Source organism: Capra hircus, chromosome 4 (genome assembly GCF_001704415.2).
Source record: "Capra hircus breed San Clemente chromosome 4, ASM170441v1, whole genome shotgun sequence".
NCBI classification, from domain to species: Eukaryota; Metazoa; Chordata; class Mammalia; order Artiodactyla; family Bovidae; genus Capra; species Capra hircus.
In genome coordinates, this window is record NC_030811.1 from 79805384 (window position 1) to 79940583 (window position 135200).

A 135200-nucleotide genomic window follows, 5' to 3' on the forward strand; every position below is an offset into this window, starting at 1 on the left:
CTACAAATCCTTGTAACATTCCACTCTCCCGCAACCCTTCTGTCTTGTCTCAAATTACTCTTCCTTAACCTCTCTCAGCCAGTCACAGTGGTCTTCCACTGTGCTCCTTCCTGTCTGTGCCGCTTCCTTATAGTGGTGGATCCTTCCCTTTGAATGCTTTCTTAATTTTTTGCCATTTAAAAGCAATTCATTTTTAGATATTTGTGTGTGTGCTCTATATTATATGTATATATATATACATACATATATGTACATATATATCATATATTTAGGTGTAGTAGAACTAAATGGTAAATAAAGCAATCTCAAGAATCTTATTGTTTAGTGAAGGCAGACAGGTACTATTTAAGACATCTCGATAATATACATATTATATAGGGAAGAGTACATACAAAAATTTTAGGGAAAACTCTCCGACCTCGCACCTTCAGTTCAGTTCAGTTGCTCAGTTGTGTCTGACTCTTTGCAGCCCCATGAACTGCAGCATGCCAGGCCTCCCTGTCTATCACCAGCTCCTGGAGTTCACCCAAACCCATGTCCATCGAGCCGTTGATGCCATCCAGCCATCTCATCCTCTGGCGTCCCCTTCTCCTCCTGCCCCCAATCCCTCCCAGCATCAGAGTCTTTTCCAATGAGTCAGTTCTTCGCATGAGGTGGCCAAAGTACTGGAGTTTCAGCCTCAGCATCAGTCCTTCCAAAGAACACCCAGGACTGATCTCCTTCAGAATGGACTGGTTGGATCACCTTGCAGTCCAAGGGACTCTCAGGAGTCTTCTCCAACACCACAGTTCTTTGGCACTCAGCTCTCTTCCCAGTCCAACTCTCACATCCATACATGACTACTGGAAAAACCATAGCCTTGACTAGACAGACCTTAGTTGGCAAAGTAATGTCTCTGCTTTTGAATATACTATCTAGGTTGGTCATAACTTTCCTTCCAAGGAGTAAGCGTCTTTTAATTTCATGGCTGCAGTCACCATCTGCAATGATTTTGGAGCCCAAAAAGATAAAAGTCTGACACTGTTTCCACTGTTTCCCCATCTATTTCCCATGAAGTGATGGGACCTCTTACCTTATCACAGTGTAAATTCCTTCAAAATTTATCCTCATTGATCGCAGTTTATGACAGTACATAAATGGGGCTTTCGTGTTGCCTCAGATGGTAAAGAATCTGCCTGCAGTGTAGGAGACCCAGTTTCAATCCCTGGGTTGGGAAGATCCCTAGGAAAAGGCAGTGGCTACCCACTCCAGTATTCTTGCCTGGAGAATTTCAAGGACAGACAGGCCTTGCATGGACTGAATTCCATGGACAGAGGGCTCAGTCTTTGGGGTTGCTAAGAGTCAGATATGACTGAGCGACCAACACTTATGTACATAAACAACATCTGCATATATCCATTTATACCTACATACACATATAAAGAAATGCATACAATATATAGATGTATATCCATATGCATTTATATATACATAAATATGTTAATATAAACAAATACATACAGTGTGGGTGTGTGTGTATATATGCACACTGTCTATACATTTAAATGTATATGTATATTAGGGAAACGTCTCTGACCTTTCAGCCTAGCTTATCACAATAAAACTTTCCTTCATTATTTATCCTACTTCATTATAATATGATTTATTAAATAGCGCTTATCTCCCTTCTCAAAATAAGACATTAAGAGCACAGCTTTGGCCTTTTATTCACCATTTTTCCCACAGGAGTAACAGAATACCATACACAATACCAAAACACATTTCAGTGTGTTTTGCTATTGGATGGGTAAGTGATTAAACAAAAACCCATCAACCTTAAAAGGAAAGAATATTGCTTTGGAGCTATAATATTTGGTTGCAAATTATCGATAAGGCTCTTACAACTAATGAGGATGACTCTGGAAGGCAGAAAGCAAAATAAACACATAGTCGAGCAATAATTTTAGGCTTCCAAGACTTAAGAGCACTGCTCCATTAGATCATTTTTAGTAGTAGAGATTTCCATCAATCCTCATTACTTTTGAGTGACAAACACATAGCCAGCACTCATCTCTGACGTCAACTTTGTGAGGAAATGGTGGTAAAATCTTTACTTCAAGCTGATGTTTGGAATAAAGACATTTCACACATGTATAGATTTGAGGAGAGCAAGTTAAGCAGAGAAGATTAATATTGACTTGTCCCCAGCTTTCCTGTAGGAAAATGCTCCTTATGAAGAATGTCTGAGTGAAATTATTTATTCCACGCTAACATGAGAAAACAGACAAAAAAGCCTGGAAAGAAGGGTGTGTTACTGGAATCGATGACAAATTAGTCCCCAAGATGTCTTTCAAATACTAAATATACACGTTAAGCAAGCTGATAATAATTCAAGGATGTTTTTCAAATGTGCTTTCCCTAAAAATTTAGTAAGGTTCACATGTTTAAGTATCTTAGTGAATATTCTCATTGTTTTTAAGTGTGTACAGGGGTTTAAGCCAACATTTCCTGATAAGGCCACAAACTATTCCTTCCCTGTTATGTTACAGAGTCAAGGATGCAAGAACAGATTACTGTTAACACTTATACAGTGAATAGGAATATAAACAAAGGGGCGAATCTTTGATTTAAAATTTGAATTTTTCTGAAGGGGATTTTTGAAAATGCATCATATTATTAATTGAAAAGGCCTAAACCTATTCAGCAGGACATAGTACTTAAGGGTGAAGTACTAAGAAGGGTGACTACTTAGTCAGTGCTGCTAATAATACTTGATGAAGCACCTTGGATGGCGCTGGTCAGATAGAGAAGAGGGATCGGAAAAGATGACCCTCTGAGGGCAGCAGGAAACCAGAATTTGAGGGGTGGGATAGAAATTGGGAAGGACAGAAATATGAGTGTGACTATTGCTGCCACTGTATCCATGACGCTAATGCATATGGACAGATTCATTTGACTGCTGTTCTGAGAAAAACATTTTCACGTAGAAATTGGACATTTCACAATAATGTCTTATGAAGAACATGCTACTAACAGCTGGCAACAGCTGCTGTTAGTGGCTGGGTTGTTGGTTCAACTTTAATTCCTTACAGTTTATGGCACTTGTGTGACAAAATCCAGGAGAGGTTTTGATTTTGCCTAGTTTAATACTTAAAAGGAGAGTTTGGGGTGCAAAAGACCTAGGTTTAAGTAATATCCTGTGATGAAATATTCAATTCTGAAGATAACTGCTTAAGAATGAAAATTCTCTGGTTGAAGAGGGTCAGAGGGCTTGTCTGAGTTACCCCAGAGCCTAATCATTTTGTACCTCAGTCCATCACTATTTTCCCTCTCCCTCAACACTCACCCTTCAGAAGTCAGTGTCACCAGGGAGTGAAAAGTTCAATGATAATGCATATATAATTCGTAGCAAGGATATTCCACATTCCCTATTCTTATTTATAAGGCCTAATCCATATTCAGAGATAATGGGTGCTTAGGGTGTGGGCATTCTCTGATACTCATTGTGATTCATAGAAGACATATGTGAGACTGAGTTCACTGAATTTGTAGTTTGTCTTCTGACTTCTTTGATAAAACATTTTGTTTAACAGATTCCTAGTTCAAGTAAAAGAAAAACGTTTTATACACATAGAACCTTTTTTTCTATAAAGAAATGTGTCACCTTCTATGACAGATGAGAATCTGACCTTCTCATGCCAGAATCTCTCTGGTATTGACCACCTGACCTTGCCAGGTGACTCTGTGTCACCTGAATGTCACGTCTTTGTGGTAGGTATCCATCTCAGACAGCCAAACATGGTATTAATGGCTGAGAAGTGGCCATCGGACTGGCCCTCCAGGCTCTGGTAGGTCAAATTTTGCTTACGCAAACTGACAAGGACAATTCAAAGAAAAGTTAATGCAAGAGAGATATCTCTGGCTAGGGTTGTGCTGTACTTACAGATCGTCTATCTTTTCCTTGTATTAAGGACAATGCTTCTGGGGACACTTTCTAGTGTCAGAGCAATACTCCACAGGGACCACTTCTGTACTTTCCCTATCTTTGTTTGCAATAAATTAAAACAGTTTTGGAATTACTTATAGATTGATTACTTTGACACAGAGAATGTGTGGATGAAACATTTTTAACCTGTAACTATGTTTCAGGGTGGGAAAGAAACATGCTTTCAGTCAAAATTGGGTGTTAGACTCTCATATGAACCACTTATTAGCCACGTGTCCATTGTCAGTATTTATCCTTTTGAGTCTGGTTTCTTTCCTGTAAATATTTGGACCTAAAAATATTAACTTGATTTGAAAGGATGTTTCAGGGTTAACAGAAGAGAATGATATTATACGATATGTTCTTAGCAAAGTGCCAAGCGTGTAGACAGTGCTCAGTGCACAGCATCTATTAAATAAAATACTAGATATTAAAATACTAGTTTTGGCCATTTGAAAAAAGTCATTCTCCTGCCTGGAATGACAGGTAATACAGGTTATAGTTCAGCTTCATTTAGAAAGTGGTAACTCCAAAAGCCATTGTTTTTCTCTAGTGCCATTCTGTAAAGACTGTATTAACTGAAAATAATTAATACCACAAAATCTCAGGAAAGCAGCATGACTTTTCTAGTTTCTTTATCCACTTTGTTTTGATATAGTATTATAGATTCTTAATAAATAATATAAATCCCAGGAAGAGACTTATTGTTAGAAATCTTGCAATTATAGCTTCAGAGTCATATCTTTAATCAGATTGAGGGTAGATCCTTATTCTTATGCTTAACAACAGTACTAAGCACAATTCGATTTAAATCTATCACGTGATACAACTATACCAAAAGATTAACTTAAGCCAAAGTACCTTGGCACTATGACACTTTCCACATCATTAAATGAGGCAAACCAAAAAGGACCAAATTACTACTTAATTTGGAGAAAAACATACTAGAAAGTTTACCAAATACATATTTACATTTCAATGACTCACTTGGAAAACTTCCTGACAAAAGTTTGTAAATAAATATTTAATATTCATTACTGTTTTCTTTCAACTTAAGAGAAATTCAAACCTGTATCTATACTATGACAACAAATGCTAAACATAGACAGAAGCAAATTGATTGTATATGATTGATCTGAATTCCTGTGCTTCATAAGCAAAGGAATTATCTGTTAAGGTGTAACAGGTTTTAACAGGAAAAGGATTAAGGGTTTTATTTTCCTCAATGGAGGGGCGAAATGAGCAAGATTTTTCAAGTTAACGTTCACTTCATCTGGCTCAGGTGTCAGGGATCTATATTTATCTCGGTTTAGGCATCTGAAGTGCTGGAAGTCTCAGGATGTCAATGGCTTCACATGTCAGGATAACCTTAACGACAGACGAATGGTCAAGACCCTGAGCCTCATTTCTGAGTTCTCAGCTGTGGAAATCATGTGTTTATTTTCTGCATCTCCTCCTACAACAGTCACTCTGAAGCCAGTTTTAAGATCCTACATCTGGGCAAGCAAGCTTCTCTGAAAGTTGGTGAGCACAGTTATTTTTGTTTAGGGGTGTGGCTATAAATGTCTTTGTAATTGATGGACTATCATCAAGTAAACATTAATATACTAACTGGTGTAATAATTTAGTTTATGATATTGTTTAAACAGAGTTATAAGCTTTTAACTAAATGGACAGACTTTTAAGACAGTTTTCATTTCCACTAGTCTCTCAACTGATCCTATGAAATTTCCGTTTATACATTCTCATATCTTTTATTTTCAAAGTATCAGAAAACTTAAACCAAGTATTTTTAAAAGTACAATTTTGGTGGAACTTTTTCTTCCTTAAGATTCTGAAGTTGATCTGTCATGTCCTGTTCTTAAACTGATTTCTTATTTTATTAACTTTCGTATGCCTTGTTTTAAAAATGTTACTCTTTTGAAAAGGATGCTCTCAAATTCCGAGCAGTTCAATTTTCTGCTTACAAGTTGAAAAAACATGTTTTTAATGAGATTAGAAGTTGAATGACCTTTGTTCATGGGACCTAAAAATGTTTTTTGGTGTTTTGTCAAGACTGACAAGTATATTTAAGAAATAATCTAAAAGACTCAATCCTCTTAACAAACTCTTAGAAGAAAAAAATATTTCCATAAATAAAATTACTGATCACTAGTGATCATAGAAATTATACTGACTGTTGGCACCAGATATTTGATGGAAGGGAATTTTGTTTCATGGCAAAGTTTTTGTTCTATGGTGTGTTTCATACTATGGCTATATAAGACCAGGAAACAACAAAGAATGATAGAGGATGACTTATTCAGACAGGAAACTAAGGGTATGCTTAGAGACAAATAAGTATATAATGATATACTTCTTTAGAGACAACTGCTGATACCAAAAAAGCAGTTCCATCTGACTATGCTATGTTACAAAGTCTGAGAATGAAATGAACAGACTTCTTTACCTTTAAAATAAGTCACCTTCCATAATTCTTTGGAGAATGGTCTCTTGGAGCCGTGCTGAATTCAGGGGAAAGCACTCTGGACTAATATGTTTAAAAGTATTAACTTCTATTCACTTCCTATGCAAGAACTCAGGTAAGATCTGGATCAGATGAAGAGAAACAAGCAATCTGTCCTGTTCTCAGGTATACCTGACTAAGTAAAAGAAGGAGGGTTTGTGGGACAATATATGAGACTCCTGCAATCCTGGCAAGGGGAAAGGAGAAATACTTTCAGAGGATGTACAATACGAACTGTAATTATTTGGAATTTGATCCTTTTGTAAAGGACAATGACGACTTTGCAGTGAATTATTCTGCGAGTTACAGAAAGAAAGCAAACACCTGAGAATAATAAAAAGATTTTCACCTGGGGAAAAATGGTAAGCTCCCAAACTCAGAAGAATCATTGTTAGGCAAAAGAGGAAAAACAAAGAAGGAAAAAAGGCTTTAAAATGCTAACAAACGGGTGGCAAAGACCGTATAAGACGGCAGAGTGGACCAATCAAATGAAAGAATATGTTTTTCTTGGAATGAAGAAATACATAATAATGTACTGCCCTTGAAGTGATTAGGACTAATTTTGCTTTTAGCATATTGTTGGTTGAGATCACTAGCTAAGGAATTTAATATTCTTAGTATTTACAAACTAAACTTCACAGTCGAATTTTTTAAGGAAAAATTCACAAAATTTTAAAATGAAAAAGAAATGCTTTTGGATGAGAAGTGTTTTTAATTGGTCAGTTGTTTATACATTGTCGATCGCTCTTTGGATGAAAACTGAAAAGCGTGCCGTCACTCTAGTACCACCTAAAAGCAGAGATCTGGAGTGGTGAGCAGGGAGGTGCTGGTGGAGGAGGGATGCTGTTTCCACACCAGGTTCCCGGAATCTGAAATCATGCCTAATCCAAAATGATTCTTTCAATCACAAACAATGAATTGTTTGTCAGGAAAAGGAAATAGTCTAAACTAGGGTAAGTGTGCTGGGAATATAAAAAGAAATACAGTTTAGTAAATAGTTTTACTGTTTCGTGCGCTGCATGTTGAAGTCTACATATTGACTAAGCCTCTCGAAACTTTCTCTCCATTACTGTGTTCTCATGCGTACTAATATCCCTCCCTTTTGATTTAGGTGAAATGAAATGGGAGAAATTTGGGAAAATTAATTAAAATTAACCCATTACATTTCTCTCTGGCAGGTAATAAGTATGCCATTGGTTCCACGATGCACTTTCTAGTCATTTCTTTGTGGATCAGGGCAAGGTGAATTGAGTTTTGTGTCTTCTGACAAATTTTGTCTTCTGGAGAATAAATAACACTATTAAATTGGGGCTTGGTATTACATTGTTAAATAGTTTCAGATGTTTTGAAATATTTCCAGAGACCTTTGTCACACACGGCCATCTCAAGGAGGAAATGAGAGAAAATTGGCAAACGTTCTGGAGGTGACATAGCAGACAGCTTGGCTGCCTTCATCGACGACTCCACAGTGAGCACAAATAGAGGAGCATTGTGCATCCGTCAGTGCTTGTGAACTTTAACGGTGGAGTGAGGACAGTTTTAAAAGTGATGAGTTTGATCTCAGTGTTGTTTTCTCTTATTAAATCTTCCAAACTTCAATCTTACATTCCTCCCATCTTAATTTTCCCAAATTTCTCCCATTTCATTTCACCTAAATCAAAAGGGAGGGATATTAGTACGCATGAGAACACAGTCTAATTGAAATTCATTTGGAGGTTCACTTCATTCTATGTAGAACTTCATTATTACTCTGAAATGTAACAGATGCTGTTATAAGGGGTCTTTCTTGTATCTCACTCTAGGAAGCTTTGGAAATAAAGAAATAAAAGGTTATTCAGTACAGTGGTCCCATCTCATGGACCCTAAATACAGTGTCTTCTCAGAGTAGGCATACACTTTAGTAAGTGGCATCTTTCCTACAAGTATTCTTACTTTGCTGCTAAGTCATTTCATGTGACCTCATAGACGGCAGCCCACCAGGCTCCCCTGTCCCTGGGATTCTCCAGGCAACAACACTGGAGTGGGTTGCTATTTCCTTCTCCAATGCATGAAAGTGAAAAGTGAAAGTGAAGTCACTCAGTCGTGTCCGACTCTTCGTGACACCATGGACTGCAGCCTACTAGGCTCCTCCATCCATGTGATTTTCCAGGCAAGAGTACTGGAGTGGGGTGCCATTGCCTTCTCTGATTCTTACTTTGATGGGACCCTAAAACAACAGAAACCTACTTTGGTTGAATACATAATAGAGTCATCCTCTTTCAGATAAACTTATTTCTTGATGCATTTGTTAAAAAATATTTGAGTACTTACTCTATGTCAGACATTGTTGTAAGCTACAGAAAACATTATTAGATACCTTATTGTGCTGAACACTGACAAGGATCCAGGATCTTTTTATTTTCAGGTGGTGGTTCTAAATTTTGTTTATATGGAATGAAACCTTTTGATGAAAGTGAAAAAAGAAAACCTTAAGTTAGTAAATGATGAAGACACAAGTTGAATTCTGTGGATACTTTGCCACCACTGCACACAAACAGACCTCGTAAGGGCCTATCAATCTCCTGAAGAAAACAGGCCAAACAAGTGCCTTAAAAATAATACGATATTTACAGGAGGAATAGAAGGAAGATACCAGAGTGAGCATCTTGCTGTTGCCATTATAAATGCATAATTGACTCTTAAAATTCTAGTAACATATATAACACATGGAAATACCTCCAAAACATAATAACTGTACTGTGTGCTCTAAGGCTTGTTGTTGTTATTGCTCAGTTGCTCAGTTGTGTCTGACTCTTTGTGACCCCACGAACTGTAGCATGCCAGGCTTCCCTGTCCTTCACTATCTCCTGAATTTGCTCAAACTCATATCTATGAGTTTGAGACGATGATACCATTCAACCATGTCATCCTTTGTCGCCTCCTTATCCTCCTGTCCTCAATCTTTCCAAACATCAGGGTTTTTTTGCAATGAGTCATCTCTTTGTATCAGGTGGCCCAAGTATTGGAGCTTCAGCATCAGCATCAGTCCTTCCAGTGAGTATTCAGGGTTGATAACCTTTAGGATTGACTGGTTTGACCTCCTTGCTATTCAAGAAACTCTCAAGAATCTTCTCCAGCACTGCAGTTGAAAAGCATCAATTCTTTGGTGCTCAGCCTTCTTTATGGTCCAAATCTCACATCCATACATGACTACTGGAAAAACCATAGTTTTGACTAGATGGACTTTGGCAGAAAAGTGACGTCTCTGCTTTTTAGTACCCTGGCTAGATTTGTCATAGCTTTTCTTCCAAGAAGCAAGCACCTTTTAATTTCATGGTTGCAGTCCACAGTGTTTTTGGAGCCCAAGAAAATAAAGTCTGTCATTGTTTCCATTTTTCCCCATCTATTTGCCATGAAGTGATGGGACTGGATGCTATGATCTTAGCTTTTTGAATGTTGAGTTTTAAGCCAGGTTTTTCTCTCTCCTACTTTGCCTTCATCAAGAGGCACTTTAATTTCTCCTCAGTTCCTGCCATTAGGGTGGTGTCCTCTGCATATCTGAGGTTATTGATATTTCTCCTGACAATCTTGATTCCAGCTTGTGCTTCATCCAGCCCAACATTTCTCATGTTGTACTCTTAATATAAGCTAAATAAGTAGGGTGACAATATACAGTCTTGATGTACTCATTTTAATTTGGGACCAGTCCATTGTTCCATGTCTGGTTCTAACTGTTGCTTCTTGACTGACCTACAGGTTTCTCAGGAGGCAAGTAAGATGGTCTAGTATTCCCATCTCTTTCAGAATTTTCCAGTTTGTTGTGACCCACATAGTCAGGGATTTAGTGTAATCAATGAAGCAAATGTAAATGATTTTCTGGAATTCCTTTGCTTTTTCTATGATTCAACAGATGTTGGCAATTTAATCTCTGGTTCCTCTGCATTGTCTAAATACAACTTGTACATTTGGAAGTTCTCGGTTCACATACTGTTGAAGTCTAGCTTGAAGGATTTTGAGCATTACCTCGCTAGCATGTGAAATGAGTACAACTGTGTGGTAGTTTGAACATTCTTTGGCATTGCCTTTCTTTGGGGTTGGAATGAAAACTGACCTTTTCCAGTCCTGTGACCACTGCTGAGTCTTCCAAATTTGCTGTCATATTGAGTGCAGCACTTTAACAGCATCATCTTTTAGGATTTTAAATAGCTCAAGTAGAATTGCATCACCTCCACTAGTTTTGTTCATAGTGATGCTTTCTAAGGCCCACTTGACTTCACACTGCAGGATGTCTGGCTCTAGGTGAGTGACCATACCGTCATGGTTTTCTGGGTCATTAAGACCGTTTTTGTATAGTTCTTCTGTGTATTCTTACCACTTCTTCTTAATCTCTTTTACTTCTTATGCCCTTCCTGTTTCTTTCCTTTATTATGCCCATCTTTGCATGAAATATTCCCTTGACATCTCCAATTTTCTGGAAGAGATCTCTAGTCTTTCCTAGTCTATTGTTTTTCTCTATTTATTTTCATTGTTCACTTAAGAAGGCTTTCTTATATCCCCTTTGGAGAGAGAATCTTTGAAACATTTGGAGTTCCAAAGCTATTCTTTGGAATTCTCCATCAACTGGGTATATTTTTCCCTTTCTCCTTTACCTCTCACTCCTCTTCTCGTCTCAGCTATTTATCTCAGCTATCTTATTTCAGACAACCTTTTGCCTTCTTGCATTTCTTTTTCTGGGGGGATAGTTTTGGTCACTGCCTCTGTATAGTGTTATGAATCTCTGTCCATAGTTCTTTAGGCACTCCATCTATCAGATCTAATTCCTTGAATCTATTCATCATCTCCACTGTAAAATCATAAGGGATTTGATTTAGGTCATACCCAAATGGCCTAGTGTTTTTTGTTACTTTATTCAATTTAAGCCTGAATTTTGTGATGAGAAACTGATATTCTGAGTCACAGTCAGCTCCAGGTCTTGTTTTCACTAACTATATAGAACTTTTCCATCTTCAGCTACAAGTGATATAATCAATCTGATTTTGGTATTGACCATCTGGTGATGTCCACATGTAGATTCATCTCTTGTGTTGCTGGAAGAGGTGTTTGCTATGATCAGTGCATTGTCTTGGCAAAACTCTGTTAGCCTTTGTCCTGCTTCTTTTTTGTACTCCAAGACCAGACTTGCCTGTTACTCCAGGTATCTCTTGACTTTCTACTTTTGCATTCCAGTCCTCCATGATGAAAAGGACATCTTTTGTTCGTGTTAGTTCTAGAAGGCCTTGTAGGTCTTTATAGCTTCTTTGGCATAAGTGGTTGGGGCGTAGACTTGGATTACTGTGATATTGAATGGTTTGCCTTGGAAGCAAATGAAGATCATTCTGTCACTTTTGAGTCTGCACCTAATTACTGCATTTCAGACTCTGTTGTTGACTCTGATGTCTACTCCATTTCTTCTAAGGAATTCTTGCCCACAGTAGATATAATGGTCACCTGAATTAATTTTGCCCATTCCCATTCATTTTAGCTTAGCTTCCTAAATTTACTTCTGATGGAAGTGTTTTTGTCTGCAGTGGGGGACAAATGTAATCTAAATTGTAGTTGGGTCTCTTGGTGGAAAGACTCTGGTTTGCATGGAAACATCTAGTTTTCATGAGCCCAGTCTTTAAGAGCTGCTTGGTCAAAAGTTACGTCCAAGCAGACACGTAGACAGGGAATTCCAATGCATTACCTTGAGCTGTGATAAGGCCAGTGCTCAGAGATACCAGCTCTGTTCTTTGATAAAAGGCGTCGGTTTACAGACCTTTGCTATTATGCGGAGTCTGCACTTCTTGCTGGGTTGTGAACTCCATGAAGGCTGGGTTTCATTTGCAACTTAGTATCAGCAATATCCAGTGCTGGATACATAGTAAGCCCTTAATAAACAGATAGTACCTATTTATTCAAAAATAGGTGTAAATCTTTTATAACCCAAAAGGTTCACCTTCCAATGAGGTCTACATTAGGATCTTAAGAATTTTTAGTCATGTAAAACAATTTAAAATCTTTTATCTCCATTTCTTATGCTTAGCACTTTAAAAAAAAATATCCAACTTGACATAAATCTCCACCATAAAGTAATACATAGATGTGTGCAGTTTTGTGAGTGAGAAATCCTCAGGAAAGCAGTTTCATGGAATATTACCATCACCAGTACCACCCTCACCTTTCTCAGCACGTCTGTTTTATTTTATTTTTTTAACTCTCTCTCTCTCTGTGTAGGGTGGATCATCTATTAAAATTATAAAATTTAACAGAAATATTGTTTCATGCTACGCTAAGTATACAAATTCATAGACACTGATAATTTCTCAATGAACCAAATCCGTGACGCTCATTCATCTCACCTAATGCCATGAAAACCTTATCGTTTTTCCCATTCTACGTGCAGAGCTTAGATATGTTTGCTTCTGCGTTCCGTCTCCTAGGTGTCTACAGTATATCTACCAAGTGTTTAGATAAAGCCAGAGAAAAATTCAGTCATTCCACTCTGGGTCCAATGGGCATTTTTAAGATTTGCTAACAGGGAAAGTACAGGTTTTGATTTCTCCACTTCTTACTTCACGGGAAACCATAGCATAGTAGATGTTCTTTGTTAGCCTAATCACACATACCTCCAAAACCCTCCCTTGAGGTAGATGTAATGGCCACAGCAAGTGGAGAGATACAATCATTCTCTGTTTTCTTTCTCAATTCATTGGTCAGAGTTGCGTCCTGACCTCATTGAGAGTTTGTCTCCTGTTATCCAAACTTCTTTGTTTCACATACTATAGTTCAGTTATAGCAGTTCAGCGAAATTCTATGTTTTACTGGATGAAGTCAGGAAAACCAGGATTAGGCAAGGAAAAAAAGCAAATTCTAATATCAGGGGGCAAACAGAAAGGAAGCTTACCATAATGATCCCTTCCCTCTCCTCTGCCTCATTAATATTCCTCCTGTGTATGAAAGGTGCCATTTTGTTTTCTTCCTCACGTCTCCCACGCAGAACTCTGTACATAGTAACAGCAGGAGCATTTGTGAAGCCGAAATCCTGTAGAATAAATAAAAGCAATTGAAACCATTTGAATGGGCTTTTGTGAGAAGAAAACTTGTTTAATAATAATTTACCATGGCAGAGCAGCAGCTATGAAGTTTAGCTTTCTCCCTCTGGTTTAAGGCTAAAAGTCACCTTTCAGCAGGTCTTCCAATGTTCACATTTGTGCACAACAGAAGCTGCAGACATTGGAAGTGAGAATAGTTCTTGGCACAGTCTTAAACCATGATTCACTAATTTTTTTTTTTTTTTTAACAAGTGAGGACTCTGAGGCCCAAAGAAGTGAAGTGAGCTTTCACGTCTGGGCCTAGCCTTTGGATTGCCCTTTCTGCAGTTTTTCTAGGTTCCCCCTTCCATTCAACACCAACATCTATTTTCTTATGGTTTCAAACTATAACCTAGCTGTTGAAGAGACCCAAATCTTTTCACCACCCCAATCTCTTCCCTGATTATTAGACTCATCCATTTATGTGCCTACTGCTCAAGTTCTAGACATGGATGCATTACTCGTGAGTTGAAAGTGTCTAACCTCTTTCAACACATTATCTTGTTACTGTGCTTTGATTCATGAGGTGCATTTTATGCTCAAAATTGTAAACAAATACAATTGAGTTTTGTTTCCTACTCTGCTTGAGTATCTTCTAAAGTTCAGTAAAACATGCATATATATGTACTCTGCAAACACTTTTAAACTAACAGGCTGGATTAAATTATAATAGCTAATTATAACCTACTGGTATGTTCAGGGCACTCATAATAATTATGAAAAATGCCTAGTATTTAATGAGAGGTACTGGGAATCACTGGTTGAGATACTCTCTGTAGCTGGATTGAAAAGATTTGAAACCTGGAATCTGCCACTTTCCAGCTCTGTGAGCTTGGGGAACATATTAAACCTCTTTGTATTTCTGCTTTGTCTGTTAAATAAGATTAATATAAGTACTGCCTTTATGGACAAGTTGCTCAAAATAAGCAAGTGACTATGTAAAATATGCAAGTGCCTTGCACATAAGTTCTGAAGAATGGTTAACTACCATTATTTAATTCTCACAATAGTTTTAAATAGGCAGTGTTACCGTCATATAGGTACGAGTAAACATGCTCATAGAGATAAAGATATTTCCCCGGGTCCTGCAGTTAGTGAGAATGCTAGATAGAGCTATCCTGTCCCACCCCAGTCAGTTCAGTCACTCAGTCATGTCCGACTGTTTGCGAGCCCATGAATTGCAGCACGCCAAGCCTCCCTGTCTATCACCAACTCCTGGAGTTCACTCAAACTCACGTCCATCAAGTTAGTGATGCCATCCAGCCATCCCATCCTCTGTCGTCCTCTTCTCCTCCTGCCCCCAACCCCTCCCTGCATCAGAGTCTTTTCCAATGAGTCAACTCTTTGCATGAGGTGGCCAAAGTATTGGAGTTTCAACTTTAGCATCAGTCCTTCCAAAGAACACCCAGGACTGATCTCCTTCAGAATGGACTGGTTGGATCTCCTTGCAGTCCAAGGGACTCTCAAGAGTCTTCTCCAACACCACACTTCAAAAGCATCAATTCTTTGGTGCTCAGCGTTCTTTACAGTCCAACTCTCACATCCATACACGACTACTGGAAAAACCATAGCCTTGACTAGGTGGACCTTTGTTGGCAAAGTAATGTCCCTGCTTTTCAATATGCTATCTAGGTTGGTCATAACTTTCCTTACAAGGAGTAAGCGTCTTTTAATTTCATGGCTGCAGTCACCATCTGCAGTGAGCTTGGAGCCCCCCAAAATAAAGTCTGACACTGTTTCTCCATCTATTTCCCATGAAGTGATGGGACCGGATGCCATGATCTTTGTTTTCTGAATGTTGAGCTTTAAGCCAACTTTTTCACTCTCCTCTTTCACTTTCATCAAGAGACTCTTTAGTTCCTCTTCACTTTCTGCCATAAGGGTGGTATCATCTGCATATCTGAGGTGATTGATGTTTCTCCTGGCAATCTTAATTCCAGCTTGTGCTTCTTCCAGCCCAGCACTTCTCATGATGTACTCTGCATAGAAGTTAAATAAGCAGGGTGACAATATACAGCTTTGACGTACTCCTTTTCCTATTTGAAACCAATCTGTTGTTCCATGTCCAGTTCTAACTATTGCTTCCTGACCTGCATATAGGTTTCTCAAGAAGCAGGTCAAGTGATCTGGTATTCCCATCTCTTTCAGAATTTCCACAGTTTATTGTGATCCACACAGTCAAAGGCTTTGGCATAGTCAATAAAGCAGAAATAGATGTTTCTCTGGAACTCTCTTGCTTTTTCCATGATCCAGCGGATGTTGGCAATTTGATCTCTGGTTCCTCTGCCTTTTCTAAAACCAGCTTGGACATCTGGAAGTTCACGGTTCACGTACTGCTGTAGTCTGGCTTGGAGAATTTTAAGCATTACTTTACTAGCATGTGAGATGAGTGCAATTGTGCAGTAGTTTGAGCATTCTTTGGCACTGCCTTTCTTTGGCATTGGAATGAAAACTGACCTTTTCCAGTCCTGTGGCCACTGCTGAGTTTTCCAAATTTGCTGGCATATTGAGTGCAGCAGTTTCATAGCATCATCTTTCAGGATTTGAAATAGCTCAACTGGAATTCCATCACCTCCACTAGCTTTTTTTGTAGTGAGGCTTTCTAAGGCCCACTTGACTTCATATTCCAGGATGTCTGGCTCTAGCTGAGTGATCACACCATCGTGATTATCTGGGTTATGAAGATCTTTTTTGTACAGTTCTTCTGTGTATTCTTGCCACCTCTTCTTAATACCTTCTGCTTCTGTTAGGTCCAGACCATTTCTGTCCTTTACTGAGCCCATCTTTGCATGAAATGTTCCCTTGGTGTCTCTAATTTTCTTGAAGAGATCTCTAGTCTTTCCCATTCTGTTCCTTTACTCTATTTCTTTGCATTGATCACTGAGGAAGGCTTTCTTATCTCCTCTTGTTATTCTTTGGAACTCTGCATTCAGATGCTTGTATCTTTCCTTTTCTCCTTTGCTTTTTGCTTCTCCATTCTTTCTTTTTATATTGTTGCTCTGAGTCTAAAACCTAGAATTCATTTTGTTTTTTAACCCCTCTACTTAGCTCATTACTAACCAAGTCTTGGCTGTTTACACTACCTTCTAAAATCCCCGAGTGACTCTCTATTGCATTCAAGAGAAGTTTCTGAGAGAATGAATTCCTAGGTATTCAGGCAAAACCCTCAGCCTGGTATATTATGCATTACATTAGGGCTTCATGATGTCATTTGTGCCCACCTCTCCAGTGTCCTTTCTTTTCCAAAAGTCGTACACTGTACCAAAGCCTTACCAAAGTGTATTCCCCTGTTGTAAATTTCTTAGGCATCTGTAGTTTAGGGGCATGCCTCTAATCCCTTTGCTGTTTCCCCCTTCCTTTCCTGGACCCTGTGTACTATATGCAGTAAGCTATCACTTCTTCCACCAGCAGTCCTTTCACTTTCTTACATGACCCACCATTTTTCTTCCCATCTAGGTGTAGGAGTCACAGTAAATCAATATGATAATTATCTGTTTACAAAGCTGTCTTCCTAGGGATGCTGTGGGCTACCTGCATGAAAATACCAGGGTTTTGTTCTGTTGATTCCCTCATTTCATCCCAATTATTAGTCCAAGCTAAGAATGCTTAAGGAATTTATTTCATTTTACAGTTTCAGTGGCTACAGGTTAATGAAACATTTACCAGTGTAAATGGAAGAATAAAAGCATAAACAAATGAGAAGCAAAGTTCATAATTCAAACTATTATAGAAAAGTAGCTTCAAAAGTAATCTAATATTTTTAAAAAATGCAAAAAGCTTGATAGGGGAAATGATCCAATATGAAAACCAGTAAAAATCATTGCAAAAAGAATGGAGCTAGGATTTGTGTATCTTCTGGGTTGTGATCCAGTGGTGAAGGAGCCAGACTAGAAGAAGTTGGTTCAGGTTGCAGGCATGACTGCTTGGCAAGTGCTTGCCATGTAGGCAAGAGGTTGAGGACAAGATAAGATTAGGCGAGGACATATACTATCATGGGTAAGCCAAGTTCAAAGTCTTATGTAGTTTTAAATTCCTCCTTCTTTTGGAAAATAAGGACTACTAAGTGAGTGCTGGAAACTACAGAGTATGAAGTATCTCATAGCACTAGGCTCAATTTTAATAGTTGTTTAAATCAAACAAGATTTAACATACTAGATCTCAAAATATTGGCATGCATGAGAGTAACTAAGAATGCTTGATGCTTAGGCTATTCTCTTGCTCTCTGAACATCCCTTGCTCAACCACTCCCTGCCCACCTACACCCTACTCACATCCTACCTACCTTCCTTGTTAATCACTGAACTAATCAATAAATGCCTACAAACTTGTCCCTGGCCCCAACTAGGGATTCTTCCCATCTTTCTCTTCCTTTCCTTTGCTTCTTTATTTTTATTTTTTTTTGGCTTTACCACATTGTGTTAGTTTCTGCTGTACAAGGAACTGAATCAGTTATATGTATACATATATCCCCTCCCTTTTGGACTGTCCTCTGCCCCACCCCCATCCCACCCATCCAGGTCATCACAGTCCAGGAGCTGAATAAAATAGATAGCTAGTGGGCACTGCTGTCCTAATCTTCTGATCAGAACATCTCCACCAAGATAGCTTATCAAAGGGGAATGAGGGATGCACTCCTCTATTGGTTTCTCTGGTAACTGATGACTCAACCTGATGTCAACTGCTAACTTCCCTCTCCACATCCTCTGGCCCCCTGCCAGCAGACTGCTGCCATGTCTTGCCCATTGTCTGCCCCACATGGTGGAGTGTCAGTTCAGGAACTTGCTTCTGACATGTAAGATCCCCCATTCATTACACCACTGATGTGTCTGCCACTGACTTTGAGCTCTTTATTCAGTCTTATGGCTGGGCAAGCACAGAGCGTGCAGTCCAAGTGTAGCCATAATGCCTGCTTCTAAGCAATTCATTGTTATATGTCATATTGTTGTTATAATTTTATAACTGTCTTCATCATCATTGTCAGTTACTCTTATTTTTTACATTTGTACCCTGATCTTCCCATCTTGCTGATTATCTGACATTTTAATCCCTTCTAAATATACACTTTGTCTTCTTAATCTCTTCTAAATTATGAAAATTCACCTACAACTATCTTGATAACCCTTTACTGGGAGGGTTATTAGTTTCCTAGTGATATTTAGCTTTTCTTTTGTGCTCCTCTTTCCATGGGATTTCCCAGGCAAGAATACTGGAGTAGGGTTGCCATTTCCTTCTCCAGGGGGTCTTCCCAGCCCAGGGATCAAACTCACATCTCCTGCTTGGCAGGCAGGTTCTTTACAGCTGAGCTACCAGGGAAGCCATGGTTTTTACAGATATAATACATGTATAAGAAGAGTATATTTTCAACATAGTGGCTAAGACTTGGTATTCAGACTTAAAATTTTCTTCTTATAACCCTTTCTTCTTTCTAGCTGTGAAACAGGGTTATAAGACTCTTTGGTGTTTCAGGGTTCTTCAGCTCATGATCTGCCTCTCCTTATGCCCTGAATCATGTTCTTCATCTCAGTGGGATATTTCACTCCATACTTGAAACAATAGCTTTAGCCTCAGAATCTTTGTCTAGTGTCATTTTGCACACCCCATAATAATCTCTCCTGTTCCTCATCACTGTGTCATCTACTAATGTTCCTTCTGTGAAGTTCTATTTGTTGTTGTTGTTTTAGTTGCTAAGTTGTGTCCAGCTCTTTGCGATCCCATGGACTGTATGCCTGCCAGGCTCCTCTGTCCATTGTATTTCCCAGGCAAGCGTATTGGAGTGGGTTGCCGTTTCCTTTTCCACAGGATCTTCCCTGCTCAGGGACTGAAACCACATCTTCTGCATTGGCAGGTGGATTCTTTACTGTTGAGCCACCAGGGAAGCCTGATGTTCTATTTACTCTTCTCCTAAATTCTGGGAAATTATATAACCAAATGCATCAGAACCACCTGATAACACAGGCATGAGGAGTCAGACTTTTTAGCTGCCTTATTACTGTCCTTGCCCTTAAGCCAGAGACTACCAAGAAGACACCTGTAGTTGAAAAAGTTGAGTTCATTACCTATTGCAAAGAGGAAAAAGTGTACCATGGGGTCAGAAGGCCTTAAAAAGAACCTCTTATAAAATCTGAACTTCGGTTGAATGATCTGGGGAGAGAGTTTAAGGAAGTAGAGCATTACTCTGAATTGAATGTTGTCAGGAAGCAGGGTAATTTCACAATCTGGTGCTTTAAAAAGTCTTATTTAGGAAGAGGGAAGATAAGCCTGCCTTGGTAATGCAGCAGCAGTGACCCAGATTAGCTGGGAAACGGGGACATGTGATGCCTGTGGCTTAGACAGGGTTTATAAGAGGTCTGTATTCAGACATAATTACAGAGCGTTTTGTTTTGTCTTGATTCTTCATGATCATAGAGTGTCCTTGCCTAAAGCTGATGTTCTGTGAAATTGCTTCTGTTCAACATGAGGATACCACAGCCAGGTGTGAGAGCCAGGGCAGTGTCCAGAAACAACAAGACCTAAGTGATAGCACCGGCCCAGGTCCTGGATGTCAGGGGCTGTTTTCTCTCTCATGAAAAAATTCTTTGCTACTTCAGTAATTAAACTTATTTCCATGAAATCCACTTTCCTCTACTTTGGTGATAAGATTCTAACAGTTCTTTGTAATTTCCTCCCTAAGCCCTATGGTATGCTCAACCCATGGTGTATTTTAATACAAAATTTCATTCCTCTTAAGCTAGCAATATGATGATCATCAATAAGGACCACAAAAGTAGCTAGATCTATGTATAATAACTACAAAGGGCACAGATTGTTTAGGGAACTGATTATTTTTTGTACTTATACCATAAACACTAATTTTTTGTGTAAATATAAACCATTGGCATATAGGAATAAATGGAGTAAAATTTTAATTTTATTTAGTGGAAGTTACTTGTGAGGACTTTAAAGGGTCTTTCCACTTACTATATAGAAAAGAGTTTAATAATCAGAGACTGGAATTTTGGAGTTAGGAATTACGATGAATCAAAATATCTCTGGAGATATATATTTGGCTAAACATATAAATGTGGTTAAAACCTTACTACTTAGACATTCTAGATGCCTACTAAAAAAAGTGAGATAATCTTTTTCTTTTACATAATGGACTGTCATTATCATAAGTTTTACTTAAAGAACACCTAATTAAGTGATTTAAGTTCATGATTGGATAATCTTTAAGTAATGTATGGCTTTAAATGAGTAGAAACTGGCAAATGTCCCATGCTAATAATTTGCTTTGTAACTTGTTATAGATATGTAGAGAAAGTGTGGGTGGAAGGCTCTGAAGAGAGAAGGAGATAAGGTCATATAAATCAGGCCTATTCTATAAGTCACACATGAAAAAATATCTTCCACAATGTAATATTTAATGTATTTGTAATATTGCTAAATATAAGAATTTTTTTGACTTATATGATCTTTAAACATGAGTTATTTAATAGGCTCAAGATTACCAACTTCATATGTAAGATTAAGTTTCTTCATCTTTGATTTTTTTGATTGGTTTTAGAATAGAATAAAAGCAATAAAGAAGAAATAGTTACTTATTTTCCAACTCTGCTTTATTTATCATACGGTCTTATTAGTAAGGATAAGATGTTTTGATTGAACTTCATAAAATTTGGCCTTTATTTACCCTTGAAAATATGATCTAAACCAAGAAAGATGCTCATTTTTCATTGTCTCTTTACAGTTTAATCTTTTGTATGATTCTATTTCATCTTTCCTGTTTTCAAGTAAAATGTGTAGCTATGTTTTATGTGAACCAGAAATAATAATTTACAACAGGAAATGGAAATTAGAAAGTTAAAATTCAAGTTAAATATTTAACTTTTAATTAGACAATAAGGCTTAAATCATTTTAAAGACTATAGATACTTGTCACGGGCATAGAGGTGGGTCTGTTCACTCTTAGTACAATCGAAGGCAGCACTTTGGATCCTTAAACCTGAATGGTTCAATAATTAAATTACAGCAGATTCCTGATAACTGATTTAATTCTTTGTTAACAGTAATAAGTGAGAATACAATAAATATCCTTGGCTACTTGGGAACTTAGTCTATTCTTGGAGTCTATTTTATGCGGGGCCAAATTAGTATAACGTGCTTTTGGATATGTGTGTTCTTTAATATTACTGTCTAGAAGTTTACTACAGATGAACTTATATAACTGCTTTTTGTCAAAAGAAGTATTTTGAGTACCCATTTAAACAGTAGGTACCTATCTGAAATGAAAAGGATTCAAGCCAATCAATTTTCCTTCCTGAAATATTCCTGTACAAGGTGTGCTTCTGCAAACTCTTTAACACATCACAGATGGTCTCAAAACTGTTGTTGTGACTGATGCCAGAATAAAAAGGTAGCTTTCTTATTCTTGTTTACATATATTCCTTTCTTCTTGGAGCATATCAGGCTTGGAGGCAAACAGTGGCAATGGTTTTCAACTGCAAAACCTATCGAGATGATTTCTTCAAGAGTCTCCTTTCTCCCCACTGTCATTAGGCTTAGATTCTCCTCTTTTCCGTCCTATCTTTTTGAACTACATTTTATACATCTACTGGCCAAACAAGAAAGATTACATGCTCAACAAAAAGCAGGCTCATATAGTCATTTTTTTCCATTGTTTCTTTCCAACAAGGTCCAGTTATTGACTCTAGACTAAGTAAACCAAAGGATCGACGTTTCCTGCTTACTCTTCCATGGCAGTTTGCAGTGGACCTCTCCATCTCTTGATCTTTGTTCCTCACCCTCATCCCCACATCTCTTCCCCAACTCTCATGAGACTGAGCATGGCCCTAAGTCCAGCAACCTCAGCCTGGAATGTGAAGTGGGGAAAGTGAGAAATTAGGAGATTAAATACTTCCTAATAAAGCTCAACATTCAGAAAACAAAGATCATGGCATCCAGTCCAATCACTTCATGGGAAATAGATGGGGAAACGGTGTCAGACTTTATTTTTTGGGCTCCAAAATCACTGCAGATGGTGACTGCAGCCATGAAATTAAAAGACGCTTACTCCTTGGAAGGAACGTTATGACCAACCTAGATAGCATATTCAAAAGCAGAGACGTTACTTTGCCAACTAAGGTCCGTCTAGTCAAGGCTATGGTTTTTCCAGTAGTCGTGTATGGATGTGAGAGTTGGACTGTGAAGAAAGCTGAGTGCCGAAGAATTGATGGTTTTGAAGTGTGGTGTTGGAGAAGACTCTTGAGAGTCCCTTGGACTGCAAGGAGATCCAACCAGTCCATTCTGAAGGTGATCAGCCCTGGGATTTCTTTGGAAGGAATGATGCTAAACCTGAAACTCCAGTACTTTGGCCACCTCATGCGAAGTGTTGACTCATTGGAAAAGACTCTGATGCTGGTAGGGATTAGGGGCAGGAGGAGAAGGGGACGACAGAGGATGAGATGGCTGGATGGCATCACTGACTCGATGGACGTGAGTCTGAGTGAACTCTGGGAGTTGGTGATGGACAGGGAGGCCTGGCGTGCTGCGATTCATGGGGCCGCAAAGAGTCGGACACGACTGAGCAACTGAACTGAACTGAGCATTAATATCAACTGGAGTCTGTGCAGGCTCTAGTTATCTGCTCTGCTATTTGTAGAGCAAATCCTATGTCACTTCAGCCTGAGCCAATATAAAAGTGTCAAGTCCCTCAGTTCCTTTGACCTTCAGTGTATTGTCTCTGCTTTTACCAGGACTGTTACTTCAGTTCTTACCCAGTTTTCATTACTTCTCTTTCTACCCACGCTGTTATGCTCCAGAGCACCATCAAAAAGATAAAAAGCTTAACCAGAATCTCTCACCCACTCATGACGATGGCTGTGAGGGCATGCTTTCGTTTTACGACCCTCTTTGCCATGAACTGCACCATTTTCCCACTAATCCAAACTCTGTCGGGAAAAAAGTCCACCTTCTCTTCATTAGACTGAACACAAGTCTTAGTGCAGAGCTATCTATCTTCCCAGTATTTGCTTAGTTTTCTATGTGGATTCTCATCCCAACTTACTGCTTTTAACTTGTTTTAACTTTGAAAGTGAAAACACTTATCCCATCCCTTTCCCTATTTACAACTTCTTAACAGTTCTATTCTGCTTCCAGAAGAACGTTCAATCTCCTTGAAATATTGTACAAGGAGCTTCAACATCTGGCCTTCACCCCTTCTTCTCACTTTTTCTCTTCCCTTAAAAATCAATTTTTGTTATTTTACAAATATATCACTCCTATCTTGAATTTGTGCTATACAGCAGCTTCCCACCAGTCATCCGCTTTACACATGGTCGTATTACATGTCAATACTACTCTCTCAGTTCTTCCCACTCTCCTCTTCCTCTCTGGTGTCCACGTGCCCATTCTCTATGTCTACTCTTGCCCTGAATATAGGTTTATCTGTTCCATTTTTATAGATTCCACATCAATTCGGTTCAGTTGCTCAGGCGCGTCCGACTCTGCAACCCCATGAGTTGCAGCACGCCAGGCCTCCCTGTCCATCACCATATCCCAGAGTTCACTCATATACATGTCTATCGAGTTGGTGATGCCATCCAGCCATCTCATCCTCTGTCGTCCCCTTCTCCTCCTGCCCCTAATCCCTCCCTGCCTCAGAGTCTTTTCCAATGAGTCAACTCTTCGCATAAGGTGGCCAAGGTATTGGAGTTTCAGCTTCAGCATCATTCCTTCCAATGAACACCCAGGACTGAACTCCTTTAGAATGGACTGGTTGGATCTCCTTGCAGTCCAAGGGACCCTCAACAGTCTTCTCCAACACCACACTTCAAAACCATCAATTCTTCGGCACTCAGCTTTCTTCACAGTCCAACTCTCACATCCGTACATGACTACTGGAAAAACCATAGCCTTGACTAGACGGACCTTTGTTGGCAAAGTAATGTCTCTGCTTTTGAATATGCTATCTAGGTTGGTCATAACTTTCCTTCTAAGGAGTAAGCGTCTTTTAATTTCATGGCTGCAGTCACCATCTGCAGTGATTTTGGAGCCCCAAAAAATAAAGTCTGACACTGTTTCCACTGTTTCCCCATTTATTTCCCATGAAGTGATGGGACCAGATGCCAGGATCTTCGTTTTCTGAATGTTGAGCTTTAAGCCAACTTTTTCACTCTTCTCTTTCACTTTCATTAAGAGGCTTTAGTTCCTCTTCACTTTCTGCCATAAAGGTGGTGTCATCTGCATATCTGAGGTGATTGATATTTCTCCCAGCAATCTTGATTTCAGCTTGTGATTCCTCCAGCCCAGCATTTCTCATGATGTACTCTGCATATAAGTTAAATAGCTGGGTGACAATATACAGGCTTTATGCACTCCTTTTCCTATTTGGAACCAGTCTGTTGTTCCATGTCCAGTTCTAACTGTTGCTTCCTGACCTGCATGTCGGTTTCTCAAGAGGCAGGTCAGGTGGTCTGATATTCCCATCTCTCTCAGAATTTTCCACAGTTTATTGTGATCCACACAGTCGAAGGCTTTGGCATAGTCAATAAAGAAGAAATAGATGTTTTTCTGGAACTCTCTTGCTTTTTCCATGATCCAGTGGATGTTGGCAATTTGATCTCTGGTTCCTCTGCCTTTTCTAAAACCAGCTTGAACATCTGGAAGTTCACGGTTCATGTATTGCTGAAGCCTGGCTTGGAGAATTTTGAGCATTTCTTTACTAGCATGTGAGATGAGTGCAATGTGTGGTAGTTTGTACATTCTTTGGCATTGCCTTTCTTTGGGATTGGAATGAAAACTGACCATATATATGCACTAATTCCACATATATGCATTAATATACGATATTTGTTTTTCCCTTTCTGACTTCACTCTGAAGTACAGTCTCTAGGTCCATCCACATCTCTATAAATGACCCAATTCCATTCTTTTTTACGGCTGAGTAATATTCCATTGTATATCTGTACCACATCTTCTTTATCCATTTCTCTGTTGATGGGCATTTAGGTTGCTTCCATGCCCTGGCTGTTGTAAATAGTGTTGCAATGAATATTGTGGTACATGTGTCTTTTGGAATTATGGTTTTGTTTGGGTATATGTCCAGAAGTGGGATTGCTGGGTCATATGGTAGATTTATTCCTAGTATTTTGAGAAATTTCTCTACTGTTCTCCATAGTGGCTCTATCAATCTACAATCTCATCAACAATGCAAGAGGGGTCCCCTTTCTCCACACCCTCTGTGACATTTATCATTTACAAATTTTGCAATGACGGCCAATCTGATTGGTATGAGGTCATACCTCATTGTAGTTTTGATTTGTATTTCTCTAATATTTAGTGATGTTGAGCACCTTTTCATGTGCCTCTTGAGCATATGTATATCTTCTTTGGATAAATATCTGTCTGCTTAGGACTTCTGCCCCCAGCTGTTTTTTTTTTTAGGTTGTTTGTATTTTTTATATTGAGTTGTATGAGTTGCTTTAATGGGAACATGTGTACACCCATGGCGGATTCATGTTGATGTATGGCAAAACCACTACAGTATTGTAAAGTAAAATTTAAAAAAAAATTAGGTCCCATCTGCTTATTTTTGTTTTTATTTTCATTTCTCTAGGAGGTGGATCAAAAAGGATCTTGCTGCAATTTGTGGCAAAGAGTAGTCTGCCTATGATTTTCTCTAAGAGTTGTATAGTCTGGCCTTACCTTCAGGTCTTTAATCCATCTTGAGTTTATTTTTATGTATTTTTTATTTTTATTACTTTATTTATTTATTTATTGTATCATTATTTATGTAGTTTATTTTTAGGAAGTGTTCTAATTTCATTATTTTTTCATGTAGCTATCCTGTTTTCTCAGCATGACATATTGAAGAGGCTGTCTATTCTCCATTCTACCTTCTTGCCTCCTTTGTCAAAGGCAACCACAGGTGTGTGGGTTTATATCTTGGCTTTATATCCAGTTCTGTTGACCTAAAAAGTAATTTCTAACATCACATTTCTGCTTCTTAGCTAAAATGAGGAAGTCATTCCAGATGATCTATAAAGGGATGTTCGAATGCTAAGTTTATTTGATCATCTATTGTGTGAATCTATGCTTCTGTTACCTTCTTCTTTAGTATACTATTGCACTGAAGTTTCCCAAATATTTTTTTAAGCATTAACAAATGACCATAATTGCAACAGGAGAAATTATTCTAGATTTACAGAGTAGGTGACTGCAAGCTAGTAAGCAACCGGCTATAATATCTTGGTCAAATTCTAAACAAAGAATTACAATTTTTGTGTTGATTTTATGATTGTAGAATTATATAGCAAATGTTTGTAAAGATTTCAATAAAATTTTCAGGCTAGACAGAAATGATACAAGTAGAATGGTTGCTGAAATTTCTACACAAATCTCCTACTAGAAAAATGAACTTAACAACTATTCATGCCCAAAAATACCTTCACAGAAGCTCAGGATTCCATGTGATAGTACCTGGGTCAAGGAAGTACTATATTTTGAAGAGATTTTAAAAGATACACAATGGATAGCCTCAAACTTTTTAAAGCAGGAAATAAAACTTTATCCTGAGAAGATAGGTTTCCAGGGAAATACTTAGGAAAATGAAGATGCCACAGCAAAAAAAACAAGAGAGCAAAGGCAAGAGTCACAAGATAGGAAAAAAGTAATGGACTGCTTAACACAGCTCAATTCAATTACAATCTTGTTTTTAAAATGTATGTAGATATCAAATGAATGTTTGTTAGTTTTTTAAAAGACCAAATGGTATTTTAAAACTTAAAGAAAATAGACAATTGCCTTATTTTCTCCACCCTGTCCCATTCCCCATGTTAAATTTTAGAATAATGAACTATTTTTAGATGACATACTTAAAGTGTTCTTGATGTTTTTTTTTTAAAAGAAAAACACAAAAATCTGTTTTTTAAATACGATTTCTTCCTGTAGAAGAGAAGGATCTAACTTTTATGTATTAAATACAATACCGCTTGATCCATCACATCTATATACATACTTCTCATCTTCCACCTAATAATGTAGTTATTTTTCTAATATTATTGACTGTGTAAATCATTATTATAAATTTTCTGAGCAGCAGAGCCAAGAAATAAACAATGAGTGCTTTCTTTCCAGTGGAATTTATGTTTTCCTGGTGATAATTGCATCCTTAAATCCTCTGTCCTCCTGGTCCAATATTAACTGGTTTTTGTTTTTTTCCCCTTGACTTGTGACATAATTCTTACTGTGAAACTTCCCTTCTGCTGTTCCTGGAAATTCCCTATGCCTCTCATTTGTTGTATTAGCTATTTCCTTAATTCCCTGTCTTCTTTTACTTCCTTGTTTCAGTAAAATTTATATTCTGAGATTTCTTGGGCTCCTTAAAAAACAGTAAAAGAGAAGTAAAATTTAGTACTGTGTGTATATTAAAATGTCTATATCCTCTTTCTAATTTTTGGACATTTTTGAAGAGATTATTTGACTTGTAAATCCCCAGTGCTGCTGTCTGTTGTCTCTTTGATTTGTATGTGACATTACTCTCAAGCCCGCCAGAGGTTTTTAAGAATTTCTCTTTATTCTTGGTACCTGTGATGGGAAAACAGGCAGCTAGGTCATAGCCTGTGGCCCTTTATATCCACTCCGCTGTAGATGGGTGACTTTCTGCACTCTGGGGGTTTAATGTCCTTTGATTCTGGAAAATATTCATCATTCTACCCTATCTCCGCTTTATCTGGCTGTGTTTTCCCTGGAAACCCCACTGTGTGGTTGTTGGCTCTATCCTATAGCTAGCTGCTCTAATGCTGCTCCCGTGGCTCCTCTGTACTCAGGTATTCCAAACGCTTGCTCCACTGTGTTACTTCTATTATCACGGTTTTCTTTTTTCAGATTGCTGCCTTTTATTTATGTGGATTTTAGGATTTCATGGTTTTCTTTTTAAAGTGATTCTTTCCTATTTATTTTTTAAAATTATGATTAGAATTTTTACATGTAATTTTTAGATTAATTTTTAACTTTTTGGCTGTGCTGGGTCTTCATTTCTGCGCAGGCTTTTCTCCAGTTGTGGTGAGTGCGGACTACTCTCTCTTTGTGGCCGGTTCTTTTGTTGCGCGCATAGGCTCCAGGTGCGTGCGGTTCAGTAGTTAGGGCTCCCAGGCTCTAGAGCACAGGCTTGGGAGTTGTGATGCACAGGCATAGTTGCTCCACGGCACGTGGTTATCTTCCTGGACCAGGGATTGAATCATGTCTTCTGCGTTGGCTGGAGGATTCTTTACCACTGAGCCACCAGGAAAGCCCCATGGTGTTTTGTTTTACTAGTTTCATGACACAAAATTGTCTCTTAGCTGTAATCACAAAAATATTTTGTGTTTTTTATTCCCTTGTCTTGTATTCAACCTTATTGTTTACTGTATTTTTTCATGCAAGTCAGAAGTATTCCTCAAATGTCTAGTGATTATCCATTTATATTTAAGATTGAGGCAAAATGAATACAGATTTCATTCTAGAGTTGCACTGTCCAATATGGTAGCCACTAGCCCCAAGTGACTATTGAGAACTTGAAACATAGTTAATCCAGATTGAAATGTGTTCTAAGAGTAAAGTAAAAACCAGACTTTTAACACTTTGTGCCCCTGCAAAAAAAATCTCATTCATAATTTATGTTGATTTAAATGATAGTATTTATGATGTTGTCAGTTCAGTTCAGTTCAGTCCCTCAGTCGTGTCCCACTCTTTGCGACCCCATGAATCGCAGCACGCCAGGCCTCCCTGTCCATCACCAACTCCCGGAGATCACTCAGACTCGCGTCCATCAAGTCCGTGATGCCATCCAGCCATCTCATCCTCTGTTGTCCCCTGTTCTTCTGCCCCCAGTCCCTCCCAAAATCAAAGTCTTTTCCAATGAGTCAACTCTTCGCATGAGGTGGCCAAAGTACTGGAGCTTCAGCTTTAGCATCATTCCTTCCAAAGAAATCCCAGGGTTGATCTCCTTCAGAACGGACTGGTTGGATCTCCTTGCAGTCCAAGGAACTCTCAAGAGTCTTCTCCAACACCACAGTTCAAAAGCATCAATTCTTCAGCGCTCAGCCTTCTTCACAGTCCAACTCTCACATCCATACATGACTACTGGAAAAACCATAGCCTTGACTAGACGGACCTTAGTTGGCAAAGTAATGTCTCTGCTTTTGAATATGCTATCTAGGTTGCTCATAACTTTTCTTCCAAGGAATATGATGTTGTAGTAAGTAATATATAATATTAAAAGTAATATTGCCTATTTACTTACATTTTCAGTGTGGCTACTGGATATTTTAAAGGGATATTTAGCATGAGGCTTCTGTCATACTTGCACCAGACAGTACTACTCTGGATTGAGCAGAAGGTCCTGACCATTTCACTGTGCTCCCTGACCTCCTCCCCACTTCAGCTAATAAGTAGTGTCAAGTGTTTTCTCTTGTGCCAGTTTCCTTAGAAAGGAATCCTATAATATTTTGCTTGATAGAGTTCTGGAATTGGTAGGGGAAGAGAAATCAGTGTGTGGGCTTAAACTTATTTAGACATGGATCTCCCTCATACCCCTAGCTGGGCTTCCTTGTCTTAGGTCCAGAAATCTCTTACTCCATGTCTCAAAAGAGGAAACACCCGATCTTCTGACAGATGAGGAGGAAGGAGAGCGAGCAGGCTGTGTAAAGTATATGGAGAGAAGATTTAGGTTTAGGACTTCCTGAGATATTCAATCAAGTTAAGACTCTGCTTTCCATGTACCCCATGGTCCTATGTGGACTTATACAGTAGATTCTTTTTGCTTCTGCTCTAGGTGTACATGTTTAGAATCTGACATGCAGGATGTTTGAACAATTACCATTAGTCCATTATGCTTTCTATATGTTGACTGGTTTCTTGTCTTCACTCATCTAAATCTTTGAGCTGAACATGTGTGTTCCTATTTTTATAAATTCTACCTACAACTTTCATTTTAATGAGATTCCAGATGTAAGTGAAAATGTATTCCACCTGCCATGTTTAACCAGAGGTCATAATTTTAAATCTTAATATCTTGTTATTCCCTTCTATATTTCTTGTCAGGTTATATTCAGGTACTTAAGTCTCCTATAACCTGCTCTAATATGTCCATCTCTCTGTAGATAGGAACCTTTATGGCAAGCCAGGTTTAGCTTGTGCACATGCCTTTTTCCAACCATACCAATTACATTTCTAAATGATTTACGTGATTTATCTAATTTTATTTTCCACGAATCCCACTTCCTTCTACTTTTTTACATTTAACTCATCTTCTAGGGAAGATTAAGGATGTCAGAGTTCTATGAACATATTCTTAGAAATTCAGTCCCCACTGATCTCTTTCTTAGCTAAACTTCTATCATGTGTGTGTTTCCCACAATTTTTAGTTTTTTATACTATGATAAATTATACTGTGAGGTATTAATCCACATGGTTTTATTCTGCCCACTTCATTCTCTTTTCTAACTGCAAGATATGAAGCTGCAAATTGAGGGAGAATTTTTAGTGGATACAAGGAACTGACATTTGGTTACTATTCAGTCTTACTAAAGACTAGGAAAATAGTTGTGCCCTAAGCATGGATAACGGAGAAGGCAATGGCACCCCACTCCAGTACTCTTGCCTGGAAAATCCCATGGACGGAGGAGCCTGATAGGCTGCAGTCCATGGGGTCACTGAGGTTCGGACATGACTGAGAGACTTCACTTTCACTTTTCACTTTCATGCATTGGAGAAGGAAATGGCAACCCACTCCAGTGTTCTTGCCTGGAGAATCCCAGGGACGGCAGAGCCTGGTGGGCTACTATCTCTGGGGTCGCACAGAGTCGGACACGACTGAAGTGACTTAGCAGCAGCAAGCATGGATAAAAGGGAAACACAGACTTTAGACATGACCAAATCCCAGAGAGCTGCTGTGAGCCGTTCTGCAGCAGACGCACTCCTAAAGGCAAGTTTTCTTCTCCCTTTCAACTCTCAAGATGGAGGACCTCAGAACACAGGTGTTACCAGAGAGAACAAGCCTCGGAAAACACTGCCTCAGAGACTACGGCAGTGCAGTGTCCGGGGCTGTGCGTGGTACATAGGCTGCTGTTTAGAAGCAGATTCATGGAGCCCCTTGGACCCTGACACTGAGCTCAAGGCCCCTGAAGGTTATGCAAGTTAGTTGAGAAAAAGAAAGGTACCACCTGCAAAGTGCTCAAGGCCAGAACAAGGGAAAGTGATAGCCACAAATTTAGAGGGTGTGCTCTGTGTTCTCATCTCCTTCTCTGAAAATAGCCTGTACTGAGGAAAATGTAACAGGAGTTTTAAAGTTGAAATGACTGAGGGACAGCAAAAATGAAATTTCTTAAAAAGTGACTAAATATGCTGTATCAGACAGAATGGAGGTTTGAGATAAAACGAAATTTAGTGCAACAAAATTTTGTTTTTGCACACCTGAGTGTGATTGTAAAACTCATTTCCATTTCAGTAATATACAGTATACAGCCATTCCCAAAGTTTCTTTCTCACAAAAAACAAACGACAAAGAAAACCTTTTCCAGGTAACCATGATTATTTTTCTTTGTTTTAGATTAATTTTATATTTCACATTCCCTTTGTCAGGTTAAACAGTTTTGTTTCCCAGAGTGATAGAAACTTGGACTTAATTTTTATTTTGAACTTTGATTTTGAAAGCTTAACATGTAATATTTTCTCCCTTTAAAGAATTATACCCATCTAGGGGACAGGAGATGGTCTTGATTTTGAGTTGATTGTATATACATACACATGTATATGCAATTTAAGCAAATAATTGTATTATCAAGATGGTATGATAGCCCAATACTTAAAAATGGCTGTTTTAGAGAAGAGCTAGAATTTGGGAAGCTGATGGTTATTTCCTAATATTTATTATTTGACAAGTAAAGTTCCCCCCATATTCTGATCTACTTTTCTTGGAGCATTCTCTTACTTGCAGACAAAAGTGTCCTAAGTTATACAACCATAGCTTGGCATTCTTTGACCCTGAGCAGTTTACTTGACCTCTCAGTCCTTTTGCCTCTCAGTCCTTTGGTACTTTTCAGTTCAGTTCAGTCACTCAGTCATGTCTGACTCTTTGAGACCCCATGGACTGCACGGTACTTGTAATGTCAGGAAACCAACAATTCTTACTTCAAATTATGGTTATGAAGATTAATTTAGATAATACATATAGAGTCCTTAGAAAGGTGTTTGCCTGTAGTAAGTGCCCTCGATGTTAGCCATTTGTATTACATGACATACTTTGGGCTTCTCAAAAAAATGTGCTTCTGATAAGTTTTATTGCCGGGGTCCAGCCCCGGTGGATCCAGGGTAATTCGAAGGTGGGGATGGAATCGGCGTCCTGGAAAAAACTTATTTAATTACAGATATATAGAGAGATTAGAAACAGATAGTGTAGTAGGAGAATTAGTGGAGAAAAGAGGCTGAATAACTGGTTTACATGGAATACCAATCACCACCTACGTAGGCCACAGGCGTCTTTCCATTCTCCTGAAGGACAGGAGGCACTGAGGCCTCCCCGGTCCGATCTCAGAAGTTCAGGCAGAATTAGCAGGCTTGGTGAATACCCACATTTCAGATGGGAATTCAGCCAGGAAAGCAGGGAGCAAGAAAGAAACAACATGGGGGAATCAGTCTTTCCAGAATTTGATCCGATTTCTTTATTTTTCAGGTTTGTTTATATACCTTTTTGTTATACATAGGGATGAATACAGAGTCACACGGGGGTCAGCAGACCTGACCCTTGTCACAATCAGGTGCTTCATATAAAATTATACAAAGGTCTTATGAGTTTCATCATCTGGCCATGAGGTCTGCTGACATTTTATGGCCCTTTCTGATACCAGTCAGTTAACCAGAAAACTTATTTTTCCAGGGGTGATTTTTTCTTAAATCAGGTGCCACCCTCCAAATAAAGTTGCATTCCTATAGGGTGAGGGTGTAGTGAGTTATAATCAAGAAAGGAATTTACTTAACCTAAGGTTTAACATGATTCATCTTAAAGGTTAATACTTATTTCTCCTATATGCTAGTTATATTCATTATAAGGGCAGGAATATGGAGATATAGCAGCAAATATTGGCTCAACAAATGTAAACCCTTCACTAATGTTCCCCTTAAGATCTATTTTGTCTTAAGATAAAGTTACATTTTTGCATAGCAAGGACACAGTGATTTATAACAAAGTACAGTGGTCTATTACAAAAGAGAAAATTCATCAACTCAAAAAGTCTAGTATTGCTAACATCAAAAAACTACTATATTTCCTTTTCTATATTCCAAATACATTGATTAATATATTCCCAGGTGCCTAAGGATATGGAAGCCTGCTGGCAATCATTGACTCATCAATGAAAAAAGCCCTATGCTAATACTCCAAACTCTTTGTGCTGTTTATGGTTGAGAGGTTGTCACACAAGCTAGTCTGTCAGCAGAGAGGTTTGACCTGAGACATCCTTGTCACACCCAGGGCAGGGAATTAGCAGTAATTATTGGCACGACAAATGAAGAAAAATCCCTTCACCAATATAATTCCTAATCAACCCAATAATACTATACTAATGATCTTCTAACTTCTCAAAAGAGTCTGTATTTAGAAAGTTTTAAAACATCCCGTGCCTCTCACAGTTGGGAGGCTGTAAACAATCACATGCGGCCGGACGAGCCTGATCAGGCAGGCCAGAGAACCTCCAGAGTTCGTAAGTTGAAACACTCTTGTCACGCCCAGGAATTTTTATTAACTTGGAGCTGCAAGTTAACTCCTTCTCCGAGAGAAATGTTTATGGGGGAGAGCTCCCTGTAAAGTACTCTGGTTTTGGGGGTAGATGCTGGGGAACAGGGTGTATCCTGAGGCTTGATCACACCTTTGCGTATGCCAAGCTTCCTTCCTCATGACCTTTGCCACGGGCGGAGTTCCTCACGCTGGCTCCCAACATTTTATCATTTCACATATTAAACACCAAGTGGTTTTCCAAGGAATAAAACATGGTGATGTGATTATTTTAAAAGTTAGTCAACACACAACAAGAATTTGTCCACTGCCCTCCATAAGATTCTAGAGATCAGTTCAGTTCAGTTCAGTCGCTCAGTCGTGTCCGACTCTTTGCGACCCCATGAATCGCAGCACGCCAAGTTCAATGACTTTTAAAAGCACTCACCGTATGTATACATATATCCCCTCTTTTTTTTGATATCCTTCCCATTTAGGTCACCACAGAAAACTGAGTATAGAGTTCCCTGTGCTGTACAGTAGGGCCTCATTACTTATCTATTTTATACATGATATTTGGAGCTCCTTTCTATCTGCTAGATTGGATGCTGCCAGATTTAAAATGATTTTTGCTCAAATAAGCTCAATATTTAAAAAATATAAAAGTACTCATCAAAAATAGCTTTGGTTACAGATAGTCTAAAGGAGGACAGGACATTAGACACCATTTAGGTGGTATTTTCAATTAGACCTAAATAATTATTTGGCCTGTAATCCCATTTTACAAGGTTTCCCATATACCTGAATGTTTATTCGTGGTTTTAAACATGGAAGCTCTGTGAATTTCAGGGCAAGAAGAGTCCAATCCCTGTCTCCAAGGACTTTGGGAGTTACCTATTGGATAGAGGAGAGCAAGACTCTGCTTTTTAATTTTATTTTTTCAACACCAAAAACATTTTGTAATGGGGTATAGCCAATTAACAATGTTGTGAAATTTCAGGTGAGCAGTGAAGGGACTCGGCCATATATATACATGTATCCATTCTCCCTGGAGAAGGAAATGGCAACCCACTCCAGTGTTTTTACCTGGAGAATCCCATGGATAGAGGAGCCTGACAGGCTACAGTCCATGGGGTCACAAAGAGTCAAACACGACTGAATGACTGAGCACATCCATTCTTCGCCAAACCCCACTCCCATCCAGGCTAGCATATAACATTGAACACAAGCTTCATGCGCTATGCAATAGGTTTTTGTTGGTTATCCATTTTAAACACAGCAGTGTGTACATGACCTTCCCAAAGTCCTTAGCTATCCCTTCCCCCCAGCAACTGCAAATTCGTTTTCTAAGTCTGTGAAGAATCTGCTTCTTATTACCTAAATTCAGTTGAGCAACAGAGAAGAGGGAAGGAGTCCAGGACACACTGCCAGACAGAGGCCAGAGGGAGCGTTACACAGAGAAAGAACGTGCTGCCCTTGTACTGCCTCTGGGTCTGGTAAGGTTAGTACAGCTTAGAATTGAATATGATCAGAAAGCATTATAACTGGCTGGCACCAGTAGAGTAGATTTTAAAATGAAAGACCTGAGATTGTGAAGAAGAAAAACTTTTTTCACAGAGATAGAATCTTTATTACCATTATCAATGATACCAGTAATTACAACTAGTTGTTTTAATGAGTGCATATATTTAATCTTATTTGATCACCATGGCATTACAAGATAAATATTGTTATCATCCTCATCTTTTAGAGGAGGAAACTGAAAAACAGAGAAGTCAAGCAACAGGTCCAAGACTATTCGGGATACTCACTATCAACCCAACCACTTGTCTCCACAATCTGCAATCTTACCCACTCACTCTCTGTCCCAAAGTTCCTCTGCAGAACCCAGACTATCAATGTGTGTCCCAGAGCACATGAAAAAAGAAAAGACCCAACCAACCCTCAAGGATCCTGTCCTGTCTGGCCAGAGCCAATTGATCAACAGACATCAAGCCAAGCAAGCTTTTACAAGAGAAACCGCCTTTGTGGACAATTGCTATATTTGGGCTTCACAAGAAGTCAATAGTTATCAACTTATTTGCTTGCCAGACCCAGAGCAGTCTGAATTCCCTTTCTTCCTGCAGCCCAAAGGACTACCCCTTTCCCCATCTCCAGTCTCTCTCTCTTTCTTTCCTGTACTCTATCCATTCATTTTTCCTGTTTACAAAGATAAAAAATACAGGTCACAAAAGGTTATGTGTGTGTGCTAAGTCACTTCACTAGTGTCTGACTCTGTGCAGCCCCATGAACTGTAGCCTGCCAGGCTCCTCTGTCCGTGGGATTCTCCGGGCAAGAGTACTGGAGTGGGTTGCCATTTTCTACTCCAGGGAATCTTTCCAACCCAGGAATTGAACCCCTGTCTCTTATGTCTCCTGCATTGACAGGCAGGTTCTTTACCACCAGTGCCACTTGGGAAGCCCTACCAAAGACTGTAAGATAATTTAAGTTGTAGGCTTAGCCTTTCAAGTCAGATATACCACCTATATACTCCCTTTTGCCTTTTCTTAGAAATTTTTACTTGTCCTTCTAATTTAATTCAGCACTTCCCCAACTGTCTTTATGAAACACTGTTTCAGTAGATGTTAATAAAGATATCCTAGGGTGACACATGGTCAAATAAGTTTGGGAAATAAGGCATACCAGGACCTTTTGTTGGAGCTGTGTTATGAGAATTGTAAGACTGAGAAATCATGAAGTAAGGTAACTGTTGAATATGACTTTTAATTTAAATATTCTGGGTCCTCTTATGTACTAGGCTCAGTTTTGTTTTTTTTTTGTATTGGAGTATGAAAAATCTTTTAAAGTGAGAGGAACAAAAGAGATGAGAGGAAAATCCATATTTCTAAAAAGTCAACTTCTATGACATAGTGCTATAATATAGACTATTCATATTTTAAGAATGCTTTATGGTAAAAATAATTGAACCAAGAAAGTTTTATTTCAAAATATTTTTCCTCTGTGCTTTCAAATGGAAATAAATTCTCCCCATGTTTATTACTTTTTAAAAATACAACTGCATTATTGTTTCTGTCTTATTATGAGTTAGCATTTATACAACCTCAGGTTTCTTATTTCCTTAGCCTTGAATATAAGTGTTTGCTTTCTCTAACCCCTAACATTCCTGGTAAGATGATATGCTTTACCTGTAGTAAGAGACTTTTTTTGTTGTTCAGTTGCAAAGTCGTGTCTGACTCTGCAACCCCATGAACTGCAGCATGCCAGGCCTTTCTGTCCTTCACTATCTACCTGAGTTTGCCCAAACTCATCTATTGAATCAGTGATGCCATCCAACCATCTTATCCTTTGTCATCCCCTTCTCCTCCTGCCCTCAATCTTTCCCAGAATCAGGGGTTTTTCCAGTGAATTGGCTCTTTGTATCAGGTGGCCAAAGTACTGGAGCTTCAGCTTTAGCATCAGTCCTTCCAACTAATATTCAGGGTTGATACCCTTTACGATTGACTAGGTTGATCTCTTTGCTGTCCAAGGGACTCTCAAGAGTCTTCTCTAACACCACAGTTTGAAAGCATCAGTTCATTGGCACTCAGCCTTCTTTATGGTCCAACTCTCACATCCATACCTGACTACTGAAAAAACCATAACTTTGACTACACGGACCTATGTTGGTAAAGCAATATTCCTGCATTTTAATACACTGTCTAGGTTTGTCACAGGTTTTTAATCCAAGGAGCAAGCATCTTTTAATTTCATGGCTGCAGTCACCATCTGGAATGATTTTGGAGTCCAATAAAATAAAATCACTGTTTCCACTTTTTCCTCATCAATTTGATGTGATGTGACCAAATGCCATGATCTTAGTTTTTAAAAAGTTGAGTTTTAAGCCAGCTTTTTCACTCACCTTTTCCACATTCATCAAGAGGCTCTTTAGTTCCTCTTCACTTTCTGCCATTAGAGTGGTATCATCTGCATATCTGAGGTTGTTGATATTCTCCTGGCAGTCTTAATTCGAGCTTGTGATTTATCCAGCCCAGCATTTCTCATGATGTACTGTGCATATATGTTAAATAAGCAGGGTGACAATATACAGCCTTGACGTACTCATTTCCCAATTTTGAACCAGTTCATTGTTCCATGTCCAGTACTAACTGTTGTTTCTTGTCCTGCATACAGGTTTCTCAGGAGGCAGGTAAGGTGGTCAGGTATTCCCATCCTTTTAAGAATTTTCCACACTTTGTTGTCATCCACACAGTCAAAGATTTTAGTCATAATGAAGCTGATTTTTTTTTTTTGAATTCCCTTACTTTTTATGTGATTCATCAGATGTTTGCAATTTGATCTCTGGTTCCTCTGCCTCTTCTAAACCCAGCTTGTACATCTGGAAGTTCTTTTTTCATACTGCTGAAGCCGAGCTTGAAGGATTTTGAGCATAATCTTGCTAGCATGTGAAAAGATGCAATTATACAGTAATTTGAACATTCTTTGGCATTGCCTTTCTTTGGAACTGGAATAAAAACTGAACTTTTCCAGTCCTGTGGTCACTGCTGAGTTCTGCAGATTTGCTGGCATATTGAGTGCAGCACTTTAATAGCATCATCCTTTAGGATTTGAAATAGTTCAGCTGGAATGCTATCACCTTCTCCAGCTTTGTTTGTAGTGATTCTTCTTAAGGCCCGCTCAGCTTCACACTCTAGGATGTATGGCTCTAGGTGAGTGACCACACCATTGTAATTATCTGGGTCATTAGAAACGTTTTTGTACAGTTCTTCTGTATATTCTTACCACCTCTTCTTAATCTCTTCTGCTTCTGTTAGGTCCTTGCTGTTTCTATCCTTTGTGCCCATCTGTTCATGAAATGTTCCCTTGGATCTGGTAAGAGACACAGAAATATACTAATACATTTTTAAAATTTATATTCCTTATGCAGCAGGAAATCTGTATCTTAAACACTTGCCCCTTGATACTTAGTCTAATATTCATTTTAAAAATCATTGAAATCCTTCCAAAGATATATATATATACACATATATATCTTATAAACTTAAATAAATTTAAATGAGCTTTCTAAAATCTATACAGGCACCAAATAGTAACATAACAAAACACTTGTAAAAGGCATCCAGTATGGTTTTCTTTTCTCAATATTAAGTAAAAATTTTTGTGCTTTGAAGCAGAATTTTTAGTTCTTGTGCAATAGAAGTTGTAACTTTTGGCAGTTTAAATAAAAATTTATTTTAAATTCTAAGGTGAAACTACATATTGTTCCCTCACAGTGCCTAGGAAAAGTAGACACTCAATTAATTTGAAATTAATTTCTTTAATCTCATATGTTTTTTGCCACGGCAGCTTTTCGTATTTTCTTCATTGGAGCCACTATCTTCTGGCAGAAACTGCCGTATCTTATGAAAGATGGAGAAATATTCTCTGCCTTTACGTTAGACAACGTGTTCTTTGTGTTAGTCGGTACTTGGTAACTGGTCTCTGACTCAAGCTTGAGGAAGAAGGTACAAGGTTAGGTTCTCTGTGAAGCTTCCCCTTCTAAAAGCTACCCTGTCTGTAGGTTTCCCATGGTACCATAAACCTTCCATTAGACCATCTATTGTATGATTTCATAATAATTTTTCTGTGTGTCTGCCATTCCATGAAGCTAGAGTTTTATTTTCATAATTTCTGGACCCAGGAATATCTGGTGGCAAGGAGGAATAGTTTCTTAAGTTAAGTAATTCTGTGAACCAATGAGTTTTTAACTATAATTTGTATATGAAAATAAATAATTCTGAAACATCAGAGTAGCATAGCACAATGCATCTGCTGAGAGATTTATACTGACACAAGGTAAGGATTTAGATAAGGGCAAAAACTGCCTTTCATGATCATGCATCCTTATGTCTTCTGACTAATCTTTGATATTACTTGTCACCTGGATGCATAAACCTAAGATGATACATTTCATACAAATGCTGGAAATCTTAGCATTTATCTAATTTTTCTAATTTTCTCTGTCAGTTGTCTCCTCTGTAGGAATGTCGGCTAACCATACCTAATTACAGAATTTTCCATAGATTTAAATAATAACATGGAAGTATTTAGCCTGACAACTGATCCATAATAATATGTCAACAAATACTTGTCCTCCCCCTTATCCTTTCCTAGAACTTTTCAAGTTGTCTTTATAAGGAGGAATAAATAGTATTGTTTTTATATTTAATAATTTTATTTAGATAATTTTAAAAGCATATTTAAAATAAAATTTAAAAAGGCAAGAACACTGGAACCAGAATAATTTAGAAAAAACTAACCTCATTCTAGTAACAGGGTACAGTATATGGGAATCAAAGAGGTATAAACTTTTCCAATTACCCAGGAAATTAATATTAAATTGACTAGCACTTCTGAAAGTATAATGACATACAAACAATATTAAAGTAATACACTAGCAAATATCAGGCCAGATCCTGGGAGAAGATATGTGAAAAGAGGTGAAATATACAAAATAAAAATAAACAAAAAGAAACATCAGGAGAAAAAGAGAGTGATATTTTAGCTGAGAGGCTTTGTTTTTTTAACTACTCTTAGGGCAATGTAAGACGAGCATTTCCTCAGATCCCTGAAACTTTATCTGTTAAATGATCAAGATTAGATGATTCTTAAAATTTTTTCACATTTTGTAATATAAAGTCATGAGCAGGAGAGAAAAAATGTGTCATACATGGAAGTGGGTAAAAGGTCTTTGAACTAAGAGTCACAGCTATTTATAACTGAGTAAATGTGGATGTCTCATGAGCCCAGAGCCTTGTGGTTGTCTACTCTAGAATCTTCATGTGTAACTGTCCCCTGTGTCTAAGCTACATCTCTAGAAGATGAGCTCCTTAAGGTAAGTGCTGCTAAACTATCCAAGCCAATTTGGGCACACACTGTTACTGGGTTATCTTGGTAAATGTTGGTAGTTTTCAATAAATAACAGTGGGGAGAGCTACAGATCTTTCTCAAAACAGGTACAAAGAAAGCCCTTGCAGTACTGGCTTCTAACAGAAGCAGGGAAGTAGCAGTTAAGTAGCAAGGTTCCCCAACCTGTTCCATGGGATTTGTGAAGTACCCACTCTCTGTCCTTTTAAGTGTCCCAGTAGTTCTTGCCTGGAAGTTTCATCAGGGGCACACACAACATGCTAACTATAGAATTCAGGTAACTATCCAATCCCAGTCAGGCCACCAGGAATGCCCTGAAATCAAGAGCTAGACAATGAACTTGGTGGGTTTTTATAGCCTGTGATATAAGGATAGTTAGCCAGTAATTTTTCTGGTCAGTTCATAAATCTCTGAAGCCATTAATTTCACCAGTGAAAACCTCTCTGTTATATTTATTGTGAAAATTTCCAGAGTTTAGGAGAAAAGACAACTAAAATACATATTTTGATTATATGCTAAGTAAACAGTTATAGAATGAATATTTTCAACTAGGTTAGCTGTCCACTTAGATTAAAAGTATTCAATACTTCATCATTGCATTTTATTTGAAAAGTTTTAAAGTACATTACACAAAATCTCACTGGAAGGATCAGGCTTTCTTCTTCTTGATGACAGGATTCTAAGAACACAGTGGACACATAACAGATTTTCATTAAGTATGTGTGTGGGTGTGTGTATGAGGATACATGTCATCAACTTTAATCCTTAGAGAATTAATGCCTTAAGTACTATCAAGAAAATCATATATTTTTATCTAATTTAGCATATACTGTAATGGCTTGATTTGCTTTTAGAATATATTTATCTTAGTTTCTTCATTCTTATGAGTTGCATATATAATAGCATAGTCACCAAACATTGCTAATCTTACATGGCAAAAGAATGTCATAACTAGCATAAACTTGAGCTTGTCCATTTTGCAAAGCCCTGCCCAAGGCTGCTATCACCTCCAGCTTTCCACAAACTAGAATATTCACTGATGCCTTGTTTCTTATCCTGAAGGCCAGTGTGCAATGTTGTTATGTGGTTCCTGTGAAGGCTATAAAGTCCTAAACAGAGACAAAGGATGAAAACAGTCAAGGGAATTGCTATAAGAAAATAAGTAGGGATATCTCTGGAGAGGGAGTTGCTTCTGTGTTCCTTTAAGCATCACAGAGTAATTGTTTCTTTTTCAAGGAAAGAACCAGGAGAAGAGAAGCTCATTTTCAAGCTAGAGAGCTTGGCAAACACAAGCTGCAGGGTTTACTTTGGTTTAGGAATCCCACTGCCTCACTGGAGTGTCAATCAAAATTCCACAGCCATTCTTGGATACTTGGAGGTGGGGCTGAGTGATGTACAGCAGTGATTTGACCCAGCACTTGAGGCAGACACAACAAGAGTCATCAGTGTTAATTTCGTTGTCCTCCAACCAGCATTCTGAAAGTGCGTTGACACTGGTGGCCTTGCACTTTTTCATCGGACTTCCAACTGGTAATTACACCTCTATTATCACTGTGAAGTTATCTAACCTAACAAAGTAGGGCTCAAAACCAGTGCCTGTAATACTAAAGTCTCTTACTTTGATCTGATTTTTGCATTGTTCTTGTCCAGTTTAAGTTGTATGTGCATTTTTCCTCTTGTCCTAATGAATAGAGTATTTGAGATAGTATAGATATTAAGGAAGCCTGTCCCAAGCTTTTAGATAAGAAATCGTGTCTAAAAGAAAACAGAAGGAGTTGGTCAGGTTTTGTAATTTTGCTATGATGTTATCAGTAATAACTAAATATTAGATAAGAGGACATTCAAAAATATTTGAAATTGTCTAAACCTTCCAACACATCTATGCTTGTATACATGCTGCAATATTGCTAGTAGAGCAATATATTAAAAGATCAAAAGCTATCTTTTATTCTAAAGAAAATACATGCCCAGGAAGACTTAAATTATAGACGGCCACTTTTACCTGAAGAGGCATTTATAATGAATATTATTGTATAGGTTTGGGACTCTCATATTAAGATTGTAAGGCAGAGCAGTTGTTCTTTTCAGTCTTGGAGAAAGAATCTATCCTCCCCCGTGGACAGGGAAGCCTGGTGTGCTGCAGCCCATAGGGGTAGCAAAGAGTCGGACATGACTTGGACACTGAACACCACCAACCAGCAGAGGTCACAGGCACTTTGTACTGGGACATTCCTGGAATGGATCTAGTCCACTAAGGGTTACTGTGACTTACTAGACAGGTGACTTTGGAATTTTATTTTATACTCAAGTTAGGGAAACTCAGTCATCATACTGTACACCTGACTTGGGCTACTGAATCTTTAATGCAATAGCTAACAGGATATAAGCAGTAACATTATAAAATTTGCCATTAAATTAAAGCCAATTTTCTCTTTGCAAATCATTGTCACAAGGTTTTTCATGGCAAGAACAAACTACATAAAATGACAACGGGAGGCAGAGAAAACCAGGTATAAGAATTAGGTAAAATTTTCTAGATTCCAAGCTTAATCATTTTATTGGTCACATGTAATCATTTCTATTAATGACATTTTATTTCAGCCTATATTATGATACAGTGTTTTGTAAGGACAGACAGCATTGGCCTAACTTAATTTTATTTCATTGTGATTATCTTAAATAGCTGGAAACTGTAAATTAAAATTGGATGCAACGGTTTGCCTCAGTGAGTACTGCGTCAAGACAGCAGACTCAAGGAAGTGTTTAACATAGAAAAGGACAGGAAATGTTAAAAGATTATTCAAGGGACAATTCACAACTTGGCTTGCATCTTAGATGGATACAATTCTAATTGACATTTTGGTAGTTAATATTGTTACATAAGTATTCCAGACAATCCATAATTAAATATTTTGAATTAAACTCACAAATAACTGCAGACTTACTTACAATTAGTATGTTACCTAAATGTAAATGATAACAAAATAAAAAAAAAAACTGAGATGCATGCTTTATAGTAATGCTACTAAACAGATATATTTAATATATATATAAAGTTAAGGACTTTATGAATGCCAGCATTATGTATATAACTTTGGAGGGTTGGATTATGTGTTGAATCTTGTTTATTCACTCAACACACATTTGTTTGCCCACAACAAACTAGGTATTGATCATTTCCCGTTCCTAATTTCATCTACTTAACACTTTGGGTAATCAATTAATTCTCTAGTATGAACATCATTATTTAATAAATTAAATCTATTAATACAGGGGACGTTGTATAAAGGTCACTGCTCTACTGGATAATTGGGGACACTTCCACTGAGATTGGTACCACAGTTTCTCAGATTTTTCCCTTAAGGATGATGAAAGATCAGTGGACTCCTAAGTATCTCAAGTCTGTGGAGTCTTAGGTTGCTTAGAAACCCGGTGACTATGGGCTTGCTATAGCAACCCAACTTATCAGTGAACGCAAAACTAACTTACCTGGCATTTTGCCAAATCTCCATATTTTTCTAGTATGAATATTCCGATCACATGACTGTTTATTATTCACACAATCAAGCTAAATAATACTACAGTTTACCAAATTTTGAAAAGAATAACTTACAATAGCTAGCAAATATAAGAAAATTAAGCTTAAGCTCACTACGTAATTTTAGTTACTTGAAATTTGTTATGTCACCTAGTTATTATCCCATTGCCTACATTTGATTATATATATGGAAGATTTGCACTAAATTAGAAGCATGGGAAAGTTAGGCTAGTACAGTGTATAATCTATGTGATAATAAAAAGGCTCTATAAATGACTTCTTTAATATTCATAAATCCATAAATTTATCCATACATTTATATGAAGTGCATTTTAATGATATTCTTATTTTACATTATAAACCCCCTTTTCACATATAAATATATTTCTTTAAAATTATTTACCACATTCTCTTTAAAATCTTAAGCCTTAAGTAATATGCTGTGTAATTTGTATACAGAAATGTATTAGAAAATTAATTTATTTGAAAAGCACATTTTTCCAATAATGGAAAAGATGGGAATGTAATCTCATTGTCAGTCTAAGTATTTGCTCTTTGTAGTATATTTTTAACTATTTGCCCCCTTTGATTTAAGGCATGTGTTGCGATTTTAATAGTGTCTTCAGTTTATCAGTTTTTTACATTGTTGTTCAGCAACAGAGATCTCTGTACCTCTTCATATGTAGGAACTGTATTTTTCTTATCTCCTGTTGATTTCAACTCTCATGTTTATCGCAGCCAATAGCACAGGTAGACCCAGCAGCCTCTCCTGAGACTAGAGTCCTATAAGGTTTTAGTTACTGTCCTTTTCTCCTGGGTTTTGGCATTTATGCATTTTGTTGATATTTAATAAGAGTTTGTCATATTAAAAATTCTCTTGAGAATAAAAGAGTCAGTGTGACTTAGGTTTTTATGGGATAAGGATGCATTTGCTGCTATTTTCAATTTTTCTTTACACTTTATTTCTACAGAATTGTGCAATTGATAAAATTTTTGACCCCTCTAGTATATCAGTTTAACTGGGTAGTGCCGATGTTAATGATGATATATCTCATCTCCCAGATGGAAACAAGTAGGATGACAAAAATTGGGCTATTTTAGTTAAATTAATTGTCATCAGAATAGAAAAGCCAGTTCTCAGGGGTCCTTGTTTAAGGGTCCAGTGATTGGGCTACCCTGGCACCCTTAACAGAGCTGCATTTGTGCAATCGGATATTTTTTAACAAAATAAGTGAACAGTCCAGTACAAATGGACTAAATAACCCAAAGGGATCAAACTATTAGCAAGGGATCACACGTTAGCTTATAAATAGATAGTAGATTGGCATGTAAAATTAGATGGTAGAGTATAATACTCAGGAGACTTAGAATTTTTGATTGGCAAAAAACCCAATACAAGGAATGATCTATATTTAATCATTATTTTTGGCCTATGATTGAATTATTTTCATAAATTTTTGAAATCTTCACTTTAATCAATATGTCTGTTCCTGCCAGTGAAGATATAAACATAATTGGCACATTTGACCATTTAAAATATTTGAGAAAAGCTTATCGTGTAGTGGTATGTTGTTTGTCCTTGTACTGCAGTTACTCAGTACATATCTGTGGAACAATAGAAGTAAGCCCTCCTTGAGAATAAATATTTTTCAGTGCGGAAGAACCTGACTGTTTAATAATTCAGATAACCAGTCCTTTTAAATTCTATGTTGTATATCTTGGAAAAGTAAATATATTCTTCTGCCAAAGTATTTAACATACCCATGTCTCTTTAATGTATGTTGTGATACTTGTAGTATAGGTTTTTCAGTATTTATTTGATGAGTATCTGAATACCTATTATGTGTAAGGAACTATTTTAAAATCTGGCATATAAAAGTAAATGTTCCCAACACAGTTCTCAGTGAATATATTATAGAGAGTTCCACTGTGACCTCTCCCTTGGAAGTCGTAAATGAGTATATAATGAACTGAGCTTTTTTGTTATACTTTGTATAAGTAGGACACTAAAGCATTCTGGAGATATAAAGATGAATAAATATAGTCACGTGGCTTTCTGTATGTGCTTAATACTAAGATCTCTGCTTGTGGCACATGGTATACAAAACCATGTTGGAGGGACCGTTTATTTCCTTTTTTTTAGGGACCTATTGATTAAATCACATTTCTTGATGATAGTTAACGAGGAGAAATTTGGTTAGATGTTTAGTTATTTAAAATGTTTGTCATCTACAGTTCACAATTTACATAGAATCTCAGGATATGAGTTTGAGTGTTTTCAACTCAAACCATTGTATTAATTCAGGGATTTAGGGTACAGCTCAACTAAAAAACTTCAGAGTTAGCACTCTGTAGGCATACTTAGATCAAACTGTTGGTTCTTTTGAACTTATTTGCTCTTGCCTGTTATTTGGGTGTTGGCTTTCACACTAGTTTCCTTGAAGTTCTAAGATGGTTCCTGGCAGCATTCGTACATGTTTCCTTATTACAAATAAATAGGAAGATGGGGAGAGATAATAGTGAAAAGATCATTCCCACCCATACTGAACAAAAGAGCAAAGCTTTTGTGAGTCCTGAGATGTATGTTTTTATAACACTGAAGTGCTTATAACGCTTTCAGTTCGGTTCAGTTCAGTCGCTCAGTCGTGTCCGACTCTGCGACCCCATGAATCACAGCACGCCAGGCCTCCCTGTCCATCACCATCTCCCGGAGTTCACTCAGACTAACGTCCGTTGAGTCAGTGATGCCATCCAGCCATCTCATCCTCTGTTGTCCCCTTCTCCTGTCCCCAATCCCTCCCAGCATCAGAGTATAATGCTTTAACTTATAACAATTAAATAGGGATTTAATAAAAAAACATTAAATAGAACATTGACATTTTTAGAGGCAATATCATGTTCAGTTCAGTCACTCAGTCATGTCCAACTCTTTGTGACCCCATGGAAATATCATGTTAGTACCATGACAATACATGTTTTATAAAACATGTATGTATGTTTCAAAAAACTTTTGAATCTTTTCTTCTGTATTCAGTGTTGTGAGTCATCTCCGAAAACAAAGTCAGTTGCTCATGGTTTCTAGAACATCAGTTACATCTAACTACATAGGATATACTAATGATATGCAGAGTACATCATGAGAACGCTGGACTGAAAGAAACACAAGCTGGAATCAAGATTGCCGGGAGAAATATCAATCACCTCAGATATGCAGATGACACCACCCTTATGGCAGAAAGTGAAGAGGAACTAAAAAGCCTCTTGATGAAAGTAAAAGAAGAGAGTAAAAAAGTTGGCTTAAAGCTCAACATTCAGAAAACGAAGACCATGTCATCCGGTCCCATCACTCCATGGGAAATAGATGGAGAAACAGTGGAAACAGTGTCAGACTTTATTTTTGGGGGCTCCAAAATCACTGCAGATGGTGATTGCAGCCATGAAATTAAAAGACACTTACTCCTTAGAAGAAAAGTTATGACCAACCTAGATAGCATATTCAAAAGCAGAGACGTTACTTTGCTGACTAAGGTCCATCTAGTCAAGGCTATGGTTTTTCCAGTAGTCATGTATGGATGTGAGAGTTGGACTGTGAAGAAGGCTGAGTGCTGAAGAATTGATGCTTTTGAACTGCGGTGTTGGAGAAGACTCTTGAGAGTCCCTTGGACTGCAAGGAGATCCAACCAGTCCATTCTGAAGGAGATCAACCCTGGGATTTCTTTGGAAGGAATGATGCTAAAGCTGAAACTCCAGTACTTTGGCCACCTCATGCGAAGAGTTGACTCACTGGAAAGGACTTTGATTTTGGGAGGGATTGGGGCAAGAGGAGAAAGGGACGACCGAGGATGAGATGGCTGGATGGCATCACGGACTCGAAGGACGCGAGTCTGAGTGAACTCCGGGAGATGGTGATGGACAGGGAGGCCTGGCGTGCTGCGATTCATGGGGTCGCAAAGAGTAGGACACAACTGAGCGACTGAACTGAATGATCTGTTAGCTAGGATAAGTTCCTGAAGAAACATTATGATCTTCCTTTCCTCTGGGAAATTCTTAAACATGTGGAAATATCCCTTAAAGGTTAGATTTAATCAAAAGGCTGAACTTAGTAATATTTAATCATTATGTTTCATCTTTAAAACTGAAGCCAGTTCCCTAAAACATATCTCAACACATATGCATTGGAATTTTTAAAAAACTATGTTGTCTATTTTCAATTTTAATCACTTGATATTGGATGAAGATTGTCTGAAAGGATGATATTTTCAATGGTGGAATAGTTTATCACGGAAAGAAAAGGTTTCCCTGTAACTAGTTTGCACCAAAACACTTACAAAGAAAATCACTACAGTATTTTTTTCCCTAACCTACGTGACATGGCAAATGAGCCAGAGAAATTTCAGTAAATAGCACAAATTTAGTTTAATCTTTTATTTTGTTTTAATCTTTATTTTGTTTCAGAGCTTAAAGAATTTAAATGTTTTCTACTATACAGGATGGTAAGGTGTGTGTGCACAATCGTGTCTGACTCTTTGCGACCCCATGGACTGTAGCCTGCCAGGCTCCTCTGTCCATGGAATTTCCCAGGCAGGAAAACTGGAGTGGGTTGCCATTTCCTACTCCAACAGGATGGTAATATGAGATTAAAAGAATAAATGGCAGAATATGGTTCAGTCATAACCAAAATATTTTTGGTAATATATGGAAATCTGTGATTGTGTACTGAACTACCACTGGAGGGTGGATGTTTTTCACAGCAAAACTACCAGTTAAGTGGGTAATGTGAACATATCAATAAAAGGTGTGAAGGGCCAAATGAATTTATGGTTTCTGGTAATTTAGGAATAGCTGTGATTTTATAATTGTAGTAAGTTAATTTGCATGCAGTTCCAAATTTACATACCTAAAACCACACTGAATTTTGAAAAACTATTAGATAAAAAATGAGATGTCAAATAAAAATCAACTAGGATAGATAAACGCAAGGTAACCAAGGAAGAAAAAAAGGAAAACAATGAAAACTGGGAAGCTTGTGGAGGAGAGAAATCTATCCTGAAACATAAAAATAGTATTGGGGGACAGGCTTCTTTATAACATGGGAAATATTTAGTGGCTTTTAATTTTGAGTTGCATGAAATGGTATGGTTTCCATGGGCTTATTTCACCTCCAAATATTACTTTAATGTAGTCCTCTTTTCTACAACCTACTGTGATTATCCAGTTTTCCCTGAGGGGTTGCAGAAAATGAGAGGAAAAACAGGCCTGCAGCAGTCTTGGAACCTGTCCAGAAAGTGTTTTTAGTCCTTGGACTACCTGAAGGACTATGCTCCAAACCTTGTACACAGACTGGAAAACAATGATAATCCCGGTGTATTCACTCTGGATAGGAATTTTCTGTGTGTCATTAACAAAAGGAATATTACAGAATACACTGAAACACACTGGGATGCCACAGGATCTTGATTAACATTTTTACCTTTATCCATGAACAGGAGGTATTGTGGAGTAGCAGAGTTTGCTTACTAAACACCACGACTGAATGTCCTGAAAGCCAGGAAAACAGTTAGAACAATCTCTGAGGCTACATGTACCAAGCAGTGCAGAACTAGCAGGGCCAGGAGAGTCATGTGAGGGTGACATTCCACAGCAATTCAGATTCCGTAACTTGCTGTTTACTTAAATTACAACCTCCTAACAAAGTGAAGTTCGGGGATCTGTTAAGAGGATGCACGATTTGAGTCCTTGGTTGCCTTTTGGAGAACACTGAGGATGACAGACACTTTCATAAAGACAAGGCTGATGTTATCTAAACCTACTTAAGAACTGGAAGATTTCTTTCTACTTAACCTAAGGTAAATTCCTTTATCCAAGCCATTGTCAACGCCCCCTAATGTGAAGCAAACTTTAATGTGGTTACTAACACGTGAGTGCTAAAATGAAGTTTAATAGGTAAGTTGAACTTCTCTTTTCCTTAAAATTTACTAAATTTTGTGCAGATACTAAAGAGAAAGTGTTACTATACTCCTGAGTAGTTGTCATTTGCTTCATTTAAGCAGCTAACCAAATGTGTCACGGAGAAACATGCAGGACAATTGCAGGGTTCTGCTAATTTAGAATTCTGAATTTTTATGAAATCTACCTTATGCATTAAATAGTACTAGTCTTCCATTTTTATTCTGTTTAGGTTTTCATGTTTATGATTTACAGAATACAGTCATGAAAATAAGATATATAGAAAGAATTTTAAAGATTTATAACATTTCCAGGAAAATATTTGCTTCCAGAAGTTTTATTACATAGATAGATATACACTCTATATTTGGGTGTGCATATATGTTACAAGAATTTGGTTTGTTTTTACAAGCTATTATATGAAGCTTTGTTCAAAATGAAAAATACAATTAGAGTAAGATGTTCCAACTTTGAGTACTTATGGATTCTTCGAAATCTTAATACATTTCAAGTTCTCCGAAGTAGTTTATTTGAGAAGTAGCACTCTAATCCAAGCTCTTTGGCCTCTTGAAAGACAGAAAACTCAGGCTTGACCACAAGCAGATCTGCTCGTTAAGTCTCTGAGAACAAATCTGGGGAAATGATGATTTGATTTGACTATGACGGCCTTCCCTAGTGGCTCAGATGGTAAAGAATCTGCCTGCATTCTGGAGACCTGGGTTGGGGAGATCCTCTGGAGAAGGGAATGGCCACCCACTTCAGTATTCTTGCCTGGAGAATCCCATGGTGGAGGAGTCTGGCAGGCTACAGTCTAGGGGTCACAAAGAGTTAGACATGACTGAGCGACTAACATTTTCACTTTAGGGTTTGATAGACTGTTTCATACTGCTGTGCCATTCGAATGCAAGGTTTGTACCAAATGTTTTTTAGAAGTGTCAGGGGAGAAGGATCAAACTTCTCCATTTCAAGCAAACGGAAAAAGAAAGGCATTAGGAATGTACTATTTTCTATGTGGTGATTTCTAAAATTATTATTATATGACATGCTTCTTAGAAAGTATTTTCTCAGCTTTAAAAAGGAATTTGATTATGCTTCCCTGTCCCTGGAAAATGTGTGTGTGCGTGTGCACGCATGTGTGTATGCATGTATATGAGTTTAACTCTTTCAGGAATCTGACACCCAAGTGTTGTATATCTCCAAATTTAACAGATCATCAGTTGGCACAGACAACAAAATTGTTAAAAAGACAGACTAGAGTATGGTTGTCTCGTTTTTAGTAAATGGAACAGAATTACTGTTCTCATTATCCATCTGATTTCTTTCCTGGTTTTAAACATTCATCATGCTCTTCAAGTTTTTTTTTTCTGCTGGTAGTTAAAAAGAGTGAAAAACATCCTTTAGCATTTTAAAGCATATCATTTTGATCAAGCCATCAACCAATGTGAATGTGTAAATTGATTCTCTAACTCTTCTTAAAATTATTTTATTTCCTTTTTAAGACCCTACAGGGACTATTTATAACATAGATGACATGTCTCAAAAGAAAACTTTGTTGTACCCTCAATTCAAAGAATTTAGTATTTCTGCCCCTTGAAATTACAAATTAATTGCTCACATAATTTTTTTCAATCTTTTTTGACATTGTTTGTTTAACTAACTAAATCCTATATTTTGTTATTGATTATTGATTTTCCCCCTACTGTTTCATAACACCAAGCTTTGAGGCCAAGCTATCCTCTTACTTGAAGACTTCTGTTGTTCCCTCCTAATTATTTCCCTTCCACTGTATGAACACAAATTGTACTGACAGCTATGCAAATCTTAACACTTTCTTAAGTTTCTTAGTATTGTTTAAATGTTGACATTTCTCCACCTCCTCAGAGAGTTAAGTCAGCTTTGCAAACAGTTCAAATAAAGCTTAGATCTGCCAACATTTTTAGGCCTGTGGAATTTACATATTTATATGGCCCTGCCCATATAAGATCTATCCAGATATAGAGAGGTGTTCTCTCTTTATACACGGCTCCTACCATGGCTTCTAGGAAACACAGGGGAAAGTTTGCATCATGAATGCAGTAGGTTTCTCAATACTTTGATCATGTGCTTTGATTCATTAGATGATGTAGCTTAAGGCTAAACTTTAATGACCCAGATATTCTGCATTATCCTTAATGTTGTCCTTTGAAATTTTCCTTTAAAAGCGGTATTAAAAACTTCCATTTTAATCTCTTAAGCTTTCACTGGCATTATCATGTCTATGTCTTATGCATGTAATAGTCTCTTTAAATTATGTATGTACGTATTTCATTCCGGTATGTGAAGCCTCACCTCATCATATAAAACAGATAGAACCTGTCATTGGTTTAATACTTCCATAATGACCAGGGCAGCATTTGGAAAAATAGATATCTATTTATGTAGCACATATAATCATGTGTGCTATACATGTACATAAATATGTGTGTGTGTAAATCTCCATGGTTAGTTATCCCAAGGATTAAAGTGATAAATCAAATTTTGCCTTATGGTTTTACACTGGTAACTAAAGTTTTAAGATACTTTACAGTGTATCTGTGCAGTATTACGTGTTATAGGTCTTCAGAATGAATTTTATTTTTTGAGTTAATTTCAAAATAATTCTGTTAACTATTAATTACAGAATACTTTCATTGTTCATTCCTTGTTTATTGTACTTAATATCATTTTCTTATATTAGGCTATTTAAAATTGTTATTCAGCTTGAACAAATGTGCTAAAAAGAATATGCAAATTAGGTATTGATCAAGAACTCATATATATATATATATATATATATATATATATATATACACATACACATTTTTCTTTCAGAAAGACTATAGACTCTTAGTCAGTCTATATGGGTTTTTATTATTATGGCACATAGTAGCTGTGTGACCTCAACTAGTTGTCTAAAAACATAGCAAGGTTGTATGATAGGTCAATAAGATAACTTATATGAGACACTTATTTCAACAACTGGCAGATAAGCCCTCAATACATGTTAACTCTGTTATTGCATCATCATCATAATTTATAGGTCTTTGCTTAACCATACAATCTAGAATTTTAATGCACATGATACTAAAATTTTTTTCATTTGCTGAAGTGTTAAAAAAAAAAGAGGGTCAATTAAAAGTTTTTATCTACTACATAGAATCTCTATAAAGCTTTACAAATCTGTCGTGTGACTTGTCAGCTTGAGGCTGTAGGTAGGTTCTGTAGTTATTCTCTTTGACAAGACAGGAAATGAGAAATATGACTGTGGGCTGCTCATTCACAAAACCTATGAATGTTATTATTATTAATAGGGCTGTGGTCAGAACTTGGGCCATGCCATGCAATTCCTCTTCTACTATGCTTCCACTGTATGCTTCTCAGATATGTTGCAATATTTATAATTACTCAATGTACTTCACTCTTCCTCTTTTACTTCACAAGCGTTATATGCCATGAATTAGCTAATCTAGAAATATATTCTAAAGGATTTTTGAAACCATAGAAATGCTAGAATAAAGTTTATTATTTTTCCTATTTTTGGAGAAAGCATTTCAAAGCATGACATAATACTTAAAAGGGAATTACTGTGAAAGTTAATGGCATAAAAATGGAAATTTTCAGTAATTTAAAAATTCAATAAAGTTTAGTCAAAAAACTTTTTTAAAAAATTGCCAAATGTCAGAAGACTGGTTATTTCCTTATTAGCTAATAAGGAAAAGATATCACAAATGTTTAAAAATATAAATGCTAATATGCTTTAGACAATTGGTGAAACTTGAAATATTTAACAATAAAATAAGTACTTATTATAAACAGAGTTTAGTATGAGCCAGTGTGACCAATGTATGAAGATGGTCCTTTTCACACATTGTTGTATACATGCATGAACAGAAATTGGGTAAAACTCCCCTTGCCAAAACAAGTACATACCTTTCACCCAGATATTTCACTTTCTGCCATTTACTAGTGTCCTAGCACAGTAAACAAAATTATATATGCACATAAATTTTTAGCATTGCTTTTGTAAGCTCAAAGAACAATTTGGTTAGCCAAAAAGTTTGTTCAGGTTTTTCCATTATGTGTGTATGTTCAGTCATGTCCAACTCTTTGCAACCCCATGGACTGTAGCCTGCCAGGCGCCTCTGTCTATGGGATTCTCCACGCAAGAACACTGGATTGGGTTGCTATTTCCTCCTCCAGGGGACCTTCCTGACACAGGGATTGAATCCGTGTCTCCGATGTCTCCTACAGTGGCAGGCAGATTCTTTACTCTGAGCCACCAGGGAAGAAAGGTGTAACAGAATGGAAAAAGAAAAATCAAAAGTTCTATTACATATGATATTGGTCATTTAAAACAAAATGGTACATTTTTAGGACTATTTTTTCCAATAATTGAGAAAGAAAAAAGAGAGTTAACACTATCAATGATATGAAAATATCTCCAAGTTCCTTGATATTAAAGAGACAAGTTGTAGAAAGTGTGATTCAGCATATGGTTTAGTCCACATGTGTATGTGTGTGTGTGTGTGTATATATGTTATAAACTTTTAAGTTTATACTTAGGAAATCAGTAAAATGATGACTGTATGCTGTGTGTTTATACTTATAAGTTTATAACATACAGAAGTACATACATATAAGTTTATATATATATATATATATGTAAGTTTAAAATTAATAAAATTCCTAGGTGGTAGTGACATACCTAACATTGGTCACTTCTGAGGAATAAAATTGATGCTTGAATGAGACTTCTCATTTTACACCTTTTTATAATATTCAATATTTTTCACTTGTCCATATTACCTTAATGAATTCCCTAAAATAAAAATTTGCTTAATAGAAAATGATCACCATTCCAATTATTTATTAAACAAATACTATATATGTCAAGAACTGCACTGAGTTCATCACATTACTACTCTCACCTTTGCAACAATTCTGAGAGGGAGCTATTTCCACTATGACTTAGAGAGGTAAGGTAGTAGCAACAAGTCACACACTCTAGGAAGGGATGAACTCCAAATTCTGAGTTAGGTCCATTTACTTCCATAGCATATGCCCTTCATCTCAAACCATTGTATATCTGTGGTATGAACAAACAGTATAATAACCTCTTATTTCTGGCCATTCTCATTTCTTTCAAAAATATTATTGTGGTTATGACAATCATGTGCATCCAGTCATTCAACTGATTACCAGCTATGAGCCTGCTCTGTGCTCCTGGGGCTTCAGCAGTGCAATAAACAGACAAGGGCCTCTCATTCCATGGAGTCAACATTCTAGCAAATGCAGAGAAAGGACCAAAATAAAAGAAAAAAAGAAGCCAAATGCTTGTCTGATGGTGCTGTGTGATCTCCAGTAATCAGAGCAGAAGGGAGAAAGGGACACTGACTTGAGGGGAAGGGAAGCGCTTCGTTGCCTCACAGTCAGGCCCCTGTCAAGTGCTGCACACAATCCACCTCAGTTAGTCCTTATTATGATCTCTCAGTTTTCTCCATTTTTTGATTAAGAAAGTAAGAATAAATTGTTAGTTAACTCCTAATCCCCAGTCAATATAGCTAGTGGTAGTACATTGCAAGTCACTGTAGTCTGTCTGATTCCAAATTCTAAGTGATCTTCCAGGTAAAAAGTTTGCAAAGCACTGTGCCTAAGCTTACTTAGCATACTGACAGTTTGAGCTTTCATTCTGCTACATCTGTTCTAGTGGACTTACAGAAGGTACGGTATATGCTCATATAAAAATATCCCTTAAAAATACTGCATATACATAATCTTTTAAAAATGAAAACCCCAACATGCATTACTGAGAAATGGGTGCAGCAGTTTTCTGCCTTGTTGTTCAAGGTGAACATTTTGCTCAAAATACAGACATATGATTGCAGCTTTTACTTGGCTCTGGGTTTCCTGTGTTTTCCTGTATCAGGAACTGTTGTGCACAGTATTAAAACAGTTAACAGCTGCCTCTGGGAATGCAAATTTGATTCTTTGGGCTGCTCATGGGAAAGTGTGACATTTTCCTCTCCAAAGACAAAGAATTTAGATGTCATTAGACTACTGATTAAATAGTAATCCAAGTAAATTCAGTGTCAGCTTAAGTATCAATTTTACAGGTATTTTTTCTGAAATATCTTACTCTAACAATGTTCATTTTTTATACAATTTAATTATCCTTTCAGTGCATTTAAGATAGGCTGTTTAAAATAGCATCTGAACTTCTGTGTGGGTGGGCTATTTCTGAACTGTCACACTGGAGGGTATTTGTGTACATGTGTACTTGTGTATATTTGTGAGAATTAAGGCTGAGAAGGAAATGTTATCAAAGCAGCTTAAATACAATAAAATAGATATTCAATATCAAAATAATTATTAAACTAGCCTTTATATTACCTTTTTATTAGTATAACAAAGATTAAAAAATGTCACAGTGATAGTGATAAGGGAATCATCTTTTTAAATTATCTAAAATCTTTAAATTATTCTTTCTAAAAAGCATAAATCATAATGAGATTACACAAGGCCATTTCTACTTTATCCTAATTAAGTGATATTTGGAAAAACAATCCCAATATAACTAAAGACTTCTATAACATTAATTTTTAAATAAATTTGTCTATAAAAATATCCTGGAAAAAGAAAGCAATGCTCAAGGTAAAATATTGCTTTGGGTTCCTTTCCAGTTGTATTGCACAGCTAGCAAATGAGAGAATACAACACATGCCTAGAAGCAATAGCACAAACAGCCCAGTGAGGACTGGTTTAAATATGATCTAATGAAGTAAATGTATTTCTGCCTGTTATTGTTATGCTGTTGTCTTTCAAGGCTGAGTTAGAGGCATTTATTCATCTGGTCTGACAGATAACAGTTTAACCTGAAGATTTTTATTTTCCCTGTAGGATTCTGAGAATTTCTTTCTAAGAATGGGATTTTAACATGCGGGTCTTTTCTCCCCAAAAGCGTAAGGTCTTCTTTTTTGATGAAATTTTAAAATAATGCCTTTCTTTTAAAAGTAACTTCATTATATACTTTTACTATTTAGGATGGCTTTTGATATGAAATTTTATTTAAATATTATTTAAAATTATCTTTTTATCTAAAGAGATCTAAGAGAAATATAACTTCTTGGTTTTCATAGAGGATTTTGCTCTGCTCATGAAATTTCTGTCAGACTATCAGAAAATAATAAATAGTGAAGAGCTTCCAGTTAGAACAGTAGGCTATTTCCTTTTGTAAAGTCTTTTTGTCATCCCTGTTGATTGACGAAGTCCAACTGTTTTTAAAATCATTAGACTTGACACACTTTGAATAAATGAAGCATAGAAAGTACATTTTATTTAAACTTCGTGAAGTAGGTTTTTCAAGCAGGAAAGTGAAAGAAGCAGGTAATTCTTCCCAATTTACATTTTCCACCCCCAGGCCCGGTTTATCATCTGGAATAATGACTGTATATGAAAGGCCGCTCAGCAAGCTAGCTCCTTTTGTCTCTCTGGCCTCTGACTTACTTGGATGGGAAAATGGCCAACAGAAGGAAAAAAAAAAAGACAGCAGAGGATCTCAGATATAGGTAATAGGTCTGCACTACAATATAAAAACAGTCCCTCAAGACCTATCACACCCCTCCCACACACTCTAAGTGGGAAGTGTGGGGTTTCCTTTTTTTTTTTCAAACTCCTTTTGGAACAAACACTCATTGGGATCTGACTGACGTTGCCTTTCTCTCTTTTTTTTTTAAAGTATATTTAAACTCACACACTTTTTATAATGAGGATTTCAGTGTAGGGTTTTCTGCAGGATACCATTTGGTCCTACTAAGAACTGACTGTTCAAATGTTGGAACATTTGATCAGAAAATACTTCTTAGTCTTTTTAAAGGTAAGTCATACTGATTTTTTTAAAAATTTCTATCTCATAAATGACAGGAGATGACACTATTATATACACACCCTTAAAATTATAGAACAGCAGCAGTAAGCAGGAACTGTTTTCTGAAATCATTAGGCTTTTCCTAAAAGCTAGGTTTGTGTTGTTTCCAAAGTTATCAACCTTACCTATTATGTTTAAGAAATATTAAAACTTTGTCTAATAATCAGTGTCATGCTTCTTGGTGTTTAAAACCTTATGTTTATGCATAAACAGTTTTTTTAAAATGATGTACTATCCAATTTTGTTACTTTAGAACTTCTATTGTCTTCTCAGGGTATTTGTGCATGGTTTTAAATTATGAATGAAAATCAACATGAATAAAAATCAGTTTAGTAGGATTAGTTCTTAAAAGTCACTTGACACTCTTATGCCAACATGCTTTCTAATATACAGTTCTTCAGTGCTTATTATTTTAGAGAGTCTTTGGTTTATTTAATCTTCTATTTTTTAATGTCACAATTTTTTGGTGAACCTGACTTTGTCTACATGAACAGCAGTGTATATTTTGGATATATTCCTCTTCAGCATTTAAAAAAAATTCATTCTCACTGAATTTTACTTGCTGCTGGGAATGGTAAATTATATTAATTCCAAATCATTTTGATTTATATAACTGTATAAATTATATAAAACTTGGTAATAGAATTTTTTAAAAATTGAAGTTTTTGTGATTTTAGGAAACTTATTACAAATAGCAGCAAATTATTTTCTTGAATGACAATACTAATAAATGACAAATCCTTCTGGAGAAATTAAAAGCTATAAATTAATTATAGTAAGTGAACTCATACATAACTGTAAATGGCATAAATTCACTACAGTAAATTTCAAACAGTTTCTAGAATTGTCAAGTAACATATTGAAAAATGTTTTTAAAATCTTTGCATGTACTTCAGTTCTTTAGTGTGTAGTTTTAAATTAGTTAAAAACAAAGTGCTCTTAATATTCAGTCAAAAAATAACCAAAATAATATTTTTCAAAAATTTTGTTATATAGAAGAGTCCAGTGGTCCACTGGATTTCATGAGAGAAAAAAAAATACACAGAAATTTGTTTCATTTACCAGAATCATTACAAGAACAGAACAATAAATTTAATACACAAACATCAGATAGAAGTTAAACTGAGAGGAATAAAACTATACTTAGAGAGGTACTGGACAGAATGCACTGAAAATTTTGGAATTTATCTTGGGAGTAATAGTTGCTACACTATAGGCAAAAAATCTTGTGGATTCTTTCTTCCTGAAGGAACTGATTCTATAACTATTTTCTGATTTAATTACAAGGCATTTTTTAATTCAGTGGCCCAAGTCATGGTTGAAAGTTTTGAGAAATTATTCTAACCTAGGAGTTGATTTTTCATTTGCATAATATTCTAAACCCCTGTATACCTAAGAATAAGCCATCTCATCAGATTTTATTGTAATCTAAGAGTTTTGGAAATGATCATTTATTATTTATGAAAAAGACACATTTACTAGAATTTTAAAAAATACTTGGCCAATTCACAATAATATTTTACTGTTGTTACAGTTCAATATATTTCATAATATTGCAAATAAAATAACAGGTGCTATGATAGGAAATTTTATTCCTTCTCACTGAATTTTACTTGACGTTTATAACCATATATAAGATTCTGATGCTGGGAGGGATTGGGGGCAGGAGGAGAAGGGGACAACAGAGGATGAGACGGCTGGATGGCATCACGGACTCGATGCACGTGAGTCTGAGTGAACTCTGGGAGATGGTGATGGACAGGGAGGCCTGGCATGCTGTGATTCATGGGGTCGCAAAGAGTCAGACATGACTGAGCAACTGAACTGAACTGAATGATGTATATATACCCATTTGAGAGAAAACTGAGCCACAGAGAAACTATGTTAGCCTGCAAAGCAAACCTAAATTACTTGAATTCAAAGCCCAGAATAATAACTATTGAAAATCTTATAGTATCTTCCCATTCATAGGAAGAGTTGGGTTGGGGAAAAAGAAACAATAGTGTTTCTATCAGGATTCAAAAATCAAGAATGGTTCTAGATAATTCCATTTAAACTGATAAGACTCTGAGAGAATCATTTCAAATCTATAGTAATCTCTATAATCAAGTACTCTAAAACCTACTCCAAAAGATTGGTGTGTTTCTAGAAGAACATTTAATGTGATAATGAAGTCAATGTAATTATTGTTTTAATTATTTTAAGATTACCACAAAAATAAAAGTTGTTATATTTGAAAGGCATAATTTAGTGAAGTGTGTTATATTATGATATCTATACATTTTTTCTATTGTATATATTTACCTCCATATATTCTGATAGGATGGAAATGCCCATATACATTAAAAAAGATTATGGTAACTTCAATAAGAGAAGATGATGAGGATTTCTGAATCTAATTTAAACATTTACCACAGAGCCCTAGGGTTCTGCGGGGATGACTCAGAGCCCAAATGAGATGTGACTAGAAGGGGAAAGGGCCACAGTTGCTGCCCACTTTGATCAGAATAGATATTCTTTTAACTACCTTCAAATGTTGGGGTTGCATGTAAAATAAGTACTAATCTAGTGACCTTATGTATTCACTTGATGAAACACAACCAGATTTAAATAACTGATTTAACCAGCTTGATATGAATCTGCATCTTACTCATGTCTAGGGAATCATGGCTTTGAAAACACACCTAGGTATCATGTAAGGTAAGAGTGTGAAAAGGAAGTTAATTTGGAAAGCTAATTTTCATATTCAACCTGTTGTTGAATTAATCGCCCCCAAACTCCAAACCTGGGTTTTGTGGGCAAATACTGTATTTAGTGAGGAAAAGGCCGTGTGTTAAAAGAATTACTTGTGTGTCCAGTAGAAAACAGAGATGTGATCTGGTTTCCTGTTCTGAAGACAAGCAGAAGGAAGGCTTGTGGATAGAATAGGAAATTTGGGATATTCACTCGTGAGTCAGAAAATGCCATCCAGGTCCTTCATTCATACGTAGCCCAAGTATGTAACATGAAACTGTTTTAAGGTTTCATAGTTCATATCCCAGGAAACCGTACCTCTTGGCCATGCCTTTTTCTGGGTGGAGTTTCCAAGGAAACACAGCTCTATACACACATGAAGATAATCACAAATTCTCTGGGAAGTTTCTCTATTATTCTGACCTACTTATGGGGACACTTCTTAAAGCTCAGTCTCAGTTCCGACCACCAGGTTTCCAACATAATGGAAAGGCATAACACTCATAAGTTCATCTAGAAACACACTGTTGACTTGACAGCAAGAAAATAAACAGCCCACACATGTAGTTACGTTCATAAACTCCACAAAAAGAGTAGGATTTACAATCTGTGAACTGACAGGACACAGTCAAGAAAGGTATGGGATTAGTGGGATCTTACAATGTCTTTATTTTCTTGTCTTTCTTCTTTTAAGTTTCAAAAATAAGTTTTCTTTCCTGATTATATGTGAATTTTTTGTTTTCTAAATTGAAGTACATTAAGCAAGCAGCTTACTCCTTGGAAGGAAAGCTATGACCAACCTAGATAGCATATTCAAAACCAGAGACATTACTTTGCCAGTAAAGGTCCATCTAGTCAAGGCTATGGTTTTTCCAGTGGTCATGTATGGATGTGAGAGTTGGACTGTGAAGAAAGCTGAGTGCCGAAGAATTGATGCTTTTGGACTGTGGTGTTGGAGAAGACTCTTGAGAGTCCCTTGGACTGCAAGGGGATCCAACCAGTCCATTCTAAAGGAGATCAGTCCTGGTTGTTCATTGGAAAGACTGATGCTAAAGCTGAAACTCTAATACTTTGGCCATCTCATGCAAAGAGTTGACTCATTGGAAAAGACTCTGATGCTGGGAGGGATTGGGGGCAAGAGGAGAAGGGAACGACAGAGGATGAGATGGCTGGGTGGCATCACTGACTTGATGGACATGGGTTTGGGTGAACTCCGGGATATGGTGATGGACAGGGAGGCCTGGCATGCTGCGGTTCATGGGGTCGCAAAGAGTCGGACATGACTGAGCAACTGAACTGAATTGGACTGAAGCAAGCAGTAAATTATTTCTAATGAAGAAATCAGGGTAAAGAATAAAATTTAACCTAAAATTAGCAAAAAAAAAATAAATTTCATTATGAAAGAATCTGTATGACTAAGCAAACCAAGTGTGCAAAACGCAAATCTTATCTGCTCTAAATAGCTACATTTGAGAGAATAGTGGAGACAAACTACACTTTATACAGCTGTTGTTGAGTACAGCATGCTGAGTAACCTGAACTTTTCTCATGTATTCAGTGCGTGTCCTATTTAATTTGTTGGTTCCTCCTTTGCTTCAGGTGAATAAAACTACAGTGGCATGTATGCTCGGTCGCTAAGTCCTGTCTGACTCTTTGCAACAACCCCATGTACTTACTGAAGGCCACTAGGCTCCTCTGTCCAATGGGACTTTTCCAGGCAAGAATATTGGAGTAGGTTGCCATTTCCTTCTCCATGGAATCTTGATGACCCTGGGATTAAATCCACACCTCCTGCATTGGCAGGCAGATTCTTTACCACTGCGCCTCCTGGGGAAGAAAAAATTACAGCTGACCCTTGGACACAAAAGGTTTGAACTTTGTCAGTGCACTTTTATGGAGTATCTTTTCAATAAATACTACAGTACAACCTGATCCCATATATGCAGTTGGTTGGATACCACAGGTAAGCTGATGGTGTAGTTATATGTGGATTTTCCACTGCCTGCATTGTCCATAACCCCTCTGTGTTCAAGGGTCAGCCTGTATTTGTAATTTTGTAGTATGAAGCATAAGTTTGAAGTATGATTATAATAACAACACTTATGGTAACAAGGCACAGAAGCATGATAAACCCAAGACCCTCAGTGGGTGCCTGAACCTAGAGAGAGCACCAAACCCCAAGTAGTTCCCCTTCATCCAAGATTTTACTTTCTACAGATTCAGTTAGTTTCAGTTGACCACTTTTGACTGTGGATAAGTGAAACCATGGAAAGCAAAGCCATTGATAAAGAAGGATTACATTTATATAAAATATCTTGCCTATTTTTAGAGGAAAAAAAACTTGCATCAAGATAACAAAATAAGCTGGGCAAAAAGTTCATAAAGTCAATCTCTTTCTGTCAAAAATATCAGTTCATGTATGCAAGAATGTGAGTCACACTACTATTTTGCTTAGACATCATCCAGACCAGTGTTATACTAGTAACTGTCTAAGCATGCAATTTAGCAGAATAAATCATTGACACTTCTGTTTTCTGATGAACCTGACTCAACAGCACTGGGCTGTGTGCACTATCTCACTTCAGTTTTAAGTTCAAAACAGACAGAGTCTAGGCAGTACCCAGGTCTGCCAATAACTTGACATCTCTGGGCGCAGGGTCCTTGGATGGTATAATAATGCACTTTCATGTTTAGAGAGGAAGGTGCTAAAGAACACAGTGGTTCATCCAGCAGATTTTTGGGGACTTTTTGCCCCTTGGGACTCTTCACTATAGTCCATGGGACTGCTTAAATAAAGGATAATGATTCTGGGAAAGGTCAGACAGATTCGCAACTAGGTGAAGGCACAGAATCTGGGAACAGACAAATAATACACACCTATATCCATTTCAGAAATAAAAGATTTGTAATTTTAAAATCATTTTATATTCCATCTGACAGAACTGCAAAGGACATTAATATTGAATAATTTTGTGGCATTTATGTAGACTATATCTTTCCAAAAGAGATGATTTGAGTTGTATTCCCGATGTTATATAAACAAAACTAGAATTTGACCCTTGGGGTTTCCTATCCAATTTTTTAATAAATTGCAATCCACAGGTTCTACAGAGATGCTCCTCAAGCATCCTAAACATGGGACAAGATAGTGCTAGGTGGGACACAGGAGACCTAGTTAGGAATCAGGGTCTCGGTGGTCCCACAAATGCTGTAATCTAAGTCACTTGGCTTGGTCTTCCATGTAAGGATTTGAGTGAAGAATCAGTCTAGCTGCTTAAATGAAAAAAATGGGGGTCTCATCTTATAATCTTACTTTACACATGAAGAAATTGAGGAACAGAGCAATTAAATAGCTTGCCCATGGTCACCTGGCAAGAAAGTGGCCAATCGCACTTTGGTTTCATCTCAAGTCTTCCACCCTTAATTACAGCAGTTTGGAACCCTGCATTTTGATGTCTACCTCAAATATAACTTACAGATGAAAACTGGGGAATGGTCTATAAGATGGGCATTCAGTAAAATAGTACTTGATAAGCTCCCCTGAATATGGCCACTTACATACAGCACAGCACACTCGAATGCTATTCACAAGTAGAAGAGAGATTCTACTTGAGAATATCTAGTCGTTATTATCAAGTTTAAATAATTTATTCCACTGTATTATGACAATCCTAGCCAAAGCCACAGGAGGGAGCATGTTATTCCTCATCCTCTGTGTTAAATCATTTCAGTCATGACCAATGTGACCCTATGGACTGTAGCCCGCCAGGCTCCTCTGTCCATGGAATTCTCCAGTCTAGAATGGAGTGGGTGGCCATTCCCTTTTCTAGGGGATCTTCCTGACCCAGGAAACTAACCTGTGTCTCTTACATCTCCTGCACTGGCAGGCGAGTTCTACCCCCAGGCAATTAATAAAGGAAGGAAAGCTATGCCAAACTTAGTGTACTGAAAAGCAAAGACATCACTTTTCTACAAAGGTCTGTATAGCCAAAGCTATGGTTTTTATATAGCAGTCATGTACAGATGTGACAGTTGAACCATAAAGAAGGCCGAATGCCAACAAATTGATGCTTTCAAACTAGGGGGCTGGAGAAGACTCTTGAGAGTCTCTTGGACTACAAGGAGATCAAACCAGCCAATCCCAAAGGAAATCAACCCTGAATATTCATTGGAAGGACTGGTTGATGCTCCAATACTTTGGCCACCTGATGTGAAGAGCTGACTAATTAGAAAAGACCCTGACGCTGGGAAAGACTGAAGGCAACAGGAGAAAGGGGTAGCAGAGGATGAGATAGTTCGATAGCATCATGGACTCAATGGATATGAATTTGAGCAGACTCCAGGAGATAGTGGAGGACAGTGGAGCCTGGCGTGCTGCAGCCCATGGGTTGCCAAGAGTTGCTAATGACTTAGCAACTAAACAACAACAACTCAACTTGCTCAGAGACATAAAATTCCACGGGAAAAGTAAACCACTTGTTTAGGCTTGTGTGTTTTGTTTACATTGGGAAAAAACATGTGACATTAATGACTAGTCAAACTTCTTAGCCACCAGGACCTCAGTGTGAATCAGTTTGTTCATCCTGATTTACAGCGGATCATCCTAGGTATTTGGTATAAGAGAATGGAAATCCTGAAGAATGAAAAAAGTTTGTAAGATTTGCCTTTTTCCATTTTGAGGGAAAGTCTTATTCCTTTATTTTAATAACATTATTCTTAACATTTTCTTAGCTATGCAATTAATAATTTTAAAAAATTAAATGCTTACTCAAGTGGAAAGAAATACTAATAAAACCATCAGAATGGTACTGTAACCACAACCAAGCTATGGAGGGAAAAATCTGAAACCATAACGAAGTATGATTTTTACTATTATCCTTACAAGACTGACAAAAATATTGTGTGTCCCTCCAATCTGTTGCAATTTTTGTCTTCCTTGGGCAAGGGCATTCTGAATTAGGGAGTATTTGTTCACAAGCTACAAAGCACATTCTGTTAATCAATGTCAGGTCGACTCTAGTGCAGATTTCCTACTGCAATCAAAACTGCTTAAATAGTATGTTTTAGGTATTTGAATAATAAAGTCTTGTTACCATAGGATCTGCTTATTATGCTAGGAATTTTTTTCCAAAGATAAGACTAAGTGAAATACATACTGACACAATCGAGTTGATTTTAACAGAATTTTTAAGAATCAGTTTATTGTTGTTGTTTAGTCTCTAAGTGTGTCTGATTCTTTTGCAACCTCATGAACTGTAGCCCACCAGGCTCCTCTGTCCATGGGATTTCCCAGGCAAAAATACCGGAGTGGATTGCCACTTGCTTCTCCAGGGGATCGTCCCAACCCAGGGATTCAACCCACATCTCCTGTATTGGCAGCCAGATTCTTTACCACTGAGTCACCAGGGAAGCCCTATGAATCAGCTCCCTACAATGAAAGGAACACTATTGCTCTTGAATATGTTAAAATATATGTATTTGAGGCTAGTAAGGAAGCTATACCTATTACAGAATCTAGATATACTCTACCTTACATATTTTCTTCAAGTTCTGTTTACCTTTAGACGATATTAAAAGCAGTTATTAAAAAGAAGTGAAAATATTATGTAAAATATTTCAATGTTTTCAACACAGTTGATAAGAAAGAATTCAAGCATGAACTCAATATCCATGAGAATGGAAATTTCTTTTAACAGTGATTATAATTTTGGTGATATTAGAGAGTAGTGTAGTGTTAATTTTCTGACAATGTATTTCCCTAATTTACTCATGTTTTTTGTTTTAACAGATAGGCTACCAGTGATTAGAAGAACTGACTCCTTCTAAGACTCATCAGATCATTTCCTGTAAAAACTGTATCTTTCTAATTGTGAAAAAGGTAAAGAAGACATTTGTTATCGTTCTTGTTTAGAATTTAGATGGAATAGACTCCAGTCAACCCACATTCAGTTTGCATAACACCAGGTTCAGTTCAGTTCAGTCGCATCCGACTCTTTGTGACTCTGTGAACCACAGTACGCCAGGCCTCCCTGTCCATCATCAACTCCCAGAGTCTACCCAAACTCACATCCATTGAATCAGTGATGCCATCCAACCATCTCATCCTCTGTCGTCCCCTTCTCCTGCCCTCAATCTTTCCCAGCATTAGGGTCTTTTCAAATGAGCCAGCTCTTCCACATCAGGTGGCCAAAGTATTGGAGTTTCAGCTTCAGAATTAGTCCTTCCAATGAACACCCAGGACTGATCTCCTTTAGGATAGACTGGTTGGATCTCCCGGCAGTCCAAGGGACTCTAAAGAGTCTTCTCCAACACCACAGTTCAAAAGCATCAATTCTTCAGTGCTCAGCTTTCTCTATAGTCCAACTCTCACATCCATACATAACCACTGGAAAAACCATAGCCTTGACTAGATGGACCTTTGTTAACAAAGTAATGTCTCTGCTTTTGAATACGCTGTCTAGGTTGGTCATAACTTTCCTTCCAAGGAGTAAGTGTCTTTTAATTTCATGACTGCAATCACCATCTGCAGTGGTTTTGAAGTCCAAAAAATAAAGTCAGTCACTGTTTCCACTGTTTCTCAATCTATTTGCCATGAAGTGATGGGACCAAATGCCATGATTTAAGTTTTCTGAATATTGAGCTTTAAGCCAACTTTTTCACTCTCCTCTTTCACTTTCATCAAGAGGCTTTTTAGTTCTTCACTTTCTGCATAAGGGTCGTGTTATCTGCATATCTGAGGTTACTGATATTTCTCCCGGCAATCTTGATTCTAGCTTGTACTTCTTCCAGTCCAGTGTTTCTCATGATGTACTCTGCATATAAGTTAAATAAGCAGGGTGACAATATATAGCCTTGATGTACTCCTTTTCCTATTTGGAACCAGTCTGTTGTTCCCCAGGTAGTACTGTATAAATGGCTGTGTTTAGGTGGAAAAGCCAGATAGAGGGCAAAAATGTCCATAAGTGTCCCAGGCTGACAGGTAGGCAGAGGGCAAGAGTACATATGCATATTCTCCATAGATAAGATTTCAGTATGTTAATTATCCACAGAAAAAAAAAAGAGGAGGATTTTGAGGAATTGCTCTATGTGATGATATTTATTGTTTCTACCACTGGTAGGTAGTCAAATTAAAAAAAAAAAATACAAGACCTAGAAAGTTTTCAAAAAAAAAAAAAAAGTCTGTTTATACCTGGCAAAATGATTTGTTTCAGTTGCGTGTTTTCCTTGTACTTTGATCTTTTTGTACTGATATTTATGCTTCTGTTTTATGATCTCCTTCTAACGAAAGAACCAGACCTCTTGGCAACCACCTTCATCAGACCTGGGAGTTTGAAAGAAGCAGCTGCTGAACCTCAGTTTTTCCTTGAACAAGAAAAATGGGTTGCAATAGAAACTGTGGGCTCATTGCTGGTGCTGTCATTGGTGCAGTCCTGGCTGTGTTTGGAGGGATTCTAATGCCAGTTGGAGACATGCTCATTGAGAAGACAATTAAAAAGGTACAAGTGGTATCGAGAATATTTCTTTTCATCCTGATTCAGTCTACCTTGATTTGTGTTTGGTTTAGGGTTTCTGTTTTATATTTCATTATAACCAGCAATTTAACACAAAGGTGATTTTGAACAACTGAAACTCTACATGATAGAGAAACAATCAAAGTATGATGTATACTCTATATGAATGTACTGTCATCTTAAGTCTAAATATTTTAATTTCTGATAAAAACTATTATAGGTATGCACATAAGTAGAAATAATTCCATTTAATTATGTCCAAAGAGTATGCTGATATGCTTTTCATATGCTTTTGAATGAGAAATGAGTGTTATTTTGTGAGGGTACATTTATAACAGTAGTTGCACTTTGGTTACATTTGATTAAAGTAAAATTATATATAACTTAATACTGTGTTTAATATTGATTTAGGAATATTTGGTTAAACCGGTAAAATTTATTTTTGTTTGGTAAACTGTTCTGTATGTGTGTAATGTTAATAATATGATTCTTATAAACATTTCCTACCGATGAAGGTTGATAAGGGATTTTTAGAAAATACTTTCAGAAATGTTATGCAGAACATATCCCAGTATATATATATGTATATATATGTGTGTGTGCATATATATATATATATATATGTATACAAACAAGTTCACTGTAGATTAACTAAAAATAAAGTGACTTAATACATAGGCTTTGTACAACAAACTAGAATCTGTCTCTCATCCTAGTTCCTTCTAATTCAGCTTTATACGCATCAACTTTAATTGATAAAGAAAAGGAAGACTAGGGTAAGGAGATGTAGGTCTGCTGGAGCCCTAAACCAGGGGTAGCAAATTCAAATAACTTCAGGGTTTGGAGACAAGCCTTAAAAAAAGCTACCAAGAACAATATATAAACAAGACAATGACTACTGTGAAGTTAAAAGTGTGTGGCCTACTGAGAGGCATGCATGTTTATTTTTAAAATATAATGCTGGCCAAATAAACTTATCTGAGTGCTGGCCTCAGCTGTCATCCTGGTTCAGATGCCAGTGGTCTAGATGTCAGTAAGCACAATGTACAGAGGAGATCAACAAGAACTGAATCATAAAATGGGCTAGACTACCAACTCATACTGGGGTTTCTGTTCCTGTCAAGACCTTTATCTGTCTCATCCATTCACCCATGTTTGACATCCTGCTCTTACTAGGAGTTTAAATAATTACAATTATTTTTCACTAAAGCACTGCCTGACTTAATATGAAGATTTAATTTCAAATCTAGTTACCCAGGACAAGAAGTTACTATTTTCCAAAGCTTTTTTGGTTTGTTTTTGTTCAGCTAAATGCTTAGTCTGTAAATTTAAGAATTTTTCTGACTGTACTATTATAGCTATTGTCTTAGCACAACAGATTAAGAAATAGGACATTTTTGGTACAGTTTCTACACTTGTATGCTATATTTGCTTAATAACCACACAGGCACTTCTATCTTTTCTCTTGCTAACTGACAGCAAAAATGTTAACTTCATGAATTTAACTGGAAATATTATACATTAAATACCATCTCCTTCCTTGGAATTCCCAGTTTTCTTGACATTATTTTAATATAGCTCAATAGAGACAGACAGGAGATGGTGAGGTATGGAGTGTCTAACGTGTTAGAGAGAACTGCTATTGTCCTGTATTCATTCTGCTCTATAAACTCACTTCCCTTCTGTATCTGTGGAGTGAGAACAGGATAAATTTTGACACACAGACTATAACTTTTTTTTTTTAATCTTAAGAAGAGAAAAGCCACAATAATCTTCCAGTGTACAGCATCTTAGACTAAGATTCTTAGACTAAGATTTTTTTTATTCATACTTGATAATCAGTAGCGAACAGTGATCATCTATTGTTTCTTATTATTCAACAATATTATACATACAGAGTCTCTGTGTCATGAGAGGCACTAACATCTATTTTAATTTTTAATATTTATCTCTAAGTTCATATGGCTAATTTTGAGGAAATAAGAGTTTTGAGACATCAAAAATTTGTATAGAGGCTAAGAGAGAATCAATATTTATCTCAAGAAATATAAATTTTAACTGGGAAAAAGCATATTGTAAAAAAAACTAGAGACTTGTGAAACTCTGTAATTGAATTCTAAAGCATACACTATTTAGAAAGAGAACTTTCGTAGAGTATTCAATAACTTCAGGAAGAAGGTGAGACTTGAGTTGGATTTTGAAGTATAAAATTTTGATAGCCCAAAGAGAGTTCCAATAAAAGTGTCAAGGGACTGCTTAATGCCATGGAAAAAAGTTGTGGAAATGCAACTAAATATTGTGACAATAGAAGGAAAAATATTTTTTTTAATGTGTCAAAACAAAGAAATAACAGCAAAGATGATTGGAAAGATAATAACATGGGGTAAAATTTAGGAAACTTTTGAGCATCAGGCAGAAGACTATTTAAGTAGTGACATGACAGGCAATAGTAGTGTATATTTACCTGTAGTTGTTAGATATAACAGAATCTGCATTTAGAGACTGGTATCAAATATACTAAAGAAAGAAATGGCAATACTATATACTAGTAAGTTATATGCCACACATACTAATATATTATACTATATACTAAATAAATAAGGCATTTTTTAGTCCTACTAAGAGCTTCATATATACTAATTCATTTAATCTTCACAAATATCAATGAGAAGGTACTACCATCACAAGACCTTAAATCAACCTGACAACTTACCCAGCCAAAAGGAATATGAGTTAGTTTCTAAACCTAGGCAATCTTAAGGCAGAGATGAGATGATTTATACATTTTGCACTCTCTAATTCTACAATAGAAAGTGTTGGATAGTGAGGAGACCAAAAACAGGAAACGTTATGTAGGACATGACCACTATCAAGGAGAATTTAACACTCACTTTTAAACAGATCTTTGCACAGTTTGCACATAACAAAAGGCTCTCTGGTCTAGTGTGATGGAGTATGTAGGACCGATGGGTGATGCAATGCAATGGACAGAGGAACTAAATAAATAGGGGGAGAGAGGAGTAAAAGTTTCAAACTACAAGATGTCCAGTTGTGTTCTTGATAGAAATATGTATGCCTTAGAAGAATAAAGCACAGAAGTTTTATAAGTGATTTGAAAAGAACATCCATGTATATTTCAAAGGGAAGGTTCAGAGATTTGTTCATTATTATAGAGAATACAGATAAAACTAAACAATAGATATGTTTAAGGAGAGTTTGAATATAGAGACAAAAGAGCAGAGAAATTACTACGGGATTTGTGCATTCAGAGGTAAGTAGGAAGACAACAGAAAACAGAAAAATTATTTTATATGAAGCAATGAAAACAATAGACTGTAATTTTTTTTAGAAGTTATTATGAAGTCAGTTTTTAAGGAAAAAGTAAAATTATCTCAGGCAGATGAAAATTAAGGAAATAGTAGTTAGAACATAGTCACTAATAACTTTAAAATTCTATTTTCAGTAGTGCCAAGTAATAAAGTGGGATAAAATAAAGAAATAGAGTGTTTTCCCTTCTTATTTTTGAAATGAGGGTTACCTGCAATCTTTGGGTCATACTGTAACCCAGCTCAATATTCACAGACTAAGACATCATCTCTAAGACATCACTTCTCAGCCTTTTGGCTAAGATTAAGTGGCTTAGATGGTAAAGCATCTGCCTGCAATGCAGGAGACCTGGGTTCAATCCCTGGGTCAGGAAGATCCCCTGGAGAAGGAAATGGCAACCCACTCCAGTACTCTTGCCTGGAAAATCCCATGGTCAGAGGAACTTGATAAGTTACAGTCCATGGGTCACAAAGAGTTGGACACAACTAAACAACTTCACTTTCACTTTTCAAGACATCATCAGAAGCCCTTCAATGGTCAGGAGCTGTGTCGTATAGTTAAGACAGCCTGCTTTTGCGCTCAGATTTTCATATAGCGGTGTTGACCTTGCTTGTTTTAATTATGTAAAGCTGTTGTGACTTTTTCTTCATTTAAATAAAACTGTTTCTTTTAAATTTAGTTTACAAAATTATTTTAAATATAAGATTAGCATATGTATCTGTTTGGCATACGTGTAGATGTCAAATCTTTGAACTATGTGTAAGCACAGAGAGCTAAGTGTCTCGCCCCTGCCTCAAGAGCACTTAGGTTAATACTGCTATTTTACAAACATATATATATATATATATATATATATATATATATATATATATATATATGTTGTACTACCAGACAGTTTTTCTCTACAATTAAAACTCATTGCATGTAACTTGCATTATTTAATGGACTAACAGCAAATTGGCAAAGTTATTACCTATATATAAGCACCATTAAAAAAATAAAGTGCTTAATTTAAAAAGATAAGAAAACCATCTCATCATGTTCTCTAGAGTTGGGACTCTGATACTTTCTGGTTCTCAAAGATGACACCTGATACCAATATCTGAAATGGCGTAAAATAGGCAATACATTTTACCATTATATTTCTTTATTCACTATTTCCAAAGGAAATTTTGTAGGGTTTTTATGCATTATAGATAATTATGCATTATGTAGGGTTTTATGCATTATAGCTGAATGCTTTTATACCAGTGTTTCAGATCATGATTCCTAGTAGAATTGAGTGGGACCTGCAGATTTATGCAATCTTGCTAGATAGACTAAAAGTCAATGGCATGAGCTGCCATGAATGTGGAAAGCAGAAATTATCAAAGGACTTCAGAAAAAGGTCAAAGTTCTGGCACCACTCACAAAGGATAATTTATCGCCTGACACTATAAAATATCACTTGATTAGTATTGCTGAATATTATATAATAAGCAATTTTAAATAATTTGAATTCACCTATGATATTAACCATGGAACATCAAGACAGAAAATCAAGATATCTTTTTCAATTAAAAGACTAATGTTCAATCATACCATCATTCAATTACACCATTTCCTTTCCCTATCCTTGAAAAGAATGATCTTCTCATAGCCAAAAAATGCTTCCAGATAAAATAAACATAAATGATGATTATTTTGACTTATTAAAATGACTATAATTTCAATATTTGATAGTAAATTTTATATACATATATATTAATTTCATGGTATATGCTTAGACTATTTTTAGATATGATAAAATAATTTTTACCTTATTATAATATCTAAAAGCTCAAAAAAGTGCCAGAGGTATATAGGTTATTAAAGATAGTAGAACTTGCTTTAATTTAATAATAATTATGAGAACATGAAATAATCTAAAATAAACTCTAAATTTAAATAGTAGTAAAACATGGATTAAACATGTATTTGCATATTAACTCCAATAATAAAATCACTTTAAAATGTTTTAAGAAACAGCAGGTCAGCGTAATTTTCTTCCTCCAGCCCAATTTAATATCAACATAGTATACTTTTCATGCCAAAGAAAAACTCTCCCATTTTAGGTTCTTATGTAAACACTTGGAGGCTGATTTCCTGAGTTTCAGAAACATATTACATCTAATCAATTTCACCACTTGTTATTCTGAGGTTTAAGTGATGACTTGATAATAACCTGAGACCAAAATCACTTTTTGACTGTTAGCACAACTGGCACTGATATTCTAATCCTCTCTTTCTCTTTCTCTCAGCATGCATACACTTGAGAAGAAAATGTTTTGATCATAGGAAGACTGCTTGTAACTGGTTCTAAACAGAACAAATTGTGGTAGTGAGTGAAGAAGAAAAAGACTCTTTCAGTATGTTTCTGCTGTTTAGGAAAGTTTTGATTTCACTGGATGGAGAATAAATATAGAAATGATTAAATAGCAGAAGTGTCACAGGATTTTACGTGAGCTATTGCCATATGACTGGTCCAGACAGGAATGCTATGAATGAAATAATTAATATAATTATACCATATTCCACCTATATTGACTTTCAGAAATATTAATTTCATATCATTCAACCTCATATTATTTCCAATATTATTATTATCCCTATTTTACAAATAAGGAAGCTGAGGTACAGGAAATCAAATAGCCTGCCCAAGTTTAAATGGTTAGCATATGGTCAAACTGGGAATCAGACTCATAGCATCTATTTCATTGTTAACCACTTCACTCTAGGCTTCCCAGGAGGCTCAAACAGTAAAGAATCTGCCTGCAATGCATGAGACCCAGGATCAGGAAGACCCCCTGATCAGACCCTGATCAGGATCCTGACCCCTAGATCAGGAAGATCCCCTGGAGAAGGGAATGGCAACCCACTCTTATATTCTTCCCTGGAGAATTCCATAGACAAAAGATCCTGATGGGCTACAATCCATCCAGTCACAAAGAGTCAGACATGACTGAGCGATTAACACTTTCACTTTTCACTCTAGGCTTTGAGTAAAGAAGCCAATATACTTAGGTTGGTAGTAGGGTAAGGAAATCTACTTATAGATTAAAATCTGCTTTATATGATTCCATCTTTCAGTACTCTGTAAGAACCTTGAGAAATGGGACAATATTATTTTCTGCGAATGTATTCTTTATAGTTCATTCACAGGAACATATTTAGACTAAAGTTGCCCATCATGTGGATGAATATTGCTTTCCCATAACAGCAATAATCAAGTGACCACAGGACTAGATAGAGGGTATTACAGTCCCAGATATCTGCCTTCAAATTAATGTAGCAAAACAGAACTTTCAAAGTAAATGGCTTTCAACTCAGCTGAAGACCATGCCACACTAGAGTCATCAAGCTGAAATCCAGGGCTAAATAGTCTGAATGCTTAAAGTCAGGGATAGATATTGATGTATGTATCAGCCAAGGGAGAGATCTTCAATTATATTACTTTTTTTTTTGTACATATAATTTCATCTTTGTATTTCAAATTTACTGAAAGGTCTACAAAATAGGCCAGACAGTCCAAAGTCAATTTAAAATCATGGCCTTTTAAAGTCACAAAGAACTTAAGCTCCTTTTTAAGAGGACCTTATGATATATTTAGTCTTGATAGTCAAAGAGGTCTATACAAATTTCTAGTACCTAGGTAGTCTTAGGATCAGAAGAAATTCATTCCTATTCTGACTGATTCAATATTTTCCTCTGTCTCTGTACAAATTGTGGTTTTATAAAAACCAAACAAGATTGGCGTGAAATGCCGGATTCACCATTATCTACTACTAAATTATTGTGCCACACTGAATCAGACATTTGTTTTTCTACGACCCACTTCCACTACTAAAAAAAAAAATGGATGGTGCCAGATGACCCTAACTCTAAAGCTAGAAGTTCAATGCACTCATTTCAATTCTTTGTGTTTCAACTTCCCGATTTTAAAAAAGTTATCTCCAGATTGACAAGTAAGACAAAGTAACTCATGGCCCTTAGAAGAAAGACACGATATAGTTACAATGTTTTTTATATAAAATGCACAAGTGTTAGACTCAGGGAGATTTCTGTCCCACCAAGTACATTATTGAAATATGTGTCTGGAGAGGTAATGATAAACAATTGATATTATACTAGTCCTTAAGGTTCTACAGTGTAAAAGTAATCATGTTCATGTGTATATGTTCATGTGTGTTCTTCTCTCATATGTCTCTTGAAATGGGTAAATGAAAATAGTTTGCAGCTTCCGTGTAGACTTCAGCTTCAAAACCCTCATCATTTACAGTAAACTCCTTTACATTTAGAATAGCCATAATACTTATCTATACATAATTTTGTCTTTATTTGGGTTTGCTATGGAATTAAGACTTTTTAGGAGTAATAAAACAATCTTCGAGGACAATTGCTTGTTAAAAGTACTAAGGTCTCACACTGCTTTAACAGTTGCGATGTACCCAGCGTAAAGGATTGTGACAGCACAGGATTTTGTAATGACATTTTAGTTGATGCCCTGTTCTCCTCTAAGGAATTCTTTTTCTTTCCATTAAGCAATAAGTCAAGTATCCTCAAGACTGCTAATTCACTTTGACTTCTACCAACTAAGTGCAGAGGTGACAGGAACAAAAAATAGTAACACGGTGTGAAAGAGGACTAGCATAAGGGTCAGAGATTAGGATCTTCATCGTGATTCTGCCACTAGGCATTTGGCTCAGTGACCCTTGGGCCAGATACCTGGTTTCTTAGAGTCAGCATGCTCTCCTAGTAAATGTTCACTGTCCTTTTCTGATCCATCGTTCTATGAATTGATGCTTCCTGTTGAACTAAACAAACAGGTGAGATTGTTCTTGTGGGTTTTTTCAGGCTTATTTTCTGTGAAATGCTTTCCTTCCTCTTCCTCTAGCAGTAAAAGGTTAAACTGGAGCTTCCCACCTGAGTATGTATTCCTTCCAAGGTAGTTAATTGGAAACATTGCCTGCCACAAAGTCACCTTTGTCTCCATTACCTCCATAGTCTTCTTGTTCAGAGAGTAAAAGCCTTGGAAGGAACCTGGGAGAGCATCTATGATAACTCCCTCACATTCCAGATAATAAAATTGACCTTAAAGGGTTTGGTGACTCTCTATTCTGTCTCAGCTCCTAAACTATTAATAGATACTTATGTATCCATACTAATAATACCTAAACTAGTAGATACTTCTAATGTTGGATTTTCTGATTTCACAAAAAAAGAAAAAGAAAAAACTTCTGTATTTCTTCTTTTATTTTTAAAGTATTAACCTAATAATAATGAATTAGACTACTGTAATCTTGGAAACAGGTACTAATAGGTTTCTGCAAATGTACTGAGAGGAAAGCCTCATTGATCAGGGTTTTGAATGGGAGAAATCAAAACTGTGTTTTTCTTAACAAATGTTAACCGATTTTCACCTGAAGTATCCAAATTCTGAAGAAAATGAGAAAACTTCTAATTCCACTAGATTTTTCTGTTTTTCCGTTTTGCCTCTTCAGTCTGACTCATTGAGGGTACATTAGAAATTAATATTCAACCTGATAAGAACTTTTTTGAAATGCTTTAATTAATCTTGCTTGATAAATTGTTACAAATTGTTGCAATATTGAAATAGGGTCACTCTAAAGCTTGCCAATGGTTGGCCTTACAATCACCAGACATGTTTGCAATATTACACACTGATTTTCCTTGTAAAAGGCTGACTGAAAGAGATTGCTACCATAATGTGTTGAAAACATTTCTGTTGCAAGCATGTGGCAGGTGGCAAAGGTTTTCATGAGCAGGATACTTGAGCTTGATCTTTCACTGACTAACGAAAAAGTTTCAACTCCCAATAGGTACCCATATTGGCTACAAAAAAATAACCCAAACATTTTCTTTTTCATAGGAAGTTGTCCTTGAAGATGGCACAATTGCTTTTAAAAACTGGGTTAAAACAGGCACAGATGTTTACAGACAGTTTTGGATATTTGATGTGCAGAATCCAGACGAAGTGGCACTTAATAGCAGCAAAATTAAAGTTAAGCAAAGAGGTCCTTACACGTACAGGTGAGTCCCCAAAATACGTGGCACTCTTTCCTTGAAGACAGGTATTTCTGAAAAAGCTTCCACTTGACAAATGTCACTGTATTGAAATGTACTTATTATTTTCTTACCATTAATATATATGGAAATATTTTGTTTCTGCCTACATAAAATCCTAATCTAAGGATTTAATTATTATTAAAGAACAGGTTTATTATGAATTTACCAGCATCAGTTAACTACCCTACATTTAACAAGTCACATGTGTTTTACACTTGTGGCATATGTTTCAAAAACTCTGAAATACGCATCTAAATAGAAAAAATATATCAAAAATTTTAAAAATGAGTATTTTAAAATCTTAAAATTGAAAAGTATAGGTACATGAGTAGTTCTCAAAGTATGGCTCCTGGACCAGCAACCTCAGCATCACCTGGGAACTAGGCAGAAATGCAAATTCTCAGGCCCCACCCCTAGACCAAGTGAATCAGAGACCCTTGGTTTGAGCCTGGTAATGAGTTTTATAGCTCAGCTGGTAAAGACTCCACCTGCAATGCGGGAGACCTGGGTTCGATCCCTGGGTTGGGAAGATCCCCTGGAGAAGGGAAAGGCTACCCACTCCAGTATTCTGGCCTGGAGAATTCCATGGACTGTATAGTCTACAGGGTCTCAGAGAGTCGGACACGACTGAGCGACTTTCACTCACTCGAATGAGTTTTACAAATACTCTGGGTGATTGCAATACATAGTCAGTTTTGCTAACCACAGCATTAACTTCTATGTAAGTAAAATACCTGCTTAGGATTTCTATTCAAACTGTTTTCTAGGTCTTAAGAGTGTATTTATGCAGTAGCTTCATTCTTATATTTTCTCCAGTACAAAGACTGAATAAAAAATACCTTTATCTACATGCCGTAACAGTTTAAAACATTTTGTATGGAATCTAAGATCCATCAGATGTAGGGGGAAATAATTAGCCAGAACTTTTCATTTTGTAAATTTAAAAATCAGACTGACACCAGGTAAGTGAAATAGTTTGTCCACAATGACAAAATCCTGGAAACTGATAACTCCTAGTTATTGGTGTACATTTTCCCCCTGTCAAAATTATAGATTGAAGTGCTAAAAACACTAACCTTAGCTAGGTATTAGGACATTTATAGACCCCATATGGGAACAGAATTAAGTCCTGTTGTATCATTTGTTATATAAATATGATTTTTCAAGGATAATTACAACTAGTTATAGATAATAATCAAGTATTATCACAAAACTTCATGTTTGTAAAGATTTCTAATTCAATAGTTTTACTTTCTTACTTGTTTTGTGTAGTCTATAATCATGTAATTTCTTTCTTCTCCATGCATTAATTTATTTCTATGTCAGCAACTCATGCTCAAAGATAATGAAGTAACAGTAGCTGGGAGGGTGATGCCTGCTGCTGTAACATAATATATAAGCTGTAGAACACCATGGTACTATTCCATCCTAGTGATTATCCCCATTTCCTGTCTTCAGACATATGTCTATGACTATTCACAACTCGGTCATAGAAGTCTTGGTTTTCATTGTTACAGAAAATAATCTTACCTTCAGAAATAATAAAAAAATTTTTTTTCAGAGTCTTATACTTCTTATATCACTATCAAAAGCCAGATATAATAAGATATCTGAATATCTTATTCCAAAAAACGTGTACTCTGAAAATCTAGAACTCACGTATGACCTAATACAATCTAAGTATAACTGACTAAACTTCTGTCATAGCTCAATTGTTAAAGAATCCACCTGCAGTGCCAGAGTCCGCCTGCAGTGCAAGAGACCTGGGTTCGATTCCTGAGTTGGGAAGATCCCCTAATGGCAACCCAATCTAGTATTCTTGCCTGGGAAACCCCATGGACAGAGGAGCCTGGTGGGCTACAGTCCATGAGGTCTCAAGAGCCAGACATGACCTCGCGACTAAGCCACCAAACCATAACTGATTAAAAATCATACCCTGAGAGAACTGAATGCATGTGATAAGAGAAAAGAGGTGGTATTTAACATCGGTCTCATCACAGGTTTTGCTTAATTTTTTTGCTTGCTTGGTGGGGGGGGGTATGTTTTTACTTTTAAGGGTGTTCATTGTGGAATGTAAAAAACAAACAATATAGAATCCTGTCCCAGTCCTGCTCCGATAGGTGATAAGATATATATCTTATTCTTGGAGGCTAAAACCTTCATTCTCTAAGGGATAAAAATGGAGTGGATTAGATATAATTTGTTTACTTGGAGAAGCAATGAGGTGAGGGTTGGAGAAGTTGGATTTTCAGCTAAAGTATGTAAACAAACTCGAATTTATATAACAATTCTAAAGGAATCTCATGATGTTTTATGATGTTGACAAAGGAATCCTTACTGTCTACCTAGATATCTTAAATAATGGGAAAAACAATGGTTACCTTTCAGAAAAAGTTAATAGTTTGAGAGTCTTCCATGTGTTGAGGTGAATTTACTTCCTATCAATTACACCCTGAATTCAGTTGAAATTGGAAGTGGAAGAGGAGGTCCCTCCTCAACAGAACCACACAGGTTTATTTGCCTTTTAGCTGCTGAAGTGAGCTTGATGAAACTTTGACAGGGTGTGACATCAGTCAAAACATGAAACTTCCTGGATTGAGATGTTAATTATGTATTCCATCTCTATGAAGACCTGGTAACTCCTTCAGAATATCCTCAGATCGAACATGAAAGTCAAGTCGCTCAGTCGTGTCCGACTCTTTGCAACCCCGTGGACTATAGCCCACCAGGCTCCTCCGTGGGATTCTCCAGGCAAGAATACTGGAGTGGGTTGCCATTTCCTTCTCCAGGGGAATCTTCCCAACCCAGGGATCGAACCTAGGTCTCCCTCATTGCAGGCAGACGCTTTAACCTCTGAGCTACCAAATTTTTTAATTACTTCTCTTTGGCAGGAGTACATTGAAAACAAAATATGAAGCAATTACCTCCCTTTGACCTTATTAACCAATACTCTGTAAAACATGTATACATTCTAATTTTTAAACAAAAACTTGAGTACTTATAATCTCTTTTTAAAAGTATATTCTAAACACAGACCTTAAAAGTATATTCTAAACACAGACCTCAGTTTGAAGGATTTTTTTTTTCTGTTAGTGAGTGCCATCTGCTGGTATAATGTAAGTACAACTAAGTAAACTACAATTTGGGTCACAATTATGGCTCAGCTGGTAAAGAAGCCACCTGCAATGCGTGAGACCTGGGTTCGATCCCTGGGTTGGGAAGATACCCTGGAGAAGGGAAAGGGTACCCACTCCAGTATTCTGGCCTAGAGAATTCCATAGACTGTATAGTCCATGGAGTCGCAAAGAGTCAGACACCAATGAGTGACTGTCAGTTACTTTCACTTATTTATATTGCTATTATTTCAAGTATATAAATATAAATGTTCCTGAAAATTAAAGTATTTTAATTTAAATATGAATATGCAATATAATTTTAACATATAATTATCTGATATAAAAGAGTAACTGACTAGTAATAGATTCTCCAGGATGATGTCTCAGATATTTATATTCTTTGTATGTCTACAGCATTCCAAGGAGAATAAACAATAAAAAGCTTAGTGAAACTGTATTAGAAATAATATATATTTCCATATTTTTGTGAATTCTCTTTTTAAAGAATGTAAAAAATAACTTCTTCATTCAAAACTATTTACCAAGAACTTACCCATGTACCAGACACTGCTTGGGGATACAAAATACTCATAATACCTATGGCATAGGAACCTACATTTTTATTATACTTGATTGAAATCAGGTCAGGTTTTTCTGGTTGGTTTTGTTTTTTCCATTTCAGTCCCATGTTGTTTCAATCTTTATCTTAGATAACAACACATAACTATTAGAAGCTCATATGATAGAGACATTCGGATATATGATAGAGCAGTGAATAATGTACACCTTTTTCCATCTCAGTAAATATCTTGTATGTATAAAATATTTTTTCCCATGATATTACCCTTCACTACATTCCTAAAAAGTAGTTGGTACTCTGCCTACAGATTAGAACCAGGAGCTCAGAACTAGTAACTATTCCATACATGGGGTAGGGTTGGAGAGGAATTGATCTGTTATGAGGAAATATATTGTTAGTTATCTTTAACTTTCATTAAAATAATGAAAATTATAGCCAAGTCAGTGATGGAAAGGCTATCTACTTTGAACAGTCCTTCTAATATAAGAAAATGGGCTCATAATATTCCCCTGCTTCAACTTCTGTATTTCCCCCTCACCCTCAAGATAAAAGGTGAACATCTGAATGTAGAATGCAACCCTTTAGTCTTTGAAATCTTGCTCATTTCAGTGGCTTTGTTTTCTAGCACTCCCCTTACTCAGACACTGTAAACCAACCACACTGAAACGTGTTATTTCTAAAAGTATACCGTGTTCTTACTTATCCTATATGTTCTACCATATTTTACCAAATTAAATTTTTATCTGCCACTCAAACCACTTATATGAAATTGTATCCTGTCCATTATCCCCACCATAACCATTCTAAGCCTGGGTTTGTACCTACTCTGTCTTCTCACAGAATCTGTATAACCTCCTATAATAACATGTATTCCTTCTCCTCTGGTATGTACATCTAAGACCTTCCTTCTCTAATTTGCTACAGACTCAGCATCAGCTTGCTTATCCTTTTGGTCTACTTGTTTAGCATAATATCTGACACAGTCTATGTACTTAAAATTATTTGTTGCATGAATGAATGACATTCATTTGAAACAACGGTTTTGAGTTTTAGTTCCTCCTGTTTTTCAGAGTTCGTTATCTAGCCAAGGAAAATATAACCCAGGACCCTGAGACCCACACGGTCTCTTTCCTGCAGCCCAACGGCGCCATCTTTGAACCCTCGCTATCAGTTGGAACTGAGAATGACACGTTCACCATTCTCAACCTGGCTGTAGCAGTGAGTAGACAAACCGCAAAATTACTGGTTTTGAAATCTTCTAGAATCCAACTGTAAATAACCTCACGATTAAAACTACAATTAGATATCTTTTTTCTTTCATTTTTATAAAAATGCTTTCTTACGCTATTATTTTGAATTACGATCATTTGGAAAGATGACAAGATCATAGAATGATCAACTGAAGACTGATTAGAAGACCATTTAGAGTGTATCATGTTAAAAAGGATTTATGGGGCTTCCCTCGTGGCTCAGTGATAAAGAATTCGCCTGATAATGCAGGAGACATGAGTTCAATCCCTGGTCCAGGAAGATCCCACATGCCTCAGAGCAGCTAAGCCTGTGCACCGCAACTATTGAGCATGTATGTGTTCTAGAGCTGGGGAGCTGCCACTGCGGAGCCCAGATGCCTCAGCTACTGAAGTCTGCACACCTCAGAGCCCATGCTCTGCACCAAGAGAAGCCACCACCACCAGAAGCCCACACACCACAATCAGAGACTGGCCCTGCTCAAGGCAACTAGAGAGAAGTGTGCCCAGCAGTGAAGACTCAGCACAGCCAAAATAAACCATGAAAAAAATAAGTAAAATTTGTCAAAAAGTAGGACTCAACTTGAAACTCTTCTTCTTGTGGCCCACACAACCACAGAGAAATGTAATCATTAAGAGATGAAGAAATAATATACTTTTAGTCCTGGCTAGATTCAGCAGTCATTTTAAAAATAGCTGGAGTGAAGTAAGCCAGAAACAAAAACACCAATACAGTATACTAACACATATATATGGAATTTAGGAAGATGGCAATGACGACCCTGTATGCAAGACAGGGAAAGAGACACAGATGTGTATAATGGACTTTTGGACTCAGAGGGAGAGGGAGGGTGGGATGATTTGGGAGAATGACATTCTAACATGTATACTATCATGTAAGAATTGAATTGCCAGTCTATGTCTGATGCAGGATACAGCATGCTTGGAGCTGGTGCATGGGGATGACCCAGAGAGATGTTATGGGGAGGGAGGTGGGAGGGGTGTTCATGTTTGGGAACGCATGTAAGAATTAAAGATTTTAAAATTTAAAAAAAAATAAAAAATAAAATAAAACATTTTAAATCTTAAAAAAAAAGAAAAAGAAAAAAAATAGCTGGAAATTGTTTTATTCAGTTTAATTCTTGTATTTACATTTATTTGTTAAGTTATATTGCAGTTGGTGTCTTAAACCATGATTTTTTTTTTTTTTTTTTGCAGGCTGCACCACATCTCTATCCAAATTCATTTGTTCAAGGAATACTCAATTCACTTATCAAAAGGTCCAAATCTTCCATGTTTCAAAACAGAACTTTGAAAGAACTATTGTGGGGCTATACGGATCCATTCTTGAATTTGGTTCCATATCCTGTTACCACTACAGTTGGTGTGTTTTATCCTGTGAGTAACAATTATAAATGTTGATACTGTTAGACTTTAACTGGATATATATAATCAATCACACTGGCAATTCATAAGTTTACCATTCAGTGTGTTAAACCCTATTTTGGATCTCGGAATACATACCCTAAGTTTTTAAAAATCTCTACCTCACATGGATTTAGCTTTCCTAGTTGGGAAAATTTACTTATCTGAATTTAACAATTAAGTTTAAGATTAAGAAGTGGCCATTTAATCAAGTTTCCACTCCTAGATAAAGATGCAATTGTCTAAAATTAGGTTATAAGGTGCTAAGAGTTTGAATACTGTTTTTGGTTTTGTTTCCTGTCTGCAAAAACAAGTTTAAGCTGTATTTTATTTTTGTTAATTGTATTCATCATATCATTCTTAAAAAATTGTTTCAGTGTAAATTTAAAACTCACCTTACATTGTACACAAGATTGATACATCAGCATGTTGTATTCTCTCAGATTTAGTTGGTAAGAACTTCTGTGAGTGAGTGCAGTGCTCAGAGCTGATAAGAACTTCTATCTACAAACTCATGAAATGGCAGTTTGGAGATAAAAAGTGAATTTGGTGATGTACTTAGTTATGGCAGAATGTTCTGAATTACAAATAGGACAAGGTGACTATTGCATGGAAAATTTTACTGTGATTCCATTTGGCACTATATGAGATATTAATTTTATTTTGCAGTTCATTGTTATTTTACTTGAGGTGGTTTTTAGGGTTGCAAGTTCATATATCAATCAAATATGAATACAGAAAGCCTTAAGAGAGATAAATTCAGTTACTATTATTTCATTCACATATTCTTATTTCTTTCCTTGGCTAATTCTGTTTTTAATTTTGTACACTTCATCTTAGTAACTACTTAGAGATCATAACATTGAGACAATGTCTAGAAATTGGTCATTTTACTCATAGGTTTTGTTCACTCTCCCCTCACCTCAATATACCAGTAGTAGTGATCAAAATGGCCTTTCTGGATTGAATAAAACAAAGAGTGCTAGAATTTGATCATGACAGCTTTGGCATTTGTCACCTTACTTTGTCTTGGCATCTAGCACTCATTTTTAGTAACCTTTTGTATTCTGTCTTTTTAAAATATTAAAGACCAATAATTTTGAAACGATTGCATATATATTTAAAATCGTATAAAATAATATGAACAACCACTGAAAATGTGAGATAATTACATATTTAATAACTTGGAAATTATGGTTTGTTGTAAAAGTAATTTTTTCTTGCATCTCTTCAGTACAATAATACTGCGGATGGAATTTACAAAGTTTTCAATGGAAAGGACGATATAAGCAAAGTCGCCATAATTGACACATACAAAGGCAGAAAGTAAGTATCCAGGCAAAGGGTGTGTCACTAGGATACTCTAAGGCAGGCAAGAGACTTATTTACCGGCGGGTAAGGCACAGGCACAACCTGTGGGACAGAGCTGTTTATATCTCAGCCCTAAAAACTCCCTAGGTCTACCAGGCATTAATCCTTCGGTTGTGATGACTGGTCACACTAGTGCATTTTTGCTGAGTATCAGCCCCACTGGAGGGTTCACCTTTATGAAAAAGTTCTCTTACATAAAGAAATCTAAAGGGACTACTTCTATCTCTGCTGTATAACTGGTATTATCATACACACAACAATGACATAAATGCAAATGAAAATGAGGAAAATCAATATATCAACTCATCATCTAGCACGTAGAAATACAGACATCTTACTGTTTCTTTTTTAATTGAGCATGTCAAAAAACATCATTCATTCCAGGGAGATGATTAAATGCTGGGGTCCACCCCCCTTCCCCCGCCCCCAGCAGGATCCAGGGGAACCTGAAGGAAAAATGGCGTCAGTGATTGATTTAGAGAGAGATAAGGAAAGAATGTTGAAGATAAGAAAATAGAGGAGAGAAAGAGGCTGATATTCCTGGGTTTACATAGAAAGCCAATAAAACTCCCAGACAAGAAGTTTGTCCTGTTCACTGAGGCCACAGGCGCCCTCCTGGTCTCCTGAGGGAGTGAAGATGCAGAACTTACCCGAGCAGATAAATGAATGCAGGGAGCCTCTATGCTCCAAGGGATCAGCCTGAAAAAGAGAGGGAGGGAGAGGGAGAGAATGATTGACGCAGGGAGACCAAGCTGCTTCGGTGAGCGAGGCCCAATAGCTTTATTTTTAAAAGGTACTTTTATACCTTGTCTTATACATAGAGGGAAATGAAAGATGCAAAGTCATACAGAGTCAGCCCAAACATTACATCTGTTTTGTCTTTATCGAAACCAGGATTTTTTCTGCAAACCTTTCCCATAAACAATATTGTGTACATTATCTTCTGGCCTTGGAGGCCTGTGGACATTTTATGACCCTCTTTTGATAAAGGCTGCTCAACCAGAAAACTTATTTTCCCTTGAAATGTTTTTTCTTTATATTTCTAATCTATGTCAGCCTCAGAAAGTATTAAACAAGTTACATTTCTCATGGAGCAAAGTGCAGTGAGTTACAAGAAAGAACCAATTAGCTCAAATGTCTGATGTGGTTAATTTCAAAGCTACACTTGTTTTTCGTACTTTCCAACTATGTTAACTAATGCACCCCCAGGTGCACAATGGATAAGAGATATGGGAACTTAGCAACAAGTATTGGCCCAATAACGAAATCCTACACCAGCACTACTCTAGTAACTTTTAACTCTTTAAAAGGCTCTATGTTTTAGGCTTTCTGTGCCTCTCACAGTTGGGAGGCTGTAAATAATCATATGTATAGCTGCAAGAGTCTGGATATACCTGTCAAGCAAGCTAGAATGCTAACAGAGGGGGTTTGATTTGAAATATTCCTATCATGTCCAAGAGACTTATTAGCTATAGCCCTAAGTTGATTTTCTCTAGAGAAAGGTGGTCAGGGATAGCCCCCTGTTAATGTCAGAGGAGTTGGTGAAAGTCATGAAATAGTAAAACAGACAGATTGCAGTTTTGGGGTAGATGCTCGAGAAAGCCTAGGGAGCCCGTTGAGTCCTGAAGCCTTGCTTAACAGTTCTCTTCCACATGACCTTGTCATGGGTGGGATCTCCCATGGGTGGCTCCCGGCAATTAAATGAACCTATAAAGATGAATGTTCAATGAATCCATGTGAACATTTTCATGTCTTGTCCCTTAAAAATTTTCCTGAAATAATTTTCTATATTAATAATTCAGCTTTTTAAACCATTATCAATGCAAAAAATGGAATTATTATTTCCTGTTCCAAAACTGACATATTAAGCCTGAAAATAAAGTGTACACCTTCTATGAAGTGGCAGTAGAGTGAGATATGTTCACATACCCATGATTTCCTACTTCTCCCAAGTTCCTGCCTGTTTATGTGCAGTACACCTAATCTGTCATATATCTAAAATACAAAGAAGCCCAATAAATATCGGGCGGGGGGGGAAACTTTTCTCCTCAAACTTGAAATTAGAGTTTTAAGATCAGTAGTTCCTGACAAAGAATAAAGTGATCAAAATCAAAAGAGATGAAATATTTTTATGATTAAGTAACCATTACTTCACACTGAGTTTGTCCCTAAAAATTGCCTAAAACAGTAAAATACTTGCTCATGTAGACTTTTCATCTACAGAGTTCATAGTCCTTTATTGTTTTGAAAATTCTAATGGAGGAAAACAAACACTTCTAAATGTTCATTTTAGGGAAATCACATCTCTGTATATTGAGGAAAGTGATAATTTCTTCCATTTCCATATTACCAGAGTTTTTGAGGAGTTACTAAATGTTTCAAATTGGAGTAAGAATTTCATTTAAGATTATGATAAGGTTAACTTAACTGTCTGAGCATGACTGACAGCTTATTCTGTTTAAAAAAGAAATAATAGCTTGCCTTGACATCTTACTGGATGGTATGTTAGACTAACAAACCCATTTTTCCATCACCAAAAAGTGGTTGAGTATACAGAGAAACTATCACTACTGTTGTTTTCATTATTTCCATATATAAATATACACACACATATATATTTTATGTAGATACCAGAATATAAATTAATAAACTTCATCCTACTTTAATGCCAGCTCATGCAAGAGTTGAGAGGAAAAGTGTATATTGATTTTCTACATGTTTCTAAATCTCTATTAATCAAACATCTCTTTCCTCTTCCACATTCTACTCTTTTCTCTCATAATGAGTTTGTATCAGTTAGCCATTTAGTATCTTCCTCCTACTCAGCTGGACACTTCAACATAATATGAAATACTCCACTTCTCCCATTGGAACAACAACAAAAAAAAACTTTCTTGAAGTAGATATCTAAATGTCTGATATGCGTTTTTCAATGTTCTTTTTGTAGAATTTTATCTTTTCCAAGTTGTTCCTAACTACCAAATTTTGGCAGCTTTTATTTTATAATCCAGCTACTTAGTGTTATCAAGCACCTCCTTTATCTCAACAAGATGCCAGCTTCAAACAATACATAAACCAAATGACTTAGAACATTTCTTAAACTTAGCACCTGTCACATCTAGTCTAATCAATTATTATTTCTGCAGAAATACTGACTCATAATAGACAATGTAATGTGAGAAGGTGCTCCTGAAATGAGACTGATCATTTTTTCTTTTTTTAATTCCTAAGGAATCTCTCCTATTGGTCAAGTTATTGTGACCTGATTAATGGTACAGGTAAGGACATCTGTTTAGTGGTAATATCACAGTGAAACCACCTTCTTTCTCCCACAAATCCTCCATCATATCTACAGTGTTCTGGGGGTTGAGGATATGCATTTACTTATCTTTGTATCCCTACAACATAATTCAGAGTCTCTATACTTATGCTGCTGCTGCTGCTGCTGCTGCTAAGTTGCTTCAATTGTGTCCGATTCTGTGCGACCCCATTGATGGCAGCCCACCAGTCTCCCCCGTCCCTGGGATTCTCCAGGCGAGAACACTGGAGTGGGTTGCCATTTCCTTCTCCAATGCATGAAAGTGAAACATGAAAGTGAAGTTGCTCAGTCGTGTCCGACTCTTAGAGACCCCAGGGACTGCAGCCCACCAGGCTCCTCCATCCATGGGATTCTCCAGGCAAGAGCACTGGAGTGGAGTGCCACCACCCTCTCCACTATACTTATATATAGGCTTATTAAATATGTCTAATGTGATGGTATTTCTGAAGATTAACCATTGAAGATAAGCCTTTACTAAATTCCTTGGGGAATGTTTGCTTTGTAAAAGCTTTACTCTAGTGAACTCCCTTCCTGGCCACAGAAGTAAGGGGGTAGAATATTTTAGAGTAGTAGTCACTGTTTGCATGTTTTGGAAATACTAAATAAGCTATGACAAACCTAGACAGCATATTAAAAAGCAGAGACAGTACTTTGCTGACAAAGGTCCGTCTAGTCATCAAACCTATGGTTTTTCCATTAGTCATGTATGAGTGTGAGAGTTGGACCATAAAGAAAGCTGAGCGCAGAATTGATACTTTTGAACTGTGGTGTCGGAGTAGACTCTTTTTGAGAGTCCCATGGACTGCAAGGAGATCAAACCAGTCAATCCTAAAGGAAATCAGTCCTGAATATTCATTGGAAGGACTGATGCTGAAGATGAAACTCCAATACTTTGACCACCTGATGCAAAGAATTGACTCCTTAGAAAAGATCCTGATGCTGGGAAGGTTTGAAGGGAGGAGAAGTGGATGGCTGAGGATGAGATGGTTGGATGGCATCACCAACTCGATGGACACAAGTTTGAGCAAGCTCTGGGAGTTGCTGATGGACAGGGAAGTCTGGCATGCTGCAGTCCATGGGATCACAAAGAGTCGGACAAAACTGAACTGAATGGTTTAAAACTTAAAAGAATTAAAAAATCAAGATAAATACAAAAGTGAACCTTGTGTCCAAGTGGAGGTTTCAATATGAGGCAGAATCAGAGAAGTTCAAGGCTGAATGCAGATTTTGAATGAGATGATTAAAATGAGAAAGAAAACAACAACAATAAAACACAGTTGCATCTGTACTAACCATGAGAAGTATATGCAAAAATAACATTGTGAATTAGAGCTGGGAAGAAAGAAGGTACTAGGACTTTAGATTCAGAGAGTGATAGACCCAGTTTATTATTCTCCTTAAAGAAAAGCAAAGTACACATGTGCCTATTAGTTTAAGTATTAAAATTTTTAAAAGTACTAGGAATAAAATATTTAAAATCAAAGGTGATCTTTCAGCTACTAAGAAGCAGAAGCAGAATATTATGTGTGTAAAGTTGATAAGGCAACACTTTAGAAGAATCTAACACAATGAAGAAAAAAATGTTATACATAAAGTGTGTAAAAGAAAAAGGAAACATAGAGAACGTTCATTTTCACAAAGGTATTGCTGAGTTTCACAGGTTTAATTTTGTTTACTCTCTGTTAAAAAAAAAACAAAAAACAAAAAACAAAAAACAGTAAAACCACCGCTGAATTTGCTTTGCAACACTTTGAGTCACGGTGATGGGGGAAGAAATCATTTCCAAGTAGTTCATTTCTGCAAATAGTCAACTGTCCCAATACCACTAACTTTAATTTCATAAGCATACACTTCAGTCCTTAAAACAGAAATATACTGTGCTTCTCCTAAATAGTAAACTATTGTTTATGGGCTTAAAATACATTTAAATCTTAGTCTAAAACAAAAAATAGAGCAGTTTTAAAACAGTAATAAGAGGATCCATTAATGACAGTAACAGATACATAGAATCAGGCATGAAATTCAAAGTATCTAAGAAGAAAATCACAGTAAAACAAACTAGGAGCAAAGGTTGATCAGATAGACTAGGGACTCTGATGGGAGATTCTCTTGGTCACAGTACTAGAAAAAGAGACTGCTGCTGCTGCTGCTGCTAAGTCGCTTCAGTCGTGTCCAACTCTGTGCGACCCCATAGACGGCAGCCCACCAGGCTCCCCAGTCCCTGGGATTCTCCAGGCAAGAACACTGGAGTGGGTTGCCATTTCCTTCTCCAAAGCATGAAAGTGAAAAGTGAAAGTGAAGTCGCTCAGTTGTGTCCGACTCTTAGCGACCCCATGGACTGCAGCCTCCCAGGCTCCTCTGTCCATGGGATTTTCCAGGCAAGAGTACTGGAGTGGGGTGCCACTGCCTTCTCCGAGAAAAAGAGACTAATGAAATGTAAATGGATCCAAGGTGATTTTTAAATCATGATTTAGAAGTACTTCCTCTACCATCTTCATTAAGTTTAAAGACATAGAATGAAAATATTTATTTGAATTTATTTTAAAAAGGGAGCCCTGCTGGCATCAGCTATGTTACGGTCATGGCCCTTGGTAGTCACCGGTGTCATTCCAACATAATCTTCGATGATATTTCTGATGGTTTTTAAAGACTGTCAATGTACTCTTTTCCTTTGATGGCTAAGGTGTTGGGACACCAGTTGTAGGCAAGGCCCATTCGGGGACCTATTTGGGGAATTTAATCTTCACTATCCCATTCTCTCAAAGTCTCTATCAGGTTCACGGAGATCCTCTGTTATATTTCACCTATCACAAGAATGTATGTGAAATGTAATAAAATCACAAGGTCAGAGCAGTTACCAGAAAAAGAGTGTGGTATTCAGAACTGAAGGATAGGTCTTACTGTTTTGAACAAACATGTTCAGTGGTGGCTCATGTTTGGTGATATTCATTTGTGGAGCAAATGGAAGAATTATCTAGCTATTTTTTTCTTACATCCAGTGTGTACTATGGAGCACAACCGTAGTAAAGATTTGCTAAGCTCAAAAAATGCCCTTTTTAGTTTGATGTGTATACTTTCCAACCATTTGTGTGATATTGTTTAGCAATTTGAAAAATATTGATCAGCCATAAGGATAGGTGAATGGATCACTATTAAAAGTACGAATAACATTTACAAAAATGAGTTTTAAAGAAATCTCAAGATTAAAAAATTGCTACTCTACTGATAGATGGAAGATTTAAAAACATAAAATCGCAGTTTTAACAACGTGATTTTGACATTTTAAAAACTTTCATGGAGTGGGAAAATTTAATATGAAACAGAATGCCAATGACTACGTATAGTATACGGACTTATTAGATATGACAGCTGCTAGCCACATGTCACAATTCAGCAGCGCTTGAAATGCAGCTAGTGCAAACTGAAATACTGTAATTATAAACACTGGATTTTCAGATTTTTGTTAATTTTTATATGTTAAAATGATGGTATTTTTGATATATGGGGTTAAACAACATATACTTAATACATTTTTTTTCTCATCTTTAAAATGTAGTTACTGGAGAATTTTAATTTTATATATACAGTTTGCATTACATTTCTCTTAACCATGCTGGAATCAAGATTTCTAGATTTGTCTAAGACACACTCTTTCCATCTAATCCCTTGCCACTGATTTGGTTTTTAAACAGATGCAGCCTCATTTCCACCTTTCGTTGAGAAGACAAGGACATTGCAATTTTTCTCCTCTGATATTTGCAGGTAAGAGAAAGACAATGATGTATTTCTCCAAGTCAGAATTCTTTCTCTAAGTGATAAAACACAGACCAAGAAACTCATGCTTATTAATCATGTTATTTGAGAAAAATAAAATACTTTTAGGGACTTTTTCCTGATTAAGAATAAATACAATGTGAAATTCATGATGTATTTATGCCCTGGAGAAGGTAATGGCAAACCACTCCAGTATTCTTGCCTAGAGAATACCATGGACAGAGGACCATGGTGGGCTACAGTCCATGGGGTTGCAAAGAGTTGGACACAACTGAGCCACCAATACACATACACACACACACACACACACACACAATGTATTTATGAGTCTTTAAAATTTGATGTAGAAGGATGTTGTGTATAATGCAAATCAGTTTCTTTTTGTTATTTTTAAGAAAGAACTACTTTTTTCATTCTTTTACTAAATTAGCAGTAAGAGTGATAACAGTCAAGTCTAGAAAAGCATGCCCAGTCTTTGTAAAGAAGAGGATACCACAATCACAAAACTATGTTCATGTGCCCCACTGACAATACAGAATCTTTTCAAATTGACGGGGGCCCAGTAGGTATCACACAAGCGTTGGCGCCTACACCTGTATCCTTGAACGCTCACCTGGTTTCTTAACACTGTTTGGGAAAGCAAGCATAATATCTCTGAATCTTTTTCCTTATCTGTATAATTGAAAAGCACAGCATTTCTTCAAATAGTCATCTGGGGACTAGAAAATATTTAATCTATAAAGGAAACTAACTGTGAGGAATGCCTTAATTGTAAATACTCCACAGTAATTCACAAGCAAAAATTATTCTCAGAAGCGTTTGAAAACAAAGATAAGAATAGCTCATACTCAAGTATTAAGTTCTAGTGTGTCTTAAAATTTTGCAAGTTATTTTTTCCTAAAAGGTAAGGATTCTAATAAGATTATATCTAATTTTTCTAATTTAAGACAGCAATAGTATAAATTTAAATATAAGAGAAAACGAATCTCTACAACGAAGTTCAGGTTCCCAGAATGAAGCTCCTTCTTATTTGTGTTCAGGTCTATCTATGCTGTGTTCGGAGCTGAAATGAATCTGAAAGGAATCCCTGTGTACAGATTTGTTCTTCCAGCCTTGGCTTTTGCATCTCCGCTTCAAAATCCAGACAACCACTGTTTCTGCACAGAAAAAATCATCTCAAAAAATTGTACCTTATATGGTGTGCTAGACATTAGCAAATGCAAAGAAGGTGAGTACAAGTTCTCAGTGTCACAATCCTTGGCATAATTTGCATTATCCTTTAAAATGTAAACTTCACCCAGGATTCCTTTCCACCAGAAATATAAAGTGGGAAAGCAATAAGGGCAGAAAGTAAGAGTGATGGTAGGATATTTTTGTTCTGATGTTTGTCTTGTTCTCAAGGTCTCAGTTGTTTTCATGTTGCAAAACTTAGTTTTTATTAGGTATAATCATGCTTATTGATACTTCCTGTGCTACCTGGAAAATTTCTCTGTAAGTCTTTTGCTCATTTTCAAATTGGTTTATTATTTTTTTGAGTTGTATAAATTCTTGTATATTTTGGATGTTAATCACTTTTGGGATATGTGTTTTGGAAGTATTTTCTCCCACCCACAGGTAACGTTTTCATTTCTGACCATTTCTTTTGCTGTGTAGAATGGCTGTGCTCCTTTTAGATGTAGGGTAAAATGAAAATAGTTTGCAGACTATTTTGAGCATCCCAACTTGTCCATCTGACATTTCTCTTCTTCTACCCTAGAATCTGTAAATAAGTATATTTTAGGATGTCTCTGAAACAAAAATTAATTCAAACATGGCATCTGGAGTCTATCTTATTTTGCTTACCTTCTTCATGTTAGAGTGGGTGAGAACAAAGAAAGAAAAGCCTCTTTAAATGAATTCTCGGTCCAAAGACATTTTACAGCCTGAAACATGAAGGCATCTGGTTGTAACTTTGTGTCCAGTAGCTAAGCTTTACATACTGAAAACACCTAAGGTGAAAATAAATACCTAAGGGATGAACAACAGACATTAACTAAATAGTCAGTAGGATGACGTAGAAGTTTACATTTTATTTTTGTTCAAAAGTGATCAGATACAATAATTTTCCCTCACTCTCATCCCCTGATAAGATTTCAAAGCCAAATTTGTGTTTCTTTTTTTAAATTAAACAGCTTTGTTTTCAAGGAAATCTTTCCTAAGTGGTGTATGAAATGAGGAAAATGATTTACCCTAACTGTCTCTTAAAACTTGCTTTCAGGAAAACCTGTGTACATTTCACTTCCTCATTTTCTACACGGAAGTCCTGAACTTGCAGAACCTATTGAAGGCTTAAGTCCAAATGAAGAAGAACACAGCACGTACTTAGATGTTGAACCTGTAAGCAAATACTTTATTGATCAGATTTGTTTTTTAAAAATGAAGAAAAAATTAAATTATCTCCTTTCTATCAATCACATTTAGTCACATTTATTGTACTACATTTGTAATAAATTACTTATTTTTACTTTGAGGAAAATTACAGTGATTTCTTCCTGTTGTTGCTTATGAAATATCAAGATAATTTTAGTTTTTCAGCAAAGGTCAGGAATAATGAAAATCATTCTATTTGGATTAAAATGATTTTACATGTTACTCTTTCAAATGTACTTTATACTTAACTGCAAATATTGCTTATATGAAGGGACCCTGTAGATTATGAGGGATTAAAATTTTTTATGGGTATACATACATTTGAGGTAAGATCAAATATATTTCTTAGTGTCAAGAAAAATCTATTAAGTCACTATAGTTTAACAGTTTCAATTTTTCATTTATATTAATATTCCCCTTTTCAACAGATAAATGAAATATCAGGACTTTAGTAGTCATATTTTAGTTTAAATGAGGACAGAAGTAACATTATAATTATACTGATGATGCATGGATTCTGACTGAGTACATATTTAAATTCCAGGATATATTTTGTCAAATGAGTTTTAGATTTCACTACTGTTGATGTCGTTACTAATTCCCCAAAATCAATTCAAGTAAATGTCACAAATCTAACTAAACCTTGACATTAGGTTGGGCAACGATATATCTGCATACACACATGCATATACTGATAAAATATAATTATGGAAAGATACATGTGTAATATTTAATATGTCTGATTAAGTCCAAATAATAAATAACAAATTTCACAGGTTCAAGTAGTACACTTTCACCTTTTAGGCTCTACATAACAAAAATAAGGTCTGGATATTATAAAAGAATGTTTTTCAAATAAGTTGGTTATTAGTTTGTTCTCTTTTTAGATAACTGGATTTACTTTACGATTTGCAAAACGGCTGCAGATCAACATACTGGTCAAGCCAGCAAGAAGAATTGAGTGAGTTTCTTAAACAAATTTCATTTCGATTTTTCAAATTTTCTTGTAAGATGCAGGGTATATCTATCAAAGGAGATGGAAATAAAATTTCAACTTCTGTTTGGCTTAATGTCATTAAATAATTATTAAATACTTATAACTGTCATTTGCAATTTAGAATTACATCTAATGTGTAGTGAAATGGTACTTACCCATATTTTGGAATGAGTATTTCTGGTATTTCTCTCTTTGCTAACTGTCCAAATATTTTTATGACAATAGTTTCAGCATTCATATTTTAGTTTCCTGGGTATAATTTGTTGAAAGGGAAAATACATACCTAGAAAAATTCTAATGAAAAAACCTGTATCAGATGGTTTTCCTATGGTTCAGTGCTTGAGAGTCCACCTTGCACTGCACGGGACACTGGTTTGATACCTGGTACTGGAAGATCCCACGTGCCTCTGGGAAACTAACCCCGGGCACCACAACTGAGCCTGTGCTCTGGAGCTCTCGAGTCGCAACTACTGAGCCCAAATGCAGCAGCTACTGAAGCCTGCGCTCCTGGAGCCCCTGCTCCACAACAAGAGAAGCCTCTCCAATGAGAAGCCCATGCCCAGCAACTAGAGTAGCCGCTGCTTGCCGCAACTAGAGAAGGCCCATGTACGGCAACGAAGACCCAGTGCAGCCAAAAATAAATAAATGTTTTAAGAAATCTGTATTAAACAGATGTGTATGTAGAAAAGATATCTGAGAAACAGCAATATTAAAATTTAAATGCTTCATTACAGGGAAAACAAAGCAAGTGACTTACCCAGGTTGTAAAAGCAACTAATTTCTGAACATTTATTTTCACTAGTAATTACTAATATCTGTCATATGTGTATAGCATATTAGTATATATTTTCATACTTATTTTCAATGTTTATTACAGTGCATTAAAGAATCTGAAGCACAACTATATTGTCCCTATTCTTTGGCTTAATGAGGTTAGTATTTTTATCTATTAGTCACTAAAAACAGTAAGCTTCTTAATATACAGAAAAAGTTTTTGATGTTTGAAAATTAAAAATATATATACACACACACACAGTATTTGAACTTGTCTTTCCATTGTATCTATGGGTGAGTTTATATATTATTAATTATATAATTAATTATTTTTTAAAGCAAGTCATACAGAAGTATCAGGATTATGTTAGACTTAAGTCTAACTTTTATGAAAATAAAAATACTTCATAATGCATTTATTAGATAATTTTTCTTGTCATAGTGCATGTGTTAGGAAAGAGTCATGAAAATATTAAATTCCAAATAACTCAATATGAGCCTTGTAGTGCTAATAAAACCACCCAAGCTTATAATGGGCAAATTAGAGTAGATATAGGCAGTCTATCTAGTGCCTGACAAGATATTTTTAATATAAATCATGGAACCGACAAACCACAGAATCAGGAAATGCAGTGCATAAGCCTTTAGAGGATAGAAACAGTTGAGCTTTGCCATTTCCCTCTGTCACTAAGAAGCAACCTTTGGGAAACTGGAGTCTTACTGAAAGACTCCAGTAAGACTGCTATACTGATCAATGAAATCAGTATATACAATAGCACTAGATAACATGTTTAAAGGGAGGAATATTATCTTTTTCTCTCTAAATATTCTACCTGGGCATTTACTGTCTTCTTTGACATGCAAAGAGAATTCCAACAGGCTTGTCTTGCAGATAAAGATGACTGACATCTGTGTGCTGTTTTGATAAAGTAATACACATATGTGGAGAGTTTTGAGTATTCTGCTCTCAAATCTATTCAAATAACACTATTTATTAACTTGATTACAGACTGGTACCATTGGTGATGAGAAGGCGGAAATGTTCAGAAAGCAAGTGACGGGGAAAATAAACCTCCTTGGCCTGGTGGAAATGGTCTTGCTCAGTGTTGGTGTGGTGATGTTTATTGCTTTTATGATTTCATACTGTGCATGCAGATCAAAGAGAGTAAATTAAGTAAGTATATAATAGAAACCATATATGACTTCAGTAACATTAAATATTACTTGTTTTCATGTTATCAAAGCAGTTATAAACTAGGCTTCAAATATTAATGAACATGTCTAGTCAGCTATCATTTTTAATATATCCTTGAAACTTTGAGACACTTAATATAAGTTAAAATGAAGACTGAATGGGTACTTAGGCTTATCAGTATTAAACAGATCACTATATTTCATCTTTATTCTGGGAGGAAATGGGCTAAGCTGTGAAGGTGTCACCTTTGAAAAGTTAGAATGCTGCACAAAAGCTATACATGTACTCAATTTTTATTTCTTAATTATTTCTAGATAGTTATTTTTAAAATCACAAATAATTTAATATATCTGACTAGGAAACATTATATGAAACTGAAAATGGCAGCTATTTGGGGAGACTGAAATTTATAAAGGAAAAGAAAATAAAAACTAAAATTAGATAAGCTATAAAATAATGAGAATTAGAGTCAATAAATGGTAGAGATAAAATCAGATAAAAATATGCTACTTTTAAATGCAAATAGTGTATTAAATGGGCTTCCCTGGTGGCTCAGAGGTTAAAGCATCTGCCTGGAATGTGGGAGACCGAGGTTCGATCCCTGGGTAGGGAAGATCCCCTGGAGAAAGAAATGGCAACCCACTCTAGTATTCTTGCCTGGAGAATCCCATGGAAGGAGGAGCCTGGTAGGCTACAGTCCACGGGATCACAAAGAGTCAGACACAACTGAGCGACTTCACTCACTTAAGTGTATTAATATATAAACAGAGCTGCTGCATATAGACATGCTGTCCAAAATCATGACATGTACCCTAGATGTTCCATGCGGAAGCCCTGATGAATGATTATAATTCAGGAGCTAGAATTAAATGAGTACAAGAAAAAGAGAATAAAGATAATGTTGAACTCACTAAAACCAAATAATTACAGTGTAAAGGAAAAATCAGATAAATATGGACGGATGAGTTTTAGCAAAACTGAAGAGGTGGTTCAGGCCTCTGTGTTTTAAATATTAGTACCCGTGTCCCCTTGTACATAAAAGAGTGTATGCCAGACCCTATTTTCTCTAAATGGAAGCCTTTCTTTAATAATCATAGGTGGCATTGGTATGGCCTGAGGGGAGTGAATTCTCCACTAACCCATAGGTTCTATCTGCCGTTCCTTCCCTGGGATATGAAAGAAAAAAAATGAAGTGAAAATCAATTGGTAGCTTCCTACTATTTTCTACCTCATAAACTGTAGCTCACCAGGCTCCTCTGTCTATGGAATTCTCCAGGCAAGAATACTGGAATGGGCTGCCATTCCCTACTCCAAAGGACCTTCCTGGCCCAGGGATGGAACCTGGGTCTCCTGCATTGCAGGCAGATTCTTTACCATCTAAGCCACCAGGGAAACCCAGAAGAAGAAGAAGAAGAAAAAAAATATATATATATATGTATATATGAAATCTAAATTAAAGCAAGGACTGATGCTGAAGCTCCTATACTTTGGGCCACCTGATGTGAAGAGCTGACTCACTGGAAAAGACTGAGGGAATGAAGAAAAGAGGGTGATAGAGGATGAGATGGCTGGATGGCATCACTGATTCAACAGACATGAGTTTGAGCAAACTCAGGGAGATAGTGAAGCACTGGGTAGCCTGGCACGCTCCAGTTCACAGGATTGCAAAGAGTTGGACATAATTTATCAAGTGAACAACGACAGCAGCAAATTGCTCTGAAGAAAACAATTCACAATTTTAAAACAAGTCTTCTTATTCCACTTTCAATCAGACTGCTGACAGTAAAATGCCCTGCATAGAAATTCTGGAGCTGCCACTGACAATTATTGACCTTAATGTGCTCAAATCATGCTATTTTACATGAATTTCACAGCTAATCCCTAATAAAAATTTATGATTTTCCAGTAGCCATGGATCTATCAGCATCCATTCTGTTTTTTGAAGACATTACAGAAAACTAAATTTTAACAGTATAAAACTATTTTCAAAGTGTGAATCAGTTAAATTGAAGATTTAAAAAACAAACTGGCCTTTTTGGACCAATTTGTGTGTGTGTGTTCGTGAGATTGAAAACAGACTGAGGAAGGCAACTCGATCTTTTGTTTTGATGCTTTCTGCCTATATATATTTCCTTAAAAGGAGACTGAACAGTTCTGCCTACAGTCTACTTGGACGCAATATATTCAAAATGCTAATACATTCATGTTATAATAAAGGAAATATGGCATCACCTTTAAAACCTGTCATCAATCCAGTAACCAGTTATGTTTAAACACAGTAATTCATATGACCATTTATATAACAGACCAAAATATCACCTATTGAAAAGCCACGTTAAAACAAAAACTTTTTCTAGTGGGAAAATAAGCTTTTCAAAATGAACTATAGTAGTTGTAAATTTTGGGGTATTATTCTCTATTAAAATCATATAACCTATTTCATCAATGCTTAATGAGCCCTGAATATCCGACATGTTGGGTCTCTATGTAGCTTGGGCTTCCCTGGTAGCTCAGCAGGTAAAGAATCCACCTGCAATGCAGGAGACCCTGGTTTGATTCCTGGGTCGGGAAGGTCCCCTGGAGGAGGACATGGCAGTCCACTTCAGTATTCTTGCCTGGAGAATCCCCATGGATAGAGGAGCCTGGAGGGCTAGAGTCTATGTGGTCACAATGAGTGGGACACAGCTGAGTGATTCAGCAGAGCTATGCAGCTGTAAGTGAAAGACTGAAAACTTTCCAGAGTGTCTTCATCAACAAGTACATTGGTTTGGCTTAAACTTCTGACTGTTATAAGGAAAGTAACTGCTCTTTATACAACAGTATGTCTTTTTTCTTTACAAATAGAGAAGAAAAATTTTCTAGGTTGATTACTTGATTTACGCGATTTAGAAGAATCACAGATGTAGATTTCCTTAAACAGGCCTCATGTCGAATACTGTAATTAATTATGCCTTTGGGAAGATTTATAAACAACTGAAAAATAAGGAGACGCTGTGCAGAGGGAATAAAGATGGGAGAGTGAAGGTGTGGATTTATTCAATAGATCACAAAGAGAATGAGCCAACAGTCTTTTCAAAAGTAGCAGGACATACACCACTAAACGGAGGATGGTCTGAAGGGACAGCAAGGAGTGGAAATGCTCATGCAGAGCAGATTTAATGAGTGACCCTCCTTATTTGACTGCGTGCAGCTCTTGAGAGCTGAGAAGGAGTCTTCCATGAACCTGGGAATGGGAAAATAACTGCCTTATATGTGAAGTACATCAGAGAAATTTTCTCTAGAGCTGGAGAAATTGGGCTGATTTCTAGAAAATATAACATCTTTAATATATAAAATTTGAGTCTTAACTTTTTTCCATGAATTTCTGATATGTACCTTATCTTTCTTCTTTCCAGGGAGCAAAAGAGTCTCTACATTTATGCACCAGCTATGTCAGGATCTTTCTTATTATCACCTTACAAAAGTCAAGATTTTCATGCTTTATTTTTGCAAAACACACCTTATCTTACAGTTCAAGAACTGGTGACACTCCCTCCCACCTGCCACCCATAAGCAGCAGCACATTTCAAAAGGATTATTAAGACATCATTAAAATCCACACTTCGAACAAAAAACCAGCACTTAAAAAAATTCAACATATTCACAATGGAATGGACTTCAGTTTCTACAGATGTGGCTTGAGCGTGACCCACTTATTTTCACTTGGTACTGATTCACCGATTTATTCCCAATGCTAAATTCAGCAGCGAGATGGTCATTCTACACAAATCCTGGACCCTGAACTAGCCTTCCTCATCAAAAGGAAAACATCACTATCCTCATCAGTGTCCCTGCAAAACACAGACCCAGTACTATCAGTACATTGCCTCTGAAGAGCAAATATTTTGAAAGATATTTGAAAACATAAACTAAATGACTGGCCTATGAGCCATTTATTATACATCTCTCAAGTTTTTTTCTCTATGGAATCCTTTGTACAGCATCAGCAAGGCACTATAACCATGGTATTTATAACAATATGTGCTTGTATTTTTGTCAATGGTTATGCATTTGGACGTGTTTGAGAACTTTGCTAGCTTCCATGTTCTACAGCTCTTCTGGAAATCTGAGCAAATTTTCATCTTTCTACTCAGTTGCATACAACTTATGCTTGGCACCTTCAGAATTCTGTGCTAGTACTGAGAGATGTAAATGATAATACAGAAATTATTGTGTGGAAGATTACTAGCTGTAGAATGTGCATTCATAGTTATTTGTTGTAAAATTTCTTGCTTTCATTGTCACCAGAAAGACTGGTTCTGAACATTAAAAGACGTTCCTTAAAATCTTGTACTTTGTCTAGTTCCTGATGTGTCACAAAACATTTACTCTAGTTTTCTATCTGAATTTTTGTTTCTGTATCAATCTAATATGTCCTTTTGAAATACTATTTCTAAATTCAATCTTTACAACTTTTTCCTTAACCAATTTTTGAGCCAGTTGGGGGATAAGGAAATAAAAAGATAGTTGGTCATGCTTTAAAGGTGCAGAACTTAAATTCTAGATTATGAAAGACCTTTCCTTTTTACCAGAAGATGTATTGCTAGGTAGTCCTGCTATCTTAAGGCGAAGTTCACTTATGGTAGAGACCACAAGTCCTCCTAAAAAGGCTCCCCATAGAAGGGGACGATGGACCACATTCTGCCTTGTGTTTTATAGGATAAATTATTAGTAACTGGTTTGTTTAGACACTAAAATCAGGAATAATCTTGTCATGTCAGTTGCCAGGGTAAATAAATACCAAAAACTGCAAACTGAGATAACACCAGTTTAGAAGGATCTTTGGAAAAATCTTGAAGATATTCAAAACATACTGATGCAATATCCTTTCATTTCCTGGGAATAGAAAAAGTATCCTCCTAAAATATGGGGATGTGTTAGAGAAATTAAAATGAACAAAGTGTAGTTCATGCTTCAGGAGCAGGAGAGCAGGTTTCTGACCTGCCTGGACACTGAATGGACAATGAATTCCGTGCCTGCCTGTAAGCCCCGCTAGTCAGACAGTATTTTATATGAGAAAGAGAATGGATCTTGGAATCTACTAAACCCCTGAAGGCCTTACGAGCCCCCTAGGGGTTCTAAGAAATATTGATGAGTCACGAGGTGAAACAAACAGCATTGTATAAGTTAAAAACCAAAACTGCAATTTTGCAAGCAAACTGATGATGCTATCAGTTTGTGTGCAGCAGCCTGGCATTATAAATGGGAGACCCCAAAACTTCAATCTGAAGTCTCGCCCATGGGGTGGATGTACTTTCCAGGACCCTTTCCCTGTTGGGGCTCCAGATTGAGGAGGGACTTCTCAGTGCTGCTCAAGTCTGGATATAGATAGGCCCAATCTGGTGATGTGTAAACTGTGACTACTTCATTGCTTGTATTTCTTTTTTTTTTAATGACTGCATATTGAAATTAACTCAAATAATTATCCATAAAAATTGAAACTGTTTATTTGTGAGCAAGGAGTGGTTTCTTTTGTTAACGAATTCATCAAATCTGAAGGAAAGTAAAACTTTTGGCAAAACAACATGTGAGATCCTAGCCATCTGTCTTCTAATACTGAGTCTGCTTTCACGACATTAGGATACCTGTGGGCACGTTGATTTAGGAAGAATATAAAGGGTACTTCTTTAAGTTTTAAACGAAATAGGGTTGAATGATGTAAATAAAGCAGAAACAGTTCAGAAGAACTGAATAAAAAATTACATACCCACCTAAGGGTAGATAGAACTGTATAACCAATCAATGCCTCAGATTTTAAATCTTCAAACAGAAATGCACCTCATATTATTTGTGTGCTAAGTCGCTTCAGTCATTTCTGACTCTGCAACCCTATGGACTGTAGCTCACCAGGCTCCTCTGTCCATAGGATTCTCCAGGCAAGAATACTGCAGTAGGTTGCCATGCCCTTCTCCAGAGGGTCTTCCTGACCCAGGGATGGAACTTGCCCCTCTTATGTCTTCTGAATTGGTAGGTGGGGAAAAGGTTTTGACTTATGAGCCCATAGTACTCTCTATATTCTAATTTTTACCATTACTTACCATATTTTCTTTAAATTCTTTAAATTTACAAAAGGAAAAACAATCCATACATAAAGATAAATGAAATGCATTAAAAATACCCAGTAGAAAGTATAATACTTTGTTTTAAAAATGGGAGACAGTTATTTTTATATGGCGAGTTGGGATGTGTGTACGTGTGCTTCCACATGCATGTGCTGAGGCGGGAGTTCGGCACTTTAGGGAGTATGTTTCATGTTGACTTAATTGCCCCAGAGCAAGTATAATTGTACACATGGATGGATTAGTCTGCTTTTTTTCATTGAAAAATTGCCCCATATTTTAGAAAGGCACATTTTTATTCAACATTGTTAAATCACCCCAAAAAACCAGGTGTTTAAAACTTAAAGTTTGAAAATCCGTATCATGTGCAAAGGGGTTAACATAAACTGGAGAATTTGTAGCATCTTAAAATGGGTTGAGGCTTACTATTGCTGACGAGCACATGAAGAAAATGTGTAGATCTTTCAGTACTCAGAAAAACAGGTTAAAGCGGGTGTCCTCTTCGGGGACACATAGCTGTATGTTAGCTTTTTACATATGTGATAATCTGTTGATCTTATTAACCCAGTATCAATGTCTGGTCTGAATTACAGAGTATCTTTCTAGCTGGAGTTTGTTGCAGGTGTGTTCCGTCAGCTCAGTGTTTCCGGTTGAAGTTCAATGTATTAGAGACACTGTGGCTGCTTTCTCTCTGTCTGCCTCTTCATGGTCACCCACAACTATAAATAACCACTCCACTTAATTAATGACTATTCATTATGATTTTCTGCATATAGTAACAGAATTACCTATATGTGTTTTCCTGAGTTATTTACAGCTAGTTTAGTTAAGGAACTAAAGATGAATTAGTGCCAAATACTGGTATCAAAAAAATACATCTATACTCTGCTTTTCCCTTTCTTGGCTCAAAGGTAGCTGTATTATTAAATATTTGTGATAATAAAAACTCCCCTTAGTAGAAAAGTGATTTGCTTTTCATTTATTTAGTTTTGAATATGTATGATTTGAATGATATTTGATATTACTACTATAATTATATATTAGCTATTATTGACCCTATTTGAGTTTTTTTTACATATTAACTCCTATTCTCTTTTCCCAACTGTTCTCAGATGCTAGTAAGCTTATGTGCACATATTTCCAAAATGCTCCATTCTATACACTCATGAAGGAACTAGCACTTCATGAGTGACATAGCTAAGGACAAACAGTTTAAACTCTTGTTTATTTCATTGTGTGAAATCTGAGTCAGGTGCCTCAGCATCACCTGTGAACTTAAAAATGCAGAATCTCAGGTTCTACCCTAGACCTACTGAATCAGAATCTGTAGTTTTATAGGATACCAAAGTGTTTTCTAGTCACAAGGAAGTAAACATGCCCACATTTAAATCACACTGAAATTAGACTACCTATGTAACAGTTTTATTTGTCTTGTTCTTGGTATTAGGTAGATTTATTACAGAATGACTTAAGAGGGTTGAAGCCATACAAGCATATTGCTATGAGAGGAAAGTTCATCATGCTTGACAATTTGCTACTATAAATATTTCACTTAGAAGAAGGAAATGGCAACCCACTCCAGTATTCTTGCCTAGAGAATCCTGTGGACAGAGGAGCCTGGTGGGCTGCTGTCCATAGGGTCACACAGAGTCGGACACGACTAAAGCAACTTGGTATGCATGCATGCATTGGAGAAGGACATGGCAACCCACTCCAGTATTCCTGCCTGGAGAATCCCAGGGATGGAGGAGCCTGGTGGGCTGCCATCTATGGGTTCAACCAGAGTCAGACATGACTGAAACAACTTAGCAGTGACAGCAGTATTTCACTTAGCTTTGTCATTTGCTCTGTGAAATATGAAAATGCTATTTTCAGATGGTCATAAAGCTAATCAGCTTGACAGGGTAGAGGGTGAAGCACTACTAACTTGACTCTAAATCTTATGGAAGGAGTTCTTTGATCTATTTGACAGTATTCATGACAAATGTTCATATTTACTGCATGTAAAGATTTCTTTCTTGGAGGATGTCTTGAGAGAGATAAGCAGGGGCAAGGGAGGAGAATAAAAAGACAGGGGCTTATTTCTGGAAAAGAATGAGTGTCTAAACAGTAATAGAAGCATAAATGAGGCCAGTGTGGAGGAGAGAACTGAACTTGGACCGACCTAGAGTCCAGAAGTAAGGCTACAGCTACTGTTCTGCCCTAACACTACATTCAGTCTACACAGGTGAGGACTATGGTCATTATGGAAAGATGACAGGATAGGTAATTAGTGGAAGATAGTTTTACAAACCCCACTTTCTAAGCATTAAAGAAGATAATTTAGTTATTGGAGACATCTAAGGAAACATCTTTAGACGGTTTTGCCAAGAATACGCACTAGTCATAGTGAACACACTCTTCCAACAACACAAGACATGACTCCACACATGGACATCACCAGATGGTCAATACTATAATCAGACTGATTATATTCTTTGCAGCCAAAGATAGAGAAGCTCTATATTGTCAGAGCTTATTGTCTTATAGTTTACCTATAAGACAAGACTGGGAGCTGACTGTGGCTCTGATCATAAACTCTTTATTACAAAATTCAGACTTAAATTGAAGAAACTAGAGGAAACCACTAGAACATTCACGTATGGCCTAAATCAAATTCCTTACAATTATACAGTAGAAGTGACAAACAGATTCAAAGGATTAGACCTGATAGACAGAGTGCCTGAAGAACTATGGATGGAGGTTCATGACATTGTACAGGAGGTGGTAATCAAAATCATTCATCAAAACAGAAATGCAAAAAATGGTTGTCTGAGGAAGCCTTATAGATGGCTGAGAAAAGAAAAGAAGTGAAAGGCAAAGAAGAAAAGGAATGATACATCCATCTGAATGCAGAGCTCCAAAGAATAGCAACAAGAGATAAGAAAGCCTTCCTCAGTGATCAGTGCAAAGAAATAGAGGCAAACAACATAGTATGAAAGACTAGAGATCTCTTCAAGAAAATTAGAGAAACCAAGGGAACATTTCATGCAAAGATGGGTACAACAAAGGACAGAAACTGTATGGACCTAACAGAAGCAGAAGATATTAAGAAGAGGTGGAAAGAATACACAGAAGAACTATACAAAAAAGATCTTCAGGACCCAGATAACCATGATAATGTGATAACTCATCTAGAGTCAGATATCATGGAATGTGAAGTCAAGTGGGCCTTAGGAAGCATCACTATGAACAAAGCTAGTTGAAGAGATGGATTTCCAGCTGAGGTATTTCAGATCCTAAAAGATGATGCTGTGAAAGTGCTGCACTCAATATGCCCACAAATTTGGAAAACTCAGCAGTGGCCACAGGACTGGAAAAGGTCAGTTTTCATTCCAATCCCAAAGAAGGACAATGCAAAAAAATGTTCATATTATCACACAATTACACTCATCTCACACTCTAGCAAGGTAATGCTCAAATTCTTCAAATTAGACATCAACACTGCATGAACTAAGAACTTCTAGATGTTCAAGCTGGATTTATAAAAGGCAGAGGCACCAGAGATCAAATTGCCACCATCCTTTGGATCACAGAGAAAGCAAGCCAATTCCAGAAAAACATCTACTTCTGCTTTATTGACTACACCAAAGCCTTTGACTCTATGGATCACAACAAGCTGTGAATAATAAACAGATGGGAATACCAGACCGTCTTACCAGCCTCCTGAGAAATGTGTATGCAGGTCAAGAAAGAACAGTTAGAACTGGACATGAATAATCGACTGATTCCAAATTCAGAAAGAAGTATGTCAAGGCTATATATTGTCACCCTGCTTATTTAACTTATATGCAGAGTACATCATTTGAAATGCTGGACTGGATGAAGCACAAGCTGAAGTCTAGATTGCAGGGAGAAATATCAATAATCTCAGATATGTAGATGACAACTGCCTTATGGAAGAAACTGAGGATGAATTAAAGAGCCTTTGATGAAAGTGAAAGAGGAGAGTGAAAATGTAGGCTTAAAATTCAACATCCATAAAACTAAGATCATGGCATCCAGTCCCATCACTTCATTGCAAATAGATAGGGACAGTGACAGACTTTATTTCATTGGGTTTCAAAATCACTACAGATGGTGACTGCAGCCATGAAATTAAAAGACGCTTACTCCTTAGAAAAAAAGTTATGACCAACCTAGATAGCATATTAAAAAGCAGAGTCATTACTTGCCCACAAAGTTCCATCTAGTCCAAGCTATGGTTTTTTCAGTAGCCATGTATGGGTGTGAGAGTTGGATCATAAAGAAAGCTGAGAGACGAAGAATTAATGCTTTTGAACTGTGGTGTTGGAGAAGACCCTTGAGAGTCTCTTAGATTGCATGGTGATCAAATCAGTCAATCCTAAAGGAAATCAGTCCTGAATATTCACTGGAAAGACTAATGCTGAAGCTCCCATAGATTGGCCACCTGATGTGAAGAACTGACTCCTTGGAAAAGACCCTGACACTGGGAAAGATTGAAGGCAGGAGGAGAAGGGGATGATAGAGGAGGAGTTGGTTGGATGGCATCACCAATTCAATGGATATGACTTTGTGCAAGCTCTGGGTGTTGGCGATTGATAGGGAAACCTGGTGTGCTCCATTCCATGGGGTTGTAAAGAGTCGGACACCACTGTATGACTGAAATGAACTATAGGAAGCATCTTAAAATAAGTATGGTTAATGAGAAAGTGTTAAGTATCTGCAGCTTTTGATATAGACTACAGAGCAAGAATTCTAAAAATTCTAAAAATTTTCCCTTTTCTGGAACTTTCTTGTTTGAAATATCAACATATATTAATGTTGCATATTTCCACTAAGATATCTGAATAATCATTTAAAATTAAAGGTCTGATAAGAATGTGAGAGGTATATGTATTGACTACTAGGTAGCAACCTTTCGTTTCAGTTCAGTTCAGCTCAGTCGCTCAGTCGTGTCCGACTCTCTGCGGCCCCATGAACTGCAGCACACCAGGCCTCCCTGTCCATCACCAACTCCCGGAGTTCACTCAAACTCATGTGCATCGAGTCGGTGATGCCATCCAGCCATCTCATCCTCAGTTGTCCCCTTTTCCTCCTGCCCCCAATCCCTCCCAGCATCAGAGTCTTTCCCAATGAGTCAACTCTTCACATGAGGTAGCCAAAGTATTGGAGTTTCGGCTTTAGCATCAGTACTTCCAAAGAACACCCAGGACTGATCTACCTTAGAATGGACTGGTTGGATCTCCTTGCAGTCCATGGGACTCTCAAGAGTCTTCTCCAACACCACAGTTCAAAAGCATCAATTCTTCGGTGCTCAGCTTTCTTCACAGTCCAAATCTCACATCCATACATGACCACTGGAAAAACCATAGCCTTGACTAGGTGGACCTTAGTCGGCAAAGTAATGTCTCTGCTTTTGAATATGCTATCTAGGTTGGTCATAACTTTCCTTCCAAGGAGTAAGTGTCTTTTAATTTCATGGCTGCAGTCACCATCTGCAGTGATTCGGGAGCCCCAGAAAATAAAGTCTGACACTGTTTCCACTGTTTCCCCATCTATTTCCCATGAAGTGATGGGACAGGGTGTCATGATCTTCATTTTCTGAATGTTGCCAACTTTTGCCAATTAAGCCAACTTTTTCACTCTCCTCTTTCACTTTCATCAAGAGGCTTTTGAGTTCCTCTTCACTTTCTGCCATAAGGGTGGTGTCATCTGCATATCTGAGGTTATTGATATTTCTCCTGGCAATCTTGATTCCAGCTTGTGCTTCTTCTAGCCCAGCGTTTCTCATGATGTACTCTGCATATAAGTTAAGTAAGCAGGGTGACAATATACAGCCTTGATGTACTCCTTTTCCTATTTGGAAGCAGTCTGTTATTTCATACCCAGTTCTAATGTTGCTTCCTGACCTGCATATAGGTTTCTCAAGAGGCAGGTCAGGTGGTCTGGTATTCCCATCTCTTTCAGATTTTCTACAGTCTATTGTGAGCCACACAGTCAAAGGCTTTGGCACAGTCCCTCCTTCATTGTCTTCCCATTGCAGTCTTGAAACCATCATACAGGTAGTATGCTTATATAAGTATAAGTAGGGGCTATGAGTGGAGTAACCAACTGATGGACAGCTGAGTCACTATGATTAAGAAATTTCTCCAACAAATAATTTCTTGCCGAAATGTGTTATTTTGCTATATTATTTATATTTGCTGTTTTAATAATATTTATCTCTGGTTCCAGGTGAAGATGGCAACATAGGAAGATTCTGAAATCACTTTCTCCCCAACATGCCATATCCACAGCTACATACGGAGCAATTTCCTCTTAAAACAAAACACCTAAAAACTAGCTATGGAGTTCCTGTACATAGAGCAATGCAGACAGTGACTGACTTTTTCACAGGAAACTAATCAAACTGATCACATGGACCACAGCCTTGTCTAACTCAATGAAAATATGAGCCATGACATGTAGGGCCACCCAAGATAGACAGGTCATGGTGGAGAGTTCTGACAAAATGTGATCAACTGGAAAAGGGAATGGCAAACCACTTCAGTATTCATGCCTTGAGAATTCCATGAACAGTATGAAAAGGCAAAAAGATAGGACACTGAAAGATGAACTCTCCAGGTTGGTCAGTGACCAATATCCTACTGGCGAAGAGTGGAGAAATAACTTCAGAAAGAATGAAGAGATGGAACAAAACAAAAACAAGTCCCAGTTGTGGATGTGACTGGTGACAGAGGTAAAGTCTGATGCTGTAAAAAGCAATATTGCATAGGAACCTGGAATGTTAGGTTCATGAATCAAGGCAAACTGGAAGAGGTCAAACAAGAGATGACAAGAGTGAAAATCAAGATTTTAGGAATCAGTAAATTAAAATGGACTGGAAAGGGCAAATTTAATTCAGATAACCATTATATACTGTGGGCAAGAATCCCTTAAAGAAATGGAGTAATTGGGTGCAGTCTCAAAAACGACAGAATGATCTGTTCATTACCAAGGCAAGCTATTCAATATCTCAGTAATCCAAGTATATATCTCAACTGTAATGCTGAAGAAATTGAAGTTCAATGGTTCTGTGAAGACCTACAAGACCTCCTAGAACTAACACCCAAAAAAGATGTCCTTTTCATCATAGGGGACTGGAAAGCAAATGGAGGAAGTCAAGAGATACCTGGAGTAACAGACAAGTTAGGCCTTGGAGTACAAAACGAAGCAGGGCAAAGGCTAACAGTTATGCCAGGAGAATGCACTGGTCATACCAAACACAATCTTCTAACAACACAAGACAAGACTCTACACATGGACATCACTAGATGGTCAGTACTTAAATCAGATTGATTATATTCTTTGCAGCCAAAGATGGAAAGCTCTATACAGTCAGTAAAAACAAGACAGGGAGCTGACTGTGGATCACATCATAAACTCCTTATTGCAAAATTCAGACTTATAGAAGAAAGAAGGGAAAACCACTAGACCATTCAGGTATGACCTAAATCAATTCCCTTATAATTATATAGTGGAAGTGACAAACAGATTCAGGGGATTGGATCTGATAGAGTTGCTGAGGAACTATGGATGGAGTTCGTGACATTGTACAGGAGACAGGGATCAAGACCATACCCAAGAAAAAGAAATGCAAAAAGGCAAAATGGTTGTCTAAGGAGGCCTTATAAATAGCTGAGCAAAGAAGGGAAGCTAAAGACAAAGAAGACAAGGATAGATATATCCATTTGATCGCAGAATTCCAAAGAATAGCAAAAGAGATAAGGCAGCCTTCCTAAGGGATCAGTGCAAAGAAACAGAGGAAAACAATAGAATGGGAAAGATCAGAGATCTCTTAGAGAAAATTACCAAGGGAAATTTTCATGCAAAGATGGGCTCAAAAAAGAGCAGAAATGCTATGGACCTAACAGAAGTAGAACAGATAAAGAAGAGGTGGCAAGAATTCACAGAAGAACTACACAAAAAATACCTTAATGACCCAGATAACCACAATGGTGTGATCATGCACTAGAGCCAGACCTCCTGGAATGTGAAGTCAAGTGGGCCTTAGGAAGTATCACTACAAACAAAACTAGTGGAGGTGATGGAATTTCCAGTTGAGCTATTTCAAACCCTAAAGATGACACTGTGAAAGTGTTGAACTCAATATGCCCACAAATTAGAAAACTCAGCAGTGGCCACAGGCCTGGAAAAGGTCAGTTTTCATTCCAATCCCAAAGAAAGGAATTGCCAAAGAATGCTCAAACTACCACACAGTTGCACTCATCTCACATGCTAGTAAAGTAATGCTCAAAATTCTCCAAGCCAGGCTTCAACAGTACATGAACCATGAACTTCCAGGTGTTCAAGTTGGATTTAGAAAAGGCAGAGGAACCAGAGATCAAATTGCCAACATCCACTGGATCATCAAAAAGCAAGAGAATACCAAAAAAACATCTACTTCTGATTTGTTGACTACACTGACGTTTTGACCATGAGGATCACAACAGGCTGTGGAAAATTCTTCAATTGATGGGAATACCAGGTCACCTTACTTGCCTCCTGTGAAATCTGTATGCATGTCAAGAAGCAACAGTTAGAATCAGACATGGAACAACAAACTGGTTCCAAAATGGGAAAGGAGTACGTCAAGGGTGTATATTGTTACCCTGCTTATTTAACTGATATGCAGAATACATCATGTGAAATGCCAAGCTGGATGAAGCAAAAGCTGGAATCAAGTTTGCTGGGAAAGATACTAATAATCTTAGATACGCAGATGACACCACCCTTATGACAGAAAACGAAGAGGAAATAAAGAGCCTCTTGATGAAAGTGAAAGAAGAGAGTGAAAAAGCTGTCTTAAAACTCAGCATTCGAAACATGAAGATCATGGCATCTGGTCCCATCACTTCATGGCAAATAGATGGGGAAACAATGGAAATAGTGAGAGATTTTATTTTGTAGGGGGTGAGGGGGGGCTCCAAAGTCACTTCAGATGGTGACTGCAGCCATGAAATTTAAAAGATGTTTCCTCCTTGGAAGAAAAGTTATGATCAACCTAGACAGCACATTAAGAGGCAGAGAAAATTGGGGTACATGTGTCTCTTTCAATTCTGGTTTCCTCGGTGTGTATGACCAGCAGTGGGATTGCTGGGTCATATGGCAGTTCTATTTGCAATTTTTTAAGGAATCTCCACACTGTTTTCCATAGTGGCTGTACTAGTTTGCATTCCCACCAACAGTGTAGGAGGGTTCCCTTTTCTCCACACCCTCTCTAGCATTTATTGCTTGAAGATTTTTGGATCGCAGACATTCTGACTGGTGTGAAGTGGTACCTCATTGTGGTTTCACAGCACTGTTTATAATAGCCAGGACATGGAAACAACCTAGATGTCCATCAGAAGATGAATGGATAAGAAAGCTGTGGTACATATACACAATGGAGTATTACTCAGCCGTTAAAAAGAATACATTTGAATCAGTTCTGTTGAGATGGATGAAACTGGAGCCAATCATACAGAGTGAAGTAAGACAGAAAGAAAAACACCAATACAGTATACTAACACATATATATGGAATTTAGAAAGATGGCAATGATGACCCTGTATGCAAGACAGCAAAAAAGACACAGATGCATATAGTGGACTTTTGGACTCAGAGGGAGAGGGAGAGGGTGGGATGATTTGGGAGAATGGCATTGAAACATGTATACTATCATGTAAGAATCGAATCACCAGTCTATGTCCAATGCAGGATACAGCATGCTTGGGGCTGGTGCACGGGGATGACCCAGAGGGATGTTGTGGGGAGGGAGGTGGGAGGCCAGTTCATGTTTGGGATCGCATGTACACCCGTGGTGGATTCATGTCAATGTATGGCAAAACCAATACAGTATTGTAAAGTAAAATAAAGTAAAGATAAAAATTTAAAGTATTAAAAAAAAAAAAGGCAGAGAAAAGGTCCGTCTAGTCAAAGCTATGGTTTTTCCAGGAGTTATATATATGAATGTGAGAGTTGGACCATAAAGCTGAGTGGTGAAGAATTGATGCTTTCGAACTGTGGTATTGGAGAAGCCTCTTGAGAGTCCCTTGGACTGCAAGGAGATCCAACCAGTCCATTCCAAATAAGGCCAGTCCTGGGTGTTCACTGGAAGGACTGATGCTGAAGCTGAAACTCCAATACTTTGGCCACCTCATGCAAAGAGTTGACTCATTGTACAAGCCCCTGATGCTGGGAGGGATTGGGGGCAGGAGGAGAAGGGGATGACAGAGGATGAGATGGCTGGATGGCATCACCAACTTGATGGACATTAGTTTGAGTGAACTCCAGGAGTTGGTGATGGTAGGGAGGCCTGATGTGCTGTGATTCATGGTGTCGCAAAGAGTCGGACACAACTGAGCGACTGAACTGAACTGAACTGAGAGGCCTATGGATCATAACCTGGCAAATACCATCTTTGTGCTCTCATTCTGCCTCACTATACCTCACCAGTATCCTTCAGAAAAGAATTATTTTCCTTTTCTGGAGCCCTGATTTTTCCAAGTGCCACCCAAGGCACACCTCTAGAACACTTGGCTTTGCCCCAAAAGGGCATAAAACTATGGTCACACTAGATAATATAAATGTGCACAATTTACACCAGAATATATAATCAGGCATACAAAAAGAATGAAATAATTCCATTTGCAGCCACATGGATGGACCTAGAGATTATCATACTAAGAGAAGTAAGGCAGAGAAAGAGAACTATAATGTAGACTCACAGAAAAAACAAACTCTTGGTTACCAAAGGAGAAAAAGAGGAGGAATAAACTGGGAATCTGGGATTAACAGATACATGATGCTATACACAAAATTAACACAAAGGACCTACGGTATAGCACAGGAAACTATATTCAATATCTTATAATAACCTACAATGGTGATGAATCTGAAAAATAATATGTGTATGTGTTTAAAACTTTTGCTGTATACCTGAAATATTGTAACTTCTGTTGAACCATAAAAACTCTGAATTTTGACCAATTTTTTTAAATTTTTACTTTATTTTGCTTTATAATACTGTATTGGTTTTGCCATACATTGACATGAATCAGCCATGAGTGTACATGAGTTCCCAATCCTGAACCCCCTCCCACCTCCCACCCCATATCATCTCTCTGGATCATCCCCGTGCACCAGCCCCAAGCATCCTGTATCCTGCATCAAACATAGACTGGCAATTCATTTCTTACCTGATAGTATACATGTTTCAATGCCATTCTCTCAAATCATTCCACCCTCTCCCTCTCCCAAAGAGTCTTAAAGTCCATTCTATACATCTGTGTCTCTTCTGCTGTCTCGCATACAGGGTTAACATTACCATCTTTCTAAATTCCATATATATGTGTTAGTGTATTGTATTGGTTTTTCTTTCTGGCTTACTTCACTCAGTATAATAGGCTCCAGTTTCATCCACCTCATTAGAACTGATTCAAATGTATTCTTTTTAATGGCTGAGTAATACTCCATTGTGTATATGTACCACAGCTTTCTTATCCATTCATCTGCTGATGGACATCTAGGTTGTTTCCATGTCCTGGCTATTATAAACAGTGCTGCAATGAACACTGGGGTACACGTGTCTCTTTCAATTCTGGTTTCCTCGGTGTGTATGCCCAGAAGTGGGATTGCTGGGTCATATGGCAGTTCTATTTGCAATTTTTTAAGGAATCTCCACACTGTTCTCCATAGTGGCTGTACTAGTTTGCATTCCCACCAACAGTGTAAGAGGGTTCCTTTTCTCCACACCCTCTCCGGCATTTATTGCTTATAGACTTTTGGATTGCTGCTATTCTGACTGGTGTGAAATGGCACCTCATTGTGGTTTTGATTTGCATTTCTCTGATAATGAGTGATGTTGAGCATCTTTTCATGTGTTTGTTAGCCATCTGTATGTCTTCTTTGGAGAAATGTCTATTTAGTTCTTTGGCCCATTTTTTGATTGAGTCGTTTATTTTTCTGGAGTTGAGCTGCATAAGTTGCTTGTATATTTTTGAGATTAGTTGTTTGTCAGTTGCTTCATTTGCTATTGTTTTCTCCCATTCAGAAGGCTGTCTTTTTACCTTGCTTATAGTTTCCTTTGTTGTGCAGAAGCATTTAATTAGATCTCATTTGTTTATTTTTGCTTTTATTTCCAGTATTCTGGGAGGTGGATCATAGAGGATCCTGCTGTGATTTATGTTGGAGAGTGTTTTGACTATGTTCTCCTCTAGGAGTTTTATAGTTTCTGGTCTTACATTTAGATCTTTAATCCATTTTGAGTTTATTTTTTTGTATGGTGTTAGAAAGTGATCTAGTTTCATTCTTTTACAAGTGGTTGACCAGTTTTCCCAGCACCACTTGTTAAAGAGATTGTCTTTTATCCATTGTATATTCTTATCTCCTTTGTCAAACATAAGGTGTCTCTAGGTGTGTGGATTTATCTCTGGGCTTTCTATTATGTTCCATTGATTTATATTTCTGTCTTTGTGCCAGTACTATACTGTCTTGATGACTGTGGCTTTGTAGTAGAGCCTGAACTCAGGCAAGTTGATTCCTCCAGTTCCATTCTTCTTTCCCAAGATTGCTTTGGCTATTCGAGGTTTTTTGTATTTCCATACAAATCTTGAAATTATTTGTTATAGCTCTGTGAAAAATACCACTGGTAGCTTGATAGGAATTGCATTGAATCTGTAGATTGCCTTGGGTAGTATACTCATTTTCACTATATTAATTCTTCTGATCCATGAACATGGTATATTTCTCCATCTATTAGTGTCCTCTTTGATTTCTTTCATCAGTGTTTTATAGTTTTCTATATATAGGTCTTCAGTTTCTTTAGGTAGGTATATCTCTTAAGTATTTTATTCTTTTCGTTGCAATGGTGAATGGAATTGTTTTCTTAATTTCTTTTTCTACTTTCTCATTATTAGTACATAGGAATGCAAGGAATTTCTGAGTGTTGATTTTATATCCTGCAACTTTACTATATTCATTGATTAGCTCTAGTAATTTTCTGGTGGAGTCTTTAGGGTTTTCTATGTAGAGGATAATATCATCTGCAAACAGTGAGAGTTTTACTTCTTCTTTTCCAATTTGGATTCCTTTTATTTCTTTTTATGCTCTGATTGCTATGGCCAAAACTTCCAGAACTATGTTGAATAGTAGCGGTGAAAGTGGGCACCCTTGTCTTGTTCCTGACTTTAGGGGAAATGCTTTCAATTTTTCACCACTGAGGATAATGTTTGCTGTGGGTTTGTCATATATAGCTTTTATTATGTTGAGATATGTTCCTTCTATTCCTGCTTTCTGGAGAGTTTTTATCATAAGTGGATGTTGAATTTTGTGAAAGGCTTTCTTTACATCTATTGAGATAATCATATCGGTTTTATTTTTCAATTTGTTAATGTGGTGAATTACATTGATTGATTTGCAGATAATGAAGAATCCTTGCATCCCTGGGATAAAGCCCACTTAGTCATGGTGTATAATCTTTTTAATGTGTTGTTGGATTCTGATTGCTAGAATTTTGTTAAGGATTTTTGCATCTATGTTCATCAGTGATATTGGCCTGTAGTTTTCTTTTTTTGTGGCATCTTTGTCAGGTTTTGGTATTAGGGTGATGGTGGCCTCATAGAATGAGTTTGGAAGTTTACCTTCCTCTGCAATTTTCTGGAAGAGTTTGAGTAGATAGGTGTTAGCTCTTCTCGAAATTTTTGGTAGAATTCAGCTGTGAAGCCATCTGGACCTGGGCTTTTGTTTGCTGGAAGATTTCTGATTACAGTTTCAATTTCCTTGCTTGTGATGGGTCTGTTAAGATTTTCTATTTCTTCCCGGTTCAGTTTTGGAAAGTTGTACTTTTCTAAGAATTTGTCTGTTTCTTCCACATTGTCCATGTTATTGGCATATAATTGCTGATAGTAGTCTCTTCTGATCCTTGGCATTTCTGTGTTGTCTGTTGTGATCTCTCCATTTTCATTTCTAATTTTATTGATTTCATTTTTCTCCCTTTGTTTCTTGATGAGTCTGGCTAATGATTTGGCAATTTTATTTATCCTTTCAAAGAACCAGCTTTTGGCTTTGTTGATTTTTGCTATGGTCTCTTGTTTCTTTTGCATTTATTTCTGCCCTAATTTTTAAGATTTCTTTCCTTCTACTAACTCTGGGGTTCTCCATTTCTTCCTTTTCTAGTTGCTTTAGGTGTAGAGTTAGGTTATTTATTTGACTTTTTTCTTATTTCTTAAGGTATGCCTGTATTGCTATGAACTTTCCTCTTAGCACTGCTTTTATAGTGTCCCACAGGTTTTGGGTTGTTGTGTTTCCATTTTCATTCTTTTCTATGCATATTTTGATTTCTTTTTTAATTTCTTCTGTTATTTGTTGGTTATTCAGAAGCGTGTTGTTCAGCCTCCACATTTTGGAATTTTTAATAGTTTTTCTCCTGTAATTGAGATCTAATCTTACTGCATTGCCGTCAGAAAAGATGCTTGGAATGATTTCAATTTTTTTGAATTTATCAAGGTTAGGTTTCTGGCCCAGGATGTGATCTATCCTGGAGAAGGTTCCGTGAGCACTTGAGAAAAAGGTGAAATTCATTGTTTTGGGGTGAAATGTCCTATAGATATCAATTAGGTCTAACTGGTCTATTGTATCATTTAAAGTTTGTGTTTCTTTGTTAATTTTCTGTTTAGTTATCTGTCCATAGGTGTGAGTGGGGTATTAAAGTCTCCCACTATTATTGTGTTAGTTAATTTCCCCTTTCATACTTGTTAGCATTTGTCTTACATATTGTGGTGCTCCTATGTTGGGTGCATATATAATTGTTATATCTTCTTCTTGGATTGATCCTTTAATCATTATGTAGTGGCCTTCTTTGTCTCTCTTCACAGCCTTTGTTTTAAAGTCTATTTTCTCGGATATGAGTATTGCTACTCCTGCTTTCTTTTGGTTTCTATTTGCGTGGAATATCTTTTTCCAGCCCTTCACTTTCAGTCTGTATGTGTCCCTTGTTTTGAGGTGGGTCTCTTGTAAGCAGCATATAGAGGGGTCTTGTTTTTGTATCCACTCAGCCAGTCTTTGCCTTTTGGTTGGGGCATTCAACCCATTTACGTTTAAGGTAATTATTGATAAGTATGATCCCGTTGCCATTTACTTTATTGTTTTGGGTTCAGGTTTATACATCCTTTTTGTGTTTCCTGTCTAGAGAATATCCTTTAGCATTTGTTGAAGAGCTGGTTTGGTGGTGCTGGATTCTCTCAGCTTTTGCTTCTCTGTAAAGCTTTTGATTTCTCCTTCATATTTGAAAGAGATCTTTGCTGGGTACAGTAATCTGGGCTCTAGGTTATTTTCTTTCATCACTCTAAGTATGTCTTGCCATTCCCTCCTGGCCTGAAGCGTTTCTATTGACAGATCTGCAGTTATCCTTATGGGAATCCCCTTGTGTGTTATTTCTTGTTTTTCCCCTGCTGCTTTTAATATTTGTTTTTTGTGTTTGATCTCTGTTAATTTGATTAATATGTGTCTTGGGGTGTTTTGCCTTGGGTTTATCCTGTTTGGGACTCTCTGGGTTTCTTGGACTTGGGTGATTATTTCCTTCCCCATTTTAGGGAAGTTTTCAACTACTACCTCCTCAAGTATTTTCTCATGGTTTTTCTTTTTGTCTTCTTCTGATGGGACTTGCATAATTCGAATGTTGGAGCATTTCATATTGTCCTGGAGGTCTCTGAGATTGTCCTCATTTCTTTTAATTCATTTTTCTTTTTTCCTCTCTGATTCATTTATTTCTACCATTCTATCTTCTATTTCACTAATCCTATCTTCTGTCTCAGATATTCTACTATTTGTTGCCTCCAGGGTGTTTCTGATCTCATTTATTGCATTATTCATTATATATAGATGCTTTTTTATTTCTTCTAGGTCCTTGTTAAACCTTTCTTGCATCTTCTCAATCCTTGTCTCTAGGCTATTTATCTGTGATTTCATTTTGATTTCAAGATTTTGGATCATTTTCACTATCATTATTCGGAATTCTTTCTCAGGTAGATTCCCTATCTCTTCCTCTTTTGTTTGGTTTGGTAGGCATTTCTCCTGTTCCTGTACCTGCTGGGTATTCCTCTGTCTCTTCATCCTGTTTATATTGCTGCATTTGGGGTGGCCATTCTGTATTCTGGGAATTTGTGGAGTTCTCTTTATTACGGAGCTTCCTCACTGTGGGTGGGGTTGTATCAGTGGCTTGTCAAGGTTTCTTGGTTAGGGAAGCTTGTGTCAGAGTTCTGGTGGGTAGAGCTGGATTTCTTCTCTCTGGAGTGTAATGAAGTGTCCAGTAAAGAGTTATGAGACATCTATGTTTTTGGAGTGACTTTGGGCAGCCTGTATATTGAAGCTCAGGGGTGTGTTCCTGTGTTGCTGGAGAATTTGCATGGTATGTCTTGCTCTGGAACTTGTTGGCCCTTGGGTGGTGCTTGGTTTCAGTGTAGGTATGGAGGTGCTTGATGAGCTCCTATCGATTAATGTTCCCTGGATTCAGGAGTTCTCTGATGTTCTCAGGATTTGTAATTAAGCCTCCTGCTTCCGGTTTTCAGTTTCATTTTTATGGTAGCCTCAAGACTTCTCCATTTATACAGCACTGATGATAAAACATCTCGGTTAAAGATGAAAAGTTTCTCCACATTGAGGGACACCCAGAGAGGTTCACTGTTTTTGAAGATAATGATCTGCTTTTCTGGGTGCCTGGCGTCCTCTGCCAGCATTCAGAAGTTGTTTTATAGAATTTACTCAGCGTGGAAATGTTTTTTTGATGAATTTGTCGGGGAGAAAGTGGTCTCCCCGTCCTATTTCTCCACCATCTTAGCTAACCTCCAATTTTGAGCAATTTTGAGAAAGAAGAACAAAGCTGGAGGCATCATACACACTGATTCCAAACTATATTACAAAGCAAAACGGGATGTTATTAATGTAAAAACAGACACATACTAATGGAACAGACCAGAGACTGCAGCATTAAACATATGCATATATGGTCTAAACCTATGCAATAATTTACAACAAATTAGTCCAGCATATATAACAAGGTAAGAATAATCTCTTCAATAAATGTTGGTGCAAAAAATGAACAGCCACATTAAATAACTGACACTCAGTTCAGTTCAGTCACTCAGTCGTGTCCAACTCTTGGCGACCCATGAATCACAGCACGCCAGGCCTCCCTGTCTATCACCAACTCCTGGAGTTCACTCAGACTCATGTCCATCGAGTCAGTGATGCCATCCAGCCATCTCATCCTCGGCCGTCCCCTTCTCCTCCTGCCCCCAATCGCTCCCAGCATCAGAATCTTTTCCAATGAGTCAACTCTTTGCATGAGGTGGCCAAAATACTGGAGTTTCAGCTTTAGCATCATTCCTTCCAAAGAAATCCCAGGGTTCTCCCCTTCAGAATGGACTGGTTGGATCTCCTTGCAGTCCAAGGGACTCTCAACAGTATTCTTCAACACTACAGTTCAAAAACATCAATTCTTTGGCACTCAGCCTTCTTCACAGTACAACTCTCACATCCATACATGATCACTGGAAAAACCATAGCCTTGACTAGAGGACCTTTGTTGGTAAAGTAATGTCTCTCCTTTTGAATATGCTATCTAGGTTGGTCATAACTTTTCTTCCAAGGAGTAAGTGTCTTTTAATTTCATGACAGCAGTCACCATCTGCAGTGATTTTGGAGCCCCCAAAAATAAAGTCTGACACTGTTTCCCCATTTATTTTGCATGAAGTGATGGGACCGGATGCCATGATCTTCGTTTTCTGAACGTTGAGCATTAACCCAACTTTTTCACTCTCCTCTTTCACTTTCATCAAGATGCTTTTTAGTTCCTCTTCACGTTCTGCCATAAGGGTGGTGTCATCTGAGGTTATTAATATTTCTCCCGGCAATCTTGATTCCAGCTTGTTTCTTCCAGTCCAGCATTTCTCATGATGTACTCTGCATAGAAGTTAAATCAGCAGGGTGACAATATCCAGCCTCGACGTACTCCTTTTCCTATTTGGAACCAGTCTGTTGTTCCATGTCCAGTTCTAACTGTTGCTTCCTGACCTGCATATAGGTTTCTCGAGAGACAGGTCAGGTGGTCTGGTATGCTTATCTCTATCAGAATTTTCCACAATTTATTGTGATTCACACAGTCAAAGGCTTTGTCATAGTCAACAAAGCAGAAACAGATGTTTTTCTGGAACTCTCTTGCTTTTTCCATGATCCAGCAGATGTTAGCAATTTGATCTGGTTCCTCTGCCTTTTCTAAAACCAGCTTGAACATCAGGGAATTCACGGTTCACGTACTGCTGAAGCCTGGCTTGGAGAATTTTGAGCATTACTTTACTAGCGTGTGAGATGAGTGCAATTGTGTGGTAGTTTGAGCATTCTTTGGTATTGCCTTTCTTTGGAATTGGAATGAAAACTGACCTTTTCCAGTCCTGTGGCCACTGCTGAGTTTTCCACATTTGCTGGCATATTGAGTGCAGCACTTTCACAGCACCATCTTTCAGGATTTGAAAGAGCTCAACTGGAATTCCATCACCTCCACTAGCTTTCTTCGTAGTGATGCTTTCTAAGGCCCACTGACTTCACATTCCAGGATGTCTGGCTCTAGGTGAGTGATCACTCCATCGTGATTATCTGGGTCGTGAAGATCTTTTTTGTACAGTTCTTCTGTGTATTCTTGCCACCTCTTCTTAATATCTTCTGTGTCTGTTAGGTCCAGACCATTTCTGTCCTTTATCGAGCCCATCTTTGCGTGAAATGTTCCCTTGTTATCTCTTAATTTTCTTGAAGAGATCTCTAGTCTTTCCCATTCTGTTGTTTTCCTCTATTTCTTTGCACTGATTGCTGAAGAAGGCTTTCTTATCTCTCCTTGCTATTCTCTGGAACTCTGCATTCAGATGCTTATATCTTTCCTTTTCTCCTTTGCTTTTTGCTTCTCTTCTTTTCACAGCTATTTGTAAGGCCTCCCCAGACAGCCATTTTGCTTTTTTGCATTTCTTTTCCATGGGGATGGTCTTGATCCCTGTCTCCTGTACTATGTCAGGAACCTCCGTCCATAGTTCATGAGGCACTCTATCTATCAGATCTAGGCCCTTAAATCTATTTCTCACTTCCACTGTATAATCCTAAGGGATTTGATTTAGGTCATACCTGAATGGTCTAGCGGTTTTCCCTACTTTCTTCAATTTGAGTCTGAATTTGGCAATAAGGAGTTCATGATCTGAGCCACAGTCAGCTCCTGGTCGTTTTTGTGGACTGTATAGAGCTTCTCCATCTTTGGCTGCAAAGAATATAATCAATCTGATTTCGGTGTTGACCATCTGGTGATGTCCATGTGTAGAGTCTTCTCGTGTGTTGTTGGAAGAGGGTGTTTGCTATGACCAGTGCATTTTCTTGGCAAAACTCTATTAGTCTTTGCCCTGCTTCATTCTGCATTCCAAGGCCAAATTTGCCCGTTACTCCAGGTGTTTCTTGACTTCCTCCTTTTGTATTCCAGTCCCCTATAATGAAAAGGACATCTTTTTTGGGTGTTAGTTCTAAAAGGTCTTGTAGGTCTTCACACAACCGTTCAACTTCAGCTTCTTCAGCATTACTGGTTGGGGCATAGACTTGGATTACCGTGATAGATAGGATACTGAAAGAGGAACTCCCCAGGTCAGTAGGTGCCCAATATGCTACTGGAGATCGGTGGAGAAATAACTCCAGAAAGAATGAAGGGATGGAGCCAGAGCAAAAACAATACCCAGCTGTGGCTGTGACTGGTGACAGAAGCAATGTCTGATGCTGTAAAGAGCAATACTGCACAGGAACCTGGAATGTCAGGTCCATGAATCAAGGCAAATTGGAAGTGGTCAAACAAGAGATCGCAAGAATGAACGTCAACATTTTAGGGATCAGAGAACTTAAATGGCCTGAAATGGGTGAATTTAACTCAGATGACCATTATATCTACTACTGTGGGCAGGAATCCCTCAGAAGAAATGGAGTAGCCATCGTGGTCAACAAGAGAGTCCGAAATGCAGTACTTGGATGCAATCTCAAAAACGACAGAACGAGCTCTGTTCGTTTCCAAGGCAAACCATTCAATAACTGACACTAGACCATCTTATACCATACACAAAAATTAACTCAAAATGCACTGAAGACTTGAATGTTAGGCCTGAAACCATACAACTCTTGGAAGAAAACATAGCTCTTTGACAATAATCTTGATTTTTTTTTCAAATTTTGCAACAAAAGGAAAACAAATAGGTCTACATCAAATTCAAAAATTTCAGCAGAGTAAAGGAAACCAATAAAATAAAAAGACAAACTATGGAATAGGAGAAAATATTTGCAAATCATGTATTTGATAAGAGGCTAATATAGGAAATACATAAAGAATAAAAAATTCTTACTGAATAGAAAAATAAATCTGATTAAACAATTGGAAGAAGATCTGAATAGATATTTTTCAAATGAATATATACAAATGGCCTAACAGGTAGTTAAACTGAAAATCACAACCACTATGAGATACCACTGCACACTTATTAGAATGGCTGTCATTAAAAAGACAAAAAATAGCAAGTATTGGAAAAGATATGGAGAGAAGGAAACCCTTGTGCACTGTTGCTGGGAATGTAAATTGGAACACACAACATGGGAAAACAGTGGAAGTTCCTCAAAAAATTAAAAATATGATAAGATTCAGGAATTCTACTTCTGGGCATTTTTCGAAGAAAACAAAGACACTAATTTTGAAAGATACATGCATTCCCCATATTGTTGCAGCATTACTGATGAAAGCCAAGATCTGGAAACAACGTAAGTGTTCACTGAGGAATGGAAGGACAGAGAAATTGTGATAGAGAGACAAACACAATGGAATATTATTCAGCCATCAAAAGTGACATATTGCCATTTGTGATGACATGAATAAATCCTGAGGGCATTGTGCTAAGTGAAATAAGTCAAAGAGAGAAAGACAAACATGGTATGATCTCATTCATATACAGAATCTTAAAGAAAAAAAAATAAAACTCATAAATACAGAAAATACATTGGTGGTTGCCAGAGGCAAGGGGTGGGCATAGGTGAAGTCAGGAAAGGAAGTCAAAAAGTAAAACCTTCAGTTATAAAATAAGCCTTGAACATGTTCAGCATGATGACCCTAGTTAGTAATAATGTACTGCACATTTGAAAGCTGCTAAGATAATCAATCTTAAGAGTCTTTATCATGGGAAAAAACTGTAACTATTTACAGTGATAGTCGTTAACTAGACTTATAGTAGGGTCTTTTTTTGTGGCTCAAATGGTAAAGAATCTGCCTGCAATGCAGGAGACCTGGGTTTGATCCCTGGCTTGGGAAGATCCCCTGAAGGGCATGGAAACCCACTCCAGTATTCTTGCTGGGATAATCCCATGGGCAGAGGAGCCCAGGGTTACAAAGGGTTGGACATGACTGAGCAACTTTCACTTCACTTCAGACTTACTGTGGTGTGATCACCAGACTGTATAACTATGTTGTACACCTGAAACCAAGATAATGTTATACAGTCATCCCTAGGTATTTTGCAGGGGATTTGCCCAGACCTCCATGAATACCAAAACCCAAGGATGCTCGAGGCCCTTACATAAAATGACATAGTGCAATTGGATCTCTATGTCTACCCTCTGCATCCCAAGATTCAGCAAGTACACACTGAACCCCAAACACAGCTTAATCTGTAGATGGAGAACCCATGGATATGGAGAGACAACTGTGTGTAAATTGTACAATTTTTTTAAAAAGGGTATTCAGTTCTGCTAACCAAAGAACAAATAACAAGGACAGATGAAACTGAGGGTAGAAGCCAGTATGACTCATCAGATGCAGAGTATTTGTTGAAAACAGAAGGGATGGAAACACCAAATAAACATGAGTCAGTAAACATTTAAGATTCTACAGTTATAGGAGGCGAAGAGGTATCCTGGGCTTCCCCAGTGATTCAGCAGTAAAGAACCTGCCTGCAATGCAGGGGACCCAGGTTCAATCCTTGGGTCAGGAAGATCCCCTGGGGAGGACATGGCCACCACTCCAGTATTCTTGCCTGAAGAGAGGAGCATGGCAGGCTACAGTCCATAGGGTTGCAAAGAATCAGACACGACTGAAGCAACTTAGCATGCATGCACACACAGAGGTGTCCCATTTGTCCGCTGTCAGTAACAAGTGAAAAAAAAAAAAAACAAAAACATCTATGCTGTCCATCAGGTCACTAGTTGTCTACAGCTGTGGCCATACTTGTTCCTGTGTCTCTCTAATGCAACAATGAAAGGGTAGAATTTGACCCCAAGCACTTCCAGTATTTTAGACTCACTTGGTCCTTGATCTTGTGCCTCAGGATTCATGTACAGTGAGGCTTTCATCCTGCGTGCATCGTTTTTTGTTTGTAAACCTAGCACATCTCTCTCCTCTAATTTCTCACTGTGTACTTTTATATTGATTTAAAAATTATACTACTCAATCATCTAAAGTTTGGGGATTTTTTGGTTTGAAGACCACTGGGAGAGTGCCTAGACATGCGCTTGGAAGACACTGTTGCATCAAGGTAAGTTTTTACACAACTTTATGTTAGGATCAAAAACAAGTGTCTGTTTATCTGAAATAATTTAGCATGAAAAATATGAAGAAAGTATTCAACAGATTTACCAAATTAAAAATAAAAAACAAACTATAAGTACCATATGCCACACAAGGCCAAGATGGCAAATACGTTTCTTTCAACATTTATTTGATAGTAGTTGCCTAAAATCAATTGGTTGAGAAAGACTTAAACTGGGTGAGAAAAATAGATAGATAGTTCAAGATCTGTGTAGACCAAAGGCCATGAACAATTAGTAAAAGAAAATCATGAGAAAAGGTAAGTGAGAAAATTCATGTCAACCTAGGGGAAGAAAAAAATCCCTAAACATAACTATAAATGAGCAACTTGATCTCTGCCTTTAACCACTGACATCATTAAATGGAATAAACATTTATGGTCAATTAGTTGAAAATATCACACTGTAGAAATGAAAAAAAAAAAGTTCAGTATAGTAATAATAGAGTTCAGTTCAGTTTAGTCGCTCAGTCGTGTCCAACTCTTTGCAACCCCATGAACCGCAGCACGCCAGGCCTCCCTGTCTATCACCAACTCCCAGAGTCCACCCAAACCCATGTCCATCAAGTTGGTGATGCCATCCAACCATCTCATCCTCTGTCATCCCCTTGTCCCCCTGCCCCCAGTCCCTCCCAGCATCAGGGTCTTTTCCAATGAGTCAGCTCTTCCCATCAGGTAGCCAACATATTGGAGTTTCAGCTTCAACATCAGTTCTTCCAATGAATACCCAGGACTGATCTCCTTTAGGATGGACTGGTTGGATCTCCTTGCAGTCCAAGGGACTCTCAAGAGTCTTCTCCAACACCACAGTTCAAAAGCATCAATTCTTCAGCGCTCAGCTTTCTTTATAGTCCTAACTCTCACATCCATACATGACCACTGGAGAAACCATAGCCTTGACTAGCCAGACCTTTGTTGGCAAAGTAATGTCTCTGCTTTTCAATATGCTGTCTAGGTTGGTCATAACTTTCCTTCCAAGGAGTAAGTGTCTTTTAATTTCATTGCTGCACACCATCTGCAGTGAGTTTGGAGCCTAGAAAAATAAAGTCAGCCACTGTTTCCACTGTTTTCTCATCTATTTGCCATGAAGTGCTGGGACAGGGTGCCATGATCTTAGTTTTCTGAACGTTGACCTTTAAGCCAACTTTTTTACTCTCCTCTTTCACTTTCATCAAGAGACTCTTTAGTTCCTCTTCACTTTCTGCCATAAGGGTGGTGTCATTTGCATGTCTGAGGTTATTGATATTTCTCCCGGCAATCTTGATTCCAGCTTGTGCTTTCTCCAGCCCAGCATTTCTCATGATGTACTCTGCGTAGAAGTTAAATAAGCAGGGTGACAATATCCAGCCTCGACGTACTCCTTTTCCTATTTGGAACCAGTCTGTTGTTCCATGTCCAGTTCTAACTGTTGCTTCCTGACCTGCATACAGATTTCTCGAGAGGCAGGTCAGGTGGTCTGGTATTCCCATTTCTCTCAGAATTTTCCACAGTTTATTGTGATCCACACAGTCAAAGGCTTTGGCATAGTCAATAAAGCAGAAACAGATGTTTTTCTGGAACTCTCTTAGTTTTTCCATGATCCAGCAGATGTTAGCAATTTGATCTGGTTCCTCTGCCTTTTCTGAAACCAGCTTGGTCATCAGGGAATTCACGGTTCACGTACTGCTGAAGCCTGGCTTGGAGAATTTTGAGCATTACTTTACTAGCGTGTGAGATGAGTGCAATTGTGTGGTAGTTTGAGCATTCTTTGGTATTGCCTTTCTTTGGAATTGGAATGAAAACTGACCTTTTCCAGTCCTGTGGCCACTGCTGAGTTTTCCACATTTGCTGGCATATTGAGTGCAGCACTTTCACAGCACCATCTTTCAGGATTTGAAAGAGCTCAACTGGAATTCCATCACCTCCACTAGCTTTCTTCGTAGTGATGCTTTCTAAGGCCCACTGACTTCACATTCCAGGATGTCTGGCTCTAGGTGAGTGATCACTCCATCGTGATTATCTGGGTCGTGAAGATCTTTTTTGTACAGTTCTTCTGTGTATTCTTGCCACCTCTTCTTAATATCTTCTGTGTCTGTTAGGTCCAGACCATTTCTGTCCTTTATCGAGCCCATCTTTGCGTGAAATGTTCCCTTGTTATCTCTTAATTTTCTTGAAGAGATCTCTAGTCTTTCCCATTCTGTTGTTTTCCTCTATTTCTTTGCACTGATTGCTGAAGAAGGCTTTCTTATCTCTCCTTGCTATTCTCTGGAACTCTGCATTCAGATGCTTATATCTTTCCTTTTCTCCTTTGCTTTTTGCTTCTCTTCTTTTCACAGCTATTTGTAAGGCCTCCCCAGACAGCCATTTTGCTTTTTTGCATTTCTTTTCCATGGGGATGGTCTTGATCCCTGTCTCCTGTACTATGTCAGGAACCTCCGTCCATAGTTCATGAGGCACTCTATCTATCAGATCTAGGCCCTTAAATCTATTTCTCACTTCCACTGTATAATCCTAAGGGATTTGATTTAGGTCATACCTGAATGGTCTAGCGGTTTTCCCTACTTTCTTCAATTTGAGTCTGAATTTGGCAATAAGGAGTTCATGATCTGAGCCACAGTCAGCTCCTGGTCGTTTTTGTGGACTGTATAGAGCTTCTCCATCTTTGGCTGCAAAGAATATAATCAATCTGATTTCGGTGTTGACCATCTGGTGATGTCCATGTGTAGAGTCTTCTCGTGTGTTGTTGGAAGAGGGTGTTTGCTATGACCAGTGCATTTTCTTGGCAAAACTCTATTAGTCTTTGCCCTGCTTCATTCTGCATTCCAAGGCCAAATTTGCCCGTTACTCCAGGTGTTTCTTGACTTCCTCCTTTTGTATTCCAGTCCCCTATAATGAAAAGGACATCTTTTTTGGGTGTTAGTTCTAAAAGGTCTTGTAGGTCTTCACACAACCGTTCAACTTCAGCTTCTTCAGCATTACTGGTTGGGGCATAGACTTGGATTACCGTGATAGATAGGATACTGAAAGAGGAACTCCCCAGGTCAGTAGGTGCCCAATATGCTACTGGAGATCAGTGGAGAAATAACTCCAGAAAGAATGAAGGGATGGAGCCAGAGCAAAAACAATACCCAGCTGTGGCTGTGACTGGTGACAGAAGCAATGTCTGATGCTGTAAAGAGCAATACTGCACAGGAACCTGGAATGTCAGGTCCATGAATCAAGGCAAATTGGAAGTGGTCAAACAAGAGATCGCAAGAATGAACGTCAACATTTTAGGGATCAGAGAACTTAAATGGCCTGAAATGGGTGAATTTAACTCAGATGACCATTATATCTACTACTGTGGGCAGGAATCCCTCAGAAGAAATGGAGTAGCCATCGTGGTCAACAAGAGAGTCCGAAATGCAGTACTTGGATGCAATCTCAAAAACGACAGAACGAGCTCTGTTCGTTTCCAAGGCAAACCATTCAATAACTGACACTAGACCATCTTATACCATACACAAAAATTAACTCAAAATGCACTGAAGACTTGAATGTTAGGCCTGAAACCATACAACTCTTGGAAGAAAACATAGCTCTTTGACAATAATCTTGATTTTTTTTTCAAATTTTGCAACAAAAGGAAAACAAATAGGTCTACATCAAATTCAAAAATTTCAGCAGAGTAAAGGAAACCAATAAAATAAAAAGACAAACTATGGAATAGGAGAAAATATTTGCAAATCATGTATTTGATAAGAGGCTAATATAGGAAATACATAAAGAATAAAAAATTCTTACTGAATAGAAAAATAAATCTGATTAAACAATTGGAAGAAGATCTGAATAGATATTTTTCAAATGAATATATACAAATGGCCTAACAGGTAGTTAAACTGAAAATCACAACCACTATGAGATACCACTGCACACTTATTAGAATGGCTGTCATTAAAAAGACAAAAAATAGCAAGTATTGGAAAAGATATGGAGAGAAGGAAACCCTTGTGCACTGTTGCTGGGAATGTAAATTGGAACACACAACATGGGAGAACAGTGGAAGTTCCTCAAAAAATTAAAAATATGATAAGATTCAGGAATTCTACTTCTGGGCATTTTTCGAAGAAAACAAAGACACTAATTTTGAAAGATACATGCATTCCCCATATTGTTGCAGCATTACTGATGAAAGCCAAGATCTGGAAACAACATAAGTGTTCACTGAGGAATGGAAGGACAGAGAAATTGTGATAGAGAGACAAACACAATGGAATATTATTCAGCCATCAAAAGTGACATATTGCCATTTGTGATGACATGAATAAATCCTGAGGGCATTGTGCTAAGTGAAATAAGTCAAAGAGAGAAAGACAAACATGGTATGATCTCATTCATATACAGAATCTTAAAGAAAAAAAAATAAAACTCATAAATACAGAAAATACATTGGTGGTTGCCAGAGGCAAGGGGTGGGCATAGGTGAAGTCAGGAAAGGAAGTCAAAAAGTAAAACCTTCAGTTATAAAATAAGCCTTGAACATGTTCAGCATGATGACCCTAGTTAGTAATAATGTACTGCACATTTGAAAGCTGCTAAGATAATCAATCTTAAGAGTCTTTATCATGGGAAAAAACTGTAACTATTTACAGTGATAGTCGTTAACTAGACTTATAGTAGGGTCTTTTTTTGTGGCTCAAATGGTAAAGAATCTGCCTGCAATGCAGGAGACCTGGGTTTGATCCCTGGCTTGGGAAGATCCCCTGAAGGGCATGGAAACCCACTCCAGTATTCTTGCTGGGATAATCCCATGGGCAGAGGAGCCCAGGGTTACAAAGGGTTGGACATGACTGAGCAACTTTCACTTCACTTCAGACTTACTGTGGTGTGATCACCAGACTGTATAACTATGTTGTACACCTGAAACCAAGATAATGTTATACAGTCATCCCTAGGTATTTTGCAGGGGATTTGCCCAGACCTCCATGAATACCAAAACCCAAGGATGCTCGAGGCCCTTACATAAAATGACATAGTGCAATTGGATCTCTATGTCTACCCTCTGCATCCCAAGATTCAGCAAGTACACACTGAACCCCAAACACAGCTTAATCTGTAGATGGAGAACCCATGGATATGGAGAGACAACTGTGTGTAAATTGTACAATTTTTTTAAAAAGGGTATTCAGTTCTGCTAACCAAAGAACAAATAACAAGGACAGATGAAACTGAGGGTAGAAGCCAGTATGACTCATCAGATGCAGAGTATTTGTTGAAAACAGAAGGGATGGAAACACCAAATAAACATGAGTCAGTAAACATTTAAGATTCTACAATTATAGGAGGCGAAGAGGTATCCTGGGCTTCCCCAGTGATTCAGCAGTAAAGAACCTGCCTGCAATGCAGGGGACCCAGGTTCAATCCTTGGGTCAGGAAGATCCCCTGGGGAGGACATGGCCACCACTCCAGTATTCTTGCCTGAAGAGAGGAGCATGGCAGGCTACAGTCCATAGGGTTGCAAAGAATCAGACACGACTGAAGCAACTTAGCATGCATGCACACACAGAGGTGTCCCATTTGTCCGCTGTCAGTAACAAGTGAAAAAAAAAAAAAAATCTATGCTGTCCATCAGGTCACTAGTTGTCTACAGCTGTGGCCATACTTGTTCCTGTGTCTCTCTAATGCAACAATGAAAGGGTAGAATTTGACCCCAAGCACTTCCAGTATTTTAGACTCACTTGGTCCTTGATCTTGTGCCTCAGGATTCATGTACAGTGAGGCTTTCATCCTGCGTGCATCGTTTCTTGTTTGTAAACCTAGCACATCTCTCTCCTCTAATTTCTCACTGTGTACTTTTATATTGATTTAAAAATTATACTACTCAATCATCTAAAGTTTGGGGATTTTTTGGTTTGAAGACCACTGGGAGAGTGCCTAGACATGTGCTTGGAAGACACTGTTGCATCAAGGTAAGTTTTTACACAACTTTATGTTAGGATCAAAAACAAGTGTCTGTTTATCTGAAATAATTTAGCATGCAAAATATGAAGAAAGTATTCAACAGATTTACCAAATTAAAAATAAAAAACAAACTATAAGTACCATATGCCACACAAGGCCAAGATGGCAAATACGTTTCTTTCAACATTTATTTGATAGTAGTTGCCTAAAATCAATTGGTTGAGAAAGACTTAAACTGGGTGAGAAAAATAGATAGATAGTTCAAGATCTGTGTAGACCAAAGGCCATGAACAATTAGTAAAAGAATATCATGAGAAAAGGTAAGTGAGAAAATTCATGTCAACCTAGGGGAAGAAAAAAATCCCTAAACATAACTATAAATGAGCAACTTGATCTCTGCCTTTAACCACTGACATCATTAAATGGAATAAACATTTATGGTCAATTAGTTGAAAATATCACACTGTAGAAATGAAAAAAAAAAAGTTCAGTATAGTAATAATAGAGTTCAGTTCAGTTTAGTCGCTCAGTCGTGTCCAACTCTTTGCAACCCCATGAACCGCAGCACGCCAGGCCTCCCTGTCTATCACCAACTCCCAGAGTCCACCCAAACCCATGTCCATCAAGTTGGTGATGCCATCCAACCATCTCATCCTCTGTCATCCCCTTGTCCCCCTGCCCCCAGTCCCTCCCAGCATCAGGGTCTTTTCCAATGAGTCAGCTCTTCCCATCAGGTAGCCAACATATTGGAGTTTCAGCTTCAACATCAGTTCTTCCAATGAATACCCAGGACTGATCTCCTTTAGGATGGACTGGTTGGATCTCCTTGCAGTCCAAGGGACTCTCAAGAGTCTTCTCCAACACCACAGTTCAAAAGCATCAATTCTTCAGCGCTCAGCTTTCTTTATAGTCCTAACTCTCACATCCATACATGACCACTGGAGAAACCATAGCCTTGACTAGCCAGACCTTTGTTGGCAAAGTAATGTCTCTGCTTTTCAATATGCTGTCTAGGTTGGTCATAACTTTCCTTCCAAGGAGTAAGTGTCTTTTAATTTCATTGCTGCACACCATCTGCAGTGAGTTTGGAGCCTAGAAAAATAAAGTCAGCCACTGTTTCCACTGTTTTCTCATCTATTTGCCATGAAGTGCTGGGACAGGGTGCCATGATCTTAGTTTTCTGAACGTTGACCTTTAAGCCAACTTTTTTACTCTCCTCTTTCACTTTCATCAAGAGACTCTTTAGTTCCTCTTCACTTTCTGCCATAAGGGTGGTGTCATTTGCATGTCTGAGGTTATTGATATTTCTCCCGGCAATCTTGATTCCAGCTTGTGCTTTCTCCAGCCCAGCATTTCTCATGATGTACTCTGCGTAGAAGTTAAATAAGCAGGGTGACAATATCCAGCCTCGACGTACTCCTTTTCCTATTTGGAACCAGTCTGTTGTTCCATGTCCAGTTCTAACTGTTGCTTCCTGACCTGCATACAGATTTCTCGAGAGGCAGGTCAGGTGGTCTGGTATTCCCATTTCTCTCAGAATTTTCCACAGTTTATTGTGATCCACACAGTCAAAGACTTTGGCATAGTCAATAAAGCAGAAACAGATGTTTTTCTGGAACTCTCTTGCTTTTTTGATGATCTAGTGGATGCCTGCAATTTGATCTCTGGTTCCTCTGCCTTTTCTAAAACCAGCTTGAACATCAGGAAGTTCACAGTTCCCGTATTGCTGAAGGCTGGCTTGGAGATTTTTGAGCATTACTTTACTAACGTGTGAGATGAGTGCAATTGTGCGGTAGTTTGAGCATTCTTTGGTATTGCCTTTCTTTGGCATTGGAATGAAAACTGACCTTTTCCAGTCCTGTGGCCACTGCTGAGTTTTCCACATTTGCTGGCATATTGAGTGCAGCACTTTCACAGCCTCATCTTTCAGGATTTGAAAGAGCTCAACTGGAATTCCATCACCTCCACTAGCTTTTTTCGTAGTGATGCTTTCTAAGGCCCACTGACTTCACATTCCAGGATGTCTG

The 135200-nt window shown here is 37.3% G+C and overlaps 1 protein-coding gene across 6 annotated transcripts; it reads left to right on the top strand.

The window, feature by feature from the left end:
• On the top strand, positions 5332 to 103982 carry CD36 (CD36 molecule). 6 transcript variants are annotated; one of them, XM_018046617.1, is made up of 15 exons: positions 5332 to 5488; positions 67137 to 67226; positions 68637 to 68844; positions 78095 to 78255; positions 83058 to 83205; positions 84453 to 84632; positions 85894 to 85985; positions 89262 to 89308; positions 93042 to 93111; positions 94164 to 94351; positions 95381 to 95499; positions 96420 to 96493; positions 97407 to 97461; positions 98313 to 98477; positions 101894 to 103982. In XM_018046617.1, the coding sequence occupies exons 3-14, from the start codon at positions 68725 to 68727 to the stop codon at positions 98475 to 98477; spliced, it is 1419 nt and encodes a 472-aa protein (XP_017902106.1). In that variant the 5' UTR covers positions 5332 to 5488; positions 67137 to 67226; positions 68637 to 68724; the 3' UTR covers positions 101894 to 103982.

Excerpts from the sequence above, each read along its gene's own strand:
- CD36 (XM_018046617.1), top strand. The coding sequence starts at position 68,725 with ATGGGTTGCAATAGAAACTGTGGGCTCATTGCTGGTGCTGTCATTGGT. Across the intron at positions 93,112-94,163 it reads TTCTCCTCTGATATTTGCAG|GTCTATCTATGCTGTGTTCG; the intron begins GTAAGAGAAAGA and ends ATTTGTGTTCAG. Across the intron at positions 96,494-97,406 it reads AAGCCAGCAAGAAGAATTGA|TGCATTAAAGAATCTGAAGC; the intron begins GTGAGTTTCTTA and ends TGTTTATTACAG.